Source organism: Melanotaenia boesemani, chromosome 4 (genome assembly GCF_017639745.1).
Source record: "Melanotaenia boesemani isolate fMelBoe1 chromosome 4, fMelBoe1.pri, whole genome shotgun sequence".
Classification (NCBI taxonomy): domain Eukaryota; kingdom Metazoa; phylum Chordata; class Actinopteri; order Atheriniformes; family Melanotaeniidae; genus Melanotaenia; species Melanotaenia boesemani.
The window spans coordinates 20,548,424-20,674,644 of record NC_055685.1 but is presented as its reverse complement, the minus strand read 5'-3'; the positions used below and the strand labels follow the sequence as shown (position 1 = coordinate 20,674,644).

Below are 126,221 nucleotides of genomic sequence, written 5' to 3'. Positions count from 1 at the left end.
TGTGGGGGGCAAAGATTACTGTATTGCCCGACAATGACCCACTGGTACACTTAGGAGGAGCAAAACTAGGAGCCATGGAAAAAAGATGGGTTATATAGCTGGCCAACTTTTGAGTATACCATCAACTATTACCCCAGACAACACAACTCTAATGCAAATGTTCTTTCTATGCTTCCTGCTGTCACCACAGACCAAGCAGAAGAAGGGTCAGATGCAGACCAGTGTGTGAGAGCCATTGAAGCTCCACCTTCCCCACAAGCTTTACCAGACAGCTGGGGGTGGGGCCCAGGATGGTGGAGGAAACCACAAGCCTATGATGTGGTTGATTTCCTGACACTAAGTCACTCTATGGACAGATATCAAAACATAGTCCTTATGACAGATATGTTATCCAGGTTTGCATAGGCAGCCCCTACTTCAGACCAAACAGCCCTGACAACAACCTGGACTCGTGTTCTCCTGCCATTTGGCTGTCTTGAGTGCTCCATTTGGATTAATGCTTTAACTTTGAGTCTGGGTTGATCGAAGAACTGTACCAAATCTATAGGTGTCATAAAAACTGGACCACTCCTTATCATCCAATGGGGCCTGCAACAGGTTCAAGCAGACCCTCAGGAACCTCCTTGGCACTTTGAAAACTGACAAGCATACATTAACACTGTTTATAGCTCCATGGGCTACACACCAGCATTCCTCATGTTTGGTCAGGACCCCTGCGTACATGATGGCTGGGATGGATGGACCCTACATCACCTGATAGCACAATGGACTGGGTGAGTATGCATAATGAACAATTACACTATGCTAATGGAAGAACATCTTATAGCCTACAGAGAGACACAGACCAAAACAAAAAACTGTATGACTGGACTGCCTGAGAGGCCCCCTTTCTGCCTAGTGAATGAGTCTTGATTTTGGATCAGAGAATGCGACAAGGGGGAAAGATCAGAGACAAGTAGGAGGAGCTGCCCTATGTGGTGATGAATTGACCACATAAAGATCAACTGGTGTACTACATCAGACCTGAGGGAAAGAAGGGTCCTGACACACTCTCCACTGCAACCTCCTCAGGTCACGCCTCCACTGTGGTCAAGAATGATCAGGCAAGTGACCCCAATGGTCTACCTGGGGACTGATGGTGCCAATTGAGGGGGGAGGCCACAAAGGACAACCCCCTCAGCCTGAGTTCAGGAAATCCCAAAGGTCCACTAGAGAGGGACCCAGCCTCAACAAGACTAGGTTGAGTAACTGAGGGATGGGGGACAAAGCCTAGGGCAACACATCAGGGAACCATGGCTGCGGGCTGCCAGGCAAGGACTTTATGAGCCAAAGGACTGTGAAGAACTGACTGTGGGAACATGAATGGGTGCAGAAATGGAGAATAACTGGGAGACACCGAGGACGAGGGACAAAACGGCAACAAAACCCTACAGAGAAGGATACCAGAGAGGACGCCTTGTCGGACAAGTGTAGGGCTGAAGTGTGGTTCATCTCTTTGTTCAGCTAAGTACCTCTCTCATATTCAGATTATTTATCCAGTCCAGAGTTGGACGACAATTTCAGCCCTTGTCAAAGTTTGTTTGGTTAAATTAATTTTGTTTTGGTTTAAAGATTTTAGTTTGTTTTTTTGTTTGCAGTGCATTTAGATCTGTGGCATCAGAAACATTTTGGTCATTACTATTCTGAATGGACAAAGGCTATTTTGGTAATGGCACCGTCTGCATCTGGGCACCTGCTTTTCTACCTGGCCACACCTTCCAGGTACTGCCCAGGAGAGCAGGAGGAGGTTGGGAAGACTGCACCACTGTGCTAGGCCTGTATTGCAAAAGAGTTTAAGCTTGGACTGCTTTTACAATAAGCTGCATCCTTCATCACAACCTACTGGTGTGTTGACTGATAGCTGCTCCTCAGTGTAACTACCTACTCCCACAAACACTGCTCCCCTTTACACAAGTACCATTTTAAACAAAAACTATAACAGAAGTTAAAATATCATTACATTAGAGTTTAAGGTGCTCCAGTCTATTAACCTGTTGGTACCAGATGTACCTTGGGAAGAACATGACATGGGACATACAGTACATGTTATACATCATTGGAAAGCTAGAATTTTGAGATTTGAAAGATGTCTTCTATTCCAGGCTTCAATCATAACTGTAGATTAAACACTTATTTCAGACCAGTCGCAAATGCAATTTATCTTTAAAGCCATACTGTACCCTAGTAGCAGATGATACTGCAACAGTCCTGTTACATCAGCAAGGGTCTAGTAAAAGTAGTTTAGTAAAATAGTTGGTCCACAGCAAGCATTTTATCCATAAAACCCCAATCCAGGTGAAAATTGCAGGATTTTAAGAGGTTAAGCAGCTGCACACCAATATAATACTGTAGGCAGCTGAAGTTTACAGAAAATCATATGGAAGCACAAACAAAGTTTTCAACTTGTTTTACTTTTAAGGTCATTCTTTGACCTGTGTCTCCAAATCATTTTTAGCATGTTAAATTGGCTGAAACATTTAAGGCCCTGCACAGTCAGAAAGCTGCTTGTAGGACTTCTTATCTTTGTGCTGAGTCCAGAGAAGAACATAAGTTAAACAGATGCAGAAACGTTTTGGAGAAATGGATTTTAAAAGTCTATAGTTCTAACGACAATAAACAATCTCAATAACATGTCTAATCTAATCACCCACTGTAAGTGAAATCACCTGTGTGGGTTCATTAAAGTGTGCAAGAAAATGTATCCATGCAAATATGGACTGCTATATGATAATAAGAAAATGGGAGACTATTTTTTTCTTGCTGTCAGTCCTCACATTCATACAGTTTATGGGTCTTTTGCTAGCATCTTACAAAACCTTATTTGCATAAGTTAATGTAAAGCTAAAACGAGGCTTCAACATCTGAATTAGAAAAATCTATAACACATCAAATGTTTTAGTTCAGAGGTGCCCAAGTCTGGTTCTCGAGATCTACTATCCTGCAACTTTTACATGTGTGCTTTCTCCAACACATCTGAATCAAATGAATGGCTCTGCAGAGCTGAAAGACATGTGGATGAGGGAATTCAGCTATTTGATTCGGATGTGATGGAAAAGAGATACGTTTAAAAGTTACAGGAAAGTAGCTCCCAAAGACCAGACTTGGGCCCCCCTGCTTTAGCTGTATGCAACACAATCTTATGATTAATGTCCATGTCTACAGAAAAAAAGTAGCAAGGTTGCAGGGAAAACTCAATACTTGTCCAGTATCTACGTTTTGCTTTTGCAGTTCTCCAATGTGATACAGTATCTGTCGTGCTACTGATAAAGTTTCTATTGATGTTGATGATGTAGGCAGTAGGGGGAAAAAGAGCATAAAAAAAGCCTCCGAATCCACCCTACTAATCCACACCTTGTTTGGCTTCAAAAGAAGGCTGCTCGTGATGCATCCTTTGCTGCCTCTTTTTTCCCAGAATTAATTGCGCACAAGACTGTGGCGAATGACCAACCGAGCTCAGAAGATTAGGTTTTAGGTTTCAATAAAGTTTTGTTAAAAAAGTATGTTTTTTAATTTTTAACTATACTTTAGTAGAAACGTTACAAAACCAAGTACATTAAAAACATGTTTGTTAAATGGCGACATCAAAATTCTGTAATATTTGATATTTGTTGATTTTTAAGGGGTTAATAAAGTGTGTACTGGCTGGAAAAGAGTATTTTATTTATTTATTTATTTTTAACTTTATTACCCAGTCGATCGGTTTTAATGTGTCCTATGATATGCAAACCGTAATTTCAAAGGTTTAGGTGATTCAACGTCCTTTGTTGTTGCAATGGGAAATTCCTGTTTGTCTAGGTAGGCTGTCCCATTTCAAGAATGTTAAGCGGACTTCGAAGTACTTCGGACTCCGTAGCCTACATAGTCTGAATTGGGACCAAGCCATAGTTTTACACAAACACTACCATGTTCTTGATCCAAATGCAACATTCATACAGCATCAACATGGGTAGTATTTGTTTGTTTAAAGTGTTTCAATCCTCTTAATAAAAAGTAAATGTAATAAAACCATCAGATGTCATGATTGTGGGAAGTTGACAAGTAATGCTGATAAAACTTGTTATTTAGCTCAAAGTAAGTTTGTTTTGTTATCAGCAAAGCTTGTGCAGCTGTGATTAAAGTCATACAATGCAAAATCAAACAATTGATGATGGAAAAAATATAATTGGCTGTTTGCTTTTACAAATTTAGGTTTAATATTTTAAATGTATATATTAAATTACCACTTTAGTTATAATCAGCTAATTATTTCAATTATTTTCATTTAATTTTTCTTAAAAGGGCCCATGCCACCTTTTTTGCCTGTTTGGTCCTTATAAATTTGCAGACTTTCACACACATAAAAAAAAAAATTTAATGGAAGAGAAAACCCTAAAAGGAATATGATCCCCCATGTAAATAAAAATGGTATCCAAAAAGTTAGGCACTTACAAATTTGAACAAAAAACAAGTGTACATTGATAGAAAGGAATGTCCATTACCCATTTTATTTGTATTTATTAACATTATAATTTAATAGTCTTTTTTACAATGGACTATTATTCTTCTTTGTGAGTATAGTGTTTGTCAGTGTTCATAACATGAAGGCTGTATTTGGTAATACCTCAGACTCCTCATACAAATGACTCTTACAGAATGAACACAGGTTTTATTGGACTTCAAACTGCGGCAGGATATAAAATGTTGTCACTACCACAGAGAAATTCACCAGACTATTAAATTATCAGTTGTAAAACACGATTTAAAGATCAAAACATCACCCTTGTATGCGTCATACTGATCAGACTCTTTTGCACAAGCAACCTCAGAGTGAAGAAAAAAATACATAAAACACAGATGTAGGACTTGGGAAGGTTTGCCGATGTGCATGTGTTCATGTCAGTGCTCATAGAATGGGGATCTAGGCAGAGGGAAATGATGTGATGAGATCGTGTCCCTCCGGTGGTCTCGTTCTGGCACGAGCATGAGTCTCACAGTAGAGCTGTCCCTCCACAAAGAAATAACCCTTTTGTTTCAGGTTGATGTCACAGTCGGAGCACACGAAGCAACCAGGGTGATGATACTTGTCCCGAGCTTTCACCACTGTTCCACTGTAACAGCAAAACCAGAAAGGCGTAAACATTACTGTATACAGGAAAGACAACTGTTTTTACCTTTTATCACTGCAGACAACTTGGTGTAAATGCTTCAAAAACTCAAAAAGTGACAACACAAATAAGGAAGAGATTCATTTTAATAAACCATTCATCTTAATAACTCCCCTCCCCCCCAACTTCTAATGAAAACCACTCCCATTTCATTTCTATGTATTTATTTATCAATTCCTCCTCTTCTTATCTTGTTTGCATGTCCCTGATATCTACAAAGTTGTGCACATTATAAAATGCTTTGTTAAAGTTTCCTGCTTTATATAAAGTCATGGGAGTATGGGTATTAAGTATTAAGTATGAAGTTGAAAAGCAGCTTTTCACAGCCCACTGTAATTAGAATAATTGCTAGTATATAAAGTGGTGTGTGGTCATTGGAGAAATGTACAATTTGACACAACCTCAGCAAAGGTAGAACCACCAGTTTTTCCAATTATGGCTTTTTTCCAATCTGTTGAATTCCTTATTTAGGCAATTATTTATTATAAACTGGCTTCTATGGACTTTTGACTAATGTAGATCATGCAGTGTTTTTTTAAATAGAAGAATAAATAAATATCTAAATGAACTACAAGACCTTTCAATCTAAATTATCATATGGGTTGCTTTTTCATACCATTGAACAGAAAACATCTTTTTCTGATTTACACAAACTTTGTGAAGCTTCAACTACATTGTCATGTTCATGTTATGTAAGTTTTTTGTGGAATCTCATTGTAGTTCTCTGACCATTTCTCTTCTGCTGGTGCATGCTGGGTCTTAATGTGAATTGCAGGGGATTTGTTCTATTTTTACTCACACAATCCCATTCCCACACTTGTCGCAGACGGGCAGTTTCTGCAGATTTCCTGTAGGTGGAGTTGGTTTGGTTGTGGGGGCTTTAACTGTTCGAGTTACAATGGGACGAGTGCCTGCCCACAGGGGACAAGAAATTCTCAACAAAACAACCCTGCTTGATTGAAACACATGCATTAAAACAACACATAAAATGCATAAACCAGGAGCACTTCAGGAACACGGACACAGGCTACAATGGCCCCTTGAATATTAAATGCTGCCTTGAGGGTTGTCAGCATATTTTACACTAAGCAGGACAAATTTTTATCTTCTTATTAACGGAAACACATGGTGTAGTGCTTTTGTATTGATATATTGTGCTTATCTGAAACTGCAGAGCACTTGAATAATAAAGGGGACACTTTAGACTCCTTGTGATTAGTGCATTACATTGTGAGGCCTCAACAATATACACATGTGACATATTACATAAATGATGTAATGCTAGTTAGATTTTTTTTTTTTTTTCCTGAAATGACTGAAAAATCCACAGTTAAGTTATCTAAAGAACAAAGATGACAGAAAAAGCTCACCATCACTGTCAATAAACTCTTGGAGAGCCTTAAAAGAGCCAGACTGCCGAGGCTCTTGGGGCTCCTCCTGGTCCTTCTGTAACATCCGGTACACATCAGAATCTGCGATGCTGGTCAAGGTCCTGGGACTGAGCAGTGCATTCAGACAAAGATACAGTCACATTGGTTGAAATACAAACATACTCTTCCAACATCTCTTTCTAACATTTAGAGACAGAAATGACTAATTTCCTTATAAATCGCGTTGCCCTGAAGCCTGTGGTCAGTGAAAGCAGCAGTTCAGAGAAGGATGACGAGCTGGAGAAGATACAGCATATTAACTCAGCTTTAAAACCAGAAAATGTGTTGCGTTCTTAGCACAATCATTGACCAAATCACATAGTGATAAAAGGATATTATTTAATACATAAATTTAGATGCAGTTTACAGTAAGCTAATGAGACAATACAACCCTTTGTAAAAGTAATTATGGCTGTTTTTAATGTTTGCATAAATGATGATTCCTTTCAGTCTTTAAAGGTGTTGTAGTCCATGTGAATTAGTGAGGCATGAGTAATGCATGACTTCGGTTCCATGTCGTTCATGTCTTATGCAGAGGTCCAGGTTAATCCACAAATGGGTTCCCTACTGTCTGCTGGGTTTATATATTCTCAGACTTAAACACCATATGTCAGAGAGCACATTTGGGAGGTGAGTAAATTAATAAAGCAATTATTTTGAAACAAACAAACAAACAATTAAATGCCTCTGAGGCTTCAATAACTGTTACAAACCAGAAACAAAACTAAAATGAGAAATGGACATATTTATGTTATAATAGTTTAGCACAAATTGATAAGAAAATATAAAATTTGACCTCATGGTGGCGCCACAGGAAAGGCATCATCATTCAGAAATCAATTATTGAGTACTGTAAACTCAGCACAGCTCTTTGGAGAGTTTTAAAAATATATAAATTTAAATCAGAGTAAAAATACTCTCAAAATTAATTAATTTAAACACATGAATTATGTGCAAAATAAGCTAATCCCATTAAAATGAACCTTGATCATCATCACCAATGAAGTGCACCAGAAACAAAGTGCTGTACATCTGAGAGATAAAATAAAAGTAAAATAATTTTCCAGATTAAATTACTTCAGTTGTCAAGGAAAACTTATCTCTGTTGCTCTGAAAACCAAAGTCCCACCCAATACAAACAACCACTAAAACTAACTCTACAGGATTTGGACTAAAATCAGAACCAACTTTCATGGTCTCAAAATGAAGATTAGGCCAGGTAAGTAAATAAGAAAAAGGTTTGGCTCCTCTTAACAAACATTTTATGTTTTTTTTTTATATTTTATAAAATAATATTTTATATTTTATGTTAAGTTAAAACTGTGGTAAGGCTGAAATTCATTAAATTAAGACATTTTATCATTTCTGTGACTGGCAAACAGGATCCAGAAACATTCTCTGCCTGAAACAGACCACGTTAACCGTTCTCTTTAAAGTCCAATTCTCAAAAAGTACACAACATTTTTTTCTTTTTTCTTTTTGGCAAACTTTGAAAAGTATGTGGATCTTCTGCAATCATTCCTTGTGACCTGGACTGGTTGTACTTGGTGGGCAAACAATAACAGATGACAACTGGAAGACAAACATGCTGATGTCAGCTCTGCGCTAAATTAGAAAAGAATGTTCAAACTATTTTTAAAAGTCTGAAGTCTACAAACAGTACTCACGAGAACTGCTTTTACATAAACTTTTACATTATTACATACAGTCGTTTAAAACTCAGGTCACATTGACATTCTGACTGATAAACAGGCTGTAAGGAAGGCATATAACAGGTACTCTGTAAACAGCCAGAATGCTGTGATTAGCTGTAGTGCCCACCTCTCAGGTTTGTGGTTAACCAAGCCTCGGATTTGCCCCTCCATGGCATCCTGGATGTTTCCTGAGGAGTAGAGGCCTATAGGGGTGTTGTAGGATGTGCTGACCACCTGCCTCTTGTCATCAATGTTTGCTGCTGCAACAAACGGCTGAGCTTTTCTGTTGTGAGCAGTGCCAAATGGTTTATATTCCTGTAAAGTGAGGAAGGGACCAGAATCAAAATACTTTAATTTTAATAAGGGAATCATTGAGAAAATAATGACACATAATTTTACAAAAATTTACAACACTAATAGTAAATGTAAATTATTTTTCAATGTTAGAAAAACCTGCTGTTCTGCTTCAAGGTTTAATTTAAATGGATGAGCTCTGCCGTCCTCCATAACACGAGGTGACCACAGTCTGGATTCATTCCTGGACATAAAAGAAAGACACATCCTGATCAGAGGATCATCTTGACATGAACCCCAAACTATAAAATATTAATAATGTCAAATCAGGTATAAACCCTTCAATAAAGACGAACTGTTGCAGTAAGATCTCCTGGACAACATGTAACCCAACACTATAAAATAGCTTTCTAATTTAATTTGAGTGAATTAGCAGATTTCTGACAGAAAATTAAATACTAAATGCTTTAAAAATTACATGTTGAAAGACTAATCCATTTAATTGCTTTACAAAGCCAAAGTTCTACTCTTTATTACCTTCCCACCACTAGTTTATGTGCGTGTTTATACTTATAATAACCTATCAACAGTCAGACAGAGCTGATTAGTGGATTCCTTAATCTTGTTCTGGGCTTCACAATGGAGCATGTCTGTGGCTGGTACTCCCTCGATGGCCAGGATGATATCACCAGCACACAAGTTGGCATTGGACGCCTTACTGCCAGGTGTGATCTGGAACAGATGATGGGATAAACATGGTAGGTGAAGATACAAATACATGGCATATGCAAAGAAAACATAAAGCACCAAATTATAGGGTTCCATGTAGACACAGAGAAACACAGATTGTTTGACAGTGATTACCACTAGTAACCACATAAGCAAATGTTATTTTACATGAGATCCACCTAGTACAACCGTACAGTCGCTATGATTCAGTGAGTGGTGGCAGGTGAGCATCATCAGTTATGACTGTGTCTTTCTCTGCAGAAATGTGCTGGGGTCCTGGGAAAGATGCACGTGTCATGAAGCAGCCAGCCAGGGCTGATTGTTGTTCACTGTGTGCAAATAAAGCTCATGCAAACCGACATGCGGTGTGAGTGTCTGCAGCTGCTTTCGCTGAGGTGTACCTGCAGAGAGTCGCTGAGTTGCTACACTATCTAATCAATTAGACCAACTAAATCTGAACAGTTAGATTTTCAAGTACAACACCCGTATTACATTTGCACAGCATTGCTTGGCAGGTCATTGCTGCTTTTTCAGGCAACATTCCAGCAGCACTAGTACACGACTTTGTTTACCCATCTGTGTGTAAAAGCTTTTCTGATCTGTTGCTGCTGAGTCATTGTGTCTGTTGGTTTTATTCTACTTTAGCTGACCTGAAGACTGTTTCTTTTTCCTTTCAGCTATTATACCACTTCATTGAATATCAACAAATCAATCAATAATTTCAATCTATTCTTAGTTCCCGGGACAAACAAAAACATCCTATCCTCAGATTGTCCTGAGCTACGGGGTCATGAGAAATCTGTGACCTGAAGACTGGGTTGTTATAGGGCAAAGAGGGTTGAAGCATCATGGATTAGAAGATCAGTAGAAGTGGCAAGAAAGAAAGCTGATTTTTGTTTGAATTCCAATTTAATTCTTTTAAGTCACACATTGCACCAGGCAAACACCAGAAGTAAAACCCTCCATCATTGTTGCAGTGGTATTTCTGTGCATGTCTAGAGTAGAAGAGAAGAGAATCTGGGGATTTTTAGAACAAGTTCACTACTGACAGTATCACTGACCTGCTGTGGAAAATAATTGTTTCAAATTGTGATGTACTTATAAACAGTTTTGAGGTACTTTTACATAACATATGCTACTTTATTGTTGTATTACCTTTCAGAAAGAAAATGTTATTGGGCTTTTAATTTTCTCATTCAACAGCTTCAAGATGGATATTTCACACAACGATAGTATGACATTTACAATAACAGCATATTTCAAATAATTTTGCCTCATCTATCAACAAGCAGAGTGTGGTGGGATCACTTTCAGATGTCTACGAGCTGTTAACAGCTTCAACACATGGAAAGTCTTCCTCCAAACTCACATATGGTCTCATTTCAGGAAATGTCCATGTGATCCAGTATCTCACCAAAAATTCAAGTTCAGATATAATCCAGAAATCAATAACAGACTTGGACGTTGGAACTTTGGGTCTTCTTCTTTCTGCTCATTGTGTACCCAGCTTTATCTGGTGTCCTTGTAAATATAACAGTATGTTAAGGGAATCAAAACCAGCTTCACCAACAGTAACATGCTGTTTACACTCTTAGGGGTACTGTTTGAGACTTCTTTAGTACATTATCTGTGTCTTCTACAGGTGCCAAGGTATTATGGTGTTCCTCAGGCATTGGCCCTGATTTTATTTACTCTATACATACTTTCTCTGGCAATGTTAACAGAAAGCATGACAAACATGCCTACTGTTATACTGATGATACCCAGCTTTATTTATACTTGCAGTCTTGTCTTGGAAACGCATGACCTGTAATTTCCTAGCTAATGCAGAAGAGAACTTATTAGCGGCTGGATAGCTCAGATGGCGGGGCAACCCACCAGGGACGAATATTAACACCTTCCAGTTGGGTGCTTAGGCAAGCCCCTAACGCTACTGCCTAAACACCTTCACATGTAAGTTGGAGAAAAGTGTCTGCTAAATGACTGTAGAGTAGAAACTCATCGTTCGTGGTATTAAAAACCTCAGGGATTCACTTGCAAACCATCCTGCTGTAATTTTTGACCTTACAATTCAAATTTATAACATTTGTCTAGAGCGGACTTCTTTCATTTATATTAATATTTCCAAACTCACCAGCATCCTTTCTCATAGTGATGCAGAGAAACTGCTCCAGGCATTTATCTTATCTAGGCTACTGCAGTGCAGTTTTTGCTGGGAGTCCAAAAAATTCACTGAATATCTTCCAGTTGATCCAAAACACTGCTGCAACAGCACTAGCTGGTACCTCCAGAAAAAGTCAAATTTTCCCTGCTTTGGCCTGTGTGCATTGTCTCCCAGTGAAGTTTAGAGCACATGGTTGATTTTGTGTCAAGGATCACCCTTTGAACCCTACAAAAACTATTTCTTCATAGACTTCTAGGTCCTCATTTATCAAGTGTTCTCATGCACAGATCTGTGCATATTATCTAATCAGATAGTAAAAAGAGACCCTTTTTGAGTACTGCTGTCACATGGGATCTGTGTCGCAAAGTCATATTAACCACTATTCTTGTCAACATATGGCTGCTTTACACCACACGTGCTGGATGCATCTTTTCTCCGGAGACCTTGTGTAACTTACTGACCATTTGTGCTCAAATTCTACTTTACTTGAACATTTTACATGGTTACAAATAGTGAGATGGTGATGCATTTCTAAGCTGTGGTTTCATAATGGGCAGCGTCACCAACAACTGAATCACAACACCTGACTATCAAAATATGTCATCCATTATTGTGTGTGTGTTTCCAACCATCACCTTGTAGATTTAAGTCTAAATCCTTATCATTCACTGCTGAGTGGAGAGAAAAACGTTAGTAAATACCAATCGAAAGAAACAATACAAGGAAAAATTAACATCTTTATGCAATTGTTAATTATTATTTATTAATCATATAGCAATAACATGGGTGGACATTGGCTTATCATTTAAGAGTCTCTATATACAAAAAGGAAAATGAAGGGAAGACTACAGTATCCATCAAATACTCTTGAGAGATGCTGTGGAAGCCAGAGATCACGGTTTTATCGCCTACAGTGGCAATTTCAGTTGTGGAAAACTAAATTTTGACTCAAGAATATTTAAAATAGACAATTTACAATGAGATTGGGATTTTGTATTAAGCATGACTTTACAACATTACAAACATAATTATACTCCTGGAAAACCAGTAAAAATTCTGTCTTTCACTCTCTTTACATCAGTGAATTCCTTTCAGATGGTGCAGGCCTTATAAAAAGTCTTTGTCTGTTCTTCATCAATTGCACTTCATCTCTTAATACGGTACTCAGTGGCCTGGGCCCCTTGTGCATTTCTCCTGTCTGGGATCATATCTTAATGTGATTTTCTTTCCTTGTGTCTCACCTGGCCTAAATGTGCCTGCAAAATATGAAACACAGACTCCACTAAGAAGCCCAACTATTCAATCAAACACACAGCAGAGACCACTCTTTTATGAGGCTCCAAGACTTCAGCTCATTGAAATGCAGCAGGAGAAATCCTGTTCCTAAAGACATTACCCTGGCCACTATGCATGCATGTAAGCTGTCTGTCTCTTGTCACAGCAATAAAATGAAGATGTACAGTGACAGCATCCAGATGGAATATGTATTCTGTTGGCCAAGAAGAGATTACTCTGAACAAGAACATCCAAAGAGCTTTAAGAGTTACAGTAAGTCAGTAGTCAGCTTCAAACTGAACCAAACATTCCTATCTGTACCGCACAGGGCATGACCTATACGCACACGTATTGCATTACTGGACATAGCAAACTAAACTACACAGAGTTGTTACACTGAAACTTAGATAAGATTAGGTCATGTGCTTATAAATAACTGGATGAAAGCTCCGAGGGGATGTACCACGCTGCCAAAGAGGGAGCGGTAATTTACAGTGGAGAGCTGCTGTCAGACTGTTTTACTGCCTGATGTCTGTACTAAATCTGTCCAAAGAGCTCCTTTTTTATTGGATTCTTTTGTTTCCATGCAGCTCAGCTGTCACACCAAACATATGTTTTAGTTTCAAATATGGCAGTCTTTACACGTTTTGTTGTTTCTTTCTGTCTGGTTTGTTCCCGGCTTGAATGAGTCTCCTCATGTCTTCTTTTATCTTCAATGCACTTGCTATTTTCCCTTAATCTGTCTTCCTTACGTTTATCTTCTAGAGGATCCAAAACAAAGCATAACATGAGAAAATGTGCTGCAGGAATGCACAGTTAGACAAACAACAGACTTATTTTGTACATCATAGCAGGTTAAACTCATCCAATAGACCTCTTAAATAAAGCCGTAGAATGTAAGGGGTTTTAGGAATTCTTCATGTACGTTGTTTTTTATTTAAAGCCATCAGGGTGTTGAGATAGGCAACACATCAAACTGTGTAAAGTAAAATAGGTTGCTTTGAGAGTTAATATCTCTATACCATCTTTTGCCTTTTAGTTTTAAAGCAGAACTTTAGCATCTTTCCGCTAATAGTTTTAGATTCAGGCCTCCTGATGAAGAGAAAAATATAATCTTTTAATCTTTTTCCATAGAAATTTAGATGGAGTGCCCCTTTAAGGCTACTGTCCGGTAAAGAAAAGATGATCATTACTTGTGTTTACTTGTCCTGACCAGCTGGGAACAACTGTGAGTCATAAAGAAGAGGATGTTCCTGACCAAAAATGGCAGTCAATGAAGGCGCTAGATTCACTTGTGTTTGAATGAAGCTGGTAAGTTCTCTGTAGGGATAAATCCTTTTATTTGTCACGCAGACACTTTCACTGTCAAACTTTTCTCTTTAAAGATATTGCTTCTTGTGTTTTTGCTCATATTAAACCTTCTTATTTTCTCTCTGGTTCCTTTTCTCACCCATACCATCACTGCTCTCTTATAGATATCCGAGTGTCCATTAACATAACAGGTGTGTGGTTAATGGATAGAGCCAGGGTTTGCCATCTAACTATGCTTTTATTTAGTTTCTGAGGTCTTCCTCTAAATATAGATGAATCCTAATCCCAACAGAGTGGGATTACTGATCTCCTCACATCTGAGTTTCTATGACTCAGAGGATGCAGCCCACAAATTAATCTAAACACTGACAGACACCAAAGATTTGTTTATTTTTATAAGAGAAAAGAAAGCTGCTTAACCAAGCTGGAAAAGTGGGGGAAATGTAAAATGTTTTACTAAACAATGTAATACATTTTCCTCTTAATCTTATGCTCTTATAACATTTCTGAATGTTAGAGTATTTTTCTTGAGTCTCTTTTCTGTTTATTAATCCTTCTCCTCTGCTTTCTGTGCAGCAGACACTAGAAAAATTTCTAGATGTGATGTTGGGAAAAATGCTATAAAACTATGTTATAATTACTGAGTCTTTATTCCCTTTCATGTATTCATTCTGTTGCGTCTTTGATCAACGCAAAAGCCAAAGCTCTTTCTAAGAGGGACAAAGAAACATGAGGATTGAGATCAGCTACATATTTATCTTTACTGGGACATGAACAGTTTATAAATACAGACAACTTCCAAACTCTAGTTTGCAATTTTTCTGAACTGAATATCATTAGCTTGTCTTTTCATCTGTTATTCTGTGACACATAGCAGTTTTCTTCCACAAAACTTCTCTCATCTCCCACTTCAGCTTTTTAGTAACAATGATAAGCTACATGATGCTGTTGGTGGAGTCAAAGTGGACTTTTCTCATCTTCTGAACAGCTGCATTGTCATAACTGACATTCCACTGTGTCCCATCATACCGGCTAATTACAAACACACCGTCTTCTTCTGTGTCGGCTCAGCTTCCAGGGTGAATGTCACGTAAGAATGCTGTGGTGTATCCTACTTTTCTTTTTCTCCATTTGCACGTATTTTATGTTTTTCTTCAGTTTGTAGCTGGGAATCATTCACACATACTTCAGGATTAGAAGGAACGTTTTTAAGAAATATCTCCATGCTCCTAAAGTCTTCTGTCTTAAATCCTCTCTGTCAGATATGTGTGTGCTTATATATGTGTGCACATGTCAGGGCACACTGTAAGCCGCTATTTGTATCTAAGCCTCTTGCATTTACTGAAGACTGAAGCACAGGTGCAAGCTTCAATACCCCCCCCCAGGGAAAGACAATATTCATTGTAAAGCAAACTGAAATGGACTCCAGAGGGGAAACATGCATTCATATGAGCAATCTTAGTCGATGGTATGCCTGTTAATTTAGAACAACTATCACAAAAACATAAAACAATAAAGTGAAAATATAAAAAGATGAGCCATGAAAGCTGTTAAAAAGAAAATGTGATCAGTGAAGGGAACTTGTGTCACTCACCCTGGAGATGGTGAGGGGCTGGTTGAAGTCCTTTCCTCCTGTCAAGCGGAAACCCCAGGGGGCCGGCCCGTTCAACACAACATTGAGTGGCATGACCCTTTAATAACCCCCACTGTTAGAACAGCAGGCTGTAAACAGCGCACTGCTGGGATCACAGTTAGATAGCAGAGGAATATTAAAGTGATGGAGATTTTGAACCAAGCAAGGGGGGGTGCAGAGGGAGGGCAATAAACAGACCCCACCCCGGGAGTGAGGTAATTGCTCAGATTTTGGGAACAGATTCAGACTGCACCGACATTAGTTGACCTTTTTATTTTGAGCCCTTATTTCTTGTTTTTCTTTACTAGTACTTCTCTCCAAACAGAAGTCAGGTTTTTCCTCTTAAATCAAGCCCAACTTAAGTATTGTTTGTGTTGCTCTCATCCTCTTTTGGGCCCTCTGGCTGTGCTTACCTAGATGAACACTTTTTAGCAGAGCTAAGACATAAACCAGCCTGTGTTAGAAGCCACCCACTGCTGGCGCTTCTCATCTGTGGACAGCTCAGGGTCTGGCTGGCCCTACTCCGCTTGACGGGTAAAGCTGATCCTGCCCTTATTTGGTCTGGAGGCAAAGCTGCTCTCGGAGGCTCTGAAAGTCTCACATGAACATTCCAGCTACCAATAATCTGGATTGGACCCAGGCTTCTTACTCCCAGGCTTAATAACAATCGAGTTTTCTTCTGTTTTCACAAGTCATCAGTTCATTGTTTGTTTTTGTGGGTTACATGACATGACTGTCAAAGATGGGAAACACTTCAAGTTGTGGATCAAAATCTCTCGTCACAGAAAGAACATGCTGTAACAGCAGCAATGGGTTGAATAAATTAACTACATGTATTCTCTTTTAACACTAACTCAATAAAATGAGAATATCTGCAATTCATATGAATATGTAATCAATATCCATACACAAAGAAATTTTTAATATAGCAGTTTCCTTAGTTGGAATAATTAAAAAATATATCTTATTCTTGATTCAAAGTAGGCTTGAGACAAAAATAGATTGTTGGACATATCTTGTCTACTTGCTGAGGTTTGAGACAATAGCGATGGGACATCAGAAGGGCAAATATTTCACCATCCTCTGGGCAGTGGTTTGTTTTGCTCACCTGACAGGAGTATTCTGACTGCTGTCCACACAACGAAAGTCTATTTTATTACAATTTAAACAAAAGCCACAATGGTGTAAATGACAACATCTTATTGATACCATGGTGGTCATTTGGACAAAAAACAAACAAACAAAAACAAAACAAAAAAAAAAAAACATATATATGTATATACACACACACACACATATATATACACACATATATATATATATATATATATATATATATATATATATATATATATATACATACATACATGTATACATATATATATATATATATATGTCTCAATAAGTTTCTCTTTCATGAAACAGGTTTCCATCCGTACCATTCTCTAGCTCCACCCTGGTATACAAACTTGAAAAAGAAAAAGAAAAAGAAAAAGAAAAAAAAAAAAAAAAAAGAAAGATGTGTCATTTACCAGCTGAATTTTATTGCCAATACAGCCCCCCCCCCCCCAAATCATCCAACATATGCTACGATATTGTAGAAACACTTAAGGTCCAAGAATATATGTTGAGTTTGACTTTACCAGGAATAACATGTAAGAATTACATTTTAATTACATGTAGAAACATATCAGGAATCCAATTCATGTTTTCAGTTCAAATCTATTTTAATGCTAATGTCAAAGGCAGACAAGAGGCCTACTGTATGCTTAAACACTGAAGAGTTTCTGTTCTCTGCACACTATATTATACACTTTTAAATTGCTTTCTAGACTACATATGCATAAATGATCATTTTTTGCATCACAGAAGAGGTTTACATGTAAATGGCTCTTAAAGTATAGCAGGATGTAAGGCTGCAATCTACCTACAATATGTTTAGTTAAACTACCTCACTGACTCTTCAAATGTTAGCTTTAAAAGGAATGAAACGTAGCACCACGGATGAAGAAAAATGCAAAGAAAGAGAAAACCAAATGTGATGGTAGGTGAGAAAAAGCTGAGTTTATAAAGCAAGTGGATGTTGGCCATTTTACAGCTTTCATACAAAAGGCTTACAAAAACACCACAAACACACACACACAAAGTGTTCTCACACCAGCTGACACAGTGAATGACGGGGAGTGACGTGAAGGACAATGAATGATAACATATCTTTAAGGTGCTTTAACAATAGCTTTGTTGACAGTGTCCATCCATTGTGTGACATAAAATGAGAAAAAAAAACAAAAAGACACAGATTGGATTTACTTAGCATGACAAGCCAAGATGGAAAATGCCAATTTTTCCAAATAATAATCACACGTGAACAGTGATGCACTACCCACTCACTCTGACAGCAGGGTTAAAAGGCGCCATCAGTACATCAGGAAAAACTGCAATGACTCAACTGCAGTGTTATCAACTGCTATCTCATCCTGTATCTTAAATAAATTCAACATTACACATGAAAGCTGGCAATTCATTATATCCCATTATATCAGCTATCTGGTTATTTGTCTTTACTAGAACCTAACTGGACAATGACGCTTGACAATAACAGAGAAATCCTTCAAATGTAAGTCAGGTGATGTTAAAATATGTTTACAAAAAGCAACGTGGTATTCATCCTTTCTAAAAACAACTTTATAACATAGTTTGATCAACAGTTCGTCCTCTAATAAATATAATACCTAAAAGGTCAGCAAGCTTTCTGCATACACTTCCCACACATGTCCCCTGAGGCCCCGCAGTCAGAGAGTACTGTCTCAAATCTGAGGTGACGCTTGAAATAAAAACAAACACAAGCCTGTGTTCAGGTTTTGCTAAAGTGCATCGATCCTAATGTGAAAATGATTAGATGACAAAACCAGCAACTTTAAGATATTTTTTGCATTTTCCCATGTTATAGTTAAAACAACAAGTACAGCATTGTTAGTGAGTTTTTACGCCATAAACAGAAACAACTGATTAATAATGATTTTTCATTAATGGAAAGTCTGGGTAACACAACATCGATAGATGCACAGTTTTTTCCACATGAAACTGTGATGATCCATCAGTTTGGCTTAAATCCCCAAAACAAGGTTCTGACAACTGACTAAATACTGTTTTCTTTTGTTTGTTTGCTTTTTTTTTTTAAATACAATACTCTGCACTCGCCATCTTTGGGGATATTTGTCATTGAACACTGGAATTAACAGTAAGTAAATGCAATTAAATGTTTTTAAATTTCGGGTTGCTGCCGAAAAATGAAAAAAAAGCTGTAATCTTGGTGATCTTACTGCCCTTAAAAAAAAGCTGAAACAGAAATTCAGAATCACTGCGGTCCTCAATATTCTTCTGTCATCGTCAAAAGTTAAAGGTCACTGAACGGAGCACAAATTTTGGGTTGTCCGTGATAGAAAAATAAAGGTAAAAAGATAAGATTAAAAAACAGTATTATCTCATAGAAGTCTTCCATTAAAGATGGCTAGTTAGAGCTAAAGATTCTGTCTTTGTGAAGCTGACAAGCCACACATGTAGGCAAACACATAAGTGTGTGTGCTGCAGGTTTGTTGATGTCCTCCGGGGTGCTGTGCTGACGGCGATGAACGTGCCACAGAAAGGGATGAGGCCACGAGGGAGTCTGGAATCATCATTATAGCTGCTTTACGTAGTTTCCTGGGAAGGTTCCAAACAACTTGCTCCTTTGCGAGGTCCCTTTACAAACACAGAGCAACACAAGAGGAAGGTCAGAGCTTGGAACACTTGGCAGAAGCACAAGGGCTTCAAATCAGCCAAATGTGAGGATTTAGTATTACATTTCTTTTTTACCATTTCAGTTTTTTTTGTAATGATTAAACAACACTTAATCCATTTAGGCTCAAGTAACATTTTATAAACTCTGTTCTACAATCTATGTAGTTTAAAAACAGCCATCCAGAACCTGGACGTTCCCTGAGACCTTAAGAATCATTGCTACCCAGTTAAACAATTAACTTTCTCCTTTTGTTCATCAACATTTAAAAGGAAAAATAAATTATGACAAACATGTTAAGATGATAATCAAACTTAAAAGGTAGACAAGCAGACAAGGATCACTTCATTCGGATCCGGGAGATTAGGCTTTTATCATGAGCTGTGAGATATGATGTTGACTTCTGGTTAAAAAGTGGAACTACGCTGACATCTAGTGGTGTTGGTGTGTGCAGCACACCGGACATGCAGCTGCAACTATAACAAAAACTCTGATAGCTTATACACATTTATGTAAACAGAATGTTTTCTTTCTTTGTCTTAATAAATGTTTGTTTTCCTGTATAAAGTAGCTATTCTTTGTATTATGTTAGAACAATCACATAATGTTTGTATTAAATATGTAAAGTACTGCGCACAAGTCTTAACTGTCCACCATTTCTTTATATTCTGCTTCTAGGGAACAAGAAAAAAATGTAAACTTTTAAAGAGAATTTGAGCAAAATCTTTTCAGGGGATCCGAGTTTATGCAAAGTTTTTCTTAGGACATTTACAGCTTCTTCAATTCATTTTCAGCCCACTTCTTGTACCTAACCATTTCCAGGAGAATGTATTTAGCATGAGGCCATTTTGCTTTGCCTTGTGATTCATTTAAAAATAAATAAGGCTGCTAACTCAAGAGATGAACCAGGTTTTGTCTATAAAAAGCCGACAAAATAGCAAAGAACCCATTTTAAAATGTATCTTAAAGCACTTTGTTATTAGCAGCCTGTTGCTGAAAAATGACATATCTCAGCATGGTGTTTATTGTGTTTTTACATAGTATTTACAGTTTGAGGTAATGCAGGTATCTGCAATTATGTGCATGAACACTAACTTATAGCTATGTTACGGCCCCTGGCCTTTCTGGATTGGCCTCCGGCCTGTCACTCTACACTGGGATATGCAAATACCGCTGGGCCAGCGCTGCCTCGGGATTGGCTGTAGACCAGCTGCTGCAGTTCCTCCTCTCCGCCTCGCCGATTGGTCGCTACCGCTCCTGCACTCCCCAGCTGGAAATCATGACTGCTGCCTCGCCCTTAAATAGGAGGACCTGTCATTGATCATGGCAGCTGTGTCAGTAGGACACAGTTCGCCTCTTGGTTGGTTCGCTGAGCGTGTATTAGCTGAATTGCTTAACAGTTGTTAGTAGAGAAAACTACTGGTGTTGTGAACTGTTTTGTTAAGAGTATGCGTTGTGACTTCTTGTCCAACTTGGTGTCAGGTTTTGTTACCCTGAGCGGTTTTCTGTTCTGGCTGTTCAACAGGCGGTTTGCTAAACAACAGTGTGGTAATTTACTGATTGTAATTAGGGAGCTTCCTCATTAGGAGAGGCTCCCCTCTTTTGTTTCTTAGGATCTTTTCTAGATATTCTGGTTTCTATATTTTTTTTGTATATATTCTGATTTCTTTCTTTGTATAGATTTAGTTGGTTAAGTTTCCTTTGTTTTATTTTTGTAAATGAGTTATATTTTGCTGCCGGTTGGAGTGCAGTTCCTTTGTTTGTTATTGTTGACTTGGTTTACCTGAAAAGGACATTTTATGTTGTATTTATTTGTAAATAGTAGAAACTTTTTAAATAAAATATTGCTTATTTTATTTTAGTTTTAGGCTTGTTGTGTTACTTCATCCCTTCCACCCCGAGACCAGAAGGGGTCCGTAACAAGCTATTAGTGCCCAAAGACTTCTGGTTTCCCTTTATGGTCAGATTATTATTTTGTTCACCAAAGTTTACAATATATCATCCTGACCAAACAGTAGAACCATAAATATACAATAAAACAAAATCTAAATAGTCAAGCAGTGTTCATGAGCAGACTGCCACCTTGTGGCTAATGGGAGGCATGACAATGTTTTCAGAAATCATAACAAATCCTCCCTTCTATTGCTGTAATTATGAACTTTATTCATCAAGTCTGATACTTGATAAAGAAAAAAAATACTAGCACTTAGTAGATATTTTTCATCTTACCAACAAACCAACCATCATCACACTTCTCCATCACATCAACGATGTCTCCCTCCCTCAGCTCCAGCTCGTCCTCATTGCGAGGTATGTAGTTGTACAGAGCCTGGTATCTGTGACAGAAACATTTATGGATTCAACAATGTTTGAAGATATTTTTATGTCAGTACATACTTCTTATTCCTATTTACACATTGGCAGAGAGTGAGATGTTTTATTAAATTAAAGGAGCTCAGAGAAAACAGAGTGGAAAACTTACGGATCACCTCCACCGTGGAGTGCATCTTGTACTAACCGCTGAGTAAAAGAAAGAAACAGACAATAAATGAGTGTGTGTTATTTGCGAGGCCTTTACTAAAGGCTCTAACTAGTAATTCCGACAAAAATATGTCTCTTCTCATTATGGATAAATTAGACTGTATGTAGAAAAACAGCACACATATTACAAAATGTGTGGTGATCAGTCGTGAATGAAAAGAGGATTACTAAAGTCTTCCTTCTTGCACAGTGACAAGCGTGCTGTCCCCTACCCTTCGACCTCTAAGGGGTGACAGATAGGACCTCCGGGACAAGATGGGGCTACGAGGAGGTTTACCACCAACAACTGGATCCTGCTTAACAGGCACAAAGACCAGAGGCAACACACCTATAATCTTCAACAGTAACCAGGTCAGCAACCTTGACGATGAATGTAATGTGTAAGCAGAAAAATCTAATGACATGCTGTAAACACCATCAATCAACATGCTGATGCCACAGATAAAAACTATTCCTAATCACACTGAGAAAAATCCAACAGAAGCACTTCATACTTGCTTTATCAAGCATGTTTTCTGCTGTCAACACATCCTCGTGCTGGCGCTTCCATGTTAATATATAATGCAAGTTAGTGTACATACTGTGATTATTCAGTTCGCTGGAAAACCAGAAATTTCCTAGGGTCATAATTAACAGCACAAAAACCTAGACACTACATTTAAAATATTAGAGACACTAAAGAATAAAATCACTTAGACATTTTTTCCCCACATCAGTAAGCAAAAGGCTGATCAGAGAGAAAAATGTTGTGCTTTATTAAACCAATAAACAGCAGTCTCACTCCCAGCTCAGCAAGCAACAACAGAACAATAGTTAGCAAAACATTGTTAGCAGAGCTCTCTCAATCTTTATCTCTACATTCAGGCTTTACCTTCACCTTAGGAGACCTACGACCATGATGTGGTACAGTGGGGGCAGTATGGGTAGGACGTGGAGTGGAGAGGGGAGGTGAAGCAGTTTTAGTGGGAGATGGGGCAGATAGAGGGCTGAGTGACTCTGAGATTGGACTGGATGTGACTGGGTGAGAAAGACATGGAGAGCTTGAGGGGTGAGATGCAGAGTGCTGCGAGGGAACGTCTGAAGAAGAATGAGAGATGTGTAGTGGAGATGATAAGACAGGTGCAGGTGGAGAGATTCTGGGAAGTGGCGATGTCGTGAGCTGAGGAAGAGACGGGGGCCGAGGGGAGACGGGAGAACTGGGAGGGATGATGTGGTCATACTGTTGTGACCGGGATCCAGAAGATGAAGGAGATGGAAATGGGGGAGGAAGCACGGAGGTCAGCAGTGGTGGTGTGGAGGGTGAGATAAGACCAGAGGGAGGAAACTGTGTCAGAGTGGAAGGAGAGACTTCAGCCTATGAAAGGTAATGACATACACAGGGAGACTGAAGCTGAGTACATGATCAGTAATTGTTTGTAATTTAATAAACCTCAGAGGAGACATGGAGGGAAAATAGAAGAATTGACCTGATTTAACCTGATGCTGCTGTCAATGTCAAACAACAACTAAGGGAAATGGTTTACACCATAAATGATCAGTGTTCTGTTTGATTTATGTGATTGCTCAAAAACATTTGTGTACTTAATGTTTAGAACTATAAATCTTTTTAACTATGCATCTTTTTACTATGGATATTAATAAATGTGTTGATAAACTGGGTACTTATACATTTAAGTTGCTTAACCAGAAAACTTGAAAGTGAGAAAGTGGGGAAAAAAAACAAACAAAAAAAACTTCTATTTTCCCTGTTATGTCCCTTCTGGGACCTTACAATAATTTTCTAACTCAACAGATGCAGCTCACACCATGCTCTACCTGTGGACTGAGTCTTTCATTGAAAACACTAATGTCCTCCTCTTTGTCCATCATAGTTTCATCCTCTTCCACAATGAATAACTCGGTGTATTCCTTTCCTTCTATTGACAGCGGCTTCTGAGCATCAACTGGGTCGTTTAAGGATACTGACTGCTCTCCCCACAAAACAGGAAGCGGCTTCATAGTTACAGGCTTTTGAAACTCTAACCGAACACTCCCTGGTGAATCGCCTGATGCAGGGACCGCTGGGGGCTTTGCTGCTACAAGAAGGGACTGTTCATCGTTTTTCTGGAAACATCTGCTCTGGGATGCACTAATCAGCTTGGTCTGTGGGGGACTTACTGCAGGCCCTCTCGAAATGTCACCATGATGTGTGTTGCTTGAACCATCCAGAATCATGGACAACAGCTCGTCATAGGGGTCTTTTACATGCAGCTCAATGTCAGGGCCTTTGCTGCTTTTGTTTACATGAGAGGGAGATGTGTGCTGCTCTGGAAGTTGTGTTGAAATCTCCGGCTTACTAACGGGTACAGTTTGGGCTGCTTCAGAGGAATGCAACCTTCTGCTGCTGTTATGTCGAAGTGGAGAGTCCGGCCATGAAGAAGTGAATGAGGAATGAATGGTGGGTGGAGGAAGAGGAGGAGCAGGAGGAGGAAGGGGAGGTGGTGAAGTAGGTTGGGAAAAAGGCAGGACACTTGTGATATGGCCTAAACCAGCACCCCTCTCTGTGAAAAGTGGCTGATGTGGAGGGATAAAGCCTTTTTTTAAGTGTGCAGGTGAAGTCGCCCGCTGCTCTTGAACTGCTAGGAAAGGTGTGAGGTCAGTGGGCAGAGGGGGCGGTGTGGGGGGCACTGGGGTGGTCGTGAGGGATCGAGCTGGAGTGGATGACGATGTGTCCATTGTGAGGGACAGCCACTCTCTGGTGACGGTTTTCAGATCAGGCCTTCTTAAAGAGGGTTGAGGGGAGGGGAGTTCGTGAGTGGTGGAAGATGGAAGTAGGTGATAGAACAGCTCCATGAAAGTAAAGTGAGAAAGAGGGAACAGATGTGATTAACAAGACTATATCAGACAAGTACCTTCTGTGTTTTTGAGTGTTTTAACTAACTGGGAATGAACAGGATGTAACGGATAGAAAAAAGTAGGATTTAATCCCACTTGAAGATTCAAAAACCTGCTCAACCAGTTTTACTGTTCAAGACTGAACATTTTCAGATTAAGAATCTGTAGCTCTTAGTTCTTCACCTTCTTACCTTAACTGGTGTGGAACTCTGTGTTGTCCTGTTGCCATGGTAACCATGTGGATCCATGTAATAGGCAGAACTCTTGGATGGAGAGCGCTTGACAATGTCAACATAGGACACTGGAAAAATGCCCTGTTTGGTTGTGTCTGGGATCTTCCCCTCGTACCAGTTCTGATCCACCTGCCTTATTACAATAACTCTCTCACCCTACACACACACACATACACACAACACACACACCCAACAGGAGTGTGCACTGTAACAAAACTCCGCTTCTTAAACCTCAAAGTGATTTTAAATATATTTAGTATATATGTTCACATTAATAGTGAACATCACTTTGATCATGTTGTCCTCAATAACACATGTTGTGTTTACATGTTTAGTAGTTTTCCACAAGAATGTCACTGGCTTTTAAGCTATTATGCTGCCAGAAGGATTTTCACCCTACTTTAGGAGTTTAGCAGTGCACCTAAACAGAATTAAAAATAACACTGACATTTTAACTGCTCTTTGTGCCAGATGTTCACAGTGAGCAGAACTCCACACACAGATGAACAGCCACAGAGAACCAGGTAAGGTAAATATGCAGATAGATGTAGCTTGAGGTTAAAATGTGAAAAAAAAAAAAAAAAAATATCAGCCCCCCCCCCCAAAAGCCAAATTTCACTGCTCCAATCAGGGAACGGCTTTGGGATTAAAACAAAATTAAAGGAGTCAACACTAAAGGGATTTGCTTGAATATTCTTCCAAATTAAAAATCAATCTGTCTTAAAGGGCATGCCTAACATACTGATAAATAATTATTATATCAGTGATAACATGATTGTGCTTGTTTCTGGGAGAACTTTTCCAGGTAAAAGCCGCATCGACAGATGAGTTAGCTGCATGTATTGCAATCTATCATTAGAAAAACAATCCATATCTAGTGATAACCTTAAAAATTATCCCTTGATGTTATAACTGGATTATGATAGAGAATATACACATACAAAATTTAAGTAACTACCTTTCTTAATGACAGCTCCACATTAGTGTCAGCATTGAAGTTATAGCGTGCAACTGCCTCTCCAATCTCTCTGACGTGTGCTGGAGGAGGCGGTCGGATTGGCTGCTGCTTCTCTGAGGACGGCATCTTCTGCGTAGGAGTGAAAATTGGTGTTAAAAAAAAATGTGTGAGCATATTTGACTACAACAAGAAGATGCATACATCACATGCAGAATCACACCTACCTCTACATAAGCTATGGGGAATATCCCCACCCGTCCCCGGTGCTCTCCTTCGTACCAGTTGTTATCTATTTGCCTGATGATGTTCACTGCATCACCCTTTTTAAATGTCAACTCCCTGTAACACAGGTGAATCAGTGAGGTGTATTTCCATGCATTTTTGACTAAGCGAATAGACAAAAGTGCAACATTAACATCATCATCATTGTGCAGTGTATTGGCATCAGTGGAAAAATGCCAGGCATGAAAGAACAATAAAGTACAAGCAAGAACTGAACAACTGCTTTATTTATTTATCTGTTTAAAGACAGCAAAAACAAAATCGGTTGAAACCATCCATGCGTGGTGGTGAGATGTGACAATGTTTTCTTAGGAAGAAATAGAAACTGCATGTAAAAAAAACAGAAAAGTTAAAAATCTGAAATGATGATATCTGATGCAACAAGCTGTTAAGATATGTGATGTCCAGTATGATATTTTTTTAAAACTTGGCTTCCCTGTGCATGCATGGTAAATTTACTGTACTTACTTAGCCGTTTGTGCCTTAAAATCATAAATGGCTCTTGCAGGCTGTTTCTGATGAAGGAGAGAGAACAGAATAAGTTGTGTCATCTGCTTATGGGAGACCTAGAAGAATAGAGCGAGAGACAGCCAACAGGCATCACCAAGTTTAACACAGTATACTCTACTTTGTCCTTGGCCATTTTTAATATTTATTCATTGATTTCATTAGGAAATCCGCCTGTTAGCTTCCATCTGAAATATTCTTTTAGTTCCAACATTTTTATGTGTAGTGTTGCATTGTTCCTTAGTTAAGTAAAAGAAAAAACTTCTAGTCACTGCTACACTACTGTAGCGGTGCTGAGTTCTCATGTTGTACCTCTCTGTCAGGGGTGGGTCTTCTGCTCTGGGGTGTGTGGCGCCCATCCAAGGTGGAATAACTCCTGGACACATCCTGGTCTGTTACAAAAAAGAAAAAAGTTAACAAGACTTGCCATGGGAACCAACATCATTTGGCCCAGGATACAAACAAAAGTGGGATTTGGGAAAGCATGGAATGTTACAGAGATGATGCCATTCCAACAGGTAAATGAGGGAATGACAGCGTAGGTCAATATGCGTGTTTTATTTTCGTTTAATAGAAAAAAAGGAAATAAATAAATAAGACTTGACTTTTATCACAATATGGCACAAGTACACACATGCAATACCACAAAATTAATGGAACGAATATGTGAAACAGGGAGAATACAGGCCCAAAAATATGATAAAACATTAACATATAAGCAAATTGCTTAGAGAAAGAAAAATATATCATAGAACTACTTGACTCCAGAAATCAACCATTAAAACGGACACATTTTCCAACAAAAAAAAAATTAAAAAATTTTCATATTATGCAAACCAGCAGCCCAGTCTCTTAAAAATCACTCTCCTTGATGAATAAATTGAGAAAAAAATATATATCTTTTCAGTTTTTTCAAATTGTCAGCATGATATTGACTGAAAGTGTATTTTCTACTTTAACATCACACCAATATCTGGTTGAAGTATAAAAAACATATTTTTACTCAGACCAGATCCAGGGTGGGTTCTTACATAACAGGAGCCTATTTTGGTGGGCAAAATAAAAATCTTGTTATCAGGTGTGCGAGTTGAGCCTTTTGTATGCCCAAACTCTGATGAAGTTTAAAAAAGTAAAATGCAAATACATATATGCACTAGGCAGCAGTTATTCTGCATAAGACAATCTGTAGAGAAATCGTTTTTTTAGGAGACAGAGATGAAAGCAAACTAATTCACTGTAAATTCTCAAATATTTTCTTTCATGGATTAAGAGAAAGCACATACTTCCATTTTAGACAGTGGCCCATTTTATCTAGATCACAGTTTAGGGTCACAAGAAACCTCCCAATTTTGCGAACAGCTTCTACAGTTTTGTCCAGCATTGAAGACAATCATACTTAATAAGGATATCTTTTTATTTATGAGCAGAATTTTAATATAAAAACATCTACAGAAAGATTTAAATTTAACAAAAGTTTAATAATTTACTCATTAAATGGTCACACGTGAGAATTTACAGTAAATCAGTTTTAGTGAATATGATACAAATGGAGAGAAAAGCCACGTGGATGTGTCTGTGGACAAATGAGGTGACCTGGGCTACACGTGCAGGTAATACAAAAAACAGAATAAAGTAAATAAATGTGGATGCTGCTGTACTCATGTATTTCTTGCTTGCATGCACATGTGTGCTAACATATTTAACAAGGACTGACTGCAAAATAAGATTATATCTCCACCTGAATAACAGAGACCATTTCCATTGCTCTGCTCTTCTCCATATTCATTATTGTTTGAGGCTTCCAAGTGTCGTCCGTAACAGGCACTGATCGGTGACTGTAGCCTTGGTGACTGTAGCCGTGGTGACTGTACCCTCGGTGTGGAGGGCTCCCCTCTATATGAAGCATACCCAGTGGGGCTTCCATCTGGGTACAAAGCTACAGATGAGTGACCCCCGTGCCAACACCCCCTCCTCCCACGTAAGGAGGAGCTTCTTTCAGGCACATTTGGCAGCAGCTCTGCCAGTATTCTCCTCAAGATGCTATCATCAGGTGGCCTAGAGCTTCTGTGGCCTCTCTCTGCTTGAATGTGCTCATAAATGTCTCTCAAGGCTGCATCGAGTGCCTCATAAATGGCCTGTTTGGACTTGGGTCTGCTACCTCGACCTCCGCCACTACAGCTTCTTCTAGAGGTAGGTGGTGAGCCCTTTTTCCTGCGGAAAGGCACTGGGCTGACCAAGAAGGCCAGCTTGGACATTGCTTGCTGGGACTGTGAGCCCTGGATTTGGGAATGGCTGCTGCGGCTCTGCTGTGAAGGTCTCTGGAGCTCCTGTCGTGCCCGTTCTCTCTCATGGTGAAGCATGGTGGTGAAACGGGTGTATGAGGCTGGGCAGCGGCCTTTACAGGTGCTGATGAGGTGGCGGTGTTGGTAACCTTGGTTCTGGCCAAGACTTTGATGACCGGGATGGTGATGGTGGTGGTGGTGATGACGAAGGTGATGATGGTGCAGGGTGGAAGAACCATAAAGGCTCTCAGAGGAAGTTAACGAGCAATGGTCAAAGTCACTCTCACTGCAGAATGAGGAACCCTCCACTTGAATGAAATCACTGAGATCTGATGCAACAGCATCTTGTTCACTGTCAGAATAGTCTGGGTTTGCTTGTGGGCTTTGTGGAACAGGAGGAGCTGGAAATGATTGGCCACGGCCAGGTTCTGGCCCAACGCGAGGCTGCCCTTCAGGTGGGCTACGAGGTCGATGCAAGTGATCCATGCTGTGAGGCACAGGTGCACCATTTGCATTATTGTCTTCCTCTAGTAATGATTCTATGGAAAAACGACGTTTTGGTAAACTAGGTGTTCCACCGCCACCACTGCTAGCACGAGATGATGAGCCACCTGGTGTAGTAGTGCCCGAAGGCACTTCACCATCACCCAAGTTTGGCATTGATTTGGACTTCTGAATAAGACTCTCATATGCAGAAACACGGTTTGGCACCATATCACGTGGCACTTCCACACCCCAGGAGGGAACCCAAGGTGAAAGGCGATGGCGATGTAGATGAGGCTGGCGCTCTAGCTCTAGGATACGAGCGCGGACCGAGCGGATAACTTCAGATGGGATGAGCTGAGTTCGGTCAATCTGGTGCATCTTACGGTAGAGCTGGAGAAAGCCCGGTGAATCATGTGCGCGTCGCCGGTGAAGACGAGGAAGTGAGCGAGTGGATGTTGTTACTGGTGGGGGATTTCCGTCACACACCAGTGACCCAGCACTTTCTGAGCGGGTGGCATTGGGCCCACCTGAACCAGAATGACCATCATTGAGCAAGTCATCACAGCTGCGTGACTTGAGCTTGCCAGTGGAGGGCGGCACCTCCTTTGCACTGCTCCATGTCTCAGCTTCCTGGCTTTTTGCCTGCCAAGTGGTTGTACAACAGACGGACTGCTTAGAGGAAGAGCTGTCCTCCTGGCTGGCATCCTCATGGCAATGATCAGAGTCAGAAAGGACAGGGGGAAGAGAGGTGCTCTCATGAGGACCTGGGGAGGTCAGACTGTATGAATACATGATGCATGCGTCCCCACCTTGCAGATGTCCAATAAGAGCAGCGTGGTGAAAGAGAAGAAGGAGGAAAGCAGGTTAAATAAAAAAACCCAGCATGAGGATAGAAGAGCTGGAGAAAGGGAGAAGAAACTGGGAGGAAAAAGGTGAGAAGAAAGATGATTTGATGTCTCTTTGTTCAGACTTTCAGCCAACAATCAACTTATGATCATGCCAGACAGACATCATATTGTGAAAACAACAAAATCTTTTCTCATTTTCTTTTGATAAGAACAGTACATATGTATGTCTGGGGAAAAGAAAGGAAACAAAAGAAAACAAAAGAAAACAAAAAAAACAAGACAAAGAAAAAAGATAAAGTGAAAAGGGGAGGCTTCTGTGGATGAGAGTACCTTTGGCTCTGGAGGGTGAGGAGGGTGAGGATCGTATGACAGGTTTCTTTAGGCTGCTGCTGGGTCTATAGGCATCCACAGGTTTAGGAGATGTTGCAGCTCTGTTCTGAGACGGGGCATTGGCTTGGGAACTTGATGGCTCAGACTTCCTTCTCTTCCTGTAGTCACTGGCAGCACTAAAACACAACATGAACGGCAGCTACTTTTAAAATGTTTTGCAATGTTAAATGCAGTCTGCAAATTGAATTAGGGTACTATAAATGTCAATTACTTCTATTCTTTGTTAAATTAACGTACATACTTATAATCAAAAATATAGAATAGACGCAAACTATCACATCATTTCTAAAATTTCAAGAGAAGCGGAAAAAAAACAAAAACAAAAACACAAATTTTGCTAAAATCCTTCCATGGTTGGCGATATTTTAAACCACCACTAAAGGTTCTTTTGACATTTATGAAGTAAATTCAAATCTTGATGAAGTATATCGAAAATCACCCTGATAATTTAAAATTAACCAAGAAGTAGAGAAGCTTTCTATTTAAGTTATCATGAAAAAAACAAGCCTAAAGGGTTTCTTTCAGAACAAACACACTTAATGTCACTGATGTGAATAATAGCCTATTCATCTCATCTCTACTCTCTCCATTCTGTTCAGCGAGGAAAATGCGACTGAATAAGCAGGCCACTGGAGAAAGGGAGAGAGCACACAGGAGGAAGGAAGAGGGGGTTGAAGGAGGGACAAGAGGTGAAAGGCAGAGTCAATAGGTTTACCGGGTTAATTTATTCTGACTGAGTTAAGAAAAAAGCTTCCTTTCATCACTAACAAAAAGCATAAAAAAAAAAAAAAAAAAAAAAAAAAAAAAGCTAATCCCTGTAAATCATCATTAATAGCAGACGCTGGATAGTTGCGCCAATTACAAGGCAAGCAAAAGCAGAGTTTTGAAGCTGTGCTGAATCACAACAAGAAAGACTGCTGTTAAAAAGATGGGGGAGGGGGATGGGGGTGATGCAGAAGAAGAATAAAGGGAAAGCAGCAGTTACCTTGCAGGTCTCTCCAAAGCCTTGTCAGCAGGACCGATGTGGAGGGATGTCTGAAAAAGGACAGACAAGTGAGCTCTGCATGAACAAAGGCTTAAAGCAGAGCAGTTTACAATACACAGCCTGCATGCGATTGTTGCTGTGCCACACTCAAAACACTCCCCCAGCGAGAGGTGCGATGGATGCTGGTTCCACGTGGCGCACCTGACCAAAGCGAGTCCTGCTGGTGCAGAAACAGAGGATAAATTTCTGGTCTCTCCTGAGTTGCTCTGAAGGATGATGGCAAAGGTGATACTGCAAAGGATGTTATGAGCACAGCTAAAGGGGCAAACGCTGCACTGCAAAACCTGGCATGGATCAACTGGAATGGGTCTTCGTGGCACAGAATGCACAAAACTGTTTGGTGAGCAAATGCGGAAATCCTGAAAAAAAACTGCAATCGCAAAAAAAAAAAAATGCAGGAAATGTCCAAAGATCTGCAGTGAATTTTATTTTGAGCTACAAAGGGATAGATAGGGATAGACAGAGCTTCCTTCACTCCAAATGGAATAGTGACTAAAATCCACACATTCAACAATCTTTAAATAGAAAGAAAAAGATCACTCATCTCTAAGAAAATCCCAATCATGTTGCTACTATATGAAACCACAAAGCATCAGTGGTCATTTTAAGCAATTATATTAAACATCTTTCTAAAACAATCTAGCAGTCATATGATTTGTTAGGAATGTGGCATCAACATTTCTGTTCTGATCATGAATGTGAGATTACCTCAATGCGCTGGCGAGCGGAGATGTCTGGATTATAATCCAGCCGTTTTTTAGGAGGCTTCAGCCCCAAGCAGCAGCAGTGAGCAGGAAGGGAGGAGGAGGATGAGGAGGAGGAGTAGGAAGAAGGTGAAGATGAGGTGAAGCAGGAGAAGCAGTGGTGACATCATGGGGAGAAACCAAAACATAAGAAACATGTGGAGAGAGTGACACCTGTTAGAGAATCCAATTAACCAAAGATGGACTACTTTAAAAACTACTGGAAATGAGTTTTTGTTGCTCAACAGACAAATGCACATTCACTCTATACACACCAGCACACATTTACAGAAAACCAAACACTAAGACTGAAACACAAGTTCTAATGTCACCTATGGATGCCTTATTCTTGTGCTACATCCACCTTTAAACCACACAAACCCACAAAGATACCCATGTACCACACACATGCAGAGTGTAAGAAGAAGCTGTGAGCAGAAAGAAAGGTGAAGCACAAGCTGCAGAGTTTATTTGCAAGTGCAATAAACTGCTAATTCAAATGCTGTGTTTTTGTGCTTTTTCCACTAGTGCACATAAACAAGTGTTCATTCGATCAAGACATTTGTTACTCTTCACTTTGTAAGCACTCAAACTCTGAATTTACTGTGAGATTCAGTCCTGGTGGAAAGTATTCACTGCATGTAGCAACCCATCTACACTATGGGCTTATTGAGTGACACTGAAAATATTGCAGGTAGAAATCTCAGTGCACAGCAGAACATGGCTTTTAGAACCCAAAATGTCATGCAACTGCTTGTGTGAAAATTTCTCCTGAACATTTCATATAAGCCCAGCAAGTCATCACCTGATGCAATGTGCTAGAGGCATGACATAGAAAGAGATGGGTCGGTATGAAAACTTGATAAATCAATCAGTTTGAGGCAATTTGATACAAAATATGTGGCTACAGATGACCCCTGCCCCAAGCCCCTAGCACATTGTCACCACCTACATCCAGCAGAGGGCACTAAAGTGCTTAGCTTATAAACACAGAGAGCATTACTCCATAATACTAAAAACAAAAACACTAGCTGGCATAAATAAATATACTGGGTAAATAAAAAGGCAGGATAATGAGGCATTTTGGCATGTATAGAGATGACTATGGAACGATACAGACTACTTTAAAATGACAGCCTGTTTTATTTAGAATAATGTTAGTTTGTATCAATAGAAAATGAATCACCTGCACATCGATTGCTGTTTGATTGACTGCTTTATGCAGTTTTGCCACCTTGGAAGTCATCAACATCTGCACATGCTGCCTTTTTAACTACTTTCCTTTCTTATTATTTCACAAGATGCATAAAATGAACAAAAATCATTAGGTTTTTGAGCTAACATTTTAGTGCCTGCTGGTAACCAGACAAACAAATTCAAAACAAAACAAAAAAATAGCAACACAGACATAGCCTGTCACAAGGGTGTGTGTGGGGAAGTCACTGCACCAAGCGAGTACCACATGCCCAAACAACTAATTCCACCCAGTCTAATGGGGGGGGGGGGGGGGGGGGGGGGGGGGACATTTAAAAAAAGAGTCTCGGGTGTAGACAGCAGGGTGCATGTCTATGGCAGAATTGTGGTTGAGGGAGTAGCTAAGGCCTGACTTACCGGCCGCCCAAACTCCAGCTCGGAAAAGAACTTATACCAAGGCTCGTTCTCTAAATCTATGTCATCATAGGTCTGGAAAAGCATGACAGAGAGAGGAAGTAGAGGAAAGACAGAAGAAAGGAAATGTGGAAGGGAATCGCACACACACACACACACACAGAGACATGGACCTCATGGTTAGGAATGGGCAAGATGGACACGGGATGAACCAGGATGAAGATTTCGACTGGCTCATGGGAACTAATGTGTCTTATGCAGAAGCCCTTTGCTTCTCAAGTTTCACTTCTGTGGTTTACTGGTGACAGCATGGTATCGCAGTCAGCCAGCACAGTGCCAACCACTTCTGTACTCCAAATGGGGCTCAAGCTAAGAGTCAGTCATCAGAAAATGACGGCACCATTTGTCCTTAAATCAGCTTAGAAGTCAATAGTTCAATTTTTAAAACTTTTAAATGCTACTGTGGTTTCTTTTTAATATAGCATTGTTTTTGTTCCTATTTTAATCTCTTTTTCAATATGATCTAATGCAAAATTGTATATAGTGTATAGGTTTTATACTGTAGGTGTTGAAGAAATACGAAACGAAAGAAAATGAACGTGCCACATTCTTCCCTCGTTCCTGCTCATTACTTACCCATAATATTTGACAATACAAAACTGCATTTACATACAGCGTCAAGAATCAGAACTTAATTGTACAAATGCTGCATCTTCATACACAATCAGAAACACAAATATGCACCACTTGTCACTGTAAACTAACACTGTTTACATGGTCATTCATGCACAACACCTCAGTTTGTCTCCTATTTATGTATCACTTTTAATTTTACATGTTGAATTACAAATACACTTTCTATAAAAAAGACTTATTAATTAAATTGTTTAATCTGTATGGTTGTTTTGTATAGTCTTTTTTTACATTTTTGTATTTCCCATTTGGTATCAAATTTTTATAAATGGAAACTTTTTTTTTTTTTTTTTTAATATTTATTTTCAAAGGTTTTTTCTTACTTTGTGTAACCTTCCCATTTTATATCCTTATTCATTATTGTTTTTTTAAACAGTTTTTATTAATGAACCTATGTCTCTGCTGCTGTAATACTGAAACACAAAGTAATTATCATCCTATTTTATTTTACTGCATTTCAAACATTACTGACTGGAGAAAAATGGCTCTATCACAGCTCTGTCTGCTCTATCTAGCTTTGTTCACACATGAAAATGAAAATCTTTAGGCCAAATTAAATGCTGCCAGGAGATGTGGATGTTGCAGTATTACATCTATTTTACTAAAAAAAAAAAAAAAGAATTGTGCTTTCAGATAAATGAGTCACCCCCTTTATAAAAAACACATAAAAAAGAGGCCTGAAGCAGAGACAGGCTTCACATGAATTTAACATTAGAGAACACACCTAACAAAAAAAGTACTAGAAAACCATTTTTAGTTTCTTAATGTTCATAATAAACTGCTTAAAAAGATACTTCACTACTGAATAGGATGTTTAAGATGGCACCTTTTTCTTGTAAAATGGAGAAAAGGAGAACTGAAGAGACAGTTAAGTCAGTGTGTCTACAGCTTTCTCTTTTTATTGCTTCCATCAGGAACTGACTCATGCATTATTGTCCTAAGAGTGCTCTCTGCACACATCAAATTAAATGTCAAACCCTCACAGAAACCTTTCCTTCTCGTTCTTGTGAAGGGGCTGCTCCATCTGTAACACATTCTTCATTATCATGTTCTTAACTCAGATACCTCCCATTATTTTTGTTGCTCCCCCCCTCGACACAACTACCTCTTCTGCTGTCTGCATTGTTATTCATACCACACAAGAGACACAGCCTCCACTGTCATTAAAGGCTACAGGACTGGAAACATTCGCTTTTAACGCCCACACTGTCTCACACAGATGGAGATCCAAAAGCCCAAAATGTTACACATGTGATACTTAATATAATTATATCTACCAGACTAGTGAGTAGGAAAGGTAAACATGCTTATGACCACTTCTTACTTTATCCATCCAGCATGCAGCTTAATTTATGCTGGTTAACACATACAGTTGCCTCTGTTTACCTGTCTCTCAAAGATGGACAGTATATTCATATCCAGAATGAATATTTTACTGAATAACTATAAGAAACAAATTCACCCATCACAGTTATATAATACACTTACAAGACAGCCTTTGTCAAGTCATCAAAAGAGATGCTTTCTGATTAATTTTAAGAGTAAATTTTCAGTAATTAAAAAATACTCACTGGTCTTTCATGCTCCAAGATGGAAGACTTCCCAGGTTCATATTCAAATATGCTCTTGGGCTCTGCACGGTATTTTCGTGTGTCCACCTTCCTGTCAGGAGGACCCCACTCGTTCCTGGTTCACAGAAAAACAGAAACAGGTCCCTCAGAAAAAAACCCTGACACTTGAGTCTTATTAATAAGTGCCATATAAATGTAAAGAAAATGCCGTTGATGGGGCATACTGATGTAGTAAAGGCTATGCAGCTCTCTATGCTTTTAAATGGCAGGCTGGCATTAAATATCAGTGCAGTAGCAACAGTGTCAGTGTCTACAGTGGCACGTTCAGCTCTGCCTTACAGAAATAAAAACACATACATTTATTATGAATTTGCTTTGTAAGTATTCCTGCAATCAGGTTCTAGTTGTATCCACTGTGATGGCCCATCGTAAGCTTCTGTGTGGCAAAATGTATTAAAGAGCAACAGTTTCAACTTGTAGAGTCAGAGTGAAAATGTCTTACTTGTCTTACTAGCATACTTTTTTAACTTGACAATTTGACCTGCCCCACAATTTAGATTTAAACAAAATAAATAAAAAAAATAAAAAAAACAGATTTGCTGTATTTCTTTAAACCAATCACAGTCATCTCTACCAGCGATAAACCCAGTATGCATACTGTGAACTGCGGAAAAAGCTTAAGCGGAACAGGAAGACGAACATGCAAGAGGGGCCCTGCAAATAAATTCATAGGTGGTCTTTCAAACCAAGTAGGCCTGTCTTATTACAAGATTTAAATCTTCAACAAACCTGACATTTTATGTTTAGGCTGCAGTCTGGACATTGCCATTTCCCACAGCAAAGGCTATTTTAAATATGGCGACATGCAGATTGCAGAATGGGAGGGGAATGCTGCTCAAAATAGGCTGCCAAATGGCAGACTTGTCCCAGTGGTCAACATCTGCTGTGGTGAGTCAAAACTATTTCCTATTGCTCCTACTGACTCAAAGCCAGTAGTTCAGTAATACTTAGGTGTTATGTAGGCAGGACCTTCTCTTACATGTCTGGTGAATCTTTCTCACGGTCACTGTCTCTGGCTCTGAGTTGGAGGAGGGATGGCATGGGTGGAGGTGGTGGGGGTACAGGGGACGGAGAAGGCTCTGGAGGCCCCAGCTGCCCTCCGTTGTCTGAAGGGCTCTTGGATAGAGGCCTGTATGTATGTGTTTGAGGAGGTGGGTGGGCCATGGTGGTGCTAGATGACAGGCTGTAGTCGTCTGTTAAGGACAGGATGGAGGAGAGAAAGGAGGGAGAAGTGATCAAGCCAGCAAATCAGAAAGGAGGAAACATATGGGGTGGGAAGAAATATTGTATGAAATGCAATTTTGGCTAGATAAAATAAAAGTCTTACCACTATTTATGAAAGCATATGTTGCATTGTATGTGTCAGAATAGTCGTCATCTGTAGAAGAAGGATACAGAAACTGTTAGGACAGACAGCTTGAAAATAAACAATTACAAAGTCATTTCCAGTAGTAACTATTTATCACAGCAAAGACTCATATTCATTCTGCACTACATTAACAGACATTTGCTTTTATTTGTTTTTTTTAGTAAGCATCTTTTTCAGCATGTAGCTGACCAAAGCACTGGAAAAGTAAAAACACATACTTTTTGGAGCCACATTCCAATTTTACAATAGAAAGATTTATCTGGTACATCACTGGAGTATTGCTTCAAAAATCTACTTGACTGTCTGAAGACCATTGTACTTTCTTGCAATATGTCAAGACCACTGCAAGCCTTTTCACTCACTCACAAGTGTGTGTTTTAACATGTGCTGTCATAAAAAAACACAGTCTGAGCTGCTCAGAACAATAAAGCTTTGTGCTGACTGTGTGGTTCTGTCAAGCCCACAAAATTAGAGCAGATTTCCCAGGACAGCTCTGTGTCCATTAGAGGTTTGTCTCTGCTCATCCTCTCCTCACATCTAATGAGTCCTGGCTTTGAAGTTGTTTGGGTCTTTTAGTTAAACAAGAACTGGCATGCACAGACATACACACGATGAAAATGTCCAATCATCTAATCACAAAACATAATGGGGCATTTTAGTCTAGAAGGGAACTGGAATAAAACCTTACCTGCTTTGTGAACTTTGTGAATCTGTTTGAACATAGTTTTGTACCAATCCTTGGGCCTGTCCACTGTCTGTGAAAAGAGAATTAAACGTTATGTTTAATGTGCTGTGACATGCAAAATAAACTGAATGGCTTAAGTTATAAACTATAACATTTTCCCACTATTTTACAGGAATTTAAAGGGCCAAAAAACGTTTGAGACACTTAGAAAAGTCAACCATGCTAAGCCTTGAATTAATTATTCATAAAACTTCATTTTTAGTATCTGAACACCCTCCATACACTATGCTTCTTCAGTTCAGTTCTTTGTTGAACCATTTAAGTACTCAATTACCTGTTTTTATTCAAGATAAAAACAACCACTCATGCTTTAAATAATTTTGATTTGACCTTATACAATGTGTTATGAACTAAAACACCAAACCACTGTTGCTTTATAACACTAAAAAATACAGTCACAGTGGTCAAAGGCAGATTAGCTTAATCGAAAAAAATCTTCCACCTTCAACCATCAAAGAGGTTACTTTTCTGATCCACACACACAATTTTTATAATCATGTGACTAAAACAGAACCACACAAAGCAACATTTTGTCTTCTTTTACAAGATAAATAAGTTAAAATAATTATTGCAAAGCACTTCCAAAAATAGTATTACCTGATATTTTGTCCAACTATTACATGTTAATGTTAAGTTCTAGTAACCCAAAAACGACCCAAAACTTTAGAGTCAAATATAGGGGTGTTAATAAAAAAAATTATGTCATGCAATATTATGTCGTTTCAACAAACAATTTCCTATTTGTCAATATTGCCAATTTGACTACATGATCTCATATAAAGACATTTAAATGAAAATGTTGCATTAACAAAAATAAAAAGTGCCACATTCTGTCTGCTGAGCTTTAAAGTGTTAACATAACATCTACTATGTCTGAGGCCATGTTGTAGCTCCTGTTGCTGTGCATGAAAAGTCATGATGAAATGCTCACCTTTATTTAACAATATAAATCTAACGGCCACTTTAAAAGTAAAAAAAAGTCAAATAGCAGGGAGACTTAATCCTTTCTTAATTCAGCAGCACTGAACACTGAGGATGGATTCTGGTCAGAAAGGGGGCAGAGGAAGGAAGTGTGTGTGACTGTGCATGTCACATTGGCACAGACAAGAGACAGGCCTATTACAGCTGAACTCTCCATGGTAACCAAACTGAGTGGCCACAAAAATGTTTGTCTGCTCACAACAAGGATCGCCTGTTTGTTTTTGTTGTTTCTTTTAACCTCTCTGTTCTTTTTCAACTTTTCTCTTTGCTAGTACATCTACCTTTAAATGCTTCTCAAGAAGCAGACAACAGAGTGAAGTGTTAATACATGGAAAGCCTTAACAGAGATAGCACATATGCACACGCTCTTCAACAAGTAAAGAGCAAGGACCTTCCAGTACTGAGGCTCATCTTTTTAACTAGCACACAGAGGAAGAATAAAAGAGATAAGATAGCAAAAGTGGGAGAGAGAGGGCTTATATTATGGGGTCAAAAGCTGCTGACAGCTGAAAATAATCCCTCTCTTGTGAACCTGATCACATATCAAGACAGGAGAAATGGGTCAAAAGACACTTGGGTTGCACTACAGTACCTAACTTGCAAAGACATGTGGTTCAGTTGTCTGTTTAGATCTGTTTGTATCACCTCACCGTGCGAATGGCAATAGGGATACCCGACTCATCCACAGGACCAATGCCTTCATAATGTGGGGCTTTAATGACAGACACCTTCTTCTCTTCTTCTGAGAAGCGAGCAATGGGCACAGTGCTGCTGATGCTGGTGTGGCCAGACAAAACAGATTCTCTGGAGACTGACTCACTGCCCTCTAGGTACAAAAAACAGAGACAGACATGTTAGTTTTTCTTTGGAGCAGACAGAAATCCACATTTCAGGAGTTCAAATGAAATATATTCAAATATTGCTATATATATATATATATATATATATATATATAATGCTAACAATCTAAAATTTCTTGAACCTCCAAGTATATCTGTGCAATACTGACAAAAATGAGACTAGACAGAATAGTTTCAACACTTACACAGTATAGATTTGTTAATCTATGAAGCACATTGATGCTCCATAGATTAATGCATTCTTAAATTTATAGCAAAGAAACTGATACAATGTACAATTAATAGAGCTTTATTTGTCTCTTTAGCCGTGGGTTGTGGTTTCAGCTTAGCTGCATCTGTGCCTGGAGATGTTTTCAAGGAAAGTTGTAGGTCTGCATTCAATCTAGGTATGTACAGGAGCTGTGTGAATTTACAATAAAATATAATGAATGTTTTGAAAAAAGTCCACCTCTGCTCAAACAAAGCAACAAAAGATAACTCACCTGAACTCCTGCTCTGTCTCTGAAGCCCACTGTGGAGTGAGGCAGGGGGTGGAGGATAAGATGGCGGGGACATGGGCCTCTGTGGGTGGCTGGTACTTCCATTCATAGCCTGAGAAAGGACCTGGCCCTAGGAGTGACCCATGTGCCAGAAATGGGAGAAGTAAGACACTATCAATTATAAATTATAATTATAAATTGGCTAAATGCACAACAGTAAATAATACTGTAATCTAAAACAGTAGATCAAAAGTAAGAATGTTGGAAAAAAAAGCTAAAAAAAAAAAAAAATTACACAATGCTTAATCATTATATTGCTAGAGGAATTTATACTGCCAAGAAAACCACATCTTACACAGGAATGGCCGCACATGTAAACAGAGAAAATGTTTATTCAGACATGACTGTATGATGTAAGAATGGTTAGTGAGGGACAGGACTTTTAATCACTTCAGACAGAAAGAAAAGCTTAAACACTTTCAGTAAACATGTAACTTGTTCACATAAACCTCATTATTAGTTAGTTCACACTAACAAGACAGAGGACATGATGTTCAGAATGGGAGGCCCGTGTGAAAAAATGCTCTCCCATTCAGTACCACAGATGGAAGAAATGATTTGATCTGAGGAAAAACACAAATGCATTTTAAGGCTTTCAAAGACTTGTGATGGAACACTGAAAGACTGATGACTTCTTTGGAAGAAAAATGCCAGAGGAAACATTAAAATGGTTTACTTCCTATTAAAGCAAAAAACATCTGATCTGTTCAACTGTTCATGGACTACAGCAGCAGTGTGAATAAAATGAGGACAACAGTGACAGTGTGAATATTGATGCTGCTGCTACTGTGATTATAATGCTACAGCTGACAAACCTTATTATAAAGTGGCCACTGTAATGTACAACTCTGAGAAGACATTTTACAGGTTCATGTTGGTCTTGTGAGGGTATGACGTTTTGGTCTAATTAAAGGATGGGATCTGTATGTGAAACAACCACATTCACTTTGGATAATTCTCACTTTACTGCACTGCCAGATGTTCTAAGTTACAAGGCCCAGAGTTAACTGTGACAATACTACAGGAAAAAAAAATTAACGCAGCCCTATATAAACTGACAAGTTTCTATATCTTGTGCAGCTGGGACTTCACAAGCAAATTCATGACGTTTCCAAGAGACATAACATTATTTTTCATGTATCTTTTAGCAGAGACTATGAATGTCAAAAACTTACTTTTGCAATCTTTAAAACTGCAGAAACCAACAAAAACATATTACAGTTTCTCTCCGCCTGTCAGGTACAAACACACCATGAACTGAAAACTGCCTGGCTTGGCCAACAAAGAGTCCGTGATTAGTTCAGCTGGTGAATACGCTCGATGCAGTTTCAAACCACCGTTAATAGATTAGCCGCACCACGCAGATGTGATTACCTGCAGTTTTTTTAAAATATGATTTGTTGTTTCCCTTGTCTAATTTTCTAATTAAATTGTCTAATTTTCCCTTGTCTAATTCTAATTAGAATGGATTTTCAAGAAAGAAAAAGAAAAGAGAGACACAAACAAGCTGACATTCACTTAAAGCTGTGGTAAGTACATACATTGACGAGGGCACAAAGTGTGTTGGATTGGATTCTGGTTAGTGAAAGTTAAAAGTTGGTAGTAATCACACACTTTATGAAGGTTTGGTTTAGCCATTAAATGAGTATGGGGAGGGTTGAAACCATTATTTTTTACTGTATGTAATGATGTGTGTTACAGAGGTGGCTTGTTTAGATAATTACATTAGTGACACTGGCTGCGGCAGCAGTGGCGCCCACAGAGGTTGTTAGAGCATCATCAGGGCCAGCAGTGGATGTGTAGATAGAGACATGGCTGAGCGTGGGCGATGGCGTGGGTGAGGCACCGGGTGAGTCCAGACTACAGATCTGCAGCTCATCTAGTAGACCCGCCGTGGATGACGAGTAGTGGCTGAGAGCTGACACTGTCACAGGGGAAGCCGAGGGTGACACACAGCCACCGATGCTCACGCTGCTGACTGCCGCAAGGCTCGGCCCACTGATCACACCAGCTCTGTTACCAGCTCCAGTAGGAACATACGGGGTGGGTGATAGCGCCTTGGGCATTAGGCTTGACGGGTAGTCGAGTGATTCAGAGCTCTGGTAGCGATAGGGGGAGTGCCTCGCTGTGGGGTCAGGGGAAGGAGGCCCCTGGTGTGGGAGTAAGAGGGAATTGACAGGAGAAGGAGGCGAGTACTTAGTTACATCACTTGTAAGCCACATTGTCAAAAGTGTGAGGAAGTAGCATGTAAGCCTGAGTGATGTGGAAATGTTGTGAAATCACACTGTGGCACGAGGCTGCAGCATCATCTTCTGAAACACAAGTAATGCTGTGAATTAAAGAGGCTCTGTTAGATCAAACTCTGTGAATCAGCAAATTAATTCACTGTACACCATAGTTACAGCTGGTTATCACACATACACTATGCATTCGTACAAATACAGAACCACAGTTTTGTTGGTTGGATGCAGTATCAAGACTAACACACTAAAGGGTTACACACAATCAGCATGCGACACATGAAAACGTCTTTTCCAATGCATACTCAAAACACCAGAAAAAGACCAATTTGATCTATTTGGCTATAAATTTAGCACATGTTTTCTACATTACCTTTATTACACCTTTGCCTGATGATTTAATACGAGTTTGTAACCCTTTAGGCATACTTGACATAATGCAGATGTTATGTTTCAAAGACCTGTGGACAATCGTTTCTGTATTTTGTTCTGCTGTTACAGTATGTAGTCAGTTATGTACCAGCAGTTCTGCAGGTGAAGGTCTTGGTGGAATTGCAGGGGGAGGCTTTGACATCTCCACCAGGGAAGCAGCTGGAGTTGGGCTCTGTTTTTGGGCTTGATCTGGTTCCTTCAGTTCTACTTTGGGATTTGACTTTAAAGATGCTGGATTTTTCAGATCCTCTGCCCCCAAGTGGCTGGAAACTGAAGCGGTCTTCGCTGAGAGTTGGGAGGGGATAGGACTCTTTTGCAGAGGGGAGGAAGTGGGTGGAGGGTAGCCTGTGATCTGAGTCTTAGAGCGGCCATCAGCATGACAGTTCAGATGGACAGGGGGGTCGGGGATGGTGACAGGGGTTAGTTTAAGGGACGAAACCTTCCGCGCCGGTGTGTTAGAGGCAGATGCTCTCAGATTGCTATTATCATTTGCAGCAGTGGACTGATTAACTTGTTGGACTGTGTTTGCACTGCTCTCTGAGTAGGAGTATGAAGACGTACTGCTGATAGTGTAGGACTCTTTCAAAACTGCTTTGTCATTCTTTGTGAATGTTAGTGTTCCAGGCCTCAGATCATTAGCCATAGCAACAATGGAGTTGTAGTCTAGTGGATTAGTACCAGTGGGCAAGAAGTGAAAACTTTCTCTCCTGGGGGGTGGCAATGGTATGGGATTACTATCCTTTGTTGCCAATTAGAAGCAGCAGCCAATGCATAGTCAAACAATGACAATAAAAAAAAACAAGAAAAGTCATCAGCTCAAAGTTTGATATCATGAAGATGTTTCACGAATATGCTGAAATATCAGTAGTTTTGATGTTTTATTATATCAATTTCTAAATAACATTTTCCACAGTAACTTCTACCAGCCAATAAGCTTAACGCACACAATATAGTTCTCATAAATACAATCTAGATATTGAATACAGCAAGATGATGAAAGTTAACCTGTGTCAGTCTAAGGTGTAGAATATTTTACCTGCGTCGGTGACTTTTTCTCTTGCAGGTTGGGTCGGACGCTTCTGAAGCCTTTAGCAGCAAGAGATGAGCTGCTAGCATCTCCGTTCTTTAAACCATCAGTTACACTACGTGACCGCCAAGAATCTGGAGATAATTTAATAATATTAATATCATGTACTATACTGCTTGTTTGATTATGTTTTTTTTTTGTTTATTTTTTTGTGGTGGTTTCATATGAAATGCTTCTCAGCTTCTTTTTTCATGTATAATGTTAAAATACTTGACCAGAAAGTAGGGAGACTTACCCAAGTCTGATGAGTGAGAATCACTCCCTGGGGGAAGGAAAACGCACAGTAATAATCAGTAATTACAAAATATATTGTTCTTTTTATCACAGAAAAACAAAATTGCAATACTAATAATGTACACAGCATAACATGTAAATAAGCTGTCATCTCAGAAAAAAAAAAAAAGTAAGAATGTTAATTGTGGGAAAGACGCATTCTGGAGAGGTATATATGTACAGGAAGAAAATACAGAGATGATGAAAATAAAAAAATTAAAAACAAAACACACAAACAAATAAAAACAACAGCAAAACAAACCTGCTATCTAATGTTTCCATTTAGTGTTTAGTACTAGAGGTATTATCTTTTTGGTTTTGCATTTTCAGGCTACACTCTGTTATCTCACTCCCTGCCTTACTTCAGCTAGAGAAAAGTATATGATATTATTTGTGATTAAACATAATCTGTGTTTTACTGATCTGAAGTGTTTAAATCTCTGAATTTCTAGATGCAAGTGCAGAGCACCTGAATGTATGAACAGGACTCTAGCCTACATAGTCTGCACACTCTGAAGTGTGTAGACCCTGAACTGGGACACAGATAAGTTCTCATCTAAATGTGAAAATTTATGAAAAAGTTGTAACATTTTAAAAAGGTTTGATGAAGACAGCTCGAGTCAACACAAGAGAAATACAGTACATAAGAATGAGAAAATAACATGAGCAGGAAAACTCAGATTAAAAACCTTTGACAAGAGGAAGAGTCGCGTAAGTAAACTACACACACACACACACACACATACTAGGGGAAGGGGACACGGAGCTCAACTCAAAAGGAAGGAAGATTAACATCAACATTTAGTGAGTAAAATGTGATTTATGGATGGTTTACAAAGCTAAGCAAGCCAGAGAAGGAAAAGGGGTCACATCAAAAATAAGTACAACTGTTACAAATTAAGCCAATTAAAGAAAAAAGAAAAAAAGCACCTTAAGTTTAAACATTAACACATACTGAAGCAGCAACAGCCTTTTTGAGATCATTTCAAATATCCTCATTGAGTGTGATGAAGCCCAAACAAGATTTTCATTACCAAGACATTAACAAAGAAAAAAAGACCTACCTCATGCTTAATACTTGCCAATACTTGATTACACATTAACTAGTCATTAAACGTTCTTCTTCCAACATTTTTTAACTTGTGTGTCTGAAGGTGTTAGTACCTGTGCCGAGATTAGGTGAGCTCTGGACCCTCTTCATGGGAGAGAGCATAACAGACATGGCCACGCTTTTGCGAGCACATCCTCCGCTATCTGAGAAGTCACAGCCATGCGGGTGATCGAGGCAGAAGCACACATGCACATGCATGTACACAATGACCCAAAGACACGCACACAAGCAGAAATACATTGAGCCAGAAAAAAATAATGCAAACAGTTAGAGGCAAAGCGCATGCATTTATAGCAGCTGTTTTCCACTGAAGCAGTTTCAAAATAATTATTGGAAATTCTACAAAATAAATAAATGTTCTGGATTTTATGAGATTACACACACTTGTATTTTCACATGAGCTGATGAAGTCAGAAATGTGTACTTTCAACTTGGGTGATCCCAGATGTATCTAAGTTATGTTGTAAAGATCACACTAAAAAACACATTTTTACAAATCTTGTAGGACAAATGCAAAATTAAAATTTAAGACACAATACAATTAAACTGCAGTACAAATAATATTAAATTTGTTTAGTGACCTGCTGACACAATTTTAAAAACCGTCCATCAAGTTTTCAGTGAAGTAAGTCATTACCATACAGGACACACATGCTACTTCAACTGTTTGTCCAGTTTTTCTCAATGAAAACTTACCAAAGAAACATATGATGTTAAGGCCATTAACGAAATCTAAGATGACTTTTTAATTTAAGATACTAAGGAATATGCTGGAGGGAGTTTCTGTGAAATGGATATGAAATGGATTCTTGTATTACAGGCTTTCAGCAAACAAATCTTTTTCTATGTTGACCTTCACACTATAAAAAACAGGCAAATGAGCAAAATTAGCCAGGCTACCACAAACACACACCGATGGTGTCAAATGTTGTGTGGACAAGACTCATTGATGGATTACTCATTACTATTTCTCTGGTCTTAATATACACTTCATCTCTGTGTAGATGACAAGTTTAGGACAGAGCTTTGGAAATGTGCTAAGATAGGAATAAATAACTGGTTTATAGCAACAAGCCTACTATACTTGATGCATGAAGTCATGATATGCAAGGACCAAAATGGACCACGATCAAAGTGATAAAAGAGGGTCAGGCTTACAATTCCAGATTCATGCCTGTGGCAGAGGCAAAGCAGCACACACAGCAGCTAATAAATAGAAAGGTGACCTATAATGTGGCAGCACTTTAAATTTCTGAATGTCAATAGTTTTCATCCAAGATGAAGTTAAAAAATTATAGAAAAAATTATGCAACTGCCAAATAAAAGCAGTGGACAACAACAAGGAAGATGAATAACTCTTCGGTCTTATACTTAGTAAGTAACTGCGTCTGTGTATGCATACCTGTATTCATATTGAAGAGCACTTCTTATCAATCCACTGCAGGCAGACACACTTTCCTGCAAAAAAAAAAACAAAGAAAAAAAAACATTTATAATTATAAAACAGTAAAAAAGTTAGTCTTCTACATACATACGAATTTATGTCCTAAAAAGTGAAGGCTTATACAACAAAAGAGTTGTTGTAATTATGACAAGATTTCTACATTAAATTACCACTTTGGTAATCCAGATGATGTCACATAGTCTGAGTAAAAACTGACACTCAGCTGCTTTGGCCACAGTTACAGAAAAGAGATGCCACAACTTCCAAACAAAGATAAGGCTGTATAAGTCAATATTTTGTCCAGAAGCAGAACAACTCTGTTGAAAAAGAGTCACAGTCACAATAACTGCACAAAAATAGATGCAGATACTGTGATTACTGCAATGAATACCTAGGATCCCTTAGTTACAGGGAGTTGTATGGAGACAGCATGAACATTAAAAATATTAATCTACTGCATACAGAGCAATATAAAATAATTACAAATTAAACCTATATTTCTAATGCAATATGATTAAGCCTAAAAGTAATCTAGTATTATACACTAGCATTTATTTAGTACAACTGACCTCTTTAAGCGTTAAAAGCTCCAAATCTCTGTGCAGGTACTAACTGGAAAGTTGAATCCGAATAATAATTTTCATCACAAAGATGGAGAGAATCATCAAAATAGAAATTAAATTGTTAAATATTTATACATTTAAATAAATTATTTAAAAAAGATCAATTAACAAACTGCATTTGGATGTTTTGTTTGCATCCTGGCAACAACTGAACTCAGGACAGGCAACATAAACTGATGTTAACAAGCACTGTAAGCCCTTCTTTTAGTCTTCCTGCCATGTCTTTCTGCCTGTACAGTCTGACAGGCATATTGATGGTGGACTTTAGAATATGTTACTGCAGACATGCCTTAGTGAAATACAGAACACTACATTCCTAGTTTTTCTGCCGTCCTCGATGGAGCTCCAAGCTATTTGCCAGGTTTACCACATTCGTCGTGACTATTGACGCATGTGGTACGCAAAGGATTTAAACTTCCTTCTTTCTCTTCATTTTGCTCCTGCCCTACATCCAGGACATCTCATCTTCCACTCATATGGATTCAGGGTCTTATTAAGGGCATGACATGGACTTGGGAAGCTCAATCAGCTGCTCCCATTTGTAAACAATTCTCCTGTTGTCAGTAGTGGTCGTAACAGATGTGAAAAGTGCCAGAATAATTAGCAAAGACATATAGCTCCAAAAAAATACACACATCATCAATTTCACTTAAGCTAGTCTACAGGTGCTTATATGAAAGTAAATGCTGAAACTAAATTAACACAATGTCCTCATCATTTTTAAAAAGATGCTTGAGTCTCAGCCTAAACCCATGGAAATCAAGCTGGAACATAACCTCTTTAGGTGGAGTGAGAGATGCAGTATGAAAACCTCAACACGGTCTTTACAGTACACATAATGACACATAAATTACCTAAATGACACAGATGACACCATGTTTATTTAAACCATATCCATGTGTGATGCCTGTCTCTGCCTATATGAAGCTCTTTTCTTGGAACTGATGCAGCAGTATACATGATTCATATGAACAGGCAAACATCAAAAGACACAGCATGGACTGTGGCACCCACTGGTTGGGTCTAAGTACATACATGTCATCATAGGACATAAGGCTTATGACAGATACGAGTGACAAACTACAGTGGCTGCCACAGGGATCATACATGTCTGGTATGTAAACACAGTAGGATGTTGCTAACATTGTCTCCCTCTCACACACACACACATCTATGTATCTAAAGCAGGAAAAAATGGATGAAAAATGAAGATGAGACAACAGATGAGAGTTACAACTTAGTGTGTGTCATTATCATGTCTTTTTTACTCATCTGATTATAGATGCACTATACTTTCAACTTTAAAAAAAAAGAAAAAAAGAAACTAAAGGATTCATTTTATAGAGATGTTGACAATATTAAGACAGCTCAGACTGAGCTAGGAGTTCAGTAAGAAGCCCCTAAGAGGACTTATGTTTTAGGATGATGAAGCTCTCGATGTTAAAGTTTAACTATGCGCTACAGGGCAAACATGGTTACCAAGCAAACCTTTGTTGCCAAAATATAATGTTGCAAGGCATAAAAATACTCAATTAACCCCAAAATGGTGATTTAATCCATTTCACAGCACAAATAAACGGCCATTTCTTATTATATGAAAGCTATTGTGTCCCGTTGTTGCCGTGGACAAGAAAAACCTCTTGCACTGAAAGTTGCTGCAGCAGAGCTGAAGAAGCTTCTTACTGAAAAGATGTTGTGTGTAGAGGGTAAGCAATGTTTATCATGTTGAACAGATTTTGCAACATTGCACATCAGCTTCATAGTCTTCCCCTTAACAGATCCATCCTTCTTTATTAGTTTGTTCATTTGATTTGAGCAACTGATGCTGCTCCCCAACAAATGGCTCCAGAGCCATCTTGATTTCTAAATCTTAATTCTTTTCTTTCTATTTCTATATTTATATTTAGTAAAGGGGAGTACAATGATGTTACATTACAAGTAAGCCCATGCAAACACAAATTATACACGACTAGAGATTTTCCATTGTCCATCTTACATGTGATAATAACAGTGCATACCATGTACCCAATGGAGGATTGCACTTCCAGACATTTGCTTCAACACTATGACAGCTTCAGGCCTGATTGCACATTGACAAGAAAAGTCTTGATAATTATGGCCATCAGTGGTGCTTATTATGGAAAAGCTATGCAACCATATTCCCACATGAATGTGTGCAATGTCTCAGTATTTGGCATGAGTGATGTGTGACACAGTGTTGATGGCATAACATATCTGACTGTGATGACAAAAGGCTTCAATCCTTTGACATCGAAATGATAAGAAACTATTTATATCTAAGATCCATTCTAGAAGAATATTCTCATCATAATATATACCTTTTAGTAATGATAAAATAGTGGCATATTTTGATGAGATTCTGACAATATTTCTATTTAGAAAAGAAATAGCAACACTTGAATCTTCATTCATTCAGGGTGTCTTAGCAGAGGAAGAGAAAAGAGTAGGAAACATCAACTGCTGTCAGCATTCACAAAAGCTTAGCATGACATTTAGTTGTTTTATTCTAAATATGGGCTCATTTGGGAAGGAAAAATATGCAAAAAAAAATTGCAGACATTTGAGTTCCAACACAGAGCCCTCTTAATGTTTGTTAAATTTCAGTAATGTAATGCATAACACATGCAACATTTCTGGAAATGAAGTAAAAACTGTCATCACTTTAAAATATTCCTCTTTTGCTCTTGTGTAAGGATTTCCAAAGTCAACATTGGTGAGGAATAAATTGCACTACTTCATGATTGCATGAAGCCAGGCATCGTGGGATACCGTGTCCCTCAAGATCTAATCGTCACTTATCCTACAGTATGTCCTCATAAATCTGTCTCTAAGGGTCAAACTCATTGCACGCATGAACACACACACTGCCCTCTATGCATGATTTCAGGAGACATTAAAACTGCCCTACATTTGTTTCCTAGAGAGTTACTCTACTCACCATAACTACCACTTGCCCGGTCCAGTCCTTTTCACTAACCCCACATTTCTTCACCCCAAAATTGAACGATTTACCGTTTGGGGATTTAATTCTGATCCAATAAGAAAGATAACTCCCCCAAATATGGCTTTCCACACAACATCAGTAATATCACCCACGCACACCCACAATGACACGCACAGTCACATACAAACACACACACACACACACACACTCACACAGGGGTAAATCATGGGTCTGGCGTCGCAGGCTGTCTACATCCAAATGATGGTCAGATTATAAGCAGCATCATGTTTCTTCAGGACAGATCAGCGGCGACACAGCAGCTGTGACCATAGTGAAATGTTATGGTGTGACACTGGAAGAAAATGCTTCAGGCTTTATAGCTGCAAACACCCCAGCACATTGGTCCAGACCAGTCCAGTGAATTGAGCTTAAAATATAAATTGTGTCTCTCAAATCTGATATATCACTTGCACTGCAAGCATTTTATTATTCATATCACTGCATGGGATAAATGTTTTTATTAATATTCAGCAAATGTTTATCCAAAATGTTTACTCTATTATTTATAAGAGAAGGAGAGGGCATAAGTGTTGACAGAGCAAATACTTCCAATTCTACCATCTTCAATAATTGTTTACTAAACGAAGTGTCAGTGCCTGTAATTGAATAACAAAACAACAGTCCACTATACTTCAACTAGCTGTTTCAATTTTAGTCTCAAATTTGCAAACCAAAGCATTTCATAAGGTCAAGCTTCTTTGGAGTCATTTCATTTTCTTATTTTGCCGTGGTTTATCCCCTGTCTGCAATTTCAGCACTGGTAGGCCACACTGGAGACTAGCGTGTATATAATTACTGGCTGTTATAGCTGTGGGATTGCAAATACACAAGTCAGAGCTATAAGCCAAAGAAATCCGCAATGTCCAACATCAAGCCCATCAAGTCTCATTAATGTGTTGAGTAAGCCACTGAGACCTGCCTGCTTATATGTGTACTAAAAGGTTTTTAATTGCACATAAGACTTGTAGATGCCATGTCAGGAAGCTTGCCTTGCAGCTTGTCTGTATTCAAATAAATACATACAAATGATAAAATTTAGATTTCCTCATCATGAGCTGTTTTTTAATTGTTTTCCTGTGATGACCTGGTTGTTTTTGAAAACCATTAGAACTGACTGTGAATTTTTTTGATGTTTCAAATTCACTTCTAAAGATAATAGATAAGCCTCAGCAATCGCATGGAAATCTCCATTTTTACTTTATAGTGTCTGAGTACAGTTTCTAATTACCTCACAAGACAAAGCTGGATTGCTATAGACAGAAGCTAAAGAATATCCTAAAAAGGAAACGAGCCACTGGCCCATTAACAAGAAAAGACTCATCCAAGTTGGTTGTTGGGAAGAAAAACAACAGTGAAAAAAAACAACCCAACATACTCTCAAAGAATGCTAGCCAGGATGCCATGAGTCACCACAGACTGCTTTTGTATAGACAAATCAAGTGTCAGGAAACAAACAGCATCTACCTCCAGCACATTTTGCTTTTTAACATCCCGTGTCCCGTCAGACAGGAAAAAGCAGCTGGTAGGGACCACTCCCACACAAACAGCTTTCAGGATGGCAGCAACTCCTGGATATGCTTTAAATTAATATGAACCGTAAACTGTTTATTGTTTCTAGGCATCACTTACTGTGAGATAAAGTACATGTTTTATTCCAATTTCCTCTATGAGAAAAACTTTATCTGTAGATTGTTGGTTTGGAGCTAAGGGTTAAGAAAAAGATAACCACAATATGACATTATTATAAATGTATTAAGTAGAATTAAAAGTTTTTGATCTCCTTTTTACATCAACCAGAAATTGCTTGTGGGCTGCTACATTATAAAGAGTAACTGCAGGTTTTCTTAATTCACCAGTTAGAAAGGTGTTTCCTATTCATATGCAAACATCCCCTGCACAAATACTTTCTCATATCCAAAAACAAGATACACATCCAAGGAAATGGTAATCACTTCTGACTTATAGTTACTGTTACCAGTAAACCATAATCAGTGTAAAACCCCTCAAAATATTACTAAGATTAAAACCTTTGCACACCAAGGACTCAAATTGCCATTCAACAAAACTCTTTAGACACAGAAAGCTTCTACACTGAGACTGGTGTGTTTTATTAATCTCTGTTGCAGATATTAGCAACATGAGGTTAAATGAAGCGGTCAAGCAGTGAAGATGATTTTATGCTTTTCTTTTGTTCCTATTTCAAACCAGTAGAAAACGAGCAAATACATTCCAGGTTCATCACACACGTCATAAAGAACAAACAAAGTTTTACCACCTCATAAAACAGCTGCAGGATAACACCTATTGTTTCCAGGTGTATTTCATGGTTATTAGTAGTACAGTTTTACAGCCAATCCTGCTAGCAATACTAGAAAAACACGTTAAGAAAAGGAAACCACCAATTTCCAAAACCCAACTGACCCTGAATTCCTTACACTATTTGTCATAAAGTTATTGGTGCTGTGGACTGATTTTTTTTTTTTCATACTTTTCCTAAATTTTTCAAAATGACATGTGCATTAATCTGAGTGACATTTGATTTAAAAAAAAAAAGAAATGAAAAAGAGGGATATCAAACTTGCTCTTTAAACTTAAATGACAGCCAAAAGCTTCAAAGACAATGTGTAAATATTATATCATATCATAGTATATTACATCATATGTACTATTTTATTGTGTGTAAATAGACTACAAAAATGTACCTGTGGTAGTTTTCACAAACATTAAGTTTAGTATTAAATCCAAATTTGTTATTACAAGTAGTAATTTTCGTTCATTGTGTAATGGTGTTTCATCAAACGTTTTAAAAGAACTTTTGAAAACCTTTTTGTAAATTTGAGTGATTCCAGTAGCAGAGAATGAACAGCCATAAGTGATAAAGGCCTTAAGGGTACTGACCCTGAGACTGACAGATACTCACAAGATGTCAACAGATTAAGCTCCTTAGCAAATCTATTTAAAGACTTAAAAGATCTAGAAGTCATCACACAGACATGTTTCAGTGAACACTTCCTGGACTAAAAAGTTTCTTGACTATTATAAGCCTAAAAAAGATATTGCAAAATATTATTGGACACAGGGTGCAAAGTGCAATATTCTGAGTGAACCACTACAAAAACACTACGTGCTTCGTAGGCACAGAGCAGAGAATTTGTAAAATCTAAGAGGAATCAGTGAGAGCAAATACTTTTTCAGAGGAAAAACAAAAAGTCCCGAGGGATGCAACATAAATTTAAGCGGAGACATGTAAAGTCTGAAACCAAACTACAACGCATCCAAAAAAGGCAGAAATTGAAATTGCTTCAGTATTTAATCATTGAATTTGAGCCAAGTTATTTTAGTGGCACATTTTTGTGGCAAGAATGTGAGAAGAGTTGTGGTGGGAATAAAAAAATAGAATGCTTTGGGACAACACGTGCTTTATTTAGACCCTATATTTTGCATTATAGAAGTACTAATGTTAGACATTGGCCAAACAAATAAACATCTTTATGGTTTATAATTTAGAAGAGAACTTTAAGTGCTACATTTGATCCACAGAGGACTTTGAACATTTAGGTATCTAAAATGATGGAATCTGTTTTTTGTTTTCAATTAAACCTCTCTTTGACACAAAGCTAGTTGTTTGTTGCATTTTACAAGGACTGCTTTATCAGTGCCCTGTAACTATTCTACCGGCACATTACTGCCACTAGTTGAACAACAGCCTTTTCCAACAAAGTGTCTGTTATCAGCCTTGTTTATTCAACCTTGCCACTCATTAGCAGACCCCCCTCTGGCTGTATGAATGGATACGGGAGGTCAACATGCTGACCCTGCATGCCTACTCACTACCCATACTGGAAACAACAGAGGGCCGTGTGTTTTGCAGATTGCATCACAACCCCACTAACGAGCAGAGCCACTGGCCTGAGAGTACTAATGCAATTATGTAACACAAGCCCTGGTGATGTGAGTTGGGGCAATAGGAGGAGGAGAATGAATACGATGTGACAGTTTGTGGGTTTGTTATCTTACCATTCCTACACAGAACTTAAGATGCATTCAGCCTATACCACTCTGATGTTCACAGAGAAGAATAGCAAGATTTAAAATAAGACAAAGAGAATGGAAAAGATGTAAAACAAGTAAAAATTAGTCAGAAGATAAAATGAAAAAGAGGCACACTTAAAATAGAAACAAAGATCATAAAAACAAATGTAAAAAAAAATGAATACTATTGAAATACTATTGAAAATCATGTTAGTGTTGAATGTTGTCTTGTATAAGCTGTCTAGTGAGAACAATGTAGGGACACAGCATCATAAGTAAACACCCTTTGAGCTCCCACTGTTTCATATCTAGTTTTTGAAGATGAGCACACTGCTCTGCAAAACAGCACATGTCAGACAAATGATGACCAGTGGACACACTGCAGAGGAAATAATAGGACAGACAAATGGATCAACGATGCAACTTAGAGCTGAATGTCAAAGCTATTTCAAAGATGAAGCTAGAGCTTTTTGACAGTGTTATAGCTTCCCTCCAGCTTTAGTTCCAGCTTTCTCAAATGGCTGAGTGAAGGGAAAACAACTGTTGGTCAACAAGTAATCTCTAATACTTCTAAGTTAAAATATGATGCTTAAACTGTAATGCTGTCAGCTGAGGAGAAACGTTCCTTTGGCTCAAACAATAATTAGAACTCACTCTATTAAAGCAACAAATTAAGTCTTCAAAGATTGCTTCGATGAGAATGAGCTCCCTGAGTACTTCAACCCTGGGCAGCAGGAATTTATGGGAGGTATATACCATAAATACCACATAACAGAGGTCCTAGAAAGAATCTGAGATTATGACATACATCACATATATTCATGAAGGACAAAACAGACATTGTAAACAACAAAAACATCCATCCATCCATCCTCATAAAGGATTCATGACAAAACTTTTACAATAACTACCAACCCACTTACTTTAAAAGCTTGTAAAGAACAAGTCAATTTACTGTTTTTTTGTTAAATACAGATACAGGTTTTCATTTGAGCCCTGTCATGGACTGATGATCTGTCTAGGGTTTACCCTGCCTCTCAGCTTATAGCAGCTGGAATCGGTTCCAGCCCTCTGTGACCCTGAAATTGAACAAGCAGGTATAGAAAATTAATGGATGATTTTTATTTGAGCCAAAAGGTTTACTATGTAGATTGGTTATCAGCTGTGGCTAAGATTACATTCCCCACACATAGTGTGGATTCCCCAGGTAACAGTGTTAAGTGCTGAGCATGAAGATAAGAAGAACTTGATTAGCAGAGGTGCTATATTTACTGCCATTAGACAGGACCTTTTAACCTCTAAGGTGGTCCATAACTTTATTAAAATCAATCATCAAGGTCTTATAAGCAGTTTATTTAATCTGCTTATGAGGCACATACAAATATAATATTGACATTTCTGTACCTAAAATGTAATGCCAGGCCACAGAAAGATACATCTCTTAACCAATATTAGAAAACACCTCTAGTGATATACTGAAAATGGCTCTATCAACACGAGAGCTTGTTTTTCTGTAACAGTAACTTATGAATGTGTTTGTCCTACTTTAGATCAGGCTTTAAACAAATAGCCAGACAGTGAGGAATGAGGAAGAATAGTGTAAAAAGAGTGACTGCAATAATCGGATTTAAGTTCTTTAGCTGCTAAAGCAGTCAAATAGAAGCATTTCTGCACAGCTCAGCAATCCATCATGCTCACAACACAGAGTAAAAGGTTTTGATTTTTATTTTTAATTTATAAATACATAAATGTGTTCAAATTGAAGTCTCTCCATCTTTTCTTAACTTAGCCTTGACGAGCCAGAACATGTCTACTTCATGTCAAATAAAAAAAAAGGTATTAAAAAAGAAGCGAACATCTTTAGTGGGACTCAAATGAACCGTCTGACCATTTACACAAATACTATGAAAAAAAAATGTGACAAAGTGTGTTCTCTTTAAGTGAGATTCAGGGGAAAGCAAATCCTACAACCCATGCTTCAAACTGAGACTGAGAACCACCCCTCACTGTGTTCCCGAGGGGTCAAGGTGACATTCCACAACACCTCTGAGACTGGCCTAATGGAGGGATTGGTGCAAGGCCTTTGTTGAATGGGAAATAAGAGACCATGAAAAAAGGTGTAACAGGAGACGGAAGTACGTAAAAAGCAACAGGGAAAGAAAATAAGTTTCTGGGACAAAATTCTGGACAGGTAAGAGGTTAAAAGAAAGAGGACTGAAGAGTTCTGGAGGGGGATTATTTAATAGATATTATTTGAGCACCTTTAATTTAGATGTGCTAGATTTAAAAAATGGCAGAAATGTGTAAATAACTGTTTTAAAGTTATTTTGTGCCACTGTTTCCACCCTTTTAAAACTGTAATCCACGTTGTTTGTTTATGCTATTGTTTGAGGTGACTGCGGAAGAAACCACTGTTTTTATTTCACACTAATTCCCCTGTCCACTGTCACAAACAAAAAAAAAAATCTACACTTGGTCTATAATTGTGGCTTTGGCAGAAAAAATAAATACAATTCTCTATTGCTGTACGGGTTGTAAAATCTATTCAGATCTCTTAATTTGCATCCTCTTTCAAGCATCATGTTCATAACAAGTAAATTTAGACTCATGACAACTGAGTCGACAGCACCGTAATATATGTGTGTATTTAAGATAGGGCAAATAAAGAAACACTTAAAACTATATCATATTGTTATAGAAATACTTCAGCATGGATTATGAGGCCGAGTTAAACATGTACTGGTAAATTCATGAACTTAAAGTATAATCTAAAAAGAAACTTTTCTCCTCTGTTGTGGCATGAAAATACACATAAGCACAAGATAAATAAAAACCCTTAATATAAATGTCTTCGACACAATTTAACCTCTCAAACAATTTAGAGCAGGTGCAACAACCCATCAAGCAAACACAACGGACCTCTTACCGTCATAAAAACCAAAAAATTTGCTACGAAGGGTCAGACATAGATGAGCTGCAAGTCCCAGTTTCCTTCCTCTTTGGCTTCTTTTCTGATGTTCTCCTCCTTTTTCTTGCTCAGGAAAAGTGTCCCCTTCTGGACTCCTTTATTCCAAGATCTTACCCCGTCTAATGCCTGGGAAGCACAGAGACAACAGACAGGGAGAAAGTTAGAGAGAGCCAAAGAGAGGGAGTGACAGGGAAAGAGAGTTCCCTGTTTGGGTGAAGCAGTGATCAGATACGGCTATTTTCAGACTCAGGCATGCTCGTCTATGAGACTGGAAAGTAACCCCCCCTGTGTAGTTGGGTGGGGGCTAAGTGACAGGGCTGACTATCTCTATTTTACCACACACACATGTTTGCATGCATGCATACCATACAGTATGTGCACACACATGCATGCAAAGAAAGTCTACGCCACAGCACATTGGCTTTCAGTACAAACTCAACACAGCCACATTCATATTAAAATTATATATACTAAAATCATGTCAGGATGACTTTGACAATTTAGGACAGCATAAACACCAAGCGCAGGATGCATGTCAGAGAGCCTCCATACTCCTGTCTCTCCTCCCAGGTTTTAATGTCACACAGTGGCCGGGGGTAAAGTGGCCTTCTCCCACAAGGAAACTGATAGGAATGTCAGACCGTTCGCATGTGGGATTTTCTTTCACTTTCTGCTGCTGACGATTTGACTGCCAGTCAAGAAGCCTTGCTGGGATATTTGTAAATGAACTCATACACATGACACACACACTTTTTTTTTCTCTTTATGCCCGCATCATAAAACATGAGCTGACAGTGTCATATCAGGCTGTAAATGCAAAAACAAAATTTTGTGTTAACTCACCTGTGTCTGTAACGATTTTCCTGATGTGTAATCCATACATCAATGTATATTTGGAAATGACCACACACACACACACACACACACACACACACGGGCTGAATATACACAGGAGAGAGGTCAGCCAGAAGCACCTCTAGACCCCAGACTCCCTGCTATTCCCAGAATGATGATGTAACTACTACTATTAGCATCTCATACTTAGAGCCAGGTTACCTTAAACCAGTCAGCCAGCTACTGTGCAAAATGGCACTTGGACAAAATGAACCTTTTTCCTTTAAACTTATATTTACCAATAAATCATCTTCATCTTCACTGGTCACACAATTCCATTACATTTATCTTGTCAACGATTTGATTCACTGATCACATTACTACTTTCTTCATCAATGAATATAAGCAGTCAGATAATTATGATCTCATTTATTTATAATTTCAGAAATCAATCTTAATGTCATGATACTGACAAGCATCATAAACATGTAAACGGTGATGTTATTTTCATTTTCATTATTGGACTTTATTGTTCCATTGCCGGAAAATCAAGAAACATCATTACTATTCTGGGACATTCTGTTATCAAAAACGGTTAAGCAGCCCTCTAGTGGGGAGATTTCTTGCAGTAAAAAAGTGTGTTTTGTCCCTTCAGCATTTCTGTAGTCATTTCAGACAAAATATGGAAGTTAAGAAAATGATTTTCATGTTCTCTTCATGGCCAGAAAACATCTGCCAATAACTATTCTAGTCAATTTTAATTGAACACATACACTGTTGTTGAGGTAAAATTTTGTTGCATTTCCAGTTAGATACTGATCTATTTTCTGTATGTTTGCTTAGTTTTACAGTCCGAAAGGCAAACTTGTGATATCATTACCAGGTAGTTGACTTTCCAGCTGCACCAACTCAGAAAAAATGGAGGCCTCCAAAGCAGCCAATTTGTGATTATCTACAAAAGCCACATGAAAACTAGAAAATCACAAACCCATTGTAAAAATGTGCACCATGAGAACAGCAGCTTATTCTGGTGATAATGATTAATAAACCACACATACTGGCACAATTTTTCACGAACAAACCTGCCATAACAACGTAATTATTGATAACAACAACACACTGCTGCTAACACTAAGAAACACACCCGATTTGAATAAAAAAGGTTCCCCAAGAACTGGTGGTCAACTTCTGCACCAGCCTGTTAATGAGCCATTGATTTGAGTCAGGTGTGTTGTATCAGGGAAACACTAAAACCTGCAGGGTGGTAAAACACAAGAACCAGAGTTGGTGACCACTGAACTCGCGAAAAGCAGTTACTTATGGCTGCATCTACATCTTAAACAAGCCCTCTGTTGTAAGTTTTTAGAACTGGTAAGTCAACGACAAATATTTTAGTGCAAGTTCACACAGGTGAAAGCTCAGCCAAGTGCTGACCAGTCAACATCTATTAAATCAAACACATAAACACACTATCTGGATCTTCATCATGTTAGTAAAGTAATAATGTAAAAATCCCATTTACATGAGCACAAACAATGCCAATGTGCAGCAACACTCCAGAAACTATGTATGTGAAACCCCTAAGCTTTAAACCTTGGGGTCTCCAAAGACCACTGTAATGATCAGTGTGTCAACAGCAGTGATCAAACAGCAGCTGGTTCCCAGAAACTTCTGGTCATGTGCCAAGGATCACTGAGGTATGACAACTGACAGGTGCTAATGATGAAACCTTGGGGCCAAAATCAGGGCAGTATCAGGGGACCAATAAAGTCCTGTGCTGAAGTCCTGACTTAAGTTCTATTATAGACATTATCAAGTACAAGCTTTATCCTGTAACCAACATGACACTTCCCAACATATGACCAACACAGATCTAAATTGTCATGTAAAGGAAAAGAAACATAAAACTTTTCATAAATGTGATTTCAGAGTTCTGGACCCCATCCATTCCAACTTTCTTCTGACTTGGATAGGCACACCCTTGCAGGTTCTCCTGACTTAAAAACGTTTAAAACCAACACGAGCTTAGGAATGATCTCATTAAAGTGCCAGAGCAAACTATTTTTACAGTGACTGACACAAACTCACAGTCAAACACACCGACACTTTGACCTATGAGCCACTCCAGCCTACAGTATTTGCGTCGACACAGTCTCACCCGTACAGTTTCAACACCTAATTTATTATCAGCTTCTGCAAGACCCTGCCATTCCGTTAAGTAAGTGGCAGGATATATAAAGCAGAGGAGCTGTGCATGGAGTATCACTTAAAAAATACTTAAACCTGTGAGAAGATCAAAAATAAAGAAAAATTCATCCACAGAGATAATTGCCAGCGCTGTTTTCCTCTGCATGTACACACACTGAAGTGGAGTGTGAGATAGGAAGGTAAATGTGTTATATGTCTACGATCTTTTCTACATCAGTAAGAAACTGTTAAGCTACAAGTCTTCTTTTCCAATATAAAAAATTAAACTGACAAAACTCTGCATGTATTGTTTCTCCAGTCGCCACAGTTTGCAAAGCACATCTCAGCAAAAACACTGACATTATCAGAAGCATGACATACTGCATTTTATTTTTTATTCTAACATCACTGTACTCTCAAGGTACTCAACATTTCCACTTGCTTAGCAGGGTAAGGCCAATACATTCTCAAAGTTGTGCAGCTAATCAGTTTAAAGCATGTCCCCAATTCATTTTAATTCAATCTAATGCTGTAATAAACTTGGTTTTGTTCTTACAGCTAGATAAATTAGACTCTATGCTACAGCAACAGCATCTCTAGCCATTTAGAATAAAGTCATTCACATGAAGTCTTTCCATAGTTTGTAAAGTCAGACTAATGATGACTCCGGTCCTCTACCTTTCTTCTTCTCTGTGGGAGTTTTTCCTTTTTTTTCCTTTTCCTTTGGTGGTTCTTCTTAGGATGACTATGAGTTATTGCAATTGGCAAACGTCTACATACAATAATTAGAATTTGTTTCCGAGGGACAGGTTCATTCAGGAAGATTTCTGTTTTCTGTTTGAAGCCATTAGTTTTAGAAATACTGACCAAACATGTTTGAATTTATTTTTGGGAGCATACAAGTAGCCACTGATAGTGGAGAAGACACATGGTGGAACACACTGAAAAAAAAATTATCTTGAAACCACCGGCTGGTGACTGAATATAATATAATCTGAATATAAATAACCTGAACATGAACATGAAGTCCTTGCCCAGATATCTGTTACTTACAATGTTAACATTCACTGGCTAAAAGTGAGGCTAAGAAACATTACCGTTTGCCTGTCAAACAACAAGGACTATGTCCTCATAACGTTGCAAATAAAAATGCTAGAAAGAACTATAACTCATTTGTGATTTCTGACAGATACTACTTTGTACATGCTGCTATACTAATAATTACATTACTGAAAGTGTCACATTTTTTTGTAATGCAATTTGAGATTATAAGACTAGTTCAAAGTTTTTTAAACTGAAAATTTACATAAACTGACTGATGTCATAAATAAATGCATTAATAATGGCTAAGCTTAGTTTTATAGTCACCACAACTGCATTAAAAAAAGTGTTAAAGGTCACTGAAAAACTCGAGAGCAAGAATCTCTGGCAGGCAATGCTTTTTATCAGTTAGACTTGGAATTAGGCAAGATTTTCACACTACACTACATGAACCATGACATCAGCCTTTGAAGAAGGATGAAAAGGAGAGATAAAGGGGGCAACACAGCAGCCAGAGGGGCAATGAGAAAAGAGAAGGCACCAAAACAAAGAAAAAAATTAAAAATGACAAAGGAAAATTAGAAGGAATGTGCCTGAGTGAGGAAGACTGTGACAGAATGAAAGAAGTGAGAGTAACCCACTGAAATATTCTGAACTTTTCGGGTCCATCACATTCTCCTACTTTCCCTTTCCTCCTCTTCCCCTACTGTATACGTACAATATTGCACCTGCAGTTGCACCTGCTTTAAACTTGCAGGTGCAACTGTGTTAACACTAAGATACTTTACAGCACATTGACCATCAATCACATCAAAAATCAGTGATCGCTCATAAAGAGTGTATATTTAAGCCTCTCTAAGAGCTTTATTTGTGTAGATGCCACCAGTGAGATAGATAGCAGCCAACTGTTGCTCACCATATTGCTTCCTGCTGTGCTGCTTCCACTCCGCCAGACACAAGTATGCAGTCACAAAAATAAATAAATTACAGCATCAAAAACTCCACACATATACAGAACACACACTCACAGTTCAGGTAGGCCTCAGTGGGAGTGGTATGAGGTTCCCGGTGTGATAGAGTTACACATTGTGCAGCTTGGACACTTCCCAACTCTCCCTGTTAACTCAGTATTCAAATAGGTCTTGCAGATATCATCCATCGCTGCTGGCCTTTTAATCTTTTCCTTATTACAGCCTTTCATATCAGTCCACATGAAGTGTTTTGTCTCAGCACTGGGACATACAGTTCATAAGAAGAAAGGCAACAAAGCACCAGATAAGTGTGGACTGATTAAGATCTGCAATGACTTTAAAATGCTCCTATGAGGTATCAGCTCAAACAGTCTCCCATACACAAGGGGTGAGAAAAGAATTGAGGTGTAGTGCAGGTATTGTAAATTAAAGAAGCCTCATGGAGTACAGAGGGAAAAAAGTGTCCTTAAAACAGTCTAGTTTAATCTGACTGGGATTTATAAACAAACCTGTTTGAAGAGAGAGAGAGAGAGAAAACAACGATTTTTCCACAAATAAACATACTGCATAATTCTGTACTGCACCACTGTGTATGTCCAAGCTAACAATAGAGATTATCCCCAGCTGTGAGATGTAGGTTAAACGTGGATATTTCAGTTTATGTTTACTATCAACCTTCTTGTTAAAGTTTGCACCATTATCAAATGCTGATGTTCTTCACAGCTAATGTTTAGCAATTATCTTTCCTCACTATAAAAGCCGGTGGTTTCAGCATTTCCCATCAACCCAGTCCTGCCCGCATCTTCCTCTGATGCACAGGGAACAGCGGTCCACTGGAATGCACATTTATGGAAACGGATGAGCCCACTGCATCCCATATGAGTTCATTCAAACGCTTGGCTCCTGTAGATTACAGTTATAATGTGATAGTTATTTGTAACTCAATTAAAAGTAGGCTACCCCCAAACAGCCTGTTTTCCTATATAAATATGATGAAATTCAGCCGCGGGTCAGTGGGTTGCAGCTGCTATCAGGATGCGACAGGGTTAACAACACCGCTGTTTGTGGGTATTTACCTTAAAACGACTGTCGCTTCACTCCACAAATTCTGCAAAATATCGTCAGGAAATCAGCTTCCTCCATATGAAGTGACTTAAGTTTTCACTTCACCAAGCTCGGAGGGAACGAGCACACACCGAGCCACGGGGTTTCTGCAGTCAGTGGAGCGTCCGCGCGATGAAACTGTACACCTGTTTTTCGACGCGCATGGATGTCGCCGGTGTCGGTCAGCTAACTAAAGGTAGCTCCCTCTCTCTAGAGGTGGAGGGGTTGTGGGACGAGGCTGGGCCTCGGATAGCAATGCCGTGAAGCTGTTCTCAGCACTTGTCTCACGCCACAACCCTCCAGGGAGAAGACGGCACGGCGTCACAATTACACCGCATGCCTTTCCTGACTACATGCGGCATTCGCACCACATTCCCGACTCTAGCCGAGCCTTCAGCAGTCGCGTCAGTCCAGATATGGGCTGAACCTTCCGTTTCCGTTTTGTTTTTTAGCTGAATGATGCCGTGACTTCGTGCGCAAAATGGCCACTGTTATTTTCATTCAGCGAGCGACTACCGCGAGCTTCTCATTGGGTCACCGTGTAACCATGGCAACGCCCGCGGTTCAATCAGTGCTTGCAGAGGACACAGACCAGTGCAGCTTACTAACAGGAAAGAGCCACTTTCCTTAAACAGAAATACACAAATAATTGCCTACTATCTTAAGTTCTGACAGTTTTCGGGGGCTACGAACTGTGTCACTGGTTAGAACGTGAAAATGATACCGTCAGGCTTTTGGTTGTTTACCCAAACAGCTAAATTAAGGTAGTAATTGAGAAAATAAAGGGCTAGAGTCATTCCACAATATGTATTTGCGTGTTTACATTAGTAGTACATCGTTTCGTCTAATTATTTAATGGAAATGTTAAGCTATTGTTAAATACCACTTGTGGCAAAGGTCGACATCGTGATGTTAAAATGGTGTTAAAATAGTGACTGAACATTGTTGTAAATACTTGGAAATATATCATTTAGAGGCGAGTCTAGAAAATACTTGATGTGCGGAGGATGGCAGGCAGGGGCTCAAACTGGGAAAAGGGTAGGACATGTAAATGCCACTTTAAAAAAAAAATCTGGATTTCAGGAAACATTGATTATTGCAACTTGAGTGATCATCTAATATAAAACGTAAAGCAAAATGTGTAAAAGCAAACTGCTGCTTAGATTTTTTTTTATCAAGAAATATGTACTGAGGAAATCCTGTATTCTATGGCTTTAATCACTGCTACCCAAACACTATAGCTTCACTGATAACGAGAAGAAGAAAAAAACAACTTGCTTTGAGCCAAATCACAAGTTTTATCTGTTACTTTGGCATTATTTGCCATTTAACTTTGCACAGTTGAACGTCTGGTGGCTTTATTTAATGAAATCTAAACAGTTTGGACAGACAGATGTTATCGCCCATAAGCAGTTGGTGAGATGTTGCTGTATAAATGCTGCATTATGATCAAGAACATTGTAATGTTGATCTAGAACAGCATCATAGAAGTACCTTGCATGCTGCATTCACTTGCACTTGGACATCTGAAGTTTATTACAATAAACGTCAGTTTATATTGAATATTTGGTAGAATTTAATGGTCTACTTTTGGGGTGGCACCTGGGGCCAATCACATTTTTGGCATGGCCAGAGCCTCCCCAGGCAACCCCTCTGACCCTGAAACAATCCTACATAACTGTTGGCAAAAGTACAAACACTATACATCTTTTTACACATTACTTAGTTATACGCAAGTAAGTGCTAGCTAACAATGAACAGAGATAAAACTTGGCATTTGGTTGGAATTTAGGTTAAATATGGATTATTTTCCAGAACAATAAGGCTACAACAGGCTTTAATATATTTTAATCAGTGACACTTATTCTTGAAAGCATCATTTATTGTTGCACTGATTCCCCATAGCACAAAAGTTCAAACCTAGATTAAAGCAGATCCGTGTGAAATTTTGCATGTTTCTCTTTGCCTTTGTGGCTTTTTTTCTCCTTCCCCGTCTTCCAATTTCTTCCCACAGTCAATACACAAGCATGTGAGTTTATTCCAAATACACCATAAGTGTGAGCGAGCATGCTTGTTACTCTTTCTGTGTTTGCTATTTCAAGACTGCCTATCTGCCTTTTGGCATCCCCATGTGACCCTGAACAGGATGAAAGCTGGTACAGAGAATGGATGGATTTGATAGCCAGTGTGATTTTTTTTTAAAGAATGAGATAAAGCATTAATCTCTATGATGCATATACAGAGCAGTGTTTCAGTGTTAACGTTAGGATAGCAGGTTGGCTACCATTGCTAGTTGAATGCCAGAAACTAAACTTGGTGTTGCCCTGTAACAAAATTTGATTTTTTTTTTTTATCTTCATTAGGAGAAGCAACCGATCTGCATCTTGCGTTTTGTTGACTTAACTGTGGAATTCTCCCTCTCTGTATCAGCCAGTCATGTCAGAGAACACATCTTTTACACGTTACATTAAACTGTGGAGTTTTACCTGCTTACATTAGTCGTATTCTGTGATTTTGTCCGTTTAACCAGTCTCTCTTTCTGTGTGTATATCTGTTCATTTATTTGTATCTTACTGCAAGCAGCATAAAAGACATAGAACTGAAGACCCAGAGAGTGTGTGGTGTTCTCAAAAGTGAAAGCTAGTAGCCTCTCTCTCATAAATAAGAAATGCCCGTTATAAATGGTCTAGTGAGTTGATACAAACACACACAGCTAAAATATTGACTGTTACACCCTATGAAACAGATCTTCAACAACAAATGCAGTACTGTGTAAATGTCTGACAAATACAATCCTTTTATATAGTTGTACTGCTTTTTGTATCAGTTACAGTAAAAAATAAACGTGAAAATATGAATTAAAATAAAAAAAACAGCTCTGATTAAATATTATGTTTACATCATAAACTGTATTTAAGGTGCCTCATGCCTCAATCCTTTATGTACAGTATTTGGTTTAATAAAGTACATTTTGGTACCAAGTTAAATTTCTAATTCATTTCAAGCCAGCTGATTTAGTTTAGCATACATTGCTAACCATATTTTAATGCGGCAAGATACTGACACTTGGTTAATGGTTAATTTGTTGTTTTACTTCCACACTTGATTGGCTACAAATGTCCTTTTGACATTATTTAAGATACTACAGTACTTTCTTGTTAACAAATCCATAAAGAGCCCTATCCTCTGTCAACTTTAAATGTACAAATTTAGACTGTTATTGATAGCTGACCTTTGTAAGGCATCAGCATGACCGCATCTATGAGTGTGAATGTGTGTGCACGCATGTTTTGTTAATGTGCGTGTGTGCATGTATGCATGCAAGCATGCATGTGTTTGGTCTTTTATCACCACCTCCTCTGTGCAGAATATGCAGTCCTTATTGAATGTTGCCAAGAGGTTGCCTTTTTATAGGTGTTATGTTATCCATAGACATGCTATCAGCCCTGTGTTTTAAGAGCTGGGTTAGAGGTTGATATAGTATGTCTGGTATGCAGAGATTCATGGGTAATACAGGTGTAGACATAAAAAGAGCAGAGCACAGGACCATATGTATGAACATAATACAGAAAATAACCATACTAGCAAGGGCTCCTGGACTGTCTAACCACATATAGTCGCAAGTATCTCCTCTGACAGGCAAGAATGGACTGTAAGCATTTATAGCAGAGGTGTCCACCATTGTGCATCATTCATTTGGTGCAGTCAAGTGCTGACATGAGTGCAATCTGAAAGCTGGCCTTGAATGCAATATATAGTGAATGCAACCCTGGTTGGCAGAGCACAACATTACAGCTCTCACATAATATAAGTACCTATGCTAAATCTTAAATCCAGATTTAATTGTGCAGTGATATTTCTCATGGTGGCATCCACTTCATAACTGCAATTATCTAATGTCCAAGTTCAATCAAAGCACACTCCTAGAATAGCCTCAATAAAGGACAGCAGCTTGGCACATGGATCTTGTGAGAAAATAACTCCTTTATCTTAGCAGTGCCACTCTCTCACATCTTTCCACTCATGCTTTCCAAAGAGATCCACGTTTGGAACCACTGATACCGATGTCCACTCATCTGGCCAATGTTAAAGTAGCACTGTGGTGCTGAATGTGTGGGTGGCATTTGAGTACAGGAGGACATTGTCAGGCAATTACATCATGGTACGCCTACTTCCATTCCAGACATGCTTTGATGTCTAAGAGCTGACCAGGTGAAATGTCTAAGCCAATCTGTGAGAGGCTGCTGATGTTGTATTCCACAGCAGCGCTCTGATTAACAGTGTCACTGAAAACAGCTCTTCAATTTGTTTTAGCATTTTATCTCCTGTTTATCATCATTATTGTTTTATTCTCTTCTTTTTATGCTTATTCTTAAGTCAGTTTCCATCTCATATGGATTAAAAAAAAGAGGACAAGACATCACTCATTCACTATAATGTGGTTCACCATAATCCCATAACTTTATGGGCCTATGACCTGCTGCTGTACTTTATGAGTCAGAAATGTCAGCACTGCCCTGTAAAAATGCCCTTGTCATCCATGAAAAACAGTTTGACTGATGCTGAGGAAATGCTGACAAACAAACAAAAAAAAAAAAAAAGAGGGGGGGGGGGGTGAGAGAAGGTGAAGAGTGGCAGTGAATAACAGATGACACTGTAAGGAACAAAGAAGTGAAATAAAAGTCACTGGCTAAATTTTTACTTCATGACATCATCATTTGTCCACGTATCTCAACATGATGACCTCATAGGAATCTTAACTGCATGACAGTGCAGACTATAACAGTCAGAATACTTGTTGAAGCCACATTGCTTTAAACAGAAATGTAACAAAAAAAGAAAAGGTTTTCTGTAGGTGTCAAACATATCTGTAGTTTTATGCCAGTATACAGTATTTAACTGTATGTTCTATCTACATCTAACTGGATGACAAACTTATCCTAGCACATACTTATGAGTTCACCTCTGTAACATATTGCGAGACCTTGAATCAGTTATTGTATCTTGTTTAAAAAAAACACATTTTGAAAATACTTTTCAGCTGCCAGTAAATCCGGCTAATGCTGAGGCCTTTTAGCTAGGACATGACTTGACACAGATGCAGGAGAAATTAACCCTCTGTAATATTTTTCATTTCTCAAATGAAAAGGTTACAAACAGATTTAATGTCTTGACTGATTAAATAATCAATCAATCAAAATTTATTTATATAGCATTTTCATACAAAAAGTGCTATAATCTGCAAAGTTGGAGTTAATGTTAGCAACAGGCTTTTTTGGTCTACATGCTTGCCTAGACTTTAAATTGTCTCCTCTCAATATCTAGAATTACAAAGGATGAAAGTGTTTAAGGTAACTTAGATTAGCGAAACCTTACAGAAAAATCACCTGCAGAACTTTTAAGGATATTTTAATGTGTTGTTTTAAATGTTCTACCCCAGAATCCAGTCTTATAAATTCCTCTTTTAAGACTAAATAAATAAAGGTCTTGAACCACTGAAAACTGCCTTTCCATCACAAAAGATAGACCTAAAAAGTAAGCAACTGGCTGGTTTTTCTGCTGTTTATGAGTAGTCAGCAAGCGGATGAGTATTCTGGTCATATCACACCAACAAAGGCTTTAATTGGTCAATGAACAAATGAACACAATAAAAACAATAAAAACAACTAGATGTTGATACTGTCCACATCTTTTCCTCTTGTAATTGTGTGTGAAACTAAACAGAGGCAAAATACTTGCAAAAGCACACCGATGACTGATATCAATGCAATTCATTCAGCATAATAGAATAGACTCAAGTGAATAGTGCTTCATGAAAAAAATAAATAAATAATAAAGCCAAGAGATTCACCATATGTCATGCTTCACGTTGATGAACTGATTCACATTATAGTTAAGATGCAAATAGTGACTGGATTTAGACTAAAAAGAAATTGAATTTCCTAATTAGTTTCTCATAAACTGAATTAAACATTTAAAGAAAAACAATGACAGAATCAACTTTATTAATGCCATTTTCACAGCCCCAGCTTGAATCAAATAATCATAAATCAGATAATCAAAATCTCTTTGTCATCTTATTTAGCCAAGATTAAAGAGGAACAAAGCTCTTTGCCATGTCTGCTTTGATAACACTGATGGTCTGTAAATCTGGTGGCTTTTCGATAGTTTGATTCCTTCCAGGAATCCAGGTTCAGCCGCACCTTTTGTTTAGTGCTGCTTAACAAATGTTACTTAATGGTAATTACTAAAATGTCATTATGAAAATAGCAAATTCGCCAACTATAGTTGATCTGATCTCAAGTGAAGACAAGTCTTCTTAGAGAAGAATGTCAAATTAACATTGTTGTGTTCAGTAAATAACCTGGCACTGAACACCACAACAACAAAGGAGGTGATCCTGAACTACAAGACAGAGCCCCCCCACCCCTCTACATTGATGGTGAGTGTGTTGAGATGGTCCACACCTTCAAGTTCCTGGGAGTTCTCATCTCAGTGGTTGTCAAGAAGACTCAGCAGCAATTACATGTCCTGAGGATCCTCAGGAAGAACGACTTGAGCACCGATCTTCAATGATTGTTGAAAACTCTCTTGATCTGACCTTCTTGATCTATCTTTTGAATGAAGGTTAGAACCTTCCATGATTCCCTTCTTCCTACTTATGAACATATGCCACCAAACCAACGCACATCATGGTAAGTGGATTTTATGAAGACATATGTTAAATATGGAGGTGCTGACATCTTGAAAATTAGATTCCATCTTTGTAGCGAAAAAATGAACAAAGCAGAGTAATTCTGTAATTTCTAAGGTTTTCTTTACATGAAAACTGCAACATTTTGTAGTGTGGACCAGTTTAGCTATTTAATATTCAAGTAATTCCACAAACAAGATTGGCAGGAAGGTAATTGTGTGTCCACAGGAAAGTATATAACATGGTTTATTTACATACCTAAGTTTGTAAAGAAAACCAACAGAATTCATTTTAGGACTGTGGTAAAATAAAACCTTATTGCTAATAAAAGATGGTGAGCAGCAGAATATAGAGAACCAGCATGCTCTAAACCACGATGGTGAAATCAGCAGGAAATTAGAAATATGGCAAAATATGATCATCAAAAAATACTTATTTTTATGTTTGTAATGCTAAAATAAAATAAATGATATGATTTAATGTATTCTTTTGCTTTTTTGAGTGACAAAAGTAATGGTTATAATATTCCTGATCAGAATTGGAGAAACTTCTTGAACTCATTAACATCTAATTAACATCATTAGTACTTTACTTTGCTAAATTGCAAATAAGCCTGTTAGTAGAAATCATTTATATAAAAAAAATTCCCCCAGAGTTCTATTCTTGATTTATTGGATTTATTGTCTGTAAATCCTCTTCACAGTTTTTCCAGCTTCTTCATGGGCTTCTAATCAAGTAATGGCTCAATTAATCCTTTGAATTTCCACAGAGTAGAACAGGGACATTCACTAGGAGCCAACAGAAGATTAATAGCAGCCTAACATGCAATAGTGAGGGTACAAAACTGTGTACAGACACCAGTGGGTTTAGAAATTTAAATGAAGACACCACACATCTGAATTCAATCAGTCTTTGTAAGGGAATTTAAGCAGCAACAAAAATGTCAGGAGGGCAAAATTGTTTGTGTGAAAAGAGGAAAGACACATTCATATTTGCTCATATTCATCACTCTATCAGTCTTATAGTTTTAGTGTCCTGTCTGTTCTTGTTTTCTTGGGGTCAGGGCACTATCCCAAATATTTCATAGGAGGAACATGACCTTTGAATTTCCTATTCCTTTTTTGGTAACAGCTTGTCTCCACTATATTAAGAGATCTAACTCACTAAATCAGTTTTGACTGAGAAACATTTGCCCATTTAGCTAAAAAGGGATTAAGTTAATACAAAGGAGGAAGCCACAGAAAAATGCTCTTTGGTTCTACGTATGTATTGAAAATGAGACCTCCTCAATGGATATGATTACACGATCCAATCAAAATAGTCTATAAAATAATATAATCCTTTAATGTAGTATTTATAAGTTAAAAGACTTGACACTGTTTTTCACTCAGTCTGTCCTCTTGGCTTTTTAAAACAGGAAGGCGATTGGTCCTATCTGTCAACCATTACTGACAGGGTTTGTTGATAGTCATACAATATTGTTGTTGCCAAATTTTAAAGTGCTGGCTTAAAGATCTACCTGCTTCATTCAGGCTGGTGTAAGAAACCTGTAATCTCTCTCTGAAAAGACCCTTGTCTCAGCTCTTTAAAGGAACTGTCCTCAAAAACTAGGAGAAGAGCTCAGCCCTCTGTACTACAGAGAAATTACACTACAGCTGATCTACCAGCTGCAGCTATCTCAAGGAAAAAAAAAAACATTCAGTTAACATAATAATTAATGTTATTTCATATGTAAAATCTAACTAATAAATAATTACACAATTGCCTTCAAAGTTTCTATTGAATCAGCTTCATTTTATATTTTTAAAGCCACCTCTTAAAATCATCTTCACCATGTGAGCTATAACCATAAGACAGCAGGGTTAATACCATGTTTAAGTAATGATTCACTGTCATGTGTAGAGTACCAGAAACAAACACCTATTTCAACTAACTTTGAAAGGTAATTGCAGAATACTGAATCAGATATTTCAGTGACTGTTTCAGAAGGTTTAACCCATGATGATTGCCTTTACTGGCAACCAAGAAAGCTGTTATCAGCTCATCTAAGTTGAATTATTACCAAAGGAACTTCTAGAAGGAAGCATCTTCGGGATTTGTATGGAGCCCATCCCACCACCAAACCGAAGGATTAAAATAATCCAGTCCAATAACATTTTGTGACAGTGACTGATGGTAGCTGTTTTTAGAGTACTTATGCTTCCACTGAACATGTATAATATGTTATGAATTCCCATGTTTTTACAGTATTTCTGTTTTTCTGTCTCAGTAATCCTTGACTGTCATATTTGACCATTCATACTCTGTTCAGTCAGCTGGAAACAGACTGGGCTCAGCATCAGCTGAAGTGGTTGAATGAGCTTGAGAAATAATGAGCTAGAATAAATCTGAGATATGAAACCTTTCAACTGATTTATTTTCCCAATCTTCACTGTTATTTACACCTCAGTTAAAATGCTGAAAACCAGCTGAAAGGACCCTACAGTTGCTTGAAAAATGTCCCTGAATGTACAGGGACCTGGTACTATTGGTTGAAATGCAGCTTCAGAAGTAAAAGATTTTAAAACATCTTGAAAAGTGCATAATCAATATAATGATCATAAACTGCTGAGCGATTACATTTTGTATTGAAGTTTAACTGCTATTGAAGACATTGAGAGTATTTTGATACATCTGCACTGTCAGACTTTTTGCTTTAGGTGTGCAATAATTAACCATTAGCTTTACTAGCAAGAGGATGTATAATTACTTTTAACTGTATTTTAGAATAGCTGCTTATAACCAGAAATTAATAATATGATTCATCATCAGAATCTTGCACATTTTCAGCATACTGTCAATGGTTTGGTCAGTAAATTAGACACTGACTATATTACTGTATTTACAGAATATAAACTAATCAATTAGATGCAGTGCCAGAGGCAGGGTGTGTCCAGGACAGGTCCAGGTCATAATGTTGACACAGAGAGACAGATGGACTGTCACACTCAGTCATAGTCAATTTAAAAGTGCACATCGAAAGGCTACAATAGGCCACAGCTCTAAACACTGCACCCCCCTGCTGGTCTAAGTTTAATTCAGGACAAAAACTGTAAAACATTTGCAGGAGAACTTAAAGCTCTTTGTGTTTTTATCCTTTCAGTTTAAAATCCAACACTTTTCTTTTACACTCCAAAAATAACCAAAAACTAACCAGTAAATGTGTGGTATATGAGTGCTGTAGCACTTTTTTCCCCCCAGAATTGCATCATTTAATAGTAGCATGCTGTTTTACAATAATAAAGCACAATACAGTTTAAAGTCCACTGTTTTTTTCACACATAATACTCTACAGTCTACAGTGTAGTTGCAGTAAATTGCACAAGCTTACAATGGCGTAGGGAAAAGGTATTTCTCTTCTTCTACTTCAGCAGGTCTCCCTGGTTAAAGTTGTGGTGCCTGTTGATCCTTCTTTCCTGTCCTCTCTTTACCCCCCACCGGCCAAGGCAGATGGCTGCCCTCCCTGAACCTGGTTCTGCCAGAGATTTTCTCTTCCTGTTAAAAGGGAATTTTTTCCTTTCCACTGTCACCCCCAGCCCAGTGATGGGGGACTGAATCGAAGACAAGATTCAATGCAATCTGTTGGTTTTCCTTAGATAGGCTATAATTTTTTTTTTATGAACTGGCTCGTATGAACACAGTGATTACAAATTACACTAATGTGGATTTGTTTGAGTTGGATGACAATGAATAGGCTTGTTATAAAATGTTGCTATACAAATAAAGCTTAAATGAATTGATTTAAATTGAAAACGACAAGGTCAGAGGCTGCAATCTTTAAACTAAATCAAGCAAAATGATTAGAAAAAGTAAATTGTGACCTATTCGTCTAATGTTTTTGCACCTGGATGTGAAAAAATACAGAAATACAATTTTAGTCTTTTGTTATTGTGTACTTTTGTAGTAAATAAAGCATCCTAGAATAAGCACACTATCAAAGATCAATATGCCTTATTTTTTTTTGCAACACCTAGATATTAAGATTTGCTTGTTTCTCCATTTTATACTTGCCTGGCTGTTGCAAAAGCAGGTTTGTGCTGTGTTAAATAGATTAGTTTAAAGCATTTTCAGTAACATAAGGCAACCAAGTTGCAACCCTAATAAGATTTGTATCTGGCACGTTTTGCATTTAAATCCTCACACACTAAATTTCTACCCTATCTTGCATTTCACCAAGCTCCACTGCAGGGAGCAAACAGCACAGTAGTAGAACCATGTTGCTGATTCCAGTTCAGTATTGATGTTCTGTCACCCCGAGGGAGCACTCATAGTGCGAAGAGACACGAGTCAGCACTTGGTGAGCTTCAGCCAATGAGAAACAAACAAAAAGTATAAAAAAGATGCAGTGAAATTTGTAAGGAGCTCACTGGGTTTGAAGAACTGTTAGTTTAAAAAAAGAGATCCTTTGTATCAGAAGTAGTGAATTAATAGCAATTAGTGAGAAAGGCATCTATGTGACTTCTGTACTCTCTAGGGATCCACATCTCAGTCATCTGACATAGGCTGCTGTCTTGCATCTAAGACAATGGCAAATTCTGTGAAGTGTGACACATCAGGACCCATCTGCTTGGATTATATTCTTCAGGCATGGAACACTAAGCTGCTCTGCTCTTGCATTCTCTCAAGCATAAGACTGGTAATAAAATGCACATATACTGCTTTGAATTATCTACCTCTCCCCTCTCCTGAGTTGTAATAACCATTGTGGGGTTGGACAAGCTGTGAGTCAGAGTCAGGGACTGACAGCAGAAGCAGAGCTGAGATTCTGACCTCCAAACATCATTGGTCAGCAAACTGGGGAGGGGGAGATATATACTGCAGTGTCTTTTTTTCTGCAGTGGGCAGAGAGAACATGCAACATTGTTTCTGCCTACAGCTCTACTAGTTTGAGCATCACCATTTTTTTTTACCACATCTCTCCATTTCCATTAGCGTAGCTTTCTGCGTAAGCAGCCAAGGGGATTTTATTCCTCTTTTTCTGGAAAAAATCAAGCTAAAAAAGGTGTCAACTGTCACTACTCTTTTGATAATCTAGTCTATCGTGTAGTTTTTGCATCCCTTATATACAGTAAACCCACTGAACTAGAATCTTGCACTGCTAGATGTCACAAGTCACTGTTTTTGGAGAATCAGAAGAGATGAATGTTCAAACCACACAAGAGCAGCACTGTCATTATATACCTGTGCAAATTTCTGTTGTCATTATGAAGTGAGGATTTGAACCCACTGATAGCAAAGTTTCTGCATTAGTTAATGAACATGATTATATAACACAGGTTAACACACTATATATAGCCATAAATAGCCAAGAGGGTAAACTCACCTTTTTTTTCAAGGCATTCCAACAGTCCAAAGATCCGGTGTGCAAATGAGGGAGAGATTTACCCAAGCCGGTAAGATGAAGAATGTGGCACACACACTCCCATTGATGGAGCTGCTGCCTCCGTCCAGTTAACCCTTTTGCATGAGTGCATTCAATCACATACACACATGACATGCAGCAGCTATTTGTGAAACATGCTACTTACTCAGCCCACAGTACAGCTGGTTTCTCCTCACTCCTCTTCCCTCATTTAACTTATCCTTCTTGCACGAATCTGACCTCGACTTGATTTCTGTCAGCTTTTATGCTTTAGTTTGCCTCCTTCCCCTCCCGAGCTTTTAACAGTGCACCTCATGATTTAGCCCGTCTTGTGGTAGAAGTGAGTTGCAACATTTCCTCGCTGCATCATTTCCTCCATATACTTTTTGATCTCATCTTATCTCATTAGCCTTATTCTTACAGAAAGCACTACATCTTATCCTTCTTTTTATTCACATTATTAGCTTAACCCCAGCCACTATGCTGACCATGCAAGCTGTCTCCACTTTTAACAGATCTACAGCAGTCCCGCCATTGGCACAAAGCCCTGTAAGCTGCCTCAGCTTAACAGTGGGGTAAACCAATCAGGTGGCCTAAAGTCTATGGCAAGACAAACCTGCTCTATTAATCTGAGGGGAAGATAAAGGAGAAACAAAGAGGAAATAAAAGGTGTTTTGAATGGCTCTTTGTGTGTGTAGTACTGTACTGAAAGTTTTCTTAATGAGGAGAATGTAATGTGTTTTTCTTCTACCACTGTAAACCAACAATACAATGCAACTGCCCTCATTCACAGTATTAATCCAGTTACCACAGACACTAAACATGCTGTGTTAGAGGGTCACAGAGAGTCTGAGTCTTCCCACCATAAATCTCTGCCTGATTATTATAGCAGATGAGCAAGTGTGAAAAGTAAATGGAAAACTGGGAAAAATATCTTTAAAATGTATCAGAAGGGTATTAAGGAAGTTAACACACCTCGGTTGACCTGCTCATATTACTTGTGAGGTAAGCCTATTTCCACTAAAATATGGATATCAGTCCCAGGTCACAAGAATATGGAGCCATGTGTCCAAAAGTAACTTAGACTTTTATTTGGCACAGGAGAATCCTATAACATGCACACTAAGTTTTTTTTTTTCCTTTTTCTATTGAAAGATTACTATCAAAACTATAATATTGAAAAACAAACCTTAAGATGCTATCATATGAAAAGCCAAAAAAGAACAAGTGTCAGGGTGGGATGGGTGAATTGTTTAAGGATCACCAAAGAATCAGATCACCAAATTTCTGTAATACTCCTTCCAGTAGAGTTTGAGAACTCTGACTGAATAAGTTAAAACCTTTATTTTTAGCATCATCAGCAAATCAGTGGATTACCCCAATCAGTTGTATCCTTTAGGGACTTTGACCATAAAAAAAGAAAAAAAAGAAAAAACAAAAACTAATGCATGCAATAAATGTCGAGTCTTTATTTGTCTTCTGCATGAAATGTCTGCACCAAATTCCATTTATTGCATCAATAAGCATCATAGGAAATCATGTTATTGATTGGATATGTGCTCTATAGCATTACTGCTTATATGATGATAATTAGTATACTATGAATCAAGATAATATCTGATTCTGGAAATAAAGAAATGCTTAGCAAGGAAACTTTCTGTACTGGATATAAAAGTAATTATACACAAATTAAGTAGCATCTGAAACAAATAATAAAAAAAACCAACAACTTATTACAAAAGGAAATAATCAGTTCCTCAAGTTAACGATGACATGAAAAAACAGTTTTGATCTACTGTGTTTCACATTTACTCTGATTCATTTAGCACCAATGACAGATCATTTCTGCTCTTCCATTAGTGCTGACCTTTCAAAATGGACTTGCCAATATGGTTATCTTCGGATTTATTGGTATTTGAACCGTCCCATTAATGCACTTACTTTCTACCTAGAACTGCAAAGACACCAATATGTAGAGTATAATAAATATCCACTTCCCATAATTTACTTGCAATGACTATCTATAAGTGACCCAGATCCAAGCAGAAAAACACATAAAAAAAATAAAAGTAAATAAAAAAAAAAAAAAAAAAGAAGAAAGCCAGAAAAAGTGAGCTGGGTGATGAGTAGATCTCTGATTATAGATAACAGTTAGAGAGTATAAACACATAAACAAGAGCTTAATCTGTCTTTTTTATGTTTGATTCTTTTAAATGATTGCATCTGTTTGTGGCAAAATTCAACACAAAGAAATAAACGGTGGCTACCAGGAAGAATGCTTTTACTGTGGCCTTCAAGAGGTGGGCGTTTAGTGGGACAATAATAATGTTTGTCTGCCCTCTAGCGGTTATTTTGTACAACAGCGTCAGTAATACCACTTAGGTTTCGTTTCTTCGTATTTTGAACATATAAACAAGTCTGAAATGTAATAAATACAATGTGTTAAAATAATAATAAAAAATAATGTATTTTGTAGTCATTTAATAATAACAAATATATTAGGTGAGTTTACACTTAATTGTAAAGGCATTTTATTCTGTTCTTCTTAAGCTGGTGTGTCAGCTTTCTGTGCACACCTAAATGGTTTAATCTCTTTCTGAGTTGTCAAACCAGTTCTGATATTATATATTATTCACGGCAGCTGAAATCTGTATTCAGTTTATGTGAGGTGAGTCAAATATAATGTTAGTAAAAAAGAAAGAAAGGCAACATAACTTTTTATTTCTCACTTGATTCTGATGTTTGGATAAAAAAAATGGATTTGTCATTAAACCAAACCTAGAAAAAATCTCGCACGACGGTGCAGATCCTGTGTGTCCTTGAAGACTGTTTCCTGCTTGGCTAGAACCAAAGTAGTAAGTTGAACAAGAATTAAATCATCTCCGTGCTTACTGGGCTGTAGGACTTCAGTCTGAGTTGGAGGATTTTAGCGTAACGATACAGACTTCATATCCCAGTAGGCAGAAATCAACACGAAACAGTTAACGCTGAAGTATGCAGACGTAGAAGTGAAACCGGACTCGCGGGTTTCATAATTTCCTCATTTTTTACTAATTTCTCATTTCGTGGCTCCGATTGTGACTCTGCTCTGGATTCCTGAAGAAGCTGCGAGGAAGGAAGCAAATTGTTATTTGACTGTAGTTGTGAAAGACTTCGACCGGGTTTGGTAAGTGATCTATGACTATTGTCAGTCTTGGTATGTGAAATCTTTAAATTGTATTAAATAATAAAATAAAAAGGCGTGGGTACTATGGAGGAGGTAAAGTGACACAATGAATTAATTAAATATATAATTAAATAATTACTTAAATGTGTCATTAAATAATTAAAATGATAAATACATAAATGTGTTATTAAATGTATCATTAATTAATTAAATACATCATTAAATAATTATTTAAATGTGTCATTAAATAATTAAAATGATAATTAAATACATTGTGTTATTGAATGTATCATTAATTCATTAAAATACAAATGAATATATGTAAAAACATGTGTAATTATTTCACTATTTAATTAATTATTTCATGGTCCTGCAGTGCATCATGAATTTATTTAATCTGTCAACCTGGCCCATCAAACTCAGTGGGCGGGGCTAACCCAGAGCACGTATCGAGGAAAGCAGAGCATTTATTGAAGTTGTTGGACATATTTCGTCACTTTTCGACCAAAATATTGACCACAGAGTGACTGCAAGTTTAGAAGTACTCCACCGCTTCTCTGGAACCAGGACACAACAACATAGCATAGAGGAATAACGCCACACAGTGTATTGAAATGTGTTCTCTAGCTCTGCATTGATCCATTATCTGGAGGGCATTTGTCTGGACTTGTGGAAAGAGCAACCAATCAGGCGCCAGGATCCGCCCACTGAGTTTGATGGGCCAGGTTGACAGATAAAATAAATTCATGATGCACTGCAACACAGGACCATGAAATAATGAATTAAATACTGAAATAATTAATTAAATACTGAAATAATTAATTAAATGGTGAAATAATTAATTAAATAGTGAAAAATTCTATATGTTTTTACATATATTCATTTGTATTTTAATGAATTAATAATACATTTAATAACACAATGTATTTAATTATCATTTTAATTATTTAATGACACATTTAAGTATTTATTGAATGATTTATTAAAATAATTCATTGTGTCACTTTACCTACTCCATAGGGCACATGCTCATGCTGTAATAATCAGTACATTTTTAAAATATAAATAGTTGACAGCATATATTTATGTGTAGGCTATAGCTTCTAAAATCATCTTTAGCTGCACAGAATGAGCACTTGTAATATTAAATGACAGTGAGTGAACTGGATTATTAGTTGTGTGAAATTCAAGGGAAATTAGTATCTGGTACAGCTCTGTCCCCTCAGCTTTGTCAAGACTGTCTCCAAACCCAGTAGTTTCAAATAGACCCAACTTTCTCTCCTCCCACCAGATTCCTTCCCACCAGCTGCACCAGCTGAAAGCAACTGTTGGTATTGTAAGAAATCTCTAATGTTTGAATAAATAGAGCGTAAAAGCACAACAGGTGATTTTCAGACCAACAGGTCCAAAAGTTAGGTTATTTAACATGGGTGGCATCTATTCTTACATCACATGAACAGTGAAAGTGGGAAATGAGAATGGAGACCATGCAATACATCAGTAGTTGCTAAAAAAAACATTTTAAATGGATCACATAGCAAAACAAAAGCTGAGCTATTTTGCTAACTCACCACTTTGTAACTTTATTATGTCACTGTTATTGTTGATGATCTCAGTATAAATTTAAAGCTTAAATTGTGATTTTCCTGTCTTTTTTTCTTCTTTTAAAGATCTTTGAAACAATGTGTGCCCCTCGTTCGTATTTCCTGACATGGGTCCTCCTCATATGTAACTTTATATTGGGATCCTACCATTATATTTCCTCCCAGAAGAAGGCCACCTGCAATGTACAAAATGGCAGAGCTGACTGCAGTCATCTCCAGCTTAGTGCAGTCCCTTCAGACTTACCCAGGAACATCACCAGCCTGGACATGTCTCACAACAGATTGTCACGGATTCTTCCTGATTCACTGAACCGCTACTCAGGCTTGCTCCACCTCAACATCAGTTACAACAGCATCACCAAGCTGGATGAGGGCTTGTGCCAGAGCCTGCCTCTGCTGCAAACTCTAAATCTGGAGCATAACGAGGTGCATTTGCTGAAAAAGGAAGATCTGAGCCACTGCACCGGTCTAACATGGTTGAATATGGCTAGCAACAGGCTGAAGCTACAGGGAGAACCCTTCTCTGTACTAGAGGTATGCATCCATGACAGCATTGTGTTGCATCACTAAAAGTCTGAGAGTTTATGGAGTCGGAGAAACTCAACACTGCTGCTCATATTAAAGATAAACAAGACAAAGATGAACATGCCTTTCAATTTGACAGGATTTTTTATATTGAGATCAAGAAGTTGTTAAAGGGTTTGTGCTGTGATGTCCCACTCATGCATTATAAGGCTTGATTTGATTTTCTTTCCCCTTTCCCGGTTTCCAGAAGCTGAAATTTCTTGATGTCTCCATGAACAAGCTGCAGTCTGCCAAGCTTGGCTCTCAACCTCAGCTGCCCAGCCTGGTGAGCCTCAGTCTTGGATTCAATGATTTCAATTCTCTGGACAGAGAGGACTTTTCCTTTCTCCATCTTTCACCGTTTTTAGAGGTCCTCAACATGTCATCTGTGTCGCTCAAAACAGTAAGTTACTGACATAGAAATGGGAAATGAAATGATATTCAGGATTGGAACCTTTAGCCAGTATAAAACTGTACTTTCAGTTGTTTGTTTTGCTTCCCCTTTTGGTCTCACATCAAGATTTTTGTGATTGTTTTGTTGCAGTTGGAATCTGGTTGCTTTAAGCCCATTTCTGGCCTGCACATGTTAACCCTTGATGGGAGCAGTATGGGCACTAAGTTGATTTCCAAACTCTTCTCAGAGCTGTCAGACACAGTTGTTGAAGTCCTGTCTCTTCAGAAGATGAAGCTCATCACACTCACAAATGCAACGTTTGCAGGCTTGCAGAACACAAATCTAACTTTTCTGGATCTGTCTAGTAATGGCATGAGCAAAATTGAAGAAGGCTCGTTTCAGTGGCTGCCTAGACTTCAGACTCTAATCCTGTCAGACAACAACATCAAGCATCTGACCAAGGGAACATTTCAGGGCCTTAAAAGGCTGAAAAAACTACAACTGACAAAAGCCTTGGTGAAAAGTCACACATCCGCTATCCCTATTATTGATGATTTCTCTTTTCAACCATTAAGCACCCTTGAAAGCTTGATATTGCAAAGAACCACATTTGTGGAAGTTACAGAGCACACCTTCTCAGGCCTGACAAGTCTCACAGAGCTTGATCTGAGCTGGAGTAGTTACATGCACACACCACAGAGAAACATCACCAACAAGACCTTTGCCTCACTTTCTGCTTCCCCGCTCAGAAAGTTAAATCTGACAGGAAATGCTCTTACACAAATAAATCCTGGAGGCTTCTCCGCTTTGAAAATGCTCACAAGTCTTTTTCTAGATCACAACTTTATCAAGCAAACACTCACTGGCAAAGAATTTGAAGGTCTCACTCAGATACAAGAGATTCACATGACCAATAATTTCCAATCAATTAATCTGACTTCTAGTTCTTTTGTGAATATGCCTAATCTCAGAGTCCTGACTTTGGGAAAAAGTTTGAAAGCTGAAGCCTTGAACCAGGATCCCTCTCCATTCCGGTCACTGTCCAACCTCACTGTATTGGATCTCAGCAACAACAATATTGCTAATATCAGAGAACATTTGCTGGAGGGGCTTGGGAACCTCAGGGTGCTGAAACTCCAACACAACAACTTAGCTAGGTTGTGGAAGATGGCTAACCTTGGTGGACCAGTGCTATTTCTCAAGCATGTACAAAGGTTGATAACCTTGCAAATGGATTTTAATGGACTGGATGAGATCCCGAGAGAGGCCCTTAGGGGTCTAGGTACCCTGAGGGAGCTAAGCCTTAGTAACAATCTTTTAAACAATCTTAAGTATTCAGTTTTTGATGATCTGAAGTCCCTTCGTCTTTTACGTTTAGAGAAAAACCTGATTACGTCTGTGAGGCCTGAAGTGTTCAGAACTCCCATGAGCAACCTTAGTGTGCTTGTCATGGCCAAAAATCCATTTGACTGCACCTGTGAGAGCATTCTGTGGTTTGTGACATGGTTGAATAACACAAATATGACCAGTGTGCCAGGTCTCAGGGACCAATATATGTGCAACACTCCGCTAGTTTACTTTAATCACCCCATTATGGATTTTGATCCCCTCTCTTGTAAAGATATGACCCCATTTCAGGCTCTTTACATACTAAGCAGCACAGCTGTTTTGATGTTAATTTCAAGTGCACTGCTCACGCGGTTCCAAGGCTGGAGGATTTGTTTTTACTGGAACATACTGATCAATCGGACTCTGGGATTTAGTGATGCCAAGGCTGAAGAGGGCAGAGAGTTTGAGTATGATGCATACATCATACATGCACAAGAGGACGCCAGCTGGGTAGAAAGACGGATGGTCCCTTTAGAGAATGAACAATGTCGGTTTTGCTTGGAGGATCGAGATTCGATTCTTGGAATGTCTCAGCTTGAATCCATAGTGAATAATATGAGAAATTCCAGAAAAATCTTGTTCGTCGTGACTGAAAGTCTTCTCAGAGATCCCTGGTGTAGAAGGTAAATCAAGCATACACTGCATGAGTTTTGAATGATGATACATTAAATCTACTCAAAGCCAGGTAAAGATAAAAACATAAAAAAATGCAGTACTGTGTTGACAATTATACACTAAAAGTAAATTTGATTCATTCAAAAATGCCATCAGTAGTTACCAAAATACAGTTGTACACAAAGTACTTGGCATTCCAAGTACCTTGGAGAACTGACCAGTTTTTCTGTGGGTATAGACAGTCTCACTGTCTTCTATGTCTTCATGTTTTCTCTGTTTGTCTCTCTACATTCAGATTTCAAGTCCATCATGCACTTCACCAGGTTATTGAAGCCAGCAGAGATTCAGTTGTTCTGGTCTTCCTGCAAGATGTGCACGACTACAAGTTGTCCCGTTCCCTATTCCTTCGCAGGGGCATGTTGCGTCCAAGTTGTGTCTTGAACTGGCCAGTCGAGAAGGAGAGGGTGCCGGCCTTTCATCAGAAGCTTCTTATTGCTCTCAGCATGACTAATCGACTGCAGGAGTAACTTTTTTTTCTCCAATAAAAGGCGTAAAATCATCAATACTTACTGTACAGTAACTACTTCCCTATGGAGGCTTTTGACCTTTTGGGGGTGAATATTCTGCTTGTATATTTGTTTTTTACTGCAGTAACTATGTTTGGCATGTTTTGTTCTTTTTAACAACAGCATAAAATTAAAGCAACATGGATGTTTCGACATAAACATTTAGGAATTACTTCAACAGAGTTAACTGAACAAAAAGAAATACAGGCTCATATAAATAGCATATCCTACCATATAACTGTGATAGTGGTGTTCAGTTTGTGTGTCTGCATCATCACTCAACTCATACTAGAATATATTTTCCTCATTTTTATTTATAAAAACAAATTTCATTTATGAAATTGACATATTCTGTGGTGTTTATTAAGCATTTTATGTTTTTCCCAAACAGAGCCATCATATATTCAATAATTAGTCCTGTTTAGTACCTTGCTGCATTTGCAATGTATGTGTAATGTACATACCAACATTTCAACAATAAAAAGCTCCCAGTGCAGTTTGATTCAAATATAAATACCTTTTCCCATAATCAGTGTCGAGTTTTTGAAAAAGCATAGTTAAAATGTAAATATATGAAGTAATTTTAGCTAAATAAATTAAATGGAACATAGCTTTGTCCATTTAGCATTTTTATTCTGGAATTTCATGCAAACATTAGCATTCATTTTGCTGTCATCAAATACCAAAGGGCCTTATTGTGTTTCTCTGATATCTTGTGGTTAGATCAAGTATTACACCATTTGTTGCAACCGCTCTGCTGTAATCAAATTTACTTGATTTTCTAATATTGTAAAAGATTGGTTTAGGAATGTAAGCTAGTGAGCTATTTGTTTACTAACATTTGTACAGTTACATACTTGAATAACAGGATTTGTTAGTCACACTGAGCCGCTCTCTCATGGAAAATAGAATATTACTTGTGCCTGTAGATGTTTTGTGTGAGAGGGCTACTTATTTCTATAACTGCAACTAATAATTTTGTGCAATAAAATAATTATCCCACTACCATGTTATATTGTGGTACAGAGATTTGGCATAAGTGCAACAAACGGTTCTTTAGGGCTGGAACCCTGGCTAAGCAGTGGGTTTTCCTTACATAAGCTCTAAACCTAAACCACGTTCAGTGACTTGAAATAGACTTTTGACACAGTTCAAAGGTGTTCATGAACCTGTACTCCCTGCTCAGCCAGGACTCAAGCCCTAAATATTTTTTTTAATGTCTTTTTATTTTTACTTTTTAGAAACTTTTTCTTTTTAGCAGTGTAATCAAACTACAGCTAGTAATTCAAGAACTAAGTTGTAAAATGTGTGTAACATCAATAGCATGTGTTTTAAGGAATATTTGGAATAAAAAATTATAACTTTGCATTACAAAGATATTGCTAAAAAATGATTTCATATGGTAATTTCTGATCATACTTATGCAAAGGATAAAGTAATCATTATTCAGTAATTGTGCAAGGCTATCATGTGGGTCGGGGTGACCTTTAGTACTGGTAGTTATTGCAGCAGGAATGGGGAAAGGATTTAAATACTATTTGATTTGGTCACTATGTTGTTTAGAGAATGTGACATTTAGTCCATTATGCTGAGCTGCTTGTACAACATGGCTTACCTATTTAGCAGATCCAGATGCTCCAGAGGAGTCTCCACACTGCACAGAGACAACCTGCTTCATTTCTGTGTTTGTATCTTCCACCAAAGATTTATAGAAAATATGCAAAATTTTGTTACTACAAACCATCTACACACTAGTTTGTAGTAACAAACTCTGCCCCTTCTTGTATACAACTTCAGCAGTCCATTTCCAGTCCATAATAGCACTACATATCTGTAGGTATACTCCTCCTATGTTTTGTTTACATACAGGATGAGGAGTTTATTTGCACCAGTTCCCTGAACTCAGTTATTTGTCCATCACAGATACACCTCACTGTAGAGTATCTTTTGTAGATGACAACAGTCAAAGTCCTAGCGAAAAAAAATGGAGAAGGTACACTACCGTTCAAAAGTTTGGGGTCACTTTGCCATGGGATTCAATAGGGAAGTGACCCCAAACTTTTGAACGGTAGTGTAGTTTCTGCAGAACCCTTCTGCTGCTGTCCACCCTCTCAGAAACATGTTGTTTAAATTCAATTCGCTGCAATTCAGCTGTATTTGTATAATGCCAGTTTACAACAAAATCATCTCATGGCACTTTTACGGATATAATCAATTTGAGCCAGTTAATTTTGATCCACTTAAAATAAATCCACATTAGTCCAATTTATAATAAATGTGTTCATACAAGTTAATTCAGTAAGAAAAAAATAATTGTCTCGCTAACAGATTGCATGAAATCTATTCTTTGTTTCAGTATCTCATCCTAAGCATGTACTGGATGACTGGTGACAGTAGAAAGGAAAAAAAAAACCCAGTTAAAGGTGAAGGAAGGAAAGGAAAGGTGCCCATTTGCCTGAACCAGCTGGGGGTGGAGAAGACAGAACAAAGGGATCAACAAGGACCACAGCTTTTACCCAGGAAAACTTACTAAGAGAAAAGAAGAGAAATTTATTGATTTAATTTCACATATTTCTACAAGGAAAATAAAGAACAAAGAGACAAAAAGGGAAGGAAGTGCTCAGTGCATCATGGGATGTCCCGTCTAAGTCTATGGCAGCATAATGAAAGTTTGAGAGTCAAGTGTTCTGTTGGGAAAATATGGACCTATGACATCTTTAATATACAATGGAGCTTGGTAATGGAAAGCTTTACATGTGAGGGGAATAATTTTATCTTTGTTCTATTTGCTGTCCATCTTTATTTTATCTCTCCACACAAACACACCCTCTTTCTTTGGCTTCCTATGACCACCTCATTAGAGCTACTTTGGTTACAGGTCACCGTGGTGTGTAGGTGACATGAAAATGAGGATGTGCAGAGGAACTGACTGCATCCCTAAGTTTTTTTTTTTTTTTTTTTTGGTGGAGCAGCTGGAAAGTTAGAGATTGGTGTGGTGGAAATATTTAGAAGTTGCTATGGTGTCTGCCTGGCAACAACTGCACATGTAAGCATAATAAGGAGAAAATAATATGGCATGGGCCATAAATATCAGCTCTGTCAAGCAGGGACAAAGTTCAGCTTTATGACCTATTCAGGTCATAGTCAAATTAAACAGACTGTGTTAGATTCATTTATTCATGCAAAAACACAAACTACATAGACCGTCAAAACCAAAGTCCTCATGGCAGACTTTAGTAGTTCAAAAAGTTTTGAGCTGCAACACAACGACCAGTAAATGAAATGTTATTACAAAAATATCCTATTTCCTGTTTACATTGTCAAAACTGATAGCCTTAAAATCTAAAGCCTTTAGTCATTAAATACACATCGTGCTAAAGTACTGTTAGTTATTAACCAGTCAGGTTTAACATAGCACAAAAAAAGTTCTTGCATAATATGAGATATGAACCGGACAAAGTTCTTGATCAGAGTCATCTATAATATATATATTTTTTTATTAATCTAAAGCCAGTGAGTTGTTAGGATTGTTAAAAGAAGGGAGGAGCCATAGAGGCTGCCTCTGTTATATATAGTGACATGAGGGCAAGTTAGTTCAGATACTTCACCTTCACACAGACCAGACAAAAGATGGCAGATTTGCTTGGTAGTTATAGTGTACCTTTTCTTGGAATTAGCCTCATCATTGCTGCTCTGACCTACATTTCTTACAAGCTGCTGAGCAGTTACATTCAAAAATGGTTTGAGATGAAGCCTATTCCAGGTTTGGAAGGAACATATCCCTTTATTGGGAATGCACTGATGTTCAAAACCAATGCAGGAGGTAAGCAAGCACTCAAAGCGCTACTGGAGGCTGAGTAAGCTGAGGATTTTTTGGTTTTTAAATGCACAGTTAAAGAAAAAATAAAATCCTTCTTGTTTCAGATTTCTTTGGTCAAATTTTGGAGTTTACCACTGAGTTCAGAAATACACTACTGTTTAAAATCTGGGTTGGACCAGTTCCTTTTGTGGTTCTTTATCATGCTGAAACTGTTGAGGTACGTTGACTGACATCTCCACATGTATAGCACCAGCACAGTGCAAGAAGTAGGTGTTTAACTCTTTAAATGCCAGTGTGAATATCTGAATTACTACCTTTTATATGTTGAAAAAAACAAAACAAAACAAAACAAAAAAACAAGGAAAAAACAAACAAAAAAAATACAAAAAAACAAAACAAACAAACAAAAAAACAAACAAACAAAAAATAAAACAAATCTGAATCCATGCTATTTCCATATAATAAATACCACAGATATGGTCTTAGGTGGTGATTAGAATCTTGGATGTCAAAGAGTAACAACAACAAACTGGTATTTAAACAGTTAAAATCCTAAAATGATTGAATGTTTGGTATGTTTTGAACACGAAGTTGCTCAACCCTTGTAGGTCTTTATAATTTACTATTCTTGGTCATTAAAGAACAAAAAAGTCCCCCCAAAAAACTGCTAAAAAATTTATAGAATAATATTTTTTTTTACACTTTTTTTCCTCTGATCTTTCAGTCATCTTCAGTCCTAATAAAAAACTAATATGTTTTCATTCAAGTTATTTTTAACCCTTTAAATGCCAGTTTTTCTAACACAAAGTCACTATGAAACACAAAATCTGAAAATAAAAGTTGGTTTCTTTTATTTATTTTACATACAATACATTTTGGGAAAATGGCAATTTTATGTAAAGATCAGTCTTAGATTTACTAAAACTAAAGAACAAAATTGATTTTTTTCTGGCAGGGTCAGATTAATGATTTACTGTTCTTTCGGGTCAAAGGGTGAAAAATAAGTCAGTGACTCCCATTAAAACCACATTTTTCAATCTCTTGACCAAAACACAATAAAGTCACACATCCTCTAATGCCAGGGCTTTATTTTAGAGAAAAAAAGTAAAATTAGTCATTTTTACAATTCATCATGATATGGTTTATATCATATAGGCCTGTGCTTGAAACACCTGTAATAAAACACTCATAATTCTTCCCTCCACTCTCTCAGAAACTATTTTTATGCAAAAGTTTTTTAGTTTTTTTGTTTTTAGGATTTAATCTGTCTTTAGTATCTGTAGCATGTGTCTGAAGTATGCAAAAAGCGACAAGCTAATGCTTGCTAAGCCATTATGTATTTGGTATTAGTATATTTACTAAACAGGACAACTTCATGGATTTGGGTCTCTCTCCCTTTCTGTCTCTGCCTCTTTTAAACTACCTCTTGAAGAAAATTCTGAGTAACCCAGTTCATCTGGACAAGGCTTTTGCATACAAGTTTCTTCATCCATGGCTTGGAACTGGCCTGCTCACCAGGTATGAATCTCTCTTCTAGATAAATACGTTCTGACAAATCATCAGGAGAGATAAAAAAAAAAAAAAAAAGCCAGGTTAAGTAAAATTTATATTTATTTGCAAAACATGGACAAATTTGTGAAAGTGCGAATGGACAAACAATGATGAACCAACAACAGAGATTTCAACAAGCAAAGAACAACAACAACAAAAACAAAAAACTCCAGATGAATAAACAAATAAACAAGCAAATAAACAAAAGAAAAGACATGTGCTAATGTAACAGGTTATATCCTGCGCTGGTCTTGACAAGTACAGGCAGTAAAATAAAGATACCAGATTATTTCTCTGTCAAACAATCTTTTTTCACCATGCATTTCTTCATTGTAAGTGTTGTTGTGCTGGGATCCCGTGGTAGTGTTACTGGGATGAGGGCTTGACATTATTGTTGCTAATGAAAAGGGGGCCCTGCAGAACAGTTTGGGAACTAGTGAATTAGAGAATACTTAAAGAAAATATTAAATGTGTTCTTTTGACAAATGATTAATATAATTTATATATGGATAAGTGCATACAGGTCTTTTATGTCTTTTTTTTATTTGATTAGCACTGGAAAAAAGTGGCGGCAGCGGAGAAAGATATTGACACCAACCTTCCACTTCTCCATCCTAACGGACTTCTTGGAAGTGATGAATGAGCAGGCGGAGATTCTGGTGAAGAAGCTGGAGAAGCTGGCGGGGAAGGGTCCATTCAACTGCTCCAACCACGTAACCCTCTGTGCTCTAGATATTATCTGTGGTAAGTATATGTAAATCCAAGCTGTCATAAATCAGAAAGGGAATTGACACCTTATTCTTGGGAAAATGTAATGTTCATGTAAGAGCAACCTGCACGTCTGTGAAGGTACCACCAATGCTGAACAATACAAACATGTTTTAAAACAAATGCTTCTATTGAGATGAAGTCTTTTTTCTTTAGCAAAGGTCAAAACATGAAGTACTTTATGAAAAAAAACAAACAATAAAAAACAATGTTAGGATCAGAGTTGAACTACTGAACAGCTTAAATTCTATATCAAGCATAAGTAGTAAAACCACAGCAACCATCTACCACAGTACACACACACTTCCATAGTGTCAGGAATAGTTGATGCTGCACATTCACACCAGCATTAACTTTTAGACTTCTCACATTCAACTTTTGATATTTATCTTTGTTCTTTTCTTATTGTAATTCATCCTATAAAATCATCCAGCTGGTTTGTTAGCATTGTGCCAGTTTTTAAACTGGATATGCTGCTTAGTAACAGTTACAGTCTTTTTATTTGTATGACAATATATATTTACTTCAACTCATCCCTTTCATTTCAGAAACGGCAATGGGAAAGAAAATTTTTGCGCAGAGTAATTCTGAATCAGAGTATGTTAAGAGCGTGTACAAGTGAGTTATTTTGATTTTCTTTTTTACCACTCAAACAATGATCCAGTAATAAAGGAAAATGGTCTGATTAGCTGTTCTTTTTTCCTCAGAATGAGTGACATTGTCAGCCGTAGACAGAGGACACCTTGGTTTTGGCCAGACTTTGTGTATTACTACATTGGTGAAGGCAAAGAACATGACAAGACGCTTAAGATCCTTCATTCGTTCACACACAAAGTGTGTTACGGAGCTGGCGGTTCCATGACAACAGAAGATTCAAAGCATTTGTTGAATTTGTTCATGTGGAACGGATAATTGGAATTAATCCTTCACTTTATTTATGTTTAGGTAATTTGTGAAAAGTCAGAGAACATGTCTTATGTGGAATCAGACAGCGACTCTGATCAAGGAAAGAGGAAACGACGGGCTTTTCTGGACATGCTTTTGAAAACCACAGATGAAGATGGCAACAAGTTGAGCCATCAGGACATTCAAGAGGAAGTGGACACCTTCATGTTTGAGGTTGGTGGAAAAAAAAAATTAAAAAACAAGTAAAAGATACACTCAAATGTTATTACTTATCCACGAAAGGAAAATCTACTTATGTATATAATAAATGAGTTTTATTTTAGTGCCTTATTTATATTCCTTTGTTTTGCAGGGTCATGATACGACAGCTTCTTCTATGAACTGGGCTCTACATCTGCTGGGCTCACACCCTGAGGTGCAGAGAAAAGTTTATCAAGAGCTACAGGAGGTTTTTGGTAACATTACAGCCCACCCACTCTTTTCTCACTTTATTTATGGTGTTTATAATCTGTGGCCTTCATGCTCTTTTCCAGGATGTAAACTAGATTGCCTTTTATATGGCAGTTTGCACAAGATCAAGGATCTAAATTTGCATTAAAGCACAAGAGAATTAATTTATTCATAATTAAGACATATTCTCAAGTTCTGTTTTCATTTTAACCCTAACGACATAACCTCATCACACCTAGTTATGTAACCTGTTTTGTTAAGAATTCTTCATTTATTGTCACCAGATATAGCTAGAAAAATGATTGCTTATTTCATAGACACATTCAATAATGATTCAGAAGGCTATTACACTCTGAATAAGACAAGCAGGTAGTGTTTGATGAGTAAATAAAAGCAGAGGCTTGCTACTGGTAGTGCTGCTTTACATTTTCCTAATTTTATATATTTAATGTGCTAAGGTACCTCTAGCAGACCCATCAACACAGAGGATCTGAAGAAACTCAAATACCTGGACTATGTGATCAAGGAGGCTCTGCGCCTGTTTCCCTCTGTGCCTTTCTTCGCTCGAACCCTCTGTGACGACTGGCATATCAGTGAGTTACAGAGTGATGACACTTGAATGAAACATTCATTTGGAGTTCAAAAGTCCCCTAGTGGCGGTATTTTTTTTTTTACAAAACTGAAAGGGAGGCAAGGCATATAACATGAATTTTATTTTTACCACTGCATCCATTTTCCCTTTCCATTTATTAATCAGAGCATTTATAATAATCTCTTAAGATCAGCAGAGTGAGGATGCTTAAAAACAGGGGGACTTGTTTTTCATGCTTTCAGTGGAGCTTTCATAAGAAGGAGCCAACCTCCATCTGTGCATATTATAAGGATGGTGTGAAAAGAAGCTGTGTTGTGCTGATTCTTGTTTTATGTGCAGAAATTGAATTGTGTGAAGAAAATGAGCCAACACACCTGCACTCAAAATAAGACTCTTTTTACCTCCATGACCACTTAGGGTCGGCTTACTCCACATCTCCTGCAGCTGCTTTATAAGAAGGACCTTGTCAGTTGCTGTTAAACTAACAGTTCTGAATGACATTTGCTGCAGTTTGCTGCTGTTGGCGTCTAATATTCCCACAGCTGGCTCATCTGAACACTGAAAAAAAAACAAAAAAAACAAAAAATAAAGGCACCTTGCAGATAGACATGTCTCAGGATTTACACCCTAAGAATCAGATTGATTTGAACATTCATTGTTAGAAACTTTGGTTTAATCAGTGAGTTTCCCTCTATAGGCACAAAGCTTAAGAAAGTCAAATTAACTAAAATAAATTATACTGGCGTGATTTAAGGTGTTTGTTAGAAATAATGCAATTTGAAAATATAGCACTTACAGAAGAAGAGAGTGGCCATGCTCGGTTATTATTCTTTTTATTCTATTCTATTCTATTCTACAGTCATTTAGCAGACGCTTTTATCCAAAGCGACTTACATTCAAGAGTAAGAACAACACAAGCATGAATTCAAACAAGATAGGACGTCATAATTAAGTGATAGTCAGACCGTTTTGAGTCCAGTTGGACCCAGGTGCTGTCATGTAGTGCTAGTGCAGTGCATTTAATTTTTTTTTTTTTAGTAATTTTATTTAAATACAAGATCACGATTTCATCACATAATATCATCTTGGGCATAGGTGCACACAGCTTCTTCAGTACTTGGTTGAGCCAAAACGCTGGACAAATATTTCTAACTCATTTAGTTAAGCTAAATGTGGAAATGCTCCTTAAACAACTGAGTCTTTAGCTTGGTCTTAAAAGTGGGTAAGGACTCTTTGGTTCGGACAGAGTTTGGTAGATCATTCCACCAACAGGGAACAACAGAGAAGAAGAGTCTAGCTACCGATTTTGTGCCACGTGATGGGAGCACTAGGCGTCTTTCACTGGTAGAGCGTAACTGTCGAGATGGAGTGTAGCTCTGGATTAAGGAGTGAAGGTAGACCGGAGCCATTTGGGTTATTGTTTTGTAAGCCAGAAGCAGAGCTTTGAATTTGATGTGTGCTGCAACTACAAACCAGTGAAGAGCAATTAGCAGCGGAGTGACATGAGCTCTTTTGGGCTGGTTGAAGACCAGACGTGCTGCTGCGCTCTGGATCATCTGCAGAGGTTTAACTGAGCATGCAGGCAGGCCAGCCAGTAAGGAGTTGCAGTAGTCAATGCGTGAAATGACCAGAGCCTGGACCAGGAGCTGTATCGTGTGTTCAGTCAGGTAGGGTCTGATCCCACTGATGTTGTAGAGAGCAAATCGGCAAGACCGGGAAACCGAGGCAACATGGTCCTTAAAGGTCAGCTGGTTGTCTACCATGACACCAAGATTCCTGGTAGAAGTTGTAGGAACAAGTGTGATGGAGTTAAGCTGCACGCTTATCTGTGGCGGTAAGGAAGGATTGGCTGGAAAGACAATAAGCTCAGTCTTGGACAGATTTAGCTGAAGGTGGCGATCCTTCATCCATGCAGAGATATCAGCAAGGCATGCTGATATATTTTTAAAATCATTTTAAAAGTAAAATTTCACGTTGCAAGATTATGAGGACTGCTTTCTTGTGATAACAGGATAACGCATCTCGTTATCTTGAGAAAAGTGTGTGGAGTCTGCATGTTCTTCCTGTGAATGCTTGGGTTCTCCTGGCTTCCTCCTGCACTCCAACGATATGCACGTTAGGCTGATTGGTGTCGAAACTCTTGCTGCGGCGTAGGTGTGGACATGCTTGAGTGTTTGTCTTTCTCTGCTGGTCTTGTGATGGACTAGGAACTGCTGGAATAAGCTCTAGTCCCCTTGCGATGCTGCATTTGGAATAATCAGTTATTGCGAGAAAACAAAGTCTGTTTCCTTGCGATAATGAGATAAATGATCCTGTTATCATGAGAAAACAGTGTTAAAAAAAATCATGTAAGCACAACCACTCTCACACTGGTGGTCTTTTTGACAACAAAAGGAATGATCATCATCATGCATCATACTGTATATTTGCCCATCAGGCAATCCATTCTTCTCTTGCAAATCACTACATAGAAACTTGGTAATAACTCACTGGAGCCATGACTTAAAACACAATGTAGCCCATCAGCCAATTTTTAAAAATATGGCTAAGAAGTAAAATAGAATAGATGGCATGAGCCCAAATATCCCCTTCAAGAAATCTTTGCTGCCCTTGTCTTCTTATAAATAAGAAACTTATTGGAGTGAGAAGAGTTGTGCTGTAATTGTGTAAGAGGTACTATATTTGAACCTTAATCGTGATATTTCCTGAGCCTAATCAATTAGATTAGTTGCCAATGTCTAAACAAACCATTGCATGGGATAGAAAACGTAACCATGAAGTAAGACTACTGACAATTATATAATGATAATATTAAATGGCAAATTTCATCTGTCTTCTACCTTACAAATGCTTTTCAGTACTTCATGTTCATTCATTTACCTTGCATTGGTGATCAGACAGGGTGTTTGACTTTGTTTCTTGAACATCTTAAAGATTTTTTAAAATCTATTTTCACTCGTAGGTAGTTACAAGGTTCCAAAAGGTGCCAATGTAATTATAATCACCTACGCCCTTCACCGTGACCCACGATACTTCCCCGATCCTGAGGAGTTCAGACCTGAACGTTTTTTGCCGGAGAATGCGGCAGGACGTCCTCCGTATGCGTACATCCCTTTCTCTGCTGGACTCCGCAACTGCATAGGTAAACACGAAATAGTTTGACTTTGTTGCTCATCTATTAATGAAGCTTTTATTAGATATACCATGTGTGACATTGCTATGTTTCTATTTTTTTTTTTTTACCTATATGTTTCTATAGGTCAGCGTTTTGCTCAAATGGAGGAAAAGGTGATTTTGGCCTCCATTCTGCGTAACTTCACTGTTGAGGCTTGTCAGAAACGTGAAGACATTCGTCCAGTAGGGGAACTTATCCTGCGATCAGAAGAGGGTATAACAATCAAACTGGAAAAGAGGGTGTCTCAGACTTCATCAAACTAGACCCTGTTGTTTTCTTATAAAATGTTCTACTTTGCTGCAAAAGTCTAATAGAGATGCTCGGGATGTTAACGAAATACTCTTTACATAGTCAAGGGGAGTCATGACCCTGCATTTGTGACTTCATGGTGTACTGTACAGTATACTTGTTAATTGATTCATTGATTCATTAAAATATTCATTCATTCATTCATTCATTCATCCATCCATTCATTCATTCATTCATTCATTCATTCATTCATTCATTCATTCATTCATTCATTTTCTTTACCCATCTCTTCCAGTTCAGGTGTGCAGGTTTACCTGGAGAACTTAATAAAGCTGGAGAAACACTGTTTAAAAAAAAAACAAACAAACAAAAAAAAAACCATAAATTGTTGTACAAACACGAAACAAAAATGAAAGTTTTTGCTGGATTTCTGTAATTATTTTGACTCCTGCTGCAAATTTGGAAAACTACGGAGCCCCCCCACAGGGAACACAGATCATTTTGATTTGATGCTGTGAGGGACAGATGCAGAATAGAAACACCTAAAGAAATTGAGCAAAACTGAGCAAAATGGCGAACGGCTAACGGCTTTAATAAGCTGTGTTCTCTCTCGGACCATCCCTTTTTTGCAAAGGAACACAAAAGTATTGTGTGCTAATGCAAAAGTATTGCGAGCTAACACAAAAGTTTTACAAGCCCTCACAAAAGTATTGCATGCTAACTCAAAAGAAAAAAAATGATCCGTGTTCCCTGGGGGGCTCCATAGTAAACTGTATATACTACAAAAGAAATAAAAAGTTTTAAATGCTTATGGTTTCTGCTGGTATTTTGTATTATCATACCCAGTGAATCCTAAATCCTCTCGTTTAGAAATGAGAACTGGGGTTCAATAGCAAACACATTTAAATATTTCCTTCATTAGTAAATGCTGCAAATGAAATTTTTTTCTTTCGTGTAAACATGTGTCCATCCAGGACATACGGTCCTCAAGTTGCAAATAGAACGTACCATCTTTAACACTGTCCAGTCACATAGTCACAGTTAACACATGTTGCTGGTGTAAATCTGTGTTCTGCCATTGCATTGTAAATTGAACACCACATCATACAGTTCAGCTTTTCTTTATGCATTTTATTCATCACATTAAGGCATTAACTTAAAATTTCAAGGGTTATTGCTCTGGACCTCATGGTCTAAAGTGACATGCAAATGAAAACGAAAAAAAACAGTAGTGATAATGTGGCAAGACCTGCTGAGTTATTCATGAAACCTGGTCGATCTTTGTTACATACTAAGATTATGAAGGGATTTAGTGACGCACCAGGAACAGGTGCTATAAAGACTGGCAAAAAACTGAATTTGGGAAACTAGCAGCAGAGTTTAGGGTGTCCTTTCTTTTGGTCTGTTAAGCTCCAAAATCCCAAAGTGCTATATTTATCTAATGCAGCTCTGCAGCAATTTTCATAATCCCTTACCTGCCTCGTTACGTCTTCCCACATCTTTCAGACTTCTCCCCTCCTCTGAGAGGAAGTTGGATTTAGAATCATGTATTTTGTGATCACATCACAATCAAAGCAAATGAAAGGAATGAACGTGCAAACTTACTAAGCCAATGCTTTGCTGCATTTCTTTTAACAACAAATATTTATTATCAGTCATGATGAAGCAGTGGAGCTGCAAAGCAGCCAAAGGAAATATATGTCAGGAAATAAAGACAGATTTTGTGCTTTTTTTCCCCCTTGATTTCTACCTAATTTGATGAGTGGGAAAATTTACTTCCTGTACTGTATCCTTGGCTGGTCGCAGCTTTTGTCAAACCCCAGCAAAAATATTATTTACATCACTATGACATCACCAGGGCTATTTTCTCAGCCTTGACAATACTCTGTAAATATTTGACATGTCCATCTAGTTGTTTAATACTACTTTGGAGGTCCTATGAGTATATCCTCTATCATATCATCACTGAGAGTGCATGCAGGTTTATGATTATCATGAGCAAGTCTTTCCTTACCGGATCACATTGAGGTCAGAAGGCTCCACTGTGAGAAAAAGTAATCATAGCATGACATGGTTATAAATGACCCCATTCATTATGTCACAGAGTGATTTAGAAGGCGTGCCTGCAAGGGTCATTGCCTACCCCAAAATGACTTGACTGATGGCGAATTGCATGATCATATCCAGTGCTACTATTTGAATTATTGAGCACATCCCTAATCGATAGCTGGAGAGAGCTCAGATGCCTCAATTTCAAATGAAGCAGGAAGAGTTCATTCATCTAAAGATCTATAAGAAATGGCTCAGGTAAAGGAGCTTTAGTGCATGACACTAGTAAGTGAATATCATGAGATTAGTTTTAAGAAAATTATCCTTGTGTCATACTTTCATACAATCAGTTGTAATTTACAAGTAAAAACTACAATAAATCTCCAATATATTTTGGATTTAGTATTTAGTATTTAGAAATGAACTGAAAACACGATATGTTTGTTTTTTTTAAACCTGAAGTTGGCCAAAGTTGGGATGGATTGTATTCTCTTTGAACAGCATGGCTGTTCAGTTTATTTATTTACTTTTTCATTTACTTTATTTATATATATATATATATATGTACTGCTAAAACAAGTCCTGGAGAAGCACAGCTCCTTTAGTTTGCTGAAGGTCTCTCATCGCTTCTGTGGTTTATTTAAGCAGTTACATAATGATTGTCAATCATTAATCATTTCCAATAATATTTTAGCTTTTTGCTGCAACATCTGAAAGCTTTATATGTACAAAGGTATGTGACAGTTGTTTGCTTCCTTTGGTCTACAGTGACGATACTCAGAAAAAAGGCAAATTACTATTATAACAGATAGCTGCCTATTTAAAGTCTGAAAACAAAAGTCAATTAAAACAAAAAAAACTAACAAAAAAAAAAAAAGAAAGAAAAAAAGACCCTGTGATGGCGTGCCACACATGGTAATATCCACCCCTCAGGTAGATCTACTTAATTTTATTTGCAGCCCTGAGTCTAAATACCACACATTCCATTTCACATTACTTCATTACTAAATTACTTTTATTTTTCATACCTAACAATGTTACACACATCTAGGCACTGTAAGAATAAATTATGTTTTGTATTTATATTTATTTCTTTTTTTGAGTTAGGTGGAGTTCAGCCTCTCCTTCATGCTGCAGCAAAGGCGTGGCCAAGGCTGAGGATTGTGATAGGCTGCTGCCAGCTCCATTGAACTTGACCACATGCCGCAGTGTCATAGGGGTGTTTGGGGATTTATTTTGAGGTTTTGGTTAGTGCAATTTTTAGTAGCTATTGTATTTCCCCCTTTTGTGGTGTACTCTTGGTTTAGCTCAACTTGTATTTGAGTTAACCTGTTTGATGGTTCAGGAGGTCAGTTTGTTTGTTATGTTAATTCAGTTGTTTGCTTGCTTCAGTTCTACTTTGTTCTGATTTTAAGTCTGGTTATATTTAGTTGGCCTCTTTAATCAGTTTGTTTAGTTGAATTTTTGGATTTTGTAAAACTTAGATTTTTGGCGTAAATCAAAAGACCCGGGTTTTTGAACAAAAACTTCCTGTGTGTTGCTGCCTTACTGCTTGGTCCCTGACAGACCCACAAAAAACATGTTATTACTAAAGATATAAAATATATTTGTGATGTAGTTTTATCTCTTTATGCCTGAAGGTATTACTTTAATTACATGATTTAGGAAAAAACAAAACAAACAAACAAACAAATAAACAAACAAACAAAAAAAACTTATTGATTAAACTGCAAGCAATTAGCTGTGTGTAGGTTTGACAGCTGGCTTCCTCAGTCCACATCAAAGTGAACTGGGGCAATACACATCCTAAAGCACTAATTTAGTGTGTGCATGAAAAAGCTGATGTATAAAACATAGTCAACAAATTACAGATGTTAGAACCTGGAGGCTGCTGGATTCACTGCAAAGACATTAATTTAAATTCTTAATAGAGGATATAACAAATATATCAGTATAGCAAATCATTGCACATGCATGTGTGTGTGCATGTGAATGGGGCTTGTGCTATAAAAAGTGTAGTTTAAATTGCTACACAAAGGCAATCTGCTATTTATCCTTCCCCATTACCAGGATTATATATATATATATATGTATACACAATATATGTCACATACAGGACAGATACACAAAAATAAATAAAAACAGAAAGAAAGGAAAGAAAATTTTCCTCATTGTGATATATATTTATTTATCAAACATTAACACATGATATTTGTGACACTTTTAAAAATCCCATTTATAGGAAACTTAAAATAATAAACTGCTTCCTTGTCACCAAATACTCCCTAAAAGTAAAAGGCCATAAAAGCTTTAATACCCTGTGCATCAGGTGATCACAAATTCCCAGTTGTGAGAACACACAAGTCACAAAATTCCATATGTCAAAAGAAAAAAACAAAAAACAAAACAAAAAAATAAATAAAAACAGCAGAAAAACACTGAGATTGTAATGCACATACATTGCTGCCACTGTTTCATACATGCATAATTCAGATGCTGTCCTTTTAACTGAAAATGAACACTTAGCAATTCAGTAGACAGGTGCAAAACACAATTTGGTAACAGCAAGTAAAAGCAACATAAAAGGTTTGAGTTAGTTTTTAATGTGAGCGAGACTCCAGGTCACCCTGTGGGTCTCTGTGGTTAAATGAAACCACTCTGAAGAGAAATATGATGATTGATTTTCCCATTTTTACTTCATAATTGAAATTAAGCTCAGATATTGTAACTGCATGTAACTGTTTTCTCAAAGGGCACAGCAAGGTCTTCAGGAATTAGGATTAAGAGGGATAACTTTATAAAATAAGTCTCTAGAATATTTTTTATTGCAGTACAAACTGATGTCCAGAGAGAGGCAGCAGTAGATTATTTTCTATACATCTGCAGACCATAGAGTGCACTCTAAAATTCATGTGTATCTGTATGAAAGATAGTCCGTGAACAGGAATGAAAGAATCAGGTGTTTTATGGTATCACACAATTTTATTTATCACAGAGACTGACTGACAGATGTCTTTGATGTTGTTTTTTTAATCTGTGTGTTTTAGATTTTGTGTGTATTTTGACACTTGAGTGACATAGTAGATGTGCAATGTCCCTTTAAAAGAGTGAATGAACCTGTGATCAGGCTTGGAAATGTTCTTGCATGAAGTCAGTGCAGAATCTCTCAATCCAGTCTCAGAAATAATTAAAATCCCATGCTGTATTAAAAAACTTTATTCACATAAATTTACATGAATAAAAATCAGTCTGTGAGACAAGAATATGATATTGCTGTGAGCAAAAACAGGTTAGCAGTTGTCACATGTTTTTCAACCTCATGTCTTTTAGTTTAGTTTACCCACAGACTACGCAGCTCGCTCGATGCAGCCATTACTAAAAGTCATGAAATGAACAAACTACTCTGCAGAAGGCTTAGATCACATGTTACCTGTGAACCACATGACTGTTCCACATTTATTCAGAGCTTTAACTCTGCACCCTAAATGGTTAGGGATGGAAACAAGTTTACATGTTAAAAAATTCATAAAAAATTTCACAAAGTGACTTGATTCCAGTTTACACATTTTTCTCTACATGACTCATGCTTCGTGTGGTGTAATATGAACGCTGGCCTCCAGAAAACAACAGCCTGGGGATACGTCACCATGGACTGTGATTGTACTACACAAGTGGACAAGTGAAAAAAACTGAACTCTTTCTACATTTTTTGATGAGACTCGAGCTGAATGGGATCATTCTTATTGAGTCATGCATGGGAAATATGTAAACGGAGCCAACAAATGGACCCATGATCCTCGAACCTCTGGCCAAGAATTGATGTGTGCCAACTGCAAATCTAGATAAATGTTTGTTTTGAAGGTTAATAATGTTTAATCTACTTTAATCAAAAAGGTTTTGAATTAGAAAAAAATGAATAGAAAAAGTATTTAAAAGTAATGATTTGTATTTGTCAGTGGTTGAATAAAGCAATTTACTGAACGTGTTGTGGCAACTTTTTTCGTTTTAGTTTGTAAGATGTGCACACTGTTTTTAACTGTCTACAACTCTGTACTGAATTAGGGCATTAAAATATGATTAATACATAATTTAAATTTTTTATTTTATGAAATAGTCTTGTACTGAGTTTCTTTAAAACCTGGTGTGAACTCTTAGCAGACACTGTTGCAGGGTGCCCCAGACTACACAAGTAAGGGTTTGTTGATGATAAAGCCTGGAATCCTGCCATCCTTAGTGGGAGAAAAAAACAACAAAAAAAACCCCTGAAAATTAATCCTAAAAAGGACAATGAATCAGGTTAAATAAATGTTGCTAAAGAAACTGAAAAACAAAACTGGACATCCATCCATTCATTGTCTATACCGCTTAGTCCAATTCAGGGTGGCGGGGTAGCTGGAGCCTATCCCAGCAATTAGCAGGCAAGGGGCAGGGTACTTCCTGGACAGGTCACCAGCCCATTGCAGGGTCAAAGCTGGACATTAGGTTAATAAATTGTTATCCTAAACATGTAATTTTATATTAAAAACATTTAAATTCTGTTGAAATGTATTCACCTGATCAATACAAGCACATAGGTAATTTTTTTATTAAATTTTAAAACGCTTCCTTATATGTTACAATAAACATCCTGGCGATCTGTTCATGTGAGCTACAGACTATGACTTGAATCTAAAAGCTGCTGAAGATGTTTCCTTAAAAAGACATGGAAATGTTGCTTAATAACCCCTTAAGATCAGTAGAGTACTGTAGCTGCAGTTACCTCAGGACACAAGGGGAAGGTGTAGTGAGGATGGTGTAGTATTTATATCTACATCTCTGTGATGTCTTGTAGACCTCTCTGGCCCACAGAGACCAGAGACCAGTGTTGAGGAGGATAGGATGTGACAGTATCCCTAGATCTGACCGAGCACCATGCTGGAGCTTCGTGACATGCTGCTATCTCTATTGGTTGCTTTTAGTGACTCCCACACGTGTATGCATGTACAAAAACACACACAAACAGCACAGCAGCACTCAGACTTAAACCACCCACTCATTTCTAGCCCCACTCTCATCTCCATCAACCTACATTCTGTCTATTTTCACATCAAATGAATGCCCCTATTAAAAACCCAACTCAAAATCCTGAGTGTGCTGTCTGGAAAGGATGGAAGCAGGAATATGAGGATGGTGAGAGTGAAAGAGGTGAACAGAAGGTGACCAGGAATAGATAGAAGGAAAGCAAATGAGATATTAGGCTGAATCGGACTCTGACTGCGTTGGTCTGTAGGACGGACAAATTGAAAATATGGAGAAGGAATGATCACACAAACTAGAAAATATACCAGAAGTGAAGAGTATCACTGTCACACTCCAGGTTAAAATAAACCCCAATGTCTGCTGTCTTGCTGTTCCCATAGTAACATGTGAGCTGGTTAGCCACCAACTTTGAGGATGACTGGTGTGCGTTGCTGGAGGCGCCACGGCCATGCATTCTTCACTTCCTTTGAAGTACACCGATACTTAATCCCACAGCTAAATTGTTTGAAATCTAGGCCATGGCTTCAATTTTTCTAAAGTGAAGTAAGACTTAAAATTCAACCGTAGCTCAGCTCATTATATCAGTTGTTAGTATCCATCTGTTCCTTGACTCCAGAAATTCCCTTATATTCAGTCACTATTATTAAAAAAAGAGTTCCTGGACATGGTTTGCATTAAATTTCTATTAGCAGGCAAAGCTAAACAAAAGTGTTGGATTGGTGTCCAAAATAGACACAACTGAATATTCTGTAACACCTAGACTTGTACTTCCTTGACTTCCTTGACTTCCTTTTTAAAAGTAATCAGCATATTTATCAGAAGATATTACAAACACTTTGATTTTGAAAACTGTGTCACACGTCTTTGAGGACTCACAGTAATTGTTCCACTTTTTAATATTTTAATTGCATACTTGATAAGCTGTTGGATCCATTTAATTTGAAGCAGGTGTGTTGGAGCAGGGAAACATTGAAAACTTGCAGTTCTGCGTGGCTCTCTAGGATGGAACTTGCCTGTCCTGGCTCAACCTGACACAATTCCAAAGAGCTTACTTTTATGTCAGGAGTCTTTGGCTATGTCTGACTTTAAGTGTCCCCATAAATGTTCAGTACAGTTGAGGTCAAGGTGACTGTGAAGTGAAGTCCATGCAGTCAGCACTCTGAGGCCTTCTTTTGTGATGTGTTAAGGTTTAACATCCTGCTGCAGTATGAATCGGGTGCCGAGCAGGCTGCTATTCTTGCAGTATGTGAGCGTTTCCAGTTTTAATGATAAAAACATCTCCTTATGCTTCTCTGTAGATTTGCTACCCTGTGGTATTCTCTCTCCTCTTTGTCTCTCTACATATTCATTTCTGTTTCTGCCATTAATATCAAACTGGGATTCATCAGTGTAAACAGAATTTTTTTTCTCTATTCTTCTGTTAAATACTGTTATGTCTTAGCCTACTTGTAGAATTTGGACTTCTTTGCAACCTCGTCCTCAGAGGTAGTCTTCATTTAACAGTGCTTTTGCTTACTTGATTTAGGAAATTTCCCTTCATGAGTGGTTATTTCCCTTCATGAAGTCAAAAAAGGAGAGATCTCAGACTCACCCATTTGAGCACACATTTGCTAAAAAGTGGAGCAAGCAAGTGATAGAAGTGACAGAATTTGATCGTGTTTGGGCCTCATACACAGGCTATGAGGACACATGGCTGTTAGAAAACCTTTAGAAAGTGAATTTTGTATAAAATGGGACCTTTAAGTACTGTTCTCTACAACATGTAACAGTATTTTTAACTTTTTTTAATGTTATCATCCACGCTGTTCATTGATAGGCATTAATATCTGACTGTAAACCAGGGCGGGATCAGCTAGTGGCATCTGAACATGCTCCATTACTGTGGCTGGGTGCTACAACTCCTGCTGCGTGAGGACGCAGCTCTGTGAGTGCTTTTGGTTGGAAGAAGTGCCTGATGGCAACACTGTGTAATTTAACCAAATGTATGAATGAGAGAGAGCCACAAGGTTATGATGCATGGAGATCCAGAAGTAGCAGAGAGGAGATAAGCACAGTGCATCATTGGAGGTCTCCCAGCAGCATTGTACATGGACTGAAACTTTAAACTATGGAGGGTTAGCTCTGGGTCATCTGAGCCACTCCTAACTATAACATTTATCAAAGAACAAAGTTTGGAGTCTAATCTTAAACGTGGAGAGGGCGACTGTTTCCTGAACCCAGTGTGTGAGCTGGTTTCACAAGAGAGGATCCTGATAAGGAAGATCCCCCCCACCATTCTGCTTTTAGAAACTGAATGAAGTGCTTTGTTAGGATGATAAGTTACAATGAGGTCTGGCTATGAGGACTATCACAATGTAACTCAATCTGCAATGTTCTGTTGGACACTTGAGACAACTATTTCTACAACTCTTTCTGTCTCTCTTGAGTCAGCAGAAAGCTGCTTTAGTGGGAGGAAACAACTCAAAGGAACCTGATCTTCTCTACAACCTTGTATAAAATTTTGGGTAAAAGTAATTATTATTATTTAGCCTGCATATTTTAACCTGTGTTTTAAATAAACATTAATCTAACAAATTATTTCTTATAAAGTGACGCATGCTCAAAGGCTTTCAGAAATCACTGAAAATAAACAATGCCAAAGAAATGAATGGTTACATCAATAGCTACAGATGTACAGTACTTTCTATCAAAAATAAATGAATAAATAAATAAATAAAATAATAATCACACTAAGAGTGAAATCAGACATATTGTGGATGTGCATAAATTTATTGTTTTATTGACCACAACTTGCAAGTGAGGAAAACATAATGTAACAGTGCAGGGTTCATTTTCATGCTCAAGGACCAATAAACCTGATGGGCCAAGTTAAGAACTGAAGGTGCAATTTCAACTATTGAAACTCTGCTGGCACTAAAACACTACTCTGTAATTTTTTTGTAACCTTTAAATCACGAATTCTCATGCAGTTTACTCTATAAGTTAACTGTAGACATTAATTCAAGCCAACCCTGTGTGGAATAACAGCACTATGTAGAGGTGGATATAATTCACTTTCAAGGTTTTCATTTTTAAAGTTAACAAGTACAGATGAACTGTCATAGTACCAGTCAAAAGTTTGGACACACTTTTCCACTGGATTTAATGGGTGTGTCCAAACTTTTGACTGGTACTATGACAGTTCAAATGTAATTTACATGGACATGTGGGTTATAATCACTGTGTAAAAGAGTGGGCAATGATACAGGTGTAAAATACTGGATATTCAAAGTTAAACTTTCTACTGAAAAATAAAAGAGCTTTGATCAGTCAGAGGGGACAAGGAGAATCTGAAATATACATTTTTTAAATATATAAATTTGGAAATTTCTGAATTATATAAATATATCCAGAATATCTGCAGGAGCCAAAAATAACAATGAAACTGAATCAATTCAGATTATTCTCTGATCATTTAATCCATTCATGTACAGTTATTGTTGCACATTAGTGAGTTCAAGTAAACTAATGAGTAAATGAAAAGGAGGGAATCTGATCATAACACCAAAGCAATTAATCTAAAGGGTTAATTCCTCGAGAACAAAGGCACCAAAAAAATTACCTGGACGTGACCCGTCACAGTTTACAGAGTGGCTCAAAGGAGTCCTGCTGTTCACCTCATATGCAGCTTCGGAGAGAAAACCTAAGCCTCAACACTGAAATAGCAACAGGAGATCTCTAACACTTGATTGGTTAATCATTGGTAAATTAATCTCAGTCAGTGACGTTTAACAATACCCAACAATGTTAACTGTTAGTGGTCCAGTCAAAAAGATCACACTTTGATCTGCTAGCACACACACATGCATACACATTTACATACACACACTCACACCTCAAACTTGATTTTTTAAAATTAATTAATTTATTTCTCCATCTTCATAATTTGGTGCTGCTTCTTGCATTTGATATCTTACATTTACTATAAATGCCGATCTTATTGTAAGCATTTTAATAATTTAAGTATATTTAACTCCATTTTATTTGTCTATTTTCATTTTGAAAGTCTAAGCAGGGACATGGGGCTAGAAACCTGTATGCATGGCAGATACTTTGTATAGTTTTATGAAGCAATGTTTTATACTTTTATGCAATAAATAAATAAAAATAAATGAATATAATCACTTTTGTATGAAATATGTTTGTGTGTTGCTACATAACCACAGCTGTAGATAACGAAGCTTGAGCTGAACTCCAACATGGCCAATTGCAGATTGTGACCTCTGAGCAAATTTTTCATGGCATTTATGAAAAACTAAACAAGATACAAAGAGTAAAAGAGCGGTTTTGGATGCTTCTCAGAGATTGAGCACTATATCAGGATCTGGTTTCTTCATGAAGATGACTGAATTCTCTACAAGCCCCTTGGGTTTTTCACATAAGTAAGAGGAACAAATGACATGAACTGCATGCAGAAAAGATAGTGCAGCATTGAAAATTGCCCTGAATTAGAGCAGTGAGTGATTACCATTTTAAGGGCATAGGAGCGAGTTAGGAGAAGCAGAGTGTAATTATCAGCAGGGCGTGACATACCCATTAGGTCCTAGGGTAATTCTTTGCCAAGGTTAAACCAAAACTGAGTCCCTGCTGGACTCAATTCCACATGTATCGAAAACTCAAGGAGACCACTGAGGAAAACCTCCACGTTTTCTGGTGAGCACGTTCTTGGATATATATGTGTAGCCTCAGGGTCCTTCTTACTAGTGACTTTGTTTTCCTGCCAAACAGTTTGTTTTGTTTAATCAAAGCACAATTAGTATCACTGCTCTCATATCAGACTTCTTGTCCTCCAGCTCTTTCACTGTGAAGCTTGCTTATCTGTAGTCTGTGTTTGACATTGGAAAAGGTCTGTGCTATTTATGTGAACACAAAGGGAGGATTTTTTTTACTGTATATTCAGTGAAAATATTAAGTTCTTTTAATAAATACTTCAAAGGATAAATTTGGTAAGTAATATACTGTCACCACCTCACAATTTATCATGGAGAAGATGATGGCTCAGTGGCCAGTTTTCAACTGCCGTTTTAAATTACACTTAAAAGAATTTGAAGAAGAGAAAAGGTTTATTTCTCCCTTGAAGTGTTTTTTTTTCCACAGTAGCAGAGAAAAGGAGCAAAGTTTGAGAAAGCTAAACAAATAGGATACTTTGCCATTTAACCACATTAGACAATACTGTCACTGTGATGGTTTGAGTTTTTTAAAATCAAATACCTCATTCATTCATTTGATATATGTTCCAGCTCTCCATGTGCACCTACTATTAACGACCCCTATTAAACTAAGTGTCTCATACTGATATCATACTAATTTAAATACAAAAGAAAATCAAGTCATATGCTATGGTACATTTACTCTTCCACTTACTGTTGGACTAAACCATAATAATTAAGGGGTTAACCCAAGTACCCAAGTACTGAGCATCAAGTTGACTCAGCATATTTACATTTAGTTCAATCAACAAAGTACTTTCTGGCTAAATTAAACCATTTGATTCAGAAGGATTTTCTTTAAAATTCTATTATGTTTACCGAGCAATCATCAGTCCAACGAAATGTCCAATAGACATTTTGAAGTCCACTGCAAAAAAGAGAGAGCTGCTTAAAAGGAAAAACACCTAAACATAACTTCATCAGTGAGGCTTTTATGATAAAGCAGCACATGGATGTATTCATTGCAAATTTTTCACTTTTCAAACCGTGTTCTTTCAACATACACTACAATGTATGAAACAACACATGCTGAAAAAGATTATTAAAGAAGCATTTAAGCTCCCATAATGGCTGCTGCCTGGATACTTCCAGTCATTTAACTCAGTTAGGAGTGTTCATAAACAAATCAGGGTGGACTTAAAAATCATCTGCTTCACAGTGCACGTGATTTCACAAGTTTTAGACGTAAGACTTGGTCAACTTTAGACACCAATCCAACACTCCAACACTTTTCCTTTTTCTCATTATCAGTAACTGAGTGTGAAATGGTGCGGAAAAGCCCAAATTACTTAAAATTTAAGTTATAACAAAAAATGTGCAAAACATTCCAAAACCTTGTTATGTTTGTATTGGCCAGATGAAGAATGTTGTCCACTTTAACTTTGACCAGTCTTACAGCGATAACTATATAATAATCTCAAATTGTTTTGTAGTTTTCATTTTTTCCTCTAATTTGTCTTCAGTTGCACAACAATGTGGCCTAATGGTTGCATATTTGTTATAGTTCATTGTGTGTTGAAGCATATTAACATGATTTGCTTACATTTATTCTACGTTCTTTTCAACCCCTCTTACATGCACGATCTGTTATTGTCTCTGCAGCTCAAATTAAACACACCGTTCTCATTAATATTTAATATGGAATCTGTGTAAACATCAGAGTCCTGACCAGAATTTAAACTCCACTGGTGTGTCCACAGCATTGCTAGTGACATGGTTCTTGACAGTTTTTAATGAGCACATTACACACACAAACACACACACACAGCAAACACGTGCATACACGCAAGTCTTTATTTTATTCTAGTTTCTTCTTAAGGACTCCCCATTGATATATTCAATTGATCTAACAGAGTGTATGTCACTGGGAAATGGTTTTTAGAAGATGGGAGCATTGCTATTCTAAAAGATCTTATTCTTTTTAGCATTGATGGTGCCTTTCTACATGTGCAAGTTGCCAATTTGACCTTCATGATATCAGATATGCAGGCGTTTGAGTCCTAAGTATTCGAATTTATTTTACCATAAAACAGTTTGCCAGTGTGTCGCAGTTCAGTTTTATTAGTTTTAACTGAACTGTGTTCACAGACATAGATATAGAAGTGTTCCTGCATCCTTGTAGTAATTTCTTTGGTAAAAATCATTTGACACCCGAGCCTCAAACCACCGACTCTTTAACTGTGAGACGACAGCACCACCCACACACACCACCAGACAGCAGGCCAAACTGTGAAGACACAATCTTTACAACAAAGAAAAGACGTCTATCTATCTATCTGTGAAAAATCAATGTACTCGGCTTCCTTTTGATGTCATTCCAGAGGTTTTCAACAGGGTCCACATCTGGAGACTGAGCTGACCATGACATGACATCTCCCTGATTCCAGCCCTGCTGAAGCACCCCCTGATCATCACTGATCCTCTTCTATATTTATTTCTACATTTATCTTATATATATATATATATATATATATATATATATATATATATATATATATATTAAAGAATTATTTACAATGGGAAGAGAGAAACATGATTAATATATTTTATTTACTTTCATATAAGAATAAGAATAAGATTAAGAATAAGAATAAGAATAAGAATAAGAATAAGAATGTGTCATATTCTAAGTAGATGGTGGAAAAGGAAGCAGAGGAAAACAGTAAGAAGGCAATAGAGGTGATGTGGATAGAAGAAGGGGTTAGAGTCAGTAAAGGAAGTGAGTTATAAGGGGAGTGGACTATAGTAGAGATGAAAAAGAAGAAGGGGGGGTAATAGATAAAAGGAGGGAAGGGTAGAATAAGAGGAAATTGCAGTTTTGCTGCAGGCCACTTTTGTAGTTTCTCATGAGATGCTCCAGTCAATCTCGAAGAAAGCGTTGCACTCTTTCTAGAAATTGCCTTGTTGCTTCTTATTTTTAGTTGTTGAAAAAAGTGGGCGTATTTGGGAGAGATGAAAGCACGTGGTTGAATAAAGGGGGGGGGATGACAAGCAGCGAAAGGATGGACTCTTCAGAAGAACGTTTAACTTCTGGTTTACATGGACCCCTAATAACTCTGGTAATCAGGGTTGGTATTTACAAACTCACATTTGAGAGAACAATGTATGACCTTATGATGATCCAGAAGCTGTTGTCATCAATGTCAACATGAGCTGAATCTTGGACTTGAGTTTCTTTGGACAACCCTTTTATCTGAGCAGCCACTTTGTAAGCTTCATTCTTAAGTGGCTTTAACCTCGATGTAGTCCAAAATTCGTCATTATCAAAAGTTTCACATGTCTAAACAACCTCTGATTTTAAAAACACCCACAACCAAAACACATACACACCGAGCAAGAGAAAGCACTTCCAGTGCCAATCAGTTTAAAGGTGAGTTAGAATGAGGGACCCTGTATAGCTGTACCCTGTTACACTTTACAGATGTGAGTATTATTTTGCAGTCTGAGCTCAGTAATGACCAACAGATGCTTGTGACCACTGATAAAGGTGAGGCTTCTGAGGAAGACTTCTTCAACACTAAGAAAAAATATACATACTCATACTCATCTCATTAATCAATTAAATTAGAAAAACAAAAAACAATAATTCACTTTCTTATCACTCCACTCTTCACTAAGGGCATTGAAAGACATTAGAGATGACTTCAAAAGTTCACCAAATATGTCTAAATCCATGGCGACTCCAGCAGAATCCTTCAGGATCAAGGAAGCATTCTGGAAAATTACATTTTGCCAGGAATAAAATAGGAAAAATAACTTCACCAAAGATTAAAGCATTATTTCAGTTAAACATACATCAACAGTGATATCCTAAAGGCATGAATAAGCACTGAACACTCAATTACCTCCCTTTGAAAAAATATCCACTCAAAAAAAGAAATTCAACACATCCTCTGTTTCTGGTACTTCAAGCCATCTTGCTTTACATTAATCAGCAAACCACACTTTCCAAAGAAGGAATGTCACATGTAACACATGCCAAACATCAAATCTGTATCCATAGGATTTAGCTAATGTTTACAATGACTTTAAACACACTTTATTAAAAAAGAAGCATACTTTGTCTAGCTTCTTTGAACTCATTAATTATGAAAGCAAAAGCTATACTTTTAAACATTACATTTTTTCTGCATGTATGCATTTAGTTTTCTGGAAAAAATAAGGTAAAAGAAATAGTAGACAACTATTATTACAGCTCTGCGTTGCTGCAGGAAGTAAGTAGAGAAGTAAAATATTTTTAAAAAAATTCTAAGAGTTAGTTGGCATACTGCTGTATAGTTATTTATTTAGTGTTTATACTTAGAAATAACCTAAGGAAAAAGGTTAAAACACACTCTACTGGTATTCTTTAGGTGTTTTCTTTTTTTTCTCTTTTTTAACATGCATATGACTAAGACTTTTCAGCCACAGCTGTAAACATGCAATAGGCAACATACAAATAATCTCCTGATTACATACCACAAGGCCAATGTTTTAAGTCTATTTCTACCAAGTGTAATCATATAACATTACCCTGTTATGTAACGGCCCTGACATCACGGGGCTCTGTGGGTCTTGTTGATTATTTGTGTTAATTGGTTTAATTCTATGTTGTAGGTCTGGGTATTGATGGCAGAGGGGAGACAGCTTGCCAGGGTCTCCATGTGCCATAAAAGGTCTGCCCTTTCCGGGGTGGGGCCCGGTCCAACTAACCTGTAGGGTCTGGCATTTCGTTTGGTGGTGGATTTTTTAGTTTGGCTAAGAATTAGTCTTCATTTATTTGTTATGGTCCACAACCCAACCATAACAGTCATGTTTTGTAAAACATTGTTTTCTTAAATTACTGTAGTGTAGATCATCACTATTTATGTATAAAGGAAATAATAATAATAAAAAAACCCTCTCATATTAAAGCACCTTTAAATTTTGGTAAGTCCATCATAGATATGAAAAGGCCTAAAAATCAGTTGTGTGCCCAAAAGTTTGTGCTTTCTAAGTGGTCACGTCAACATCTTTTAAAAAAAAAAAAAAAAAAATCTGATGCTAAAATTTATAACTGTGTATAATAATAGTAATACTTTATTAGTCCCACAGTGGAGAAATTCTTTCTCTGCTTTTAACCCCTCCTAGTTGCTGGGAGCAGTGGGTTGCCAGATTTTGGCGCCCGGGGAGCATTCGGGGATTACAGGCCTTGCTCAGGGGCCCACACTGGTTTTTACCTTGGTTGCCAGCCTGGGGACTTGAACCCAGGTTCTCCAGACCAATTTTCCTGTGATTTTATGGTCTTGTGAATCCAGCTAGACAGACTGCACTCGCGGGCACTCCACAGCTGACACACTCCCTGTTTGGATTGACGCGCCACGGAGGTCGGAACAATTAGGGTGAGAAAGGATGTGCCTGTCAAAGTTTATCAAGAGGAGAAAAGTAGATCAAGAAAGCACGGAGTTTAAAGAGGAATAATAATTAGAACAAAAATATTATAAATAAACAAATAAGTTATTTGTTTATTGTAATATTTTTGTTATTTCACAGTTTTGTATGTTTTGTATACATGAAAGAAAATACAGTGAAAAATTTTGATCAATAAATGTGTTTTTGCAAATTTTTCCAGACCTCTGGCCTTCAATGGAGAGTAGATATGGAGCTTTGAAAAATAAGTTTGAGAACCCCTGGTATAGGCCAACTGTAAGTGCACTTAATGTCATATATTTCCATTAACACAACATTTTCTTTCTATCTTTCACCTTATTGTCAGCAGTGTTCACTGATTTAAATGACCTCACACTCATGTTCATAACTAGAACAAGATGCATTGTATACTTTTAATTAATGCAAAAAGAGCAATAAATCTACAATATCATGACCTACAAAGGGCCTTAGGTAATATAAGAATTCATTCATTCATTCATTCATTATCTTGACCGCTTATTCCATTACGGGTCGCGGGTGAGCTGGAGCCTATCCCAGCATTTTAACAGGTGAGAGGCAGGGTACACCCTGGACAAGTCACCAGTCTGTCGCAGGGCGTAATATGGGAATATGGATGCAAAATAAAAAACAAAACAAACAAAGAAACAACAACAACAACAAAAAAAAAAACAAACAAAACCCCAAAACAACCAAACAAATAATTAACTGAATTGCCCTAAATAATAATAACTGAAAGCACTTTGAGAATGCAGACCTCTGCCAAGCCATAGGGTCACTCACCTGAAAAACACTCCAAAAGGGCTAACAGCCTATCAGTTACCAACTCCATGCAAACACTCTTATGTATACTACAACCTAAAATTACTATCTATTTCCATCCTCAGGATAGATGCCACATCCTATGTAGAATCCTTGGCCCTGGAAATGTAATCACTTGTTCATTATTCCATTTCTGAGACTTTCTGAATATTTAATCAAAATCTGTTCATATTGTTTTGAGTTATGTTGCTACAGACAGGCAGACAAACCAACGTTGCTAAAAAACATGACCTCGGTGGAGGTAATAACAGTAACGGTTAGCTACAGTGATACCATGTTTGTTATAGTCTGCGACTGTTTTGTGTCCACTTTAAGGGACCAGGCGCCAAAACTAAGTACAGACAAAAGGTTTTTTTTATAAACCGAGTTCAGTAAAATTCACCTCTACGTACAAGCCAATATGAACCAGTTATGAGCATATAAGCAGAGTCAAGCTTGTGCTTGTGAGACAGCATTTGTTCATTAATTTTCTGTTCATATACTGTTCAAGTAGCATGTGTCAGATTCTGCTCCCGGTTTTTACGTGTGTTTTAAAGCCAGTTAAAGTAAAAAGAGCTGTTTTGGGGAGAAATATAATGAACTGTTAGTTGCTGAATGAAGCTTCTTAAAAGTTCAGCCAAATAATGTAAAAGCAGGTTAAAGACGCAGATGAGAAAATCAATAACAGCCTGTTATCTAAGGAAAATAGGAGAGAAACCGACAACTGCAATTTACATTCATTGCCTTTCTCTAGTTTGATATATCATGAGATGTACCCATCAAATGAGAAAATTTATAGAAGGGAAATTAGTCTCAGGTGCAAGTAGAGCTACTCCTGGCTGCAGCAGAAGAGGTTTTATCCTGCACACAAACACACATCGACTTACACACCATTAACACCAATTTAATTACAGTTTCACCATCGGCCTGCCATTTGGAATACTGCAGAAGGTTAGAGATATCACTGCCTGTTATCTCCCAGGACAGAAATGATACAATTTCACCTCACCATCTCAAGCTCAAGGTGATATTGCAGTGACCTTAATATAGTGAGCCATGTGTCCAGTTTCATCCATTTACTGTTGGTCACCACTGACTCTACTGTGAGGCAACATGATTCACTAATAGAATAATTGGATATTGATGGAAACCACACAATAAAGGTGGTAAAGTGGTTGGGTATAATAAAAACCATAGAATAAAAACACTCAGGTGAACAGAATACTGCTCAGTCTGGTGCAAGCTGGCTCTAAATCAAGCTAGTAAGGATCAACATGGGGGCAATATCCTGAACATAACGGAGGATAATGTCACTTGTGTAAATGTAGTTACAGGCTATAGGCCTTCCATGTGGCTGATTACAGATGCCTCTTATGACTCAATATTTTACTTACTGAAAATACTTAATATGTTCTCTAGATTTTTTTCTATAACCATATGACGTATCTCCTTCCCTCAATTAAATTAGGTGTAGAAAATGGATGGATGGATGGATGGATGGATGGATGTAATGTTTCAATGCAGATTGGAATAGAAGATGTTTATATATTCTTAGGTAATCTAATAAGATGTAAGCACATCTTATTTGATCACCTATTGTACCCTATTGTACTGTCTTCACTTCCTCAATCAAGTCAAAAAGTTTGCTCTCCTTTTCTTTACTTTATTTTTACTGCCAGTCTCATCCAAGTATTTTTCCATCAATGTTGGTTAATGAGCAAATATTTTAAATCAGGTCTCTTGGGGTTATCCTAAGTATAAATACCTGATTTAAAAAGGAAACCTTTTTTTTTTGCACAATTTTAATGTGCAGTCCTCCCACTACAAGACACATTAACATTCAACATTCAACATCAATCAATCAATCAATCAATCAATCAATCAATCAATCAATCAATCAATCAATCAATCAATCAATCCATCCATCCATCCATCCATCCATCCATCCATCCATCCATCCATCCATCCATCCATCCATCCACTGGGAGATTTGCTTTTGATTGTCAACCCTGTTTTTTCATATTGTAAATTAGTGTATTAGTAAGGTGTACAAGTGGTTAAGAACACAATTCTACCACACACAAAACACAATTACAAAACAGAATCCGTTTTCATTTCTAGAGGAAATCACACCTCTTTCACAGTTAACCTTATACAAGTACAGTGCCAGCCCCACACAAAGACTTGTCTGTATTCAATTAATCAAAAATAATCTAAATTGTGTCTTCACAACTGTTCAGTACTGGCAATAAAATGATATTTTATGTTACATCTCATATTGATTTAACATATATAATAAAGCTTTAGTGAAACAAGGTGATATGAAAGCATAAGAGACTATTTATCTCTTTGTAAAATATTGTCTTGAACAAAATGATCTTGTCAGTGTCACATCGGCATGGCCTACAAATAGCAGAAGCTTAATCTACAGCGTCTCATGAGCTACAGCTAACTGGCTACAAGATGCTCCCCTCTACAAACAACTCTTACAAATTTCTACAGAGGATCGCCACGCTGGAAACAAAGATTCAATGGTAAGAGGTGAATGTGGAAGTGAATGGATTGTGTGGAAATGATACAACTTTACCACTGACACAAAAACAGTGGACAAGATTTTGCTAACACAGCAGCTAATTAGCACAAACATGACTGGGAAGAGACAGGAGGACAGTGCATCAGGTAAAAACTCTTCCATTGAAAGTTTTCCCTGCAATGCTATTAGTGCAAAGTAAAGGATTAAATTTGCACCAAGAGTACGGTGAGTACTAATTGATATGTGCTGGGTCCAGGCTGCAACTATCTGGGTACTCATGGCTCTCTCCATATGCCAGGGCCCAGTACACAAGTAGTTTCCTTTATCTCCATTTTAATAGGTAAATACAAAAGAAAAAAGGCTGGCAAATCTTAAAAAAAAAAAAAACAACAACAAACAAACAAACCAAAAACAAGATTCATTCAATATATTCTGTAAATTTGTCTAATCTTGTGTTCATTCATCAGCCTCACCCTGCCCATAACAAAGACAGGACTGATGGTGGCACACAGCTTTAGTAAATGTCAGGTTAGGAACAACATTCTTAATCAATTAATTAATAACACAAACTTGATTTCTTGTTTGTAACAGAAACCTGGCTAGAGAAAATGATTCAGCCCACCCCCACCCCTCCCCTGGCCTTCAGTTGATGAGCTTGTGAATAATTTCAATGGTAAAATTATAAGCATTATTGATGTCGCTGCTCCATAGTTGAAAGGGATCACTGTCATAAAGAGAGCTCAATGGAAAAATGGCAAGCTGGTAAGAGCTGAAAAACATAAAAAAGCAGAAGGTAGGTGGCATAAAGCAAAATTGCAGGTTTACAATGAGATCTATAATGAAAGACTGGGGATTTTAAATCTGAGAAAGGCAAGATCATTCTTTGTTGACACCATTGCTAAGTACAGGAATAATCCTCATGTCTTGTTCACTACTGTTGACAGACTAACTAATCCTTCTATGTCAGTAACCCTGGATCTCATATCCAACTGGGCATGTAATGAGTTTGCTTCTTTCTGTATTGACAAAATTCTGAAAATCAGGTGGTCAGTCAGCACTCCCAAGCCAGGGGCAGGACATATGTCATCACTGTGTCCACTCAGAGGAGACATAAACACCCTGGCACACTTTTCTCCAATCAGTCCTAAAAACCAGGATGACATCATTTGCCATCTGAAATTCACCACTTGCTGCCCTGTCACCCTGCCAACAGGGATTTTTCAAAAATGTTTAAGGATGCATGGCCTCAGATGTTTTATAGATTGTAAACCTGTCTCTGCTTTCTGGTGTCTTACCTTAGAACCTAATAACAGCCATCATCAAGCTACTACTGAAAAAGAAAAATTTAGACTCGTCATTCATGAGCAGCTACAGGCTGTCCCTCTGTTCTGACAGGCTCCTAAGGCACATCTGCTATTCATCAACTCATCACACCTGCAGTTTATCTACCTAGTTCTTCCTTCATTCAATGGCAGATTGTTGAACTTCCAACACATGGTACATCTGGTCTATTATATTTTGGGAATTTTGTCTTGTTTGTGTTACAAGGCCAAATGTGTGTTTACTACAGAAAACCTGTTGAAGCCAAGGAATACATTATGGATCCAACCACTGTTAGACTTACATTAGCTCCTTGTTATGAGCCACGCTTGCATCCACAACACTCACAAAATCAACCAGAGGAGCTCAAACATATTTTGTCTGCCCACTTGCCGTTCCAGCCACTTAACCCGTTTTACTGGACTTCTCTTTCAAGTCAGTGTTCTCAGAGCTGTAGATTCCTGTCTGCTCCTTGGGTCCACAGTCTTACCCTTGTGACAGTTACACAACTTCCTGACACTAAGTAAGTGCAGCAAAATCTCAGTCCTGATACTACTGGATCTCAGTGCTACATTTGACACAGTCGACCAGAACATCTTACTAGACTATCTGAATAACTGGCTACGACTTTCTGGCAGTTAATCTCACTGCAATTACCTGGTCTAAGACCTGTCTAAAAGACAGGGACTACTTTGTGTATAAAGATAATTATGAAAAGCTTACAAAAATAACCTGAAGGGGTTCCCCAAAGCTCCATCTTGGGGTTACTGCTGTTCAACGTCTACATGTTCCCACTCACTGAAATTATGAAAAACAACTAAATGTGTTACCATAAATATACTGATGGTAAACAAATTAACATAACCATCTTACCAGGAGACTATAGTCCATTCCAAACACTGACCAAATGCATTGATCAAATTAAAGATAGATCTGTCAAAACTTTCTTCAGTAAAATGAAGACAAAACTGAAACAGATTTTGGAGCCAACGACAAATGATTAAACATCAGCACTTGGCTTCAAACAGTTAAAATAAAAACAAACAACAAAGCCAGAAATTTGGAAGTAGTCATGGACTCAGACCTGAATTTTAGCAGTTACATTAAGATAGTTGTGAAGTCAGCATTTTATCACTTAAAGAACATATCAAGTGTGAGAGGAACGATTTCTCACCAGGAGAGAAAAACTTCTCCATGCATATTTATCTTTAGTATACTAGACTAGTGTAACACTGTTGTTATAGGTCTCCCTCAAAAGTCTATCAGACAGCTGCAATTACTCTAGAACGCTGCTGCTCGAGTCCCCACTAAGATCAAGAAAGTAGATCATATAACTATAAGTCCTCAGATCTTTACACTGGCTTCCTGTCTGTCAAAGAACTGACTTCAAAATCCTGCTGTTAGTTTAGAAAGCACTGAATGGTTTAAAATAAAAACTACATTCCAGGATCTTCTGGATTGTTATGAACCAACTAGATCCCTCAGGTCTTTAGGGTCAAATCTACTTTCTGTTTCCAGAGTCAGAACTAAAATGGAGAGGCAGCGTTCAGCTTTTATGCTCCTCACATGTGGAACAAACTCTCAAAAAACTGCAGGTTTGCTGAAACTCTCAGCTGTTTTAAAACAGGCTTATTTTGTTTTCTATTTGCCACCTTTTATCAAAAGAGCTGTTAATTCCTCACTCTGGAACTTTTATCTATCCATCCATCCATTTTCTGCCGCTTATCTGGAGATGGGTTGCAGGGGCAGCTGCCTAAGCAGGGAAACCCAGACTGCCATCTCCCCGGCCACATTCACCAGCTCATCAGGGGGGATCCCGAGGCGTTCCCAGGCCAGCCGCGAGATGTAGTCCTTCCAGCGTGTCCTGGGTCTTCCTCGGAGCTTCTTCCCGGTGGGACATGCCCAGAACACCTTACCAGGGAGGCGTCCAGGAGGCATCCAGATACCCGAGCCACCTCATCTGGCTCCTCTTGATGCAGAGGAGCAGCAACTCTACTCTGAGCCCCTCCCGGATCACCAAGCTTCTCACTAGCCCTGCGGAGAAAACTCATTTTGGACACTTTTATCTTATTTTATTTTAGATTTTTTGTTTTTATTTACTTTCTTTTAAAAGCTTATTTTAATGTGACATGTAGATTAAAATATAGACAATCAGAATTAACCACTGTGAATTTGTCCATCGTGGTATACTATTTAGTCAGCTCTTGATTAAATGTTTTTATTTAAATCAAGAGCTGACTTTAACTGCACATAACAACAAAAGCAAGATAATGAAACAAAAAATCTTAAAATGGTTCAATTTTACACTGAACTTGTTGTAGGTCAAAAGTGATGATTGAGGTATTTTCGTTATTATTTCCATTCATTCCCTAATTATGTGTGTATTCTTGGGAAAAGCTATTTGGATGTTTGCATATGGATATGGATGGCTTTTTTTCATGCCAATGTGGAAAAAAAGGTGTTGTACTTTGGGTTAGTGGAGCAGTTTTCCTTTCATCTGTCAGCAGCTATTAAACACCACCAGAACACTGACTAGTTAAACAAGGTTGGTTCTCAGTGCTCCCCTCTCTCGCTATGCAAATTGATCCCTTTGATGTTGAACCAGCAGCACAGGGAAGGACACAGTGAGGAAGAGAAGACACAAGAGGGAGGAGGAATAGGAAGATGACGAGATGGGCTTGTTTTTAATCAAGAACTGGTTCTAATGAGGACTTCTGTCAGCAAAAAAACATGTTGAGCAGGAAAATGGGGGAATTTTATTCTGTAAACTGTAGAGTATTCCCACTAACCTCAAAACATGTAATGAGTTCAACCTGAAACTTTTAAAGGAAAAGTAACTAATCTGTTTTCAGCTTTGAGAATGAAATGAAACTATGTCCTCACAGTTATGGGTCTTGCTGTCATTTAAATTCTCACTTCCCTCTTTTTTCCAGGGATTATGTGTGATATGAAAAAGGCACCAAATTGAATCTATAAGGTCAGCTGTATATATTATTAAACGGCATTTCCATTAGACAGCTGTAATTACAATGGTAACAGGGCAGGTAATAGATATATACGCACACATACATACGCGGTCAGACTCACTCTCCACACACTATCTTACCCTATCAGGTAGTAATTACTGGCAGTTTTTTTTTAATTAAAATCCACAGTGACTTTAATGAAAGCTGTTACTGTGGGTACAGCTGATAGGCCTATACTTTAAGTTACTGCAGTTTACGTAAGGAATTAATTTAAGAGAAACTCAATTTTCTCCAAGTTATAATACTGAATGTGACAGTAGAAAACAGCTTGGGAATATGCATGTCAGGTTCACCAGCCAAAATATATAATAATATTAATAATAATAATAATAATAACAATAATAATAATTTAGAGCATTATTACGAGAGATGGTGCACGTCTGTGTAAAGGAACAACTCTGCACCAGGGACATTGAGTTACTCGCTGTGGGCATGGGGCTGTATTACCTCCCGAGGGAGTTTTCACACGTTATACTGTTTAATGTGTACATCCCTCCCTCGGCCGATGCAGCAGCTGCCTGTGAGCTGCTCCACAGCGCAGTGACTCGGATGCAGACTCGCCACCCGCAGTCCCTCCTGCTCATCAGCGGGGATTTCAATCACGCCTCGCTCTCTGCCACTCTCCCTACTTTCGTCCAGTACGTGAAGTGCCACACCAGGGAGAACAAGACGCTGGACCTACTGTATGCTAATGTGAAGGACGCATACACCTCCGCCCCCCTCCCCCCGCTTGGACGCTCTGATCACAACCTCATACACCTGCTCCGTGAATATACACCCAGGGTGAGAAGACAGCTGGCACAGAAGAAGTCTGTGAAAGTGTGGACTGATGAGGCCAATGAGAGACTGAGAGACTGTTTCCAAACCACAGACTGGGAGACACTCTGCAGCTCTCATGGAGAGGACAATGATGGCCTGACCCACTGCATCACGGACTACATCAACTTCGTGTGGAGAACCCTGTGCCAACCCGGAGGGTGCAGTGTTTCTCCAACAACAAACCCTGGGTGACCCCTGAGCTTAAAGTCCTGCTGAACCAGAAGAAGAGGGCTTTCATTTCAGGGGACAGAGAGGAGCAGAGGAGAGTTCAGCATGAACTCCAGTACAAGATCAGGCGGGCCAAGGACAGCTACAGGAAGAAGCTGGAGGAGCTGCTGGAGCAGAAGAACACACGGGACGTGTGGAGAGGGCTGAAGGAGATCTCTGGATTTGGACAGAGTGGTGCCAGAGGGACAGCAGATGGAGACCAGTGCTGGGCCAATGATTTAAATCTGTTTTTTTAACAGATTTGATTCTAAGCCCACTCCCTCTGCCCCCCCTCCCTCCTCTTCACACATCCCCAGTTCAGCGTCTACCATCCCCTTCCCCCGACCACCTTCATCTTCACCTTCACTTTCACCTACCCCTCATCTCCACTCCACACCAATGGACTCCACCACCAGCCCCCCACTGCCCTCCACCTCCCCCCTCTCCCTTACATCAGCCCAGGTGAGGAGAGAACTGAGGCGGCTGAAGAACAGGAAAGCTGCAAGACCAGATGGCATCAGCCCCAGGCTGCTCAAGACCTGTGCAGACCAGCTCTGTGAGGTGCTCAGGTACATCTTTAACCTGAGCCTCAGCCTGGAGAAGGTCCCTGTCCTGTGGAAGACCTCCTGTGTGGTTCCGGTTCCTAAGATATCACACTCGAAGGAGCCAAACCATTACAGACCCGTTGCCTTGACCTCCCACCTGATGAAGACCATGGAGAGGCTCATCCTCAGCCACCTCCGCTCCGTGGTGTGCACCGCGATGGACCCGCTGCAGATTGCCAACAGGCCAAACATCGGGGTGGATGATGCTGTCATCTACCTACTGCACAGGGCGCTGGCTCACCTGGAGACCGCTGGGAGCATCGTTAGAGTCATGTTTTTTGACTTCTCCAGTGCGTTCAACACCATCCAGCCGGCGCTGCTGTGGGGGAAGCTGGAAGGAGCTGGAGTGGATGGAAAGTTAGCTGTGTGGACCATCGACTACCTCACCAACCGGCCACAGTACGTGCGTCTGCAGAACTGTGTGTCTGAGGTGGTAGTCTGCAGCACGGGGGCCCCTCAGGGAACAGTGCTCTCACCGTTCCTCTTCACCCTCTACACCTCGGACTTTACCTACAACACCAGCAGCTGTCATCTCCAGAAGTTCTCTGACGACTCAGCCATTGTGGGCTGTGTGTCTGAGGGGAAAGAGCTGGAGTACCGATCAGTCATCATAGACTTTGTGGACTGGTGTGAGCGCAACCACCTGTGCTTAAACACCAGTAAGACCAAGGAGATGATGATTGACTTCCGGAGAAGGACACTACCCCACACACCGGTGAACATCCAGGGGAAGGACATTGACCTGGCGGACAGTTTCAAGTACCTGGGTGTTCACCTCAACAGTAAACTGGACTGGTCACACCACACAGACACCCTGTACAAGAAGGGCCAGAGTCGCCTCCACCTCCTGAGGAGACTGAGGTCCTTTGGAGTATGCAGGCCTTTGCTAAGGACATTTTATGACTCTGTGGTAGCCTCTGCTGTCCTCTACGCCGTTGTCTGCTGGGGAGCGAGCAGCACTGACCAGGACAGGAAGAGACTGAACAAGCTGGTCAGGAGGGCCAGCTCTGTCCTGGGCTGCCCGCTGGACTCTGTGGAGGAGAGGAGAATGTTGGCCAAGCTCACATCCACCATGGACAACACCTCTCACCCGCTGCACCAGACTGTGGAGGGGCTGAGCAGCTCCTTCAGCAGCAGACTGAGACACCCTCAGTGTAGGAAGGAGCACTACCGCAGGTCCTTCATTCCCACTGCTGTCAGACTGTACAACTTATCTGTATAGTCATAATACTGTGCAATATTTATTTATATTTTACTGTGCAATACCCCCCATTATCAATATCATCATATTCTTCATATCCCACCATCACCATGTAAATATGTATATAGCCTGTGAGGTTGTTTTTCTTGCACTGTCAATTATATATATATGTATATATTTTATATATATATATATATTATATTTATAATGCTACATATTTTTTGTTTTTCTTAGACTTCTTTTCTTGTAAATAATTTATATTGCACCTTTTTGTTACGATGCATGTTCACCTTATTCTGTCTGCTTTCTGCACTTTATTCTGTAATAAGAGCTGCTGTAACGAGTGAATTTCTCCACTGTGAGATTAATAAAGTCATATCTAATCTAATCTAATCTAATCTAATTTGGTAAACTGTGCAACAACCTCTCAATTTATTTAGATCCATGCCAAAGTCACATCACCTTAATACAGGGGTGCCCAAAGTTGGTCCTCGAGGGCCGCTGTCCTGCAGATTTTCCAATGTTTCCTGATTTAACACACCTGACTCAAATGCAATAGATCCAACAGCCTATTAAGTTTTGCACAGGGACTCATCAATTTGAGTCAGGTGGTTTTGGAGCAGGGGCACACCAAAAACCTGCAGGATTGTGGCCCTTGAGGACCAGAGCTGGGCACCCCTGCCTTAATACATTCAGGATATTTTATTGCTCCCTTAGAGCATATTGAGTTGTGTTCTCATATGTTTTTGTAAATGTATTCAATTTGAAAAGTTAAGGACTAAGAAAAAAAATGTAAGAATATAGTAAAACATTATTAAATGTAATTATTGTCTGTTGTAGTTTGCATGTCAACCAAATGGCAAAATATTAACTTTGTAAATGCTGAAATTACATTAATATACAAACAACAGAAATGTTGGTTTATAAACTTAGAATAAAAAGTAAGGAAATTTGTGGTTGGTCAATTTCTTCCCTTTAATAAAGGCTAAATAAATTGGTGTTGTGTCATACATAGTGGGAAAGCCTGATCAGTCAAGATATGACTTGTAAAAATTGTGCATCTGTGGAATGAGAAACACGGTTTAATGTGGGGGTAGTGCACCTCCAAAAATATGGCAAAATCCTCTGCAATATTCTCCTGTTGTTTTTAATTTTTGCTTTGAGTTGCTTGGTGCATTGAATGGCAAGTTAGATCTCATAGTAAATGTGACTAATCAAGCTCTCCAGCCATGAGCAATGCAATGCCAGTTGGTATAATAAAACAAACAACCAAAAAAAAAAAAAAACAAACAAAAATTTTTCTGTTTCTGCTGTTTTTTTTATGCAGAGTAAATCTTCTTAAAGAAAAGTTTCCAAATTAACACTATGATTAAAGAAATAAGAAGATAATGCTCATTTCCAAACTGCTTTGTTAAGTTAGAATATACTTTCAAAAACATTAACCCAGATTTTTAATGTGCTCTATAAAGAATTTCACTTCCATTTCAGTCTTTGTTCCTGTAGCCTAAGTTGAACAGAGCGAGCAAATAAATAAATAAATAAAAGATTAAAGAAGTATTAGGTTTATTAGGAAGTTAAGGACCCAACGTAATACTTCTGCAATATGAAACGAATGACATGAATGTTGTTGCTGATCAGTACTTGCTTGCTTAGCGTACTCAGTGTGCATTTAACTTACTGAATACATGAATGGCATGAAGAGTTTACTCACACCATTGTTGAAAAAAACTTTTTAGGAGTATTACACCTGATGTTGATCAGTTTTGTTAATAAGGGTCATCTGTGTGTTGTGGCCCTCAGGAAAATGTGGCGTCCACTTTCCAACATTCTGATGTCTGACTCTACAGGTCAGCCCTGTGGTTTCTTTTCAAGTCATTTCCTGGTGGCACTAAAGCAGAGGTCCCCAACCCTGGTCCTCTAGACCCACTATCATGCAGGTCTCCCTCCTTCAACACACTTGATTCAAATTAAATGCCTCTCTGAGAAGCTTGGCACAAGTCTGCTAATGAGCCATTAATTTGAATCAGGTGTGTTGCAGCAGGGAGACATCTAAGGCCTGGTACACACATAAAGATTATCAGCCTGTTTTTGTCCTGATCCCAAGA

At 38.1% G+C, this 126,221-nt stretch overlaps 5 protein-coding genes and 1 long non-coding RNA gene across 19 annotated transcripts; 3 read left to right on the top strand and 3 right to left on the bottom strand.

Annotated features, from left to right (window-relative positions):
• Positions 1-4,669: 4,669 nt before the first annotated feature.
• Positions 4,670-15,873, bottom strand: LOC121638803 (PDZ and LIM domain protein 3-like). Its single transcript, XM_041983799.1, has 7 exons — positions 15,675-15,873; positions 9,182-9,333; positions 8,761-8,845; positions 8,435-8,622; positions 6,554-6,681; positions 5,983-6,094; positions 4,670-5,126 (listed from the first exon to the last, which is right to left on the bottom strand). Exons 1-7 carry the CDS (start codon positions 15,765-15,767, stop codon positions 4,937-4,939), a joined length of 948 nt encoding a protein of 315 aa, XP_041839733.1. The 5' UTR covers positions 15,768-15,873; the 3' UTR covers positions 4,670-4,936.
• Positions 15,874-17,757: 1,884 nt separating this feature from the next.
• sorbs2a (sorbin and SH3 domain containing 2a) lies at positions 17,758-64,952 on the bottom strand. 12 transcript variants are annotated; one of them, XM_041982664.1, is made up of 26 exons: positions 64,451-64,952; positions 58,300-58,467; positions 47,652-47,707; positions 46,303-46,392; positions 45,101-45,127; positions 44,815-44,939; positions 42,831-43,256; positions 41,050-41,176; positions 40,358-40,533; positions 38,670-38,736; positions 37,940-37,990; positions 37,592-37,805; positions 36,553-36,667; positions 34,292-34,363; positions 32,646-32,702; positions 31,878-31,927; positions 30,833-31,008; positions 28,625-30,463; positions 27,199-27,278; positions 26,848-26,945; positions 26,322-26,436; positions 26,098-26,226; positions 25,098-25,295; positions 21,974-22,011; positions 21,721-21,827; positions 17,758-19,454 (listed from the first exon to the last, which is right to left on the bottom strand). In XM_041982664.1, the coding sequence occupies exons 3-26, from the start codon at positions 47,659-47,661 to the stop codon at positions 19,393-19,395; spliced, it is 4,449 nt and encodes a 1,482-aa protein (XP_041838598.1). In that variant the 5' UTR covers positions 47,662-47,707; positions 58,300-58,467; positions 64,451-64,952; the 3' UTR covers positions 17,758-19,392. The 12 variants fall into 12 exon arrangements, with proteins under 12 accessions (XP_041838598.1, XP_041838600.1, XP_041838599.1 ...); XM_041982666.1 differs by having other exon boundaries at positions 26,848-26,894; XM_041982665.1 differs by having other exon boundaries at positions 28,640-30,463.
• On the top strand, positions 19,463-22,266 carry LOC121638142. Its single transcript, XR_006009992.1, has 3 exons — positions 19,463-19,537; positions 21,360-21,451; positions 22,223-22,266. It is a non-coding gene; the product is annotated as an uncharacterized LOC121638142 (long non-coding RNA).
• On the bottom strand, positions 22,215-25,091 carry LOC121638141 (mucin-2-like). Its single transcript, XM_041982678.1, has 2 exons — positions 23,848-25,091; positions 22,215-23,386 (listed from the first exon to the last, which is right to left on the bottom strand). Exons 1-2 carry the CDS (start codon positions 24,862-24,864, stop codon positions 22,874-22,876), a joined length of 1,530 nt encoding a protein of 509 aa, XP_041838612.1. The 5' UTR covers positions 24,865-25,091; the 3' UTR covers positions 22,215-22,873.
• Positions 64,953-79,524: 14,572 nt separating the features above from the next.
• tlr3 (toll-like receptor 3) lies at positions 79,525-86,161 on the top strand. Of its 3 annotated transcripts, none has more exons than XM_041982265.1 (6): positions 79,525-79,739; positions 81,031-81,066; positions 81,410-81,877; positions 82,116-82,310; positions 82,452-84,313; positions 84,601-86,161. In XM_041982265.1, exons 3-6 carry the CDS (start codon positions 81,422-81,424, stop codon positions 84,830-84,832), a joined length of 2,745 nt encoding a protein of 914 aa, XP_041838199.1. In that variant the 5' UTR covers positions 79,525-79,739; positions 81,031-81,066; positions 81,410-81,421; the 3' UTR covers positions 84,833-86,161. The 3 variants fall into 3 exon arrangements, with proteins under 3 accessions (XP_041838199.1, XP_041838198.1, XP_041838197.1); XM_041982264.1 differs by having other exon boundaries at positions 81,031-81,075; XM_041982263.1 differs by lacking the exon at positions 81,031-81,066.
• Positions 86,162-88,469: 2,308 nt separating this feature from the next.
• On the top strand, positions 88,470-96,582 carry LOC121637920 (cytochrome P450 4V2). The gene is made up of 11 exons (XM_041982266.1): positions 88,470-88,694; positions 88,796-88,908; positions 90,124-90,209; positions 90,796-90,986; positions 91,559-91,628; positions 91,718-91,844; positions 91,956-92,129; positions 92,269-92,371; positions 92,825-92,959; positions 95,921-96,100; positions 96,218-96,582. Exons 1-11 carry the CDS (start codon positions 88,502-88,504, stop codon positions 96,394-96,396), a joined length of 1,551 nt encoding a protein of 516 aa, XP_041838200.1. The 5' UTR covers positions 88,470-88,501; the 3' UTR covers positions 96,397-96,582.
• The last annotated feature ends 29,639 nt before the right edge of the window (positions 96,583-126,221 follow it).

What these genes read in the sequence shown, in the direction of transcription:
- LOC121638803 (XM_041983799.1), bottom strand. Translation starts at nt 15,767, where the DNA reads ATGCCACTCAATGTTGTGTTGAACGGGCCGGCCCCCTGGGGTTTCCGC. An exon ending in AGAGTTTATTGACAGTGATG is followed by an intron (nt 6,095 to 6,553) that starts GTGAGCTTTTTC and finishes CCCTGTGGGCAG; the next exon opens with GCACTCGTCCCATTGTAACT. An exon ending in AAGTGTGGGAATGGGATTGT is followed by an intron (nt 5,127 to 5,982) that starts GTGAGTAAAAAT and finishes TTGCTGTTACAG; the next exon opens with TGGAACAGTGGTGAAAGCTC.
- LOC121638141 (XM_041982678.1), bottom strand. Translation starts at nt 24,864, where the DNA reads ATGGAGCTGTTCTATCACCTACTTCCATCTTCCACCACTCACGAACTC. An exon ending in ATGAAAGACTCAGTCCACAG is followed by an intron (nt 23,387 to 23,847) that starts GTAGAGCATGGT and finishes TACCTTTCATAG; the next exon opens with GCTGAAGTCTCTCCTTCCAC.
- sorbs2a (XM_041982664.1), bottom strand. An exon ending in GAGAAAGATTCACCAGACAT is followed by an intron (nt 36,668 to 37,591) that starts GTAAGAGAAGGT and finishes TCTGTGAACCAG; the next exon opens with GAACGAGTGGGGTCCTCCTG. An exon ending in AAATGGTCTCTGTTATTCAG is followed by an intron (nt 27,279 to 28,624) that starts GTGGAGATATAA and finishes TTTTTGTAACAG; the next exon opens with ACCAGGATGTGTCCAGGAGT.
- tlr3 (XM_041982263.1), top strand. Translation starts at nt 81,422, where the DNA reads ATGTGTGCCCCTCGTTCGTATTTCCTGACATGGGTCCTCCTCATATGT. An exon ending in AACCCTTCTCTGTACTAGAG is followed by an intron (nt 81,878 to 82,115) that starts GTATGCATCCAT and finishes CCCGGTTTCCAG; the next exon opens with AAGCTGAAATTTCTTGATGT. An exon ending in AGAGATCCCTGGTGTAGAAG is followed by an intron (nt 84,314 to 84,600) that starts GTAAATCAAGCA and finishes CTCTACATTCAG; the next exon opens with ATTTCAAGTCCATCATGCAC.
- LOC121637920 (XM_041982266.1), top strand. Translation starts at nt 88,502, where the DNA reads ATGGCAGATTTGCTTGGTAGTTATAGTGTACCTTTTCTTGGAATTAGC. An exon ending in TGCTCTAGATATTATCTGTG is followed by an intron (nt 90,987 to 91,558) that starts GTAAGTATATGT and finishes CTTTCATTTCAG; the next exon opens with AAACGGCAATGGGAAAGAAA. An exon ending in TTCATTCGTTCACACACAAA is followed by an intron (nt 91,845 to 91,955) that starts GTGTGTTACGGA and finishes ATTTATGTTTAG; the next exon opens with GTAATTTGTGAAAAGTCAGA.